The 140,592-nt window shown below is 44.9% G+C and overlaps 5 protein-coding genes across 13 annotated transcripts; 3 read left to right on the forward strand and 2 right to left on the reverse strand.

Annotated features, from left to right (window-relative positions):
* Nucleotides 1-740: 740 nt before the first annotated feature.
* Nucleotides 741-21,163, forward strand: CP (ceruloplasmin). The gene is made up of 19 exons (XM_009946809.2): nucleotides 741-895; nucleotides 3,761-4,005; nucleotides 5,201-5,413; nucleotides 5,935-6,108; nucleotides 6,681-6,935; nucleotides 8,207-8,372; nucleotides 9,317-9,456; nucleotides 10,060-10,200; nucleotides 10,325-10,536; nucleotides 11,113-11,263; nucleotides 12,907-13,119; nucleotides 13,537-13,744; nucleotides 14,966-15,105; nucleotides 15,589-15,717; nucleotides 16,294-16,400; nucleotides 17,175-17,391; nucleotides 18,002-18,141; nucleotides 18,626-18,791; nucleotides 19,821-21,163. Exons 1-19 carry the CDS (start codon nucleotides 741-743, stop codon nucleotides 19,889-19,891), a joined length of 3,243 nt encoding a protein of 1,080 aa, XP_009945111.1. The 3' UTR covers nucleotides 19,892-21,163.
* A 32-nt stretch (nucleotides 21,164-21,195) lies between these two features.
* On the reverse strand, nucleotides 21,196-42,293 carry HPS3 (HPS3 biogenesis of lysosomal organelles complex 2 subunit 1). Of its 3 annotated transcripts, none has more exons than XM_086468279.1 (17): nucleotides 42,071-42,293; nucleotides 40,794-41,282; nucleotides 39,321-39,498; nucleotides 36,743-36,860; nucleotides 35,321-35,481; nucleotides 34,974-35,055; nucleotides 32,962-33,116; nucleotides 31,021-31,129; nucleotides 30,629-30,810; nucleotides 30,110-30,287; nucleotides 29,261-29,491; nucleotides 27,365-27,550; nucleotides 25,993-26,181; nucleotides 25,359-25,466; nucleotides 24,783-24,989; nucleotides 23,345-23,435; nucleotides 21,196-22,236 (listed from the first exon to the last, which is right to left on the reverse strand). In XM_086468279.1, the coding sequence occupies exons 1-17, from the start codon at nucleotides 42,291-42,293 to the stop codon at nucleotides 22,109-22,111; spliced, it is 3,015 nt and encodes a 1,004-aa protein (XP_086324405.1). In that variant the 3' UTR covers nucleotides 21,196-22,108. The 3 variants fall into 3 exon arrangements, with proteins under 3 accessions (XP_086324405.1, XP_086324404.1, XP_086324406.1); XM_086468278.1 differs by having other exon boundaries at nucleotides 35,321-35,513; nucleotides 36,775-36,860; nucleotides 39,321-39,507; nucleotides 40,788-41,282; XM_086468280.1 differs by lacking the exon at nucleotides 40,794-41,282 and having other exon boundaries at nucleotides 39,321-39,492.
* A 612-nt stretch (nucleotides 42,294-42,905) lies between these two features.
* On the forward strand, nucleotides 42,906-78,685 carry HLTF (helicase like transcription factor). Of its 7 annotated transcripts, none has more exons than XM_086468282.1 (24): nucleotides 42,906-42,954; nucleotides 44,126-44,324; nucleotides 44,894-45,060; nucleotides 45,520-45,653; nucleotides 46,467-46,567; nucleotides 47,307-47,381; nucleotides 47,582-47,773; nucleotides 47,897-47,992; nucleotides 49,005-49,053; nucleotides 50,787-50,874; nucleotides 51,570-51,649; nucleotides 52,507-52,596; nucleotides 52,777-52,874; nucleotides 54,214-54,357; nucleotides 55,132-55,270; nucleotides 56,001-56,136; nucleotides 56,404-56,583; nucleotides 57,018-57,142; nucleotides 58,397-58,575; nucleotides 60,976-61,104; nucleotides 62,491-62,603; nucleotides 62,891-63,071; nucleotides 66,861-66,941; nucleotides 67,632-69,420. In XM_086468282.1, exons 1-24 carry the CDS (start codon nucleotides 42,935-42,937, stop codon nucleotides 67,782-67,784), a joined length of 2,949 nt encoding a protein of 982 aa, XP_086324408.1. In that variant the 5' UTR covers nucleotides 42,906-42,934; the 3' UTR covers nucleotides 67,785-69,420. The 7 variants fall into 7 exon arrangements, with proteins under 7 accessions (XP_086324408.1, XP_086324407.1, XP_086324412.1 ...); XM_086468281.1 differs by having other exon boundaries at nucleotides 46,470-46,567; XM_086468286.1 differs by having other exon boundaries at nucleotides 46,470-46,567; nucleotides 69,369-69,420.
* On the reverse strand, nucleotides 71,757-86,815 carry GYG1 (glycogenin 1). The gene is made up of 7 exons (XM_086468289.1): nucleotides 86,790-86,815; nucleotides 83,391-83,526; nucleotides 81,344-81,518; nucleotides 80,774-80,936; nucleotides 76,854-76,980; nucleotides 73,479-73,698; nucleotides 71,757-72,559 (listed from the first exon to the last, which is right to left on the reverse strand). Exons 1-7 carry the CDS (start codon nucleotides 86,794-86,796, stop codon nucleotides 72,389-72,391), a joined length of 999 nt encoding a protein of 332 aa, XP_086324415.1. The 5' UTR covers nucleotides 86,797-86,815; the 3' UTR covers nucleotides 71,757-72,388.
* A 25,458-nt stretch (nucleotides 86,816-112,273) lies between these two features.
* LOC147415307 (uncharacterized) lies at nucleotides 112,274-126,014 on the forward strand. Its single transcript, XM_086468622.1, has 8 exons — nucleotides 112,274-112,404; nucleotides 117,026-117,190; nucleotides 118,596-118,744; nucleotides 119,108-119,203; nucleotides 120,480-120,557; nucleotides 123,433-123,504; nucleotides 124,173-124,237; nucleotides 124,960-126,014. The coding sequence occupies exons 1-7, from the start codon at nucleotides 112,274-112,276 to the stop codon at nucleotides 124,220-124,222; spliced, it is 741 nt and encodes a 246-aa protein (XP_086324748.1). The 3' UTR covers nucleotides 124,223-124,237; nucleotides 124,960-126,014.
* Nucleotides 126,015-140,592: the final 14,578 nt, after the last annotated feature.

A 140,592-nucleotide genomic window follows, 5' to 3' on the forward strand; every position in this document is an offset into this window, starting at 1 on the left:
CCCTGCCTCCACCCGTGCAATGCCGGTCCTTTTCAGCTCTGGCTATAAGGCCGCACTTTGTGCTGCAATTACCTTTCCAAGGGAACTGTGGTGGGTTAGCAGAGCCTATCCATGCGTCTGTCAGTGTGTGAGCTCTGCTTGAGCACCAGGGACTCGGCCCTCCCTTGCCTGTCCGTGTTGCACTGGTTCGGTGGCCACTGCAGGGGGGCAGCCGTAGCGCCGGGACCGCCGTGGGCTTGGGGATCCCCCGGGAAAGGGACGTTTGAGCTGGGCACAGGGTGCTGAGTGGTGGCGTTCTCGAGCCCCACGCTACAGAAAGCGTTTTCTCAGTGGTATGCAAGAGAGTAGTCTCTCTATATAGAGACTGGTAAGGATGGCGAAGAATGTAATTAAGCTTAAATCTGTAAATCCATTTAAATCTGCAGGACTTTCAATTCAGCTATGAGATTTACAATCTGATAACAGCCTAAATGGTAATTTGTGTGATAGTAAGTTGGCAGAAGTTGAGAAAATTTCTTTGAAGATTATCTGAACTGACGAGGTTACCAGAATCTTTTGTTTACTCTTGACACACAGAGACATTGTGCAACGTTTTATTATATTCCCCAAAGCAAACAGGAGCAGGGGTGGGGGAGGTAAGGACAGTGGGAGGTGGGAGAGACGAGAACATATAAAGGGAAATTGCATGTGCCTGCCCTGTGTTTTTATTTCACATTTTCCACAAGGTTCATGAATGCAGAATGACACAATTCTTCCTAAGTTGCTTGCTGGTTTCCTGCAGTTGCCAGGTTGCGGCAGTGAACAGGGAGTACTACATCGGCATTATAGAGACAGCGTGGAACTATGCGCCTGGCGATACCAACATCGTGTCTGGACAGCTTTTTGCAGAAGAAGAGTAAGTAAAACAGTTTACACTGGTTGAGTTGGATTTTACAGCTTTGTCTGCTTTAGACACTGGGGACAGACTGAAAATCTGGTGAAGGCAGTGAAATGAATCATGTTGGTGTCTGCCAGTGGATTTTCTGTCAGATGTATAAGGGAATTTTGACCTTTTCCTGGCTTCCTGGAGAACTGCATTCTGATGCTCTGCTAATTAAAAAGCGTTGGAATACGTAGGGGTTTTTGTGAATTTGTTGCAATGAAATGTTTACTAAGTAGAGACTAGAAAAAGACCCTGAATGTCTAATTATGTTTAATTTTGAAAGGCTCAGGTGCCAGTGCTGAAGAGAAAACTTTTGCTGTCATGTTTTAAAACACAGAAGTTTGACAAATTAAAAACTTTCCTATTGGGCACAGGTTTCCTTTGTAGATGTTCAGTGTTGGCCGTGGTCATTTTCACTGGTGCAGCAGCACAGCCGGGTCCTTCCATCCACAGTGGAGGAGCTGGGTTGCTTGTTGTAAGGCAAGGAGCATCCTGTGCAGAGCGAGAGCAGTAAGTAGGATAAGTATGGTAGGGAGGAGGGGAGCACCCTGAAGATACATGTAATCGATAAAGAAAACTCAGATATAAAAGGCATCAGAGAAATATTTGAGAGAGGAGAAATGTTCCTTCATTCTACTTTTTCGGTACCTTTGAAATGAAATAGGGCTGTACTAAAATAAAAACAATGAGGAGAGAAATCAGAAATTAGAAAAATCTCAGAATACATTTCTCAGTCTGTAGATGAGGGATTGGAAGATTTCCTGTGGTTTGTTTTCTCTTGTAGAGCTGCCAATATCTCAGCCATAATCTACCACTCCATCAGGCACAAGACGAAGCAGTCAACTTTTTTTTTTTTTTTAATTGTAAACAGAGTAAGACACGGCCAGTGATCCAGCAGGCTAGTAATTCTGATAAATGGGGGGAGCAGTGCATCTTGTCTGAAGATTGCAGAGCAGTGTTATAATACAACAAGCCACCACTTGTTCACTGCATTTTCACTGCTTTGCTCTGCTCTGTCACAACCAGCAGCATGCTAAATTAATCCCAGTTTTTCAGTGCCTGCACTGAAGCTGATCCCTTTTATTGTACTTTTAATTTTCAGCTTCTCCGATTCTTCTCCTGAACTGTTCAACTGTGAGGCTGTGCTTGTACAGAGATGATATTTTATAGAGGCAGGGAAGAGCAGGAGAAAGGAAGAGAGCAGTGTACCTGCTAGAAGGAATACTCTACAATTAAATGGTAGCTGTATAAACAGTCCAAGAAGAGCCATAACGTGTTTGTTTGATTTAATTTGTGGCTGAAAAGCTTCATGCACTCGGACTTCCAGTAACTGAGCCTTTGCAACTATTTTGTGCTCTCTAAATTTCATGGAGCTCTGAATTGTTATTTTAATTACACTTCAGATCTGTGCTTGCCAAGGTACAAACAATTCCTTCCCCACATGCTCCAACAATGCTCAGCCTTGCGGGAAATACTTTGCATTTTTGGGCAGTATTAACTTGCTTCACGATATGGCCTGCTGGGAATCTGAAGCCAGGTTGGCTTGGCTTCTCATAGCGTAGGATGAGGAATCAGGAGGCTGCTGAACTTCAGGCAGTGTTGTCCTGTCTCCTGGGGTTGTCTCCTCCTGGAGTAGATGTACTTCCACAGCTAGTCCTCCTGAAATGGGCAGGGAAACGTGCAGGAGGATTTGTTAAGAGACTCCAGAATTTGGGCTAACAGCATCAGCCAATAGTAGCACTACTAGTTTGAACAGCCACTGCTGGCAATTTCTCTCACCACTGCAGTCAGCACTTTTTCCACAAAGATGAGTCTTCTCAGAGACTGGAATGTTAATGAAAGGTACCTGACCCTCAGCACAGGCAAAGATTGGCTCCAAAGCCGTTCCCAGTTGATAGTTGTCAGAGACACGTGGTGACCCCTCGCCTCCGGCTGGTGGTGCTTGGACAGCACATCCACGATTGCTACGTGTTCAGAGATGTTGATACCACGTGCAGGAAATACCATCTTCATCTGCCTCATTTTAGCTCATGGGTTAGGCTGTTTTCTCACTAACCAAGCTCTCATTTTTAATACAAGTGTTTCATTAATTGAGAGGAGCAATGGTCCAGTAGTTCAGGCATTCAGTGACTGAGGTCGTTGCCAATTTCCTTCTCTCATGTAACCTGTTTGTGTATTCTCGGGCTGAATCTGTAAAAATGAGACTTTATTAGGGTAAATCCATATCAAGCTCTGAGGCTGTGATTCTTCTTCATCTATGACTGGTGATCAAGTTGAGGCCTTGGTCTCACTTATTTCAGTGCTCTGCATGTCCGCCTCCACCACCTCACACACACACACACTGGACATTAGCAGCCCCTTGTAGTCTTGCCCGTGTCCAGACATCCTAAATGTGTTTTACGGCTGAAAAGTCTGCTCCTCATTGCAATGGAGGAAGGACTGTGCAATCAGCATAATAGCATGATGATGGAAATTAGTAGTTTTAACAGGCCATGGAAAATTACACAGCAATTTAAGCATGCAAGTACAAAAGTTTCAAGCAAGAAGAACTGTTACTTGCCTTGTCCGCATGTTCTCAAATTTGACCAAAATTGTATTAAATACCTTTATCTTCAGTTTACAAAATAGGTAGAAAAATCTTCAGGTTGGTGCATAATATTTAATCTCTATATGGGTGCCTAACTCTTTTTGATGAGACATATTTGCTCCTAAAACCGGATATAGTTGTGCGTAGTACTACGAAGGCCTGGTGTTTATGTCAGACCCTGCTAATTAACACCGTTCAGATATGAAATGAGTATCTGACGCTACAGGTGTGTTTGTGTCTTTCCTTTACAGGCAGGCTGGAGTCTTTCTCAAAAGAGGACCACACAGGATAGGAAGCACTTACAAGAAGGCTGTCTACACTCAGTACACCAGTCATTTATATGATGTGATAGTTGACAAACCTTCCTGGCTAGGTTTTTTAGGCCCTATCATTAAGGGAGAAGTTGGAGATTCCATTATTATTCATTTGAAAAACTTTGCTTCCAGAAACTACACGCTGCATCCACATGGCGTGAGGTACACAAAGGAAAATGAAGGTAAAATTGAGTCAGTTCTGTGCCAGAATTTATCAAAAGTTAATAATTTTTCTGAGTTTAAGTGATATTCTCTCATCAAAGAGAAGACTGGTCAAGTAAATAAAGATTTGAAACAGGACACAATCAATTTAAAATAGAGCTAAGAAGTTTGATAATTTTTTTAAAGAGCAAAATACAAAGCCAAAAGTGAATTCCTAAAGGCGGCTATTTTAGATCAACGTTTCACCTGAAATAAGGGTATAAAGGTATATAGGAAATGCGGGTGTTGAGGATAGCTAAAGGAAAAACCGTTGCTGTTGTGAAGATACCGTTGACAGTGATAACTTAAAGTCCCAAATTCTTAACAGTAAATTTGTATCTATTGTATATAAGATACACAAGAATGTCTTAAAATGGAGGAACAGCTACTGCATAGTTAATAAATCAATGAGATAAAAAGTTTGACACACTTTAACATGTATTGTGCTGTTGGGATTAGGGATGATTTGCCCAATAGCTGGTCTTGCCACACTCAGGCGATGGGGCATTTTCTGCGCCAGGCAGCTGTTGGAAGTTTTGTTAGTGGGCCTTAAAAACAGTGTGTGAATTGCTGAGAATATGATGTTGTCTTAAAAGCAGTCTTTAAAAACTTTTCATTAGAAGAATTTATGAAGTATCAGCCTAACTTCTAATATTTTGTGAAGTGTTTGATTGCAACTGATGTGTGGTTTGATATAGACACATTCTATGGGAGCAGAACAGTGTGCTACGTAGCAGTACGTGCACTTTTTGGAACGGTGTTTAAATTTTTTTTTTGTGCTGCTCTCATTCCAGCAGCACTTACGTTCCTTGAGGACATCTGCAGTATTTTAGAACAGTTTCCAAGATTAATATTTAACAAATGTTTTACAAATATTTGAATTGTTATCTTTTTAGCAGAAGTACATAGCGCCCTCCTAATAAATTAAGGACTAAATTTGATGTGCCATTAATCGAAGCACTCCCAAAGCACGCACAAATTCGAAGGCAAATGAAGAGACTCTTAAAGAGGAGGAAAAGATCTACTCACCTGATTTGAAAGATGTTTTTTTGCTTGTATTCAGATGTTCAGTCCATGTTACTGCTATACGTAGTCAACTTTAAAGCATGGCAGGTGCTATCCTGACACCATATTGTGAATGTGTTTTGTTAATGGTGGCTGTGTGGCATTCTTCAGGTGCTTTTTATCCTGACAACACCAAAGATTTGCAAAAGAGAGATGATGCTGTGGAGCCTGGAGGCCAGTACACTTATACATGGGACGTGACAGAAGATCAAGGTCCGGCTAAGGGAGATGCAGACTGCATAACCAGGGTTTACCACTCCCACATAGATGCTCCAAGAGATGTTGCCTCAGGCCTTGTTGGGCCTTTAATAATTTGCAGGAAAGGTAAACCATAAATAAATAAGTAAATAAATACGTACGCAAGGTGATTGGTAATGGTTATTGATAAATATCAGTGAAATAATTTGCTGGAAGAGGAGAATATTGCAGTTAATTTTGAAGTAGCGGCTTTTTGTCCTCTCAATTAGCTGCCTTTCAGTAGTATAGGAAGTAGTTTGATTTTGTGTGTATGACAGCAAGTGTAATTTGCAGAATACTTTGTCCACAAATCCATATGAGTGAGTTGTCTTCATGCTAGTGATGCAAAAGGATGTGTGATTACTGATACGAGAAATAGATTTGCTGTAATCTTATCACATGCAATATTTATTCTTAGTGAAGTTACTTTACGGTATCTATTGAAACCGATTTTTGATTTCTGAATGTGTCTGTAAGTTTATGTGTACACTCACACTCAAGAAAAGTGGCAAAATATGAAAGTGACTGGCCCTACTGATACGACACTTAAAACTGATTAAAAGATAGTGTCAGTTGCCAAAGACTGAATATACCACTTTCTTTTTCAGATACAATGAACGAGGACAGCAATAAACACTTTGATGCTGAATTTATCCTTATGTTTTCTGTGATGGATGAAAATCTCAGTTGGTATCTAGAGGATAACATCAGGACATACTGTTCTGAGCCTTCCAAAGTTGACAAAGATGACGAGGACTTCCAGGAAAGCAATAAAATGCACTGTGAGAGAATGTTATTTATGTTGATAGTCATTGATATGGTGAAATAATATTTTAATCTATTGTCTCTTTTAATGAACTATAGATATTTTCTTTTTTTTTTAAGCAAGGCTTTTTCTTGGAGGATTAAGAAAGATCCTTTTAAATAAAAAAAAAAATGAAGTGATGGCATTGTACTATCAAACCTTTGGAGTTCTGATATAAAATTCTTAGGGGCTAAGAACCTCTTTGCCAGTTTAATTTCTTAGGCGCTCTAAACAGAGTCGTGTTACTTTGTTCTGTTTCCTAGTCCTGAACTTCACACTAAATATTGCAGTTTTTACTGTTAGTGTCAACCAAGGCGATACCTTTGGCTCTGACATGGATTCCAGCATCCTAGTAGGGACTACTGGCCATGTGGGTAGTTGTGCAGATGGAGCGTGTGTCTGATAATGGCTCACTTTCAGAGGTGCGGAGTTTTGCTTTGGCCCTCTTTCTGTTTTGAAGAACAAGAGAAATGGTTGTCTGACACCTGCTTTTGAAGAAAAGATCCTACTGTCTGTGAAGGTAACCGTGATAAATAACATTTCTTTTAGCAATCAACGGGTACATGTACGGATACCTCCCAAACCTCGCAATGTGTGTGGAAGATAAGGTAAAATGGCATCTTTTTGGCATGGGTAATGAAGCTGATATCCATTCAGCCTACTTTCATGGCCAGACCTTAGTAGAAAGGCACCATCGAGTTGACACCATCAACCTCTTCCCAGCCACATTTATTGATGCTGTCATGGTACCAAGGAGTCCTGGGGAATGGCTGCTCAGCTGCCAAGTGAATGACCATATTGAAGGTACAGAGTAAGTTCCATTGATCAGAATTTATTTTTTGCTTGAGCTAACAGTTTACTGAGTCACTTTAGCAGTGCTCCGGACCCGATTATATGCTAGATGATGTTCTCCTCTAGGTAACAAACCTCTCACAGTAACTGGAATGCCTAGAAGTGTATTAGATGGACTTGAGCATGTAGCCACGGAAATCAAGGAAATTGTTGTCTGTAATGGAAATTGTTATCAGTTGGAAGCAATTGGCACAGCTGTGCTTTTGCAAGCCTCAGCTTTAGACAAACAATAACATGATGCTTGCCTTTTACTGAAGGTAATGTATCACAATTTTCTGTTTGCCAGCAAAAAAGTTAGGGCTCATTCCACATTTGGGCAAGGGGCACAGGACAGGCAGGCTAACTTGCCTGCTGACGTGTTCTGGAAAGTGCATTGGCTAATAAGCAGAGTTGATCTGCATTACTCTTCCCTGTATCTTTGTGTATTTCCAGTGTTTGATAACCATGTGAAATACTTAGAAGCTAATTCCACACTTTTCCGTGGTCTATATCGCCCTTTTCCATGATCTGTATCCCTATAAGTGAGCTGGAGGAGTAATTTGTCACAAAAGTAGAAACAAACACAGAACTCAGAATCATTCTCCAAGATCTGAAAATTCTGATATAGAAGGGAGTATGTTTAACCTATAGATTCAACTAGACAGAGGTTATAAGTTTAGAAATAGCTATAATGTCAAGCAGCATCCTGATGTGGTTGAGGCATCCTGGACAAGACTTGAATCCTACAAATTAGCCAAATCCATAGCTGTAAAAGCATGCTTTTTATTGTATTATTTGTATCTCCAGCAAGCAGATTTGCTAAGAGACCTTTCTCCTAGGGTGCAGAGACCCAGAAGTTTCCCAAGTCAGATGTTGATTAGATTCAGAGGGAAGATGGTCAGTCTGGTAGCACCTGGCCTTGACTGATGAGATAACTGACAGTCCTGTTTCCACTCCACTCTGATCTTTTCTGTACCTGCCGTGTCAGTCGCAGCTTTACAAGCAGAACACACATTACCACACCTGCCTGCCTACTGTAAATACCATGGTTGTGTTTCTGTATCCTGCCTCAGCTGGCATGAGTTCTTTTTATATAATTAATTTTCCTGTTCATTTGTGTTACACATATCCATCAATGGTATGGGAATTCTCCAAGGAAGAGAAGAGCTGTTGGAAGCAGGAAAAGAGAAAACAGAGTGCAGTTCTTTCTCTCTAGTTTTCTTGACCTCCTCCTATTTTTCCAGGTGGTATGCAGGCCCTTTTTCATGTAAAAGTTTGTAGGAAACCCGCAACAGATCACAGTGAGAGAACAAAGATAAGACAGTACTTCATTGCTGCTGAAGAGATCATTTGGAATTATGGCCCATCTGCAATGAACCATTTTACAGGACAAGAATTAATCGCTGACAGGTAAATGCTTCTAATTACAGAATTTTTGCTTGCCTAGCATAATTGATATAAACATGCTAAACAAGGTAAGCCATATAGTAGAACTGACTTTTAATCAGGATTTTTCATTGTCCTCCCCTCTGCTTAAATGTTAATCCTAGGATGAATATCAGACCAAATTAGGTCTATTGTTTTCCTTGTAATCTTACTATAAATTTTGCTGTAATGTTAGTAATGTCACGGGGATGAAGCTGAACTGTGATGTCATCTGTAGCAATGACCTCTGATGATTCAAGATGGTTGGTTACTCTGAGTTAGAGAACAAAGCTAGGAATTCATGATCATCTTAGCTGGTGAAAACCACACTAACGGCATCTCAGCTAGCAAACAAGTCGCACGAGGTAGCTTTGCCCTTTGATCTGTGTTTATGTATTTAAGACCTGGATCAATTCACTGATTACATTGATTCCTCAAGTTTTTCATCAGCGAGTTAAAGAATACTTACCTGCTCCACAAGGGACAAGGCACAGTTCATTGTTCGAACAGCTCCTTTTTTGAAAAGTGTAGTCTAAAAAGTGTAGACTAAATCTTCTCACTTTCTATTTAGATGTTACATATTCTGGGTGTTTATATCTACTGTTGTTGAATGACTTGTGACTTTTAGTAAAAAGAAGAGTAAACTTCAGGTTACGAACTCTTGACCTGAAATCACTGTTCATGAGTCTCTAAGCATGTTGGCTTCGTAAGGGCAGCACAGCACAGTGTCTTTTTCTTAAAGAGAAGTTAGTGAAGGATAATGGATTCCTGCACATCTTTGTACAGGACTGCATATAAGTGTGTGGCTAGGTCACTGAAAGGAGACCCAAAGACAAACTCAGAAAACAGGGTTGAGGTCCTGACTGCCTTGGTAAAGCTGAGCATTACAACTTCAACTGTTTGCGTCTATTGCAATTTCTTTTACACAGTGAATCCCGTGTATTTTTTGAACAAAGTGAGACAAGAATTGGTGGCTCTTATAAAAAAGCCATTTACAAAGAATACACAGATGGTTCTTTCTCTGAACATAAAACAAGACTCACAGAGGAAACACATCTTGGACTCTTAGGTAAGATGTCTAAAATTATTTCATGCCAAAGATTTATGAGACCAAACTATCCCTTCCGCTGGCTAGCCAGCAGTGCCCCTCCACCTCCAAGGGACGGGCCCTCGGCTCTCCCTGCCTCCTGCAGGTGCTAGTGCCTGTGGCTTCCTCCAAGAGGCATCCCAGGGTGCCAGAAAGCTCCTGAAAGCAAGTGCTGTGGTGGTCGCCAACTTGCCTGTGGGAATGTGCCGTGGTCTCCAAAGGTCAGGCTATGAATTACAGGGCCAGGCTAGGCAGGTCTAGCCCTATGTATAACCTGGCTGCTCCTGGCATGGCTCTGGACTGAGTTTGAGGTTGGCACTAATGTCTGTAGGTCCCTTTCCAAAGGGGTGAACTGTCCTGCATGACACTGGGCCTCCATGAGGAACTGGGAATGGAGTAGTCCCATTGCTGCTGGGCTGCCATGTGATTCGGGCTGTGTGCTGAGGACCTGGTCTGTGGCCACATGGGCCCAGGGGCAGTTCCCCATGCAACAGGAAAAGCGGCCGTTGATTGCTCTAAGCTCACGGTCATCTGTACATCACTGGGTAGAAACAGCTTGTAATTAGACTGTGTGCTCTTTTCTAGGACCTGTTATCAAGGCTGAAGTGGGCGAGAGCATCAGGGTGACCTTCCGAAACAACGCCAGCCGCCCATATAGCATTCAGCCCCATGGTGTGAGTTACCTCAAGAGCGACGAGGGGGCATTGTACGGTGCTGCCTCCAGAGGTGCGCCCATAGACAGGGATCCTGCAAGCACCAGAGAACAAGCTGTCCTACATGTTGATGTATTAAAGGTGATAAAATAAACAATGTTCATTAGGCATAATTCCTAATGTTCATTCTATAACAGGTACTGAATCTCCAGCTTCTCATGTGAGTCCTGGTGCTACATTTACGTATGAGTGGAATGTGCCAGAAGATGTGGGCCCCACAGAGCAAGATCCGGACTGTTTAACCTGGCTTTATTACTCAGCTGTGGATGCAGTCAGAGACACCAGTTCTGGCCTTGTGGGGCCTCTCCTGGTGTGCAGGAAAGGAGCTCTCCTTCCTTCTGGGAAACAGGTCAGTCTAAGAAGGAAAATGGAAGCATGTGCACCATTATAGCTGGATCTGCTTTCTCCTCCTGAATTGTGCCTTCAGGGCCTGCCACATTAATGACGACTCAGCACCATCTCCTCCCCACATCACAGTCTCACCCATGTGCTGAGGGGAATACATAAAATGGGTAAGAAAGTGGGTTTGGTTTTTGTTCTTTTTTTTTAAAAAAAAAAAAAGGCAAAATCAGTCTGGTTCCAGATAGACAGACGCTATTGTGAAACCACCATCTCCGTGAGCAACCACTGGCATTCAAGTCTCAGCTAGGATGAGAATGTCTAGAAAAATATAGAGACTTTAAAGACCAAATTGCACATTCATTTGCAGAAGTGGTTCCTGCTCGTAGAAAGAGCATTAGCGGCTGATATCTAGTCACCAGATTCAGCAATTAGAGAACATTGAGATTATCAGGATGAAGTACCAATGTATGCATCTACCCTACTTTGTGAATTATACTCATAAATTATTATGTGCCTAGAATTTTTTTCCTGGCGTTTTCTGTCCACTCATTTCTATTTTCCTTTGTGCTATTTCTTTCCACAGAAAAATGTGAACATGGAGTTTTTCCTACTTGCCACAGTATTTGATGAGAATCTGAGCTGGTACTTGGATGACAATATTTTGATGTTTACACTAAATCCTAACATAATTGACAAAGATGATGAGGACTTCCAAGAGGCTAACAAAATGCACTGTAAGAAAATTATTAGTTAGCCAAATATGCATTTCTAGACCAAGGTTTTACTTTTGTGATCTCATGTTGGAGACTGAGAAACTGTAGTGGCAGAGACATTTCATTCCTTTCCATCAGAAACAAACCCATGTCTGAATGCCATTCAATTTCAGCTGAAAGTGGTGGTTCAAAATACAGCATCTGCTGTTCAGCGTCTTCCATGGCAGTTGAGTATTTAGCACTGTTATGTGCCACTTTGAGCAGGCAGAAGGAGAAATTAGGTCTGTAGCCCGTGTGCAATCCCTGTGAATGCGAGCAGGCAGCAAGGAAAAACTGACCTCTGCCCTACAGATGATGTAGCTGAAAGGAGGCTTTTCACAGAAAATCTGGAGGTCGTCTGGTCCAATACATCCCTGCTCAAGCAGGCCCGCCCAGAGCTGGTTGCCCAGGACCGTGGCACTGACGGCTTCTGAATGCCTCCAAGGATGGAGACTCCGCCACCTCCCCGGGCAACCTGTGCCAGTGCTCGGCCACCCTCACAGCGACAAAGTGCTTCCTGATGTTCAGAGGGAACCTCTGTGTGTCCGTCTGTGGCCGTGGCCTCTGGTCCTGACACTGGGCACCGCTGGGAAGAGCCTGAGTCTGTGCTCTCTGCACCCTCCCTGCGGGTGTTCGTACACGTTGATGAGATGCCCCTGAGCCTTCTCTTCCCCAGGCTGCGCAGTCCCAGCTCTCTTGGCCTTTCCTCTAGGAGAGGTGGTCTCTTGTCCCTTTGTCATCCTTGTGGCCCTTTGTTGGACTCGCTCTGGTATGTCCACATCTCTCTTGTACTGGGGAGGCTGGCATTGGACGCTGTCCTCCAGGTGTGGCCTCACCAGTGCTGAGGAGAAGGGAGGGATCACCTCCCTCGACCCACTGGCCGTGCTTTGCCGAGCGCAGCCCAGGACACCACTCGCCTTCTTTGCAGCAAGGGCACATTGCCGGCTCGTTTTGTGTCTGTGGCTGAGTCTGTATTCCTTTACTGGCACCGTGGCCCCCTTAGAGTGAAAAACTGCTTCTTTCGTGGGGCAGAGCTGAGTTTCACACTGGTCGTATTTTGGTACTGTAGAAACATCTTTCAAGTTTCATGCGAAAGAACATTTTTATCTTTAGTACCTAGGCCTGCAAATAAGTCCTAATCTTTAAACGTGTTTGCTTGTGCTCTTTTTTAAATTTTGCCCTCAGGGGCATTCCTGCTATTTACAGAGCCTTGATACCGAGCATTCCATGACACCTGTGAGGACCAGGCTTTGAAAGTTTTGCACAGGAGTAGGTAGAAAGGATTAGTAACTCTAACAAAAAAAACTTTTCAGCTTGTCTGCACTATGTGGCTGAAGGGTCTTGCAGGGTATAAAGCAGGATGCTTTATGCATCAAGTCAGCTACCTGTGCTTTAGGCATTGAAAAGGAGAACAGTCCGAAATTGTTTTTAAACACTGGGGTTTAAAAGGTTTTTTTGCTTGAATTGATTCTCTAGTTTCACTGATGTGATAAAGTATTTTATTATTTATATTTCTGTCAGTCTAAGGCATTACATTACATTGAAGTATGTGTTATTTAATCTGTATTGCAGAATTAGGTAATACGTTAATCAAGGTGGGTTTTGCTTCCTCAAATCTTCCACAGCCATTAATGGTTATATGTATGGAAATCAGCCTGGCCTTGAGATGTGCAAAGGAAGTGTGGTTTCCTGGCATTTGATGGGATTGGGGTCAGAAGTCGATGTCCATGGGATATACTTTTCAGAAAACACATTTGTAACTAAAGGAACAAGAAGGGATACAGCAAATCTGTTTCCACATACATTTCTTACAGCTATTATGAAGCCTGATTCTGAAGGTAAATGTCTTGTTTAAAAACCTTGTTACTAGTTTAGAAACTGTTTACCTATTTATTATTTATATATTATTTTATGCTTAGAGACAAGCTTTAAATAGCTGATACTTTGATTCTTTGGGTGCTAAAACTGTGTACTGCTGTGTTTGAAGGGCAGCAAACCTGTGTTCCTAGGATGTAAGGTCTTAATGCTAAAGCCTTGATTTTTCTAGCTTCTATGTATGCTGAATGTTGTTACTACAAGTAGCCATACCACACAAAGAATTTGGTTGTTGTATGAGCTCATACATACCTTACATCCTGTGAACACAGGCCTGCGTCTCAGTTGCTAAACACTAGATCAACATAGGTAATACAATCTCAAGATCTACTAGTAACAGATTTTTGTCCTCAAGTCTTTGTTTCTTGTGTGACCTCTAGGAGTTTTTGAAGTATCGTGCCTGACAACAGATCACTACACAGGGGGCATGAAACAGAACTACAAAGTGAAACAATGCCATTGGTGGAATGTGGATCTATCTATGTATTTGCATGAGAAGACTTACTATATTGCTGCAGTGGAAGTTGAATGGGACTATTCTCCTAACAGGACATGGGAATTTGAGCGGCATCAATACCATGAGGAAAGGTACTTTGGAATATACACAAAGGAAAAAAAGAAAAAAAGCAAAGGAGCAACTCACTTCTCTGACCCTTTTCTCCTCCAGGCATTTCTAGACACGCTTTCTTTGCATATGTGTTTTTAGGGCTCATTTGAATTTGTGGACCTTCTCCAGTAATGTTGGCATGTAACTGTGAGCCAGACAACATGATGTTCATGAAATGGTCCAGCATCAATCTTCTGTGGGGCAGTTGCAGATTTTCATGAATCCTGGCTAGTGCATGTGATTATTATTCACTGATGTTGGCACAGTCCTTGATGTGGAACGCTTAAAATGTTCGTTAAGTTGTAGATACGATGATTACTTTGTCCTGATATTTGATTACTTACAATATGTAAAATGTCTTTGTCTCATGTTTATCTGTACTCCAGGTAAGGTTCTCTTGTACTCCCCTCAATTTCATTAGCTTACACAAGCCCATGACTGAATCCATTCATTATGAAGCTTGTTGTCTTGGTGTTTTATTCCCAGTACTTGAATCTCAATGAGAGGAGGGAACTGACTGGATCAAGTAATTCATGCCAATTAGCAAAAGAGGCTAAACAATGAACTAATGAATTTCTATGTGTTCCACCTGTATAACTTCATTTGCAGTTAAAGTAGCGGATTGTAACAGCCTGTATTTTTTATTGCCTTAATTGTATTTTCTTCTCTTTTCCTCAGCGTGATAGCATATTTCCTTGCCTTGCACACCATAGCGGACTCTGTCGAAGTTCTAAGCATAAGTAACATGGGCTATGCTGGTATCAGATTGTTTTTTTTTTTTTCCCCACTGTCTCCAGCCCCCATGATCTCAGCAGAGAATCAGTCCCTCATGTTTTCATTTCATTTTGGGCTTCACTTCAGATCTGCAGAAGTCACTGAGGGCTCTATTTTTCAGTATGCACTGGATGACTTCTTGCAATTCAAAATATCTGCCAGGCTGAGCACTCGGCACTCTCTCAAACACTATATAGACACGGTCTATTTATAGTGGGGTTTTTTTAACCTCCCAGGTGAAGAGAAACCTCCCTGCTTAACAAGAATGTTTTCATGTTGAAGATACCAGTGGTAGCTACAAGATTACTGTTTCACTGAGCTGTTTTTTTGTTTGATGGTTAATTGACATATCTGCAAAAGATGTTTTAAAATACATCAAGAAATGTACAACATACTCTTATCGCTGTTTTCTTTTTTATTTTTTGCAGCCCTGGCAATCCATTTTTAAATAAAGAAGACAAATTCATTGGTTCAAAATACAGAAAGGTAGTATATCGTGAGTACACTGATCAGACATTCAGTACTCCCAAAAACAGAACAGAGGATCAGCAGCACCTGGAAATTCAAGGTATAGTCATCATAAAGTTCAGTTTTGAAATGGGGAAAAATGCAGTAAAACAAAACAAGAAGATACTACTTGAATAATACTGAGTATAGTACATAGCACACGAAGTGCCTAAACCTACGTGGAATTGCTACTTTTATTACGGTGCTTGCCTTGCAAGATTACGTTGCTTGCTTTACAAGAAAAAAAATCCTTCTGGTTTGCTGCCTGATCACAGGTCAGCGTTTCCAAAGTCAGCATAAAACTGGGCAGCAACATCCAAGCTGACTTCACGTACACAGTAGGTGCTCCGCACTTTTGAGACTTAGGCCTGGACTTAGACGCCTGACTTCAGCTGCCCCACTTGGGGTATCATACTGAATGACATTGTCCGTGGATAGTATAAGCCAATGTTCCTGTGTACTTGAACGCAGCAAGCTGCCCCTCTCTCTCTCTCTGCTCTGATCTGTTGTAAAACAAAGTTAATCTTTCTTTTCAATCCAATAGGACCGCTGCTTATGTCAAATATCGGGGATAAAATTACAATAGTTTTTAAGAACTTGGCATCAAGACCTTATTCTATACATGCCCATGGAGTGAAAACAGACAGTTCTGTTGTTGCTGTAACTAACCCAGGTATCAGAGCATCCTTGTTTATTTCTAGCAGGTAACAGCAAGCCTTCTAGTAAGGTTTTGCAAGCTTTCATTTTAGGATAGCAGGAAAGACTTAATTTTTCTTTGTTTGTTTTTACTTCAAGTTCTTAAACTTTTGATGCTGATGATGACAAATACTTCTACAATTAAAATGGGGCTGCTAACTATTGCTATGTATCCTAGCCCTTTACCGATCAGTAATTTTTTTGATGCAGTCTGGCTGCACCTTTCACAAAAGCAAACAGATTTGGCTACATAGGGAGAGCATAGCTTATGCTAGCTATTATTTCAGAAGTTCCTCTGTGATCTTTACAAAAGATGTAACTGGTTTTATTAAGTATGGTAAACTGTCCAGTGCAGCCACACAAAAAGACACGTTGGCCAGAAGAGTCAGGGATCTGCAGAAGGGAAATAATAAGCTAGCCAGTGCAGTAACTGGGAAGAGGAAGTGCAAGATAAATATAAGCTGTAAATGGAGATAACATTTGTTTCAGGATGACCTCTTACAGGTCACCACACAGAAAACTTCTAAAATTCATTGATATTTATTTAATTCAGGTGAAACAAAAATGTACGTCTGGAAAATCCCAGAGAGATCTAGTTCTGAGAGAGGAGAGCCACATTGTATTGCGTGGGCATACCATTCAACAGTGGACATCATTAAGGTATATTATTAATATCAATATAAAGGGGTTTGGTCATGACTTCAACACAGATGTACTTACAGCAAAAGGGAGATGAGTTTGAAACTCTTTCTGCTTTCTCTATGAAGTAATTTGCCCCATTACCTTACCTTTGAATTAAAGTATTTCTTGAATAATGCAAGAAAGTCAGGGCAGAATTTGAGCTGGTCACAGCCCTTCATGTTCTTGCTCCCTGTTCTTCTGCTGTTGGTATAGATCACCTCAGATTTCATTCTTAAAGCTAACACCTTATTGCTTGCTCAATATCTAAGCAGTCATGTGTGGGAAAACTAACATGAAACTGTGGAACATAAAGCTGCCATTTTTGTACAAGCACCCAATAACTTAACAAGACTAATAATTTTTAATGGAAATTAATGTATTCTTTCCTTCATGTCTCACCAAACACAAATAAAAAAGTGTCAAGACGTGTATTTTGAATGGAAACCACGCTCAAAATCCTAAAACCTAAAAAGAATTTGGAAAAAAAAAAAAAAAGGCAAGAAATTAAAATGGAATAAATGTTTATTTCTAGCAAGAGATGAAAAAGAGGCAGTTTACTCTTCATAGTCCATTGAACTCAATCCATAGGTAGCATATAACAGTGAAGAAATAACCTTGTTTGTCTGACACTCAGTACCTTTATTCCCAGACACTGACAGCTGTAAAGACAGTAAGAGGATTCATGTCTGGCATTAGAAGTGCTTCTGCTTAGTCACATCTTGTAATTATATAATTTTTCATTTGTAATTTCAGGACACATACAGTGGATTAATAGGCACACTTGTGGTGTGTCATAGACATTATCTGCCATCTTTTCACACTGAAAAGAAAGTTCAGTTTGCTCTTCTTTTTATGGTTTTTGATGAAAATGAGTCATGGTACTTGGATGAAAACATTAAATCCTATTCTAGCAACCCGCACCTTGTTGACAAAGAAGATGAGGAATTCCTTGAAAGTAATAAAATGCATGGTATGTTTCCTATTTTAGTTAATGTAACTCTGGAAACTGTATAAAGAAAGTACTGCATATAAATTTGACCTTCTCATCCCCTCTAAATTTCCAGTTCCAGGGCTGAAGTTCTGAAAAATTTCACTCAAACTATTTGAAAACACTGTTGATGCCACTAAATGACTTTTTTGTCGTTGTTGTTAAACCTATGAAAAAAAAACAGTACTGCATTGCAATTTTGAGGAGAGAAAAATGAAATTTGAAATTTTGATTTGATGTCAGCAAACAACTGTTCTGGATAAATTGGAAAGGCAACATGCATCCTGAAAGCACGTCTTCATAAAGCTTACCCTCTACAAAGAGCCGCAGGAAATGCAGATCTTTAAGAACTGCAATATTAGCAATGGTGTACAGCAGAGAACTTTTAACTACGTCTTACTTTCTGGTTAAATATGGCATATAATCATATCCATTCATAACTTGCTGTCCCATTGTTTTGGTTTTATATACCATTCAAAGCCCTTATTATTGCCTGGCAGTGGCTCTCAAATCTTGTATTGTACTGAAGTTTAGCGAATAACAATACACGAAATCGTACTTGTTTTCTGTCTTGCTTGGTCCCTCGTTTTAGCTATTAATGGAAAGGTGTTTGGAAATCTACGTGGTCTGACCATGCATGTCGGGGACAAAGTAAGCTGGTATTTGATGGGAATGGGCAATGAAATAGACATTCACACAGCACACTTCCATGGCCACAGCTTTGACTATAAGGTAATAACTCCTTTCCACTCATTTCTCGCTGTGTTAAGAATGAGAGGTAGATCAAGTGCCATGGACTGTAATCTCTGGTGAAAAGTCAGATGTTACAATATTAAGCAGGACTTGTAATTTGACCATAAAGTTTTTATGTCCCAAACCTGTATCTGATCAATATACAAGAGACGGAAAGCACCTGCCAGGAGCCTTTGCTGACCGGTGACCTCACATGTTGCTTGCACAAGGCAGCTGTGAATTTTCATGGCTGTGGTAAAACAACAACTGTAATTCTTCACTTCCACTTAGCTGCTCGTTTATTAATCTTTTAAGCATAAAGTGGATCTATGAAGTGATGCTTCTGTACAAATGACGTATTGTAGATGGCTCTGCACTCTACTGTGATTAAAAAGTTTGGTGGGAATATGCATAAAAGGCAGCTTAAATTACTGCCATCTGGCAATGCCACACTGTTTAACTGTTGTTTCTTTTTGCCCTGAAGCAAACAGGGGTTTACCGGGCAGACGTCTTTGATCTGTTCCCTGGCACATTTCAAACTGTGGAAATGACCCCGCAGAACCCTGGAACCTGGCTATTACACTGCCACGTCACTGACCACATCCACGCAGGCATGGAAGCAACCTACACAGTGCTCCCCACGCAGGAAGGTAGGAGCTTCTCTATCTCAGTAATGTTTGTTACGTTTAAAGATGCAGAACGGGGCTCAGACAGGCCAGTGTACTTGGAACCAGGTCAGGTGTCCAGAAATATTTCAGGGCTTAATATTGATGGCTGGAGGCCAGAATGTTGCAAGCCACCTGATCATACCTGCCTCAGCACTGCTGCTCAGAAAACAGAAGTAGCAAAAGGAGTGGATGTTAACTGACTATTGCTTCAGCTTCCCGACAATGAAATTAAAATGACAGATTTTGATTTAAAAAGATTCCTTCATGGGACAGTGTATTTCTGTACCCAAGAAGTGCCAGTACTGTCAGTCTCCCTCTCAATCTTTGTTTGAAACAAAAAGAAGTTGGCAAATAAACCTGAAGGCATCATCCCTGACAGTTAAAGTACTATGAAACTAAAATAGCGTTTTCTTTCTAAAGCACATTTAGCTTTGAAAAACTTGCATCTTGAAGAATTTTGAAAAGCCCTTGTTCCTACAAAGTTTAAAAGCAACGCTTTCCTATACTCAAAAGACAGAGCACAATAGGTATGCCTTAGTTCACTGACAGAAAGAGAACAGTAGGAACATTTCAAAATGTGTGCAGGTAAGTGTGTGTTTGTGCGTGTGTGTGTGTGTATATGTATGTGTGTATATATATATACACACACACACAACTATAAAATGCACACAGCTGGAGCATTAAACACAATCTAGTTCTATTTTATAATCCATTCTGATTTACAGAATACATTTTGCCGAACTCGCACAGATAATAAAAAGATTGACTTAAGGGTACATAGAAAGAGATGCAGAAACAGACTTCTGGAAGCAGCATGTTGGATTTTTCATAATCAGCCATCTAAAGTGCATTAAAATGTATGCTTCAGTGCATTTTAAAGCTGTTTTTAAATCCAACAATGTGTAGAAGGTACTGGGATCCATCGATCTCATTTTTGGACCCTGTTGTCCATATGCATAGGCTATTCTTTTGATGAAATACATGTAACAAAAGCTATTTCCCCCCTCACAGACAAACGGTCCTTGTTCCCAAGATTATTCAATCAGTTCAAGTGTAAAGGTACGGCAGACATACTGGAATGATGAAAACATTTTACCACGGTGATTCTCCAAGGTCTACCTTCAGTGAAGCATTTCTTGAGAAATATGATCTCCTGGACAAGTCATTTCCACCTATGTTCTGGAAGATGTCATTTGGTGGCCCACGGCTAACAGAAGGGCCATAGGGTAAGACAGCTGAATGGATGTAACAGTTTACCAATAGCTTTTTCTCTAAATAAAACTAGTATCTTGCAAGCTAAACATATTCTAAGTGGTGATAATGCATGTTATTTAACTGCTGAGGAACACAGATGTACTTTCCTTTTTTTTAACTTGGTAAATAACTTTATTTTAGGTATCTGTTGTCACATTTTACTCGTCAGATACGTTAGCGGTTATTGCTTGGAAAACAGGAATTTGCTTATCGCTTTATCCATAGATTCACACTTAAAATATATATATATACTATTGTATAATTGAACAGCCAACAAAATAGTTCCATTATTTCTATTGAGTTATAATTTTATCCAGTAACATCTTTCAAGATAGCGAATGAAAAAGATGCAACAGCTGAGGGATCATGGTTGCACCAGCTGTTTTTCTGCTATGAAAATAATTACAAAATAGGCGAAGTTATGCTGAAATAAGCCTGATGAAATGCAGACAGTGAAGGGGCAAATTTGGTGCCAGTTTGCTCTGATGAGTCTTAAACAACTCCTGCAGTGGAATCATTTTGCTGTTAGTTATGTAGTGCAGACCTAGGCAAATTTAAGCATTTCTTGACAGATGGGAGCAGCAGTATTAGTGCACGACTGACGCTGGTCAAAAATGAAACCAGTAAGAGCAGGTATTGTCGTGCTATCCAGTTGTGGTTTAATAGCCAAACTCCACATTCGTTAGACCTGTGTCAAACAAGCAGGAGGGACGTATGGGACAGGCAAGCAAAGCAAAACGCTGGGCTTTACAGCTACCAGAACAAAGGAAGTTGCTTCTCTGTAACAAGCCTAAATCGCTTTGGCCTTTGTTAAGGTTGAAAGATTCTACTGAAACCAGCATAATCCCTACTAGTAAATTAGATCATTGATTTTGGCTGTAGCAGGCATGCTACATAGATTTAAAAAAAAAAAAAAAAAAGGAGAAAGAAAAATAGTTTAACTTATCTATGTAGCACTGTAGCGATACAGATGATCTCTTCTGACTCACTTCTACAGGTTTAAGTAACAGCTTCAGTAAAAATGGATTTGATAGAGTCAATGTCAGCTAACTAGGCCTTTAAATGGTTATGGGATCATGGAGTCATTGTTTTATTTGTGGCAGATTCTCAGAAAACCAAACTGCATTCATAAGAAGGTCAAAAGCATTGTGACAGTTTATTATGACTGAATTCCAGCTGAAGGAACAGAACAGAAGGATGCTTTCTGCCCAAAAGAAAGACAAACATCAGTACATACATGCAGAAGTACCTGAGACGCTTACCAAAAAATCTGGAAGAAATAAGAGTTTTCAGCTGGCTGTGTGGCCTAGTGATACTTCAAATACTTGTCTACTGACCAAGTACCACAGGAGAAGAAAGCAAACAAAAACCAGCAAGCAAGCACTAGTCTGTATCTTCCACCCGCCTTGGGAACACTGCCTTGGGAACACTTCCGTTTCTCTTTGACTTACTTAACAGTCCTTTTTTGTGAATTGCTAAATAGAATCATTGTCAGTGTTAACACTTGCATAGTAATTAAAATGAAGTAAGTGGGGCCCAATTCCACCTGGAAGAGAAAGTCACGCACTTTCACTCATTCAGTTAAGACACGTGCCTGAGCTTAAACTCCTCCCCAGGTCAGTGATCCAAGCAACTAACACAGAATTAAGACTGACTCCCTGCTTTAATTGTATGTCCCATGGTACTGGATAGTCTGTATTTTCTAGTTGCTCTGGCCACAAGTTCACCCTCACTGAGAAGAGAAGCGATCCTGCCTAACAGTTGAACAGCTGTTTTCACCAGTCCAACCACCATGCAGTTCTACCTGGCAGGAATTCTGGTTTCCTGACTTTTGTCAGGCTGTAATAGTATTAGCTTCAAAACAGATGCTTTGCCTCAGAACTAGCTATCATTCAATAGTTGTCATAAGATTTCAACTGAGAAATAAGGTGATTTATGTGAGGGGAGTCCCATGGTACCTTATATGTAATTCTACTCTTTGTTTCATTTACTTTTTTATTCCAGCACATTCTTTGTAGTTGAGTGCAGAGTGGACTTTGCTTGTTTTAGGTCAGCAGCTTCCTCTGGCTGCAGTGAAGAAGATGTGGCAGGAAAAATGCTGCAGTTCCATCCTCTGGTAGAAGACTGAGGAAATCCCTTAGTTCAAGTTCCATTGCAACAACTGATAAAGTCTCTGCTCAGAGCAGGGGAGAAAATCTTGGTTAGGAATTTCGGGTTTAGAACAAAGAAATGCTAAAACATTAACAATGTAATTACTAATTGAAGTCATCAAATTATCTAAATATTGCAACTGGAATGAAATTTGAGACACACCCCCCTTTGGGAGCAAATACAACTACAGGAAATCTCAAAAGTAAACTGAAATTCTGTCTTAGATTAAAACCATACCTCTGTCTTGGCTCATCAGGTCTACATGTGGCACTAATGCTTACAGAAGTCTGATCTAGTACTTCCCATGTTTTGGTACCAAATGCAAAGGAAGCCCTAGGAATCTGCACTATCACCCTGACTCAGCACCATCTGTAAAAGGAGATGTTCTGCAAGCAGCTCCTCAGCCGAAGCTGTTTTAAACATTATGTTCTTCAGCGATTACAGCACCGTTCCTCCATGAAAACAGTGTTTCAAGAGAAAAACCACTAGCACTAGAAACTAGAACTTCATGATAAGAGCGTGGCAACCTGTGCTGCACAATGCAACCTTGTGATGCTGTTCTTCTGCCCGCAGGCCCCTACGCTGGCATTTTTAAAAAAAAATATATGTGCTATATTCAATCTTCTCATTCTGTCAAAGCAAACACATTAACCCCTCAGCTATACACAGTATTACTGACTTTCTACAAACATGTAACAACAGGACTACATCAACTACCAGGGTTGGTTTCTCTACTTCTAGTAGTAACGCCCACTGGCTTATCAATAGTAGCCTGTTAGCTGTCATTGCTTAGAACCATATGGTTACTTAGCCTAGAAAAAAAAACCCAATTGCTATCTATGATTTCTATTTAGTAAGGTTTTTTTAATGGTGCCTATTCTTGACCTATATAGAATCAATACAATTCCAACAATTTAACTGTCTTCCATACAAATGAGGCAACATACTGCACATTGCAGAATCCTGTGCTAATAACTAGAAAGCCTGCTGAGCTGTATTAGTTCTAACCATAGAAAAAGGTCCCCTTTTTCTTCCAAATTATCACAGCAGTAGTCCTTAGCCTGAACAGTATTTAGAATGTCAGATGACGTACAAGGCTTCTGGAGTTGAGTTGCAATGAACTGATTTACCTTTCAGTGATGAAATAAGAACAGGGCAGTCATGTCCACTAAGTCTGGTTCTCTTGCAAAGTTCAGGAAGCAGTTTGTTCCACCACACAGCCTAACCCACAAAAAAACCACAGCAAAAGTGTAAATTAACAAGGCCTGCAATTAAGAGTATGAGAGATCTGTTAAAAAATACACTAAACTAAGCTCAGATGTGTACAAATACAGGTAGGTTATGATGAACTCAATTACTAATTTATATAATGCTTTGAAATGCAGTGTTCTTACACATTGTATTTTTCAGTTTTCAGTGCGATCTTTTTCTACTCGAACTTTTTTACACAGTGCCCCCTAGTGCCGCTATAGATAAAAACCCCAATAATAACAGCAACAACAACATCAACAATAATGCCAGACTGATGTAGTCAGAAAATGAAGGGGGTTTCCCTCCAAACAGCTCCATGCAAAGTGGTGAATAGCATTTCTACAAGAACACTGCTCTGTCTCCTGACCTAATCTGTCTGCTTCCAAGAGCTGTAGTGGTGATTATGTTTTGTGTATAATTTTGCTGGTAAGAATGGAGAGAGGGGAAGGGATTTCTTCTTTTTCAAACGTGGTAAACTCTTTTCTTCTACCTGCGTTCAGATTCAGTATGCAACCTCACATTCAACTTTATAACTAATGTGGAAACAAACAAAGAAACTATTTTCAGATCTGAATAAGAAGCAAAAATGTGGTTTTGCACAAAGTTCTAGTACATCCATCTGGCAGAGGATCACCTTTGCTGACTCTGGTCAGCAAAACTGTGTACAATTAATTGAGTAGCTGTGATGGGCAATGGAAGTAAACTCCTGTACTCCTGGAACACTGGAATAAAATCCGTTCCAAAATTAAAACTGTATAGAGGCCTAAGGGGAAAATGGGACATAAAGAACATAATCTTTCCACTAGTGCACCAGTACCATTCTGATGTTGTAAGGTCAGAAGATGTCACTAGAACATAGGAAGAACATATTTAAGTGTGATTGTATTTGAAAGACCATGTTCTCTTGTCAGTTATCACTAAAATTTCACATTATACTTCAACACTGTCAAACAATTTAGAACACTGATTAGTGAGGAAACTAGCTAGTTTTTCATTTACAGTGGAAAAAGAACATACTGCTCTCCCTTTCCTGAGGCAGACTATGCTTTAAATGTTCTAGAACGAATACAAGAAGTCACAAAAGAAACTGGGAAAAAAACCCCAACATTAAAACCCCACTGAAATTAGTGGGGACTGAGTTATGGAATTCAAAGGCCAAGCAAGAGCTTCAAAGCAAGCTAAGAAATTTACTTTGTCTGAAAGCTGGGCTGTTTGATCCATCCAGAGTCCATCTGCACACAACAGCATTTTAGTTAGGGGAAAAAAAAAAAACCCAACAAAAAAAAATAATGAACAACTTTAACGGAAGCAGCTCACCTGACTGTCACCTTTCAGCTCATGCTGAGCATATGGCACAGCTGCATCAGGACACCTTTTGAGAAGCTCGTCAATGGCCTCCTCGTACTGGCCCAGACGAGTGTTGCAGAGAACACGGATCGTGAGGCCGATATTACCAGCCTCTAGCAGAGGCTCCAAGACAGGCAGAGCTGAAGCTATATTGATTGACTGACTACATAAAAGAGACTGAAGACAAGAACAAGAAGTATTGTTTGGATTTAAGACAAACTTTGCAAAAAAAATGCTAACCATAACCTTGGAACAGAAGCCTTTACTTACTGAAATAATTTTGAAATAATACTTCCTTTAATAAATGTTACTGAGAACTGAGAAAGAAAGTTTAGAGTTGGACTGCAAATGTAAATACCATTGTGGCCAACATATCTCTCCAAGTTTTTTTCCTTCCATCATTTCAATGGGCCTTTTAGTTCAACTTAGATAACCTGGGGTGGAAGGAGGAGGGCAGTCTGCTAGAGAAAGTTGTTCGTTCATACATACATAAACATTTGCAGAATGGATCTGTGCTGTGAACAGTAAGGTTTAAGGGTTTCATACCTGTAGTTTTGAGATATCTTCATGGTAATATTTATCAGATGGAGGTGCCACTGACATTATGCAAGTTACCCACGGGAAAATCAACCCAAAATGATTACAGGAGTTTATCTATACAAGAAAGAATTAAGTTGCAATAAAAGAAATATTTCTGTTAGTGACAGTGTTTTATGTGAAACCCACCACAACTGAAGAAAATTTTACTCTCAAACAGCACAATTTAGAATAGCAGCTACTCTTTCTTCTGGTTCATACAATTTAGTAACAAATAAACTGGAAACTTCTATTTAATGCTGTATTTCAGATTTCCCATTCAGAATCCTTTACGATTCATCATTCAAAATTTAGTCAGCTTTTTAAAACCGCAAACACTCCACCTGACAAACTCTCATTGTTTCACTTTATCCCTTATTTCTATCCACAGCTCAGGTTCCTGTTGGAAGGATATTTGCAAATGTCCCCAAAGGGCAGGGCTCCCCAGAGCCAGCAATACCTATTTGGTAACAGCACACTACCTTATTTGCTTTCAGTCTTGCTTCTTTTAAGAGATACGCTGTCCAGATTTAAAATATGAAGGACAGTATGTGGATTGGAGGGACAATGCAGTCACAAAACTCCCTCTGAGTGGCTTACTTACCAGATCCTCTGTTGTTTTCAATGGCTTAGTCTCAGGAACTTGTTTCTTTGATATTCTCCAAACATACTGAGAAGTAACCCTCAGTAAAAGCTCCTGAAGTATTTCTTCCTGAGAGCACACTACAAGAAGAGCTTCCCAGAAATCCACCAAGAGCTGAGGAATAGTGTTTTCACTGTTACTACACAACATCTAAGAACAAAAATGTTAGAGAGCAGCAAGTTAGCACAGACTATGGTAACTGTTAGTAGCAGAAGTTAGAAGAGACAGGAGAAAGTTTTTCACTTTTACTAGAAGCAGAATTTTGGTTCCTTTTTGGTCTTGATATATTTCGAATGGATGTGATTCTACATAATAGAGCGCTACACAAAGTAAAAAGTTCATGGAATGATTTTTCAGGTAACCAATTCTAAATGACAGGTCTGATTTCTTCTTCAAGATTTACTCCACTGCCAGAAACATCAGCACACTGTCAGCAAGTATTTACAGACTGCTAATTCGGAGAATTTTAGATATGCCAATAGCCAAGCACATGTCTTTGAAAGAAGGATTTAAAGGCCATGATAAGGGATGCTGCGTAGCTCAGTTAGGTATAATGATAGGACCCACAAGGGAGATGCTTTAAGGTCGGGTGTGTTAGCAAAAAGGACTTTTACTTGGTTTCTAGCTGGCTTTAAACACCATCGCTTGTTCTAATTTGATTTTCGTGACTTGGTATTTCTGATACAGGTCTTTCACCGTAACAGATATAAAACTGCAACATACCTACATTGAGGAATACATGGTTTTAATCCAAATAATGTTATTCATTGCAGAGAAAAGAAAAAAGGTTTGTCTGTTCCCCATCTAAATAAAGAAAACCTCAGTGACACCAGAGAAACTATTCCAAGTATCTTTCTTCTCATAAACTGCAGAGACCCACTCTTCTTTCAGAAATTTATACAGAACATCGGAACGTTATACACCTTCGTATTTAAGCCTGATTCTTTAGAAGTATGTTTCAATCCTAAAGATTTCTTCAAAAGGAGCTTATGGAAGCGATTTATCTAAATTCTGATAAATGTCAGTAGCCTTAGGAAGCCATTGAAGGATGTCCAAGATCGTGGTATTTCTCCATTCAAATGACAGGGTCAAATCAAAGAACTTAATAGATTTTTTTTTTTTTTTTTTTGCTTGGTTTAACCACTGTTTTTTTCCAGAAGGTCCAGTTTCTGACTCTATAGTCATCTACCACGACCAGAATATATCCAGCCCTCATCTCCCTCCTCCTGAAGAAATGCTGAAATGTGAATGAAGGAGCAACCAAGGCTGCTTTGCATACCTGTAACACCATCACTATGAGAAAAATAGAAGCAAAAAATGATCGCATGCCAACCTTGAAAAAGGTATCTGCTTCTTCCAGTTCAATTTTACTGTTCTCATGTAAGGCCACAGTGGCAGCCACCAGCAAACCAGGCTGCATCTCCTTCAGGTGAACAGCAAACTCAGTTGGCGTAACAGTTCCTTCCTTGTGCTGTCTCAAGAGTTTTGGTTGTCCGATGAAGCCACAAGCCAGTATTGTCTATGAACAGTCAGATATAAATCAGGTAAGGAATTCAATCCACATGTGGTTCGACTCAGCAAACTCAGTATTTCCTCAGGCAGTGAAGCTGACAGATGAAATGAAGAAAAGGAAATAAACCCTTCCTACAATTTATAGAATAGCTCTCCAGAGACCAAGCTCCAAACCGTGTGCCAGAGCAGTGACTCCTGAGCAACAAGCCATTTGACTGAACACTGAAAGTAACACACTGTTGAAATCTGGAGTCACTGTGCACATAAGAAAGACAGATTTCACTACGACATCCAAGATATTCAATACACACAGTGTTTTGAAAAGTCACTGGCTGAAATGTCAATACATTACTCTGCTAAATTTCAGTAGACTACGTTGCTAAAGTGTGGTTTTTATTTTGAAAATACCCCTGAAACAGTGATCAAAATGTGCTGCACTATATGCACCAGTAAGTTGCTTCTGGATATCTGAGTGCTTTTGAAGGTAAGCATGACAAGATACTATTTCCGCTTCAAAGACACCGCGGAAATGATGCCCAAGCAGATCAAATGAATTACACAGGAAATACAAGGCAGATCTAGGAGGAAAATTCGGACTTCACCCTGCTATGCATACAAACTATCTTTCCTTTCTTTATCTTTCTGAAAGTGTTACTTTTTTCTACTTTGCAAACAAATGCTTTCTAGAGGTGAGGTGCAACAGAACATTTTTTAATAGGTCAGATTAAAAAGAAAAAAAAAAAAACCAACACAAAACACTCAACCCCCAAACCCCAGCCACCTTATTCTCTTAATAACATTTGTGCAGTGGAATCTGTACGTTTGCTCACAAGGTGGCAATTTCACTTGATCATGCTGCAAATGGTTAGAAAGCAGGTGGCGCTGAATGATTGTTGAAACAGCTCTCCACAGTTGCCACCTTGCAATTCAGAAACTGCCAACTTTGAAGACTCTCCAGGACTTCTCCTACTGAAGTACTGCAACAGCTATCAGTTTATTTCAAAAGTTTCCAAGACCTCCAGTATCTCACTCTCAGAAACAGTCTGTATTTCACCTTTGAATATTCAACAGTCCTGATCAACCTTAACAAGAACTTACAGACTAGACTCAGTCTAAAACCACATGTGAACATTTATGGCAGAGACTGCTTCACTAACATTTTTCCCCCATTGATGTGGAATCCTTACTTTGATAGCATTGAAGTAGGTTCTGATCTTAGTAAGGGTTAACTGCTTTGGTTCCACATCAAAGAGATGGGAAATTGTATACAGAAACTTTTGTTTGTGCGCACCATGGACATCCTGCTTCAAAGGCAATTTTCTAAGGGCTGTTCGCATACAGATGGTGTTTTCATGGGCGTATCACATATTAATTACAGGTGGAGGGGTGCAAAAATGCTACGATCAACCCTGCCATACTGCTGAAGAGCACTGGCTCTGCAGAGCTTAATACACCCCAGTAAGAATGAACAAGTTCAAAAAACTTCTGCTTATTTGGTAAGGCTTTGCCAAGAGAAGGCTACCCTACCTGCAGGGCAAACAATACAGCCCCAGCGTATGCTGTCCCTCGATTCTACTGTTACTGCAGACATTCAGTGGAGCCTATACAGCATATGAGGAGGAACAGGAGTGACTGAAAGTCAAATACAACCACAAGCCAAACCTACTGACTTGGGCTTTGCAAAGCATGAACAGTTCATGCTTTCAGCATACTTTACCTCTTTATAGGAGTCCATCTCATGTTCATACATTGCCAGATCTCCCATTTTCAGAGCCATGAAAGCTTTGGTAAGTGTCAGGACCACTGATGGCATAATCTTTTTTACTTTCTGAAGATACTCCACAGCTGTCAAAGGACATACGTTTCTCATGCAGGGGCTGCAGAGGACATGGGGCAGCTGCACAGGGTCGGCAAGATAGAATATCTGGAGAACTTTATTTGCTGATTCCTATTGAAATAAAAGCCATTTGACAGTTCAGGCCTTTCCAGATATACAGTCTTCTATGGCATATGAAAGTACTGCAGTTTGGTTTTGGTTTTTATAAAACAGACAAGTACAGCTTAGCTATCAAATCACAGTGCCTTTCCTGCCTCTTTCCTCCCTGCTGGTAAAAGTAAAGGTTCTCTTAACCAGCAGTGATTCAACCCATATTCTGGGGTGCTAGGAGAACATCCACTACCACAGTGAACTGGTTTTACCAAGCTGTACAATTTGTCAATGTTCAAAGAAACTGTTCTGTTACAGAAATGGGAGATAAAACAAAATTGAGGCAGAGCTTTCCTAAAACAGAAGCATCTCTGCATGCAAGTGGGAACCAGACCATTAGCAACATGCATCACAATAGCTAAACCCGTAATATGTTGCCTGAAAGCAGCCCAAAGCATCACAGGCGCTGCTTGCTATTTTGTCAACAAAAACAGGAAAATAAAAAATGTGAAAAAGAACAACTGTAAAAGTAAATAATCAGCTCAGTATTTTCAAAGGGAATTTAATAAAAATTTGATACTCGGTTCTTAAAATCAGAACTAAATCAACAGATGAAGAAAAAACCAAACTTGTTTCCACCTTACTCAGTTCTTCATTTAAGTCTTCATTAAGAGAGTGAGTTAAGTAAAATATAAATCCTTTCTCATACGTCTGCTTTTCATCACCTTCTGAAACTATTCTCTTTAAAACTTCAGTCGTGGATAAACCTGACATTCTGTAGTACGGCAAAGCAAGGTGGTAATCCCTTGTGTCAAACCTGAAGGCAACAGAAAGGAAGGAAAAAAAGAACAAAAACAACTAAGGGCAACACCTTCACCATCGCTGTTTCTAAGTACGAAAACAATACATCAAACAAGTCGCACACACACCTCTATATGCCAATACATAGCTCATATTCAACGTAATGCGTTCTGTGTTCAATGACAATAAAAACAACCAAGATACTGAAGAGATGACCAGATAAAGCTGTTTTTATAGAAGGTAAAGATTCATATTACATATGCAATACTAATGTAAAGCAGCAGAAAATTACGGATTTTAAGGCTACATTACTGGAAACAAAAGCTGACCTGTATCACTTTGACATCTATAACATACCTGCTGTAGCAGTCTCCTAAGAAGGCACAACTTTCTCTGAATGCTCTTAGAAGTTCTTCTTTCTCATCTGATTTAAGGAAATGAGGGTCCATTATAGCTGCTCTGACCAGTAAGTGAGCCTCACTTAGAAGATGGATGCAACTCTCAGTTTTTACATTTTCGTAAGTTCTACTATAATCTACCTAGAACAGACACAGGACATACTCAGGGTGGTGGCAAAAGTTGAGAATACAGAGGAACAATTCTAATGAGGGCAGCAGCCCTTTGAAATAGGATTATGGGCTGTTCATGAGAAACACGTTATGTTACATTCAACAACAACATATATCAGACATTAATTAACAGTATTTACTTTTAGTCACCAAACAACAAAAGCAGGAGTTGAGCAGTACCATTTCTCTGTAAAGCTGAATGGTTGAGACAGTGTTTATAATATATAAATTCCAACCAGGCTCTGACTCAGAATTTGTTCTGGATTTGATGCTGTCAGCCTTTCTGGAACTAGAGAGAAGGAAAAGAGTTGTCAGTGTTCAAATAAACACTATGCAGCCAAGAAAACCCCCCTCACTTGGTAATTTAAATGCAGAGACAGGTATGTTTGCAGGCTAGTAAATGCTTGACAGTTAAGCTGTGAATTTAAGTCATAATGGCTAGTAACAAAATGGGGATAGGCATGTTCATACACCAGGAACATCATCAAAACTATCTACTACATATTCTCCCAGGCTTAACACCAGGTAGTATCAGATACTTACATGAAGTAATTCAAATCATCTAAGATGTTTCCTTACTTTCTGTAAAGACTTACTGCACATTTGCCTCTGCAGCTCTATTAAAAGTGTTCGCCAGACATGACGTAAAAAAATATCTGTATGCTTTTACTTTAACACATTGGTGAGGTCTGTAATGCCCTAAGGCTTAAACACTGTAGGAAAACACACTCTTTGTTCTGATTTCTTTTTGGTTTTAACTGTTCTGGGATATTTACATCTTTATTTTCAATGACAGTGTTAAATAGACCGGTATTTGTTCAATTTATGTTCTTTACAGAAGGCAAAAAGTGTATCTTCCTCAAATGCCAACTATAATCTTTGAAACAACACAATTGGCAGAAGAAACTGTGCTTTATACACAAATATTCCGGTATTTTGAACTACTGTTCTCCTTGACGGGCTTATCCTCATCTTCTCCTGAATAATGTCTGTTCTAAGCTTTAAGAAATACTGGTTCAAATAGCTCTTCAATCAAATATAGCTGTCCCACTTTTATTAATGAACTTGGAACTGACTTTAATAAATGTAATTTCTGAATAGCTGTTTAGCTGTTCTTATGAAAAGCCCTCAAAAAAGAATGGGAATAGCAGTTCTCAGGGAAATAGATAAAAAGTCAAATGCCTCTGGCTACACACATGTCACAAGAGTACCTTGGGCCAAAGTCCAATTCTTCTTTTGTCATGGATTACTATAGCGATGCTCATAACTTTTCAGAGACTCACTGAATTGTAGGGGTTGGAAGGGACCTCTGGAGATCATCTGGTCCAACTCCCCTGCCAAAGCAGGTTCACCTACAGCAGGTCGCACAGGCACGTGGCCAGGCGGGTTTTGAATGTCTCTAGAGAAGGAGACTCCACAACCTCCCTGGGCAGCCTGTTCCAGTGCTCTGTCGCCCTCAGAGTAAAGAAGTTTTTCCTCCTGTTCAGATGGAACTTCCCATGCTCCAGTTTGTGCCCTTTGCCCCTTGTCTTGGCACTGGGCACCACTGAGAAGAGCCTGGCCCCATCGCATTGACACCCGCCCTTTAGATATTTGGAAGTGTTGATAAGGTCCCCTCTCAGCCTCCTCCTCTCAGGCTAAAGAGCCCCAGGTCTCTCAGTCTTTCCTCTTTTCTTTTTTTTTTTTTCTTTTCCCCTTTTCTTGGAAAGAACCCCCAGCCAAATACAAGACATTTTCATTTTGTGCTACAACACCTTTTGTTAGCCTGTAGCTTCAGTACTCCTATATATTTTTGGTTTTCAAGACAGTTTTTCTTCTGGGTAGCAGATACTTTCTTAGTGATGTTGTTTTAACATTACTTATGAGAGTTAGGTTTTTTACAATCTTGAGTAATTTACTTTTATTTCAAGCATTTGTGACCCTATCCTCATTTCTGCTATGTCAGTTAGTACAGTAGAACTGGAAAAAATAAATGCTTGATTTCTGTTCTCATGCACTAACTAGGGAATTCTTTCCAAACAGCTTTTCCACAGAGGAACTTCAAATCCAACACCCACTATTCAGCACTATTTATAGCACAGAGCTATAAATACCATCTCTCCAAAAGACACAAATCCTTACATCATTCTTCTTGTAGGCTTTCTTCTTTTGGTAATATCTTCTGTGTCTGCCTTAGTTAAAAGAATTATATGGTTTTTGAAATGACAGATAGCTCTTGGTCCTATAAAAAGCTGCATTCTTAATGTGCAGACATCCAGTGTGACAGGTGGACAAGCCTATAAAAGAAAGTGATTGTTTCATAATTTCTGTTAGTATGTACTTTGAGTCTTTAAATTAAAAAAAAAGAAAGAAAAATGTAACCTTTGTCCAATGAGCTGACACTAAAAACATTCACTGGCTTTCCTAACTTTGAGTGCTAGGGCTTCACTTCAGCAAGAATAAAAATAATCACAAAACTATGACATAAATCATTTAACAATGGGTACAAAAATTAATCATGTCACTCTTCAAATCAACTACACAGTTTTAGCTGTGTGTCTCAAAATAACTGAGCGTGAGAGAGATGCCTAACATGGAAAACTTAATCCCAAATAGTTTGAATTTGGCCAAGTTGTAAAAGATTGCCTGACATGGTCATAAAAGTCTTGATTTCAGTTGCCTATAAAAAACAATTATAGGTGGAAGTATTATATTTGCTTGCCTATTGTTACATTACATACACAGTATTACATCCCTGATTTGTTCAATATGCTCCTTTTGGGTAAAAATTACTGTATCTTCTATACTGGACTAAAAATGGAAAAATGCAACCTCAGTAGCCCAGAAATATTCTAAATTTACAGCTTTAGGAAGACAAAATACCATAATTAGAAATGAACATACACGGGGAAGCAAGGCAACACAGCATCATATGTGTACCCTGCTTCTTCAAGAAGCCTCAAAATTTCTTGTGAAGAGGCAGAGGGCTGCAGTGGTGACAAGGAGGCTCTGAACTGTCCTGGGCGAGTCAGAACCAGAACCAGCCAGCTCTGAATCTGATGTAAAAAAGCAGCAGGAAAAATAGTAATAACAAATAATAATAATACTATCATCATCATCATCACACTTCAAGTTCCACACTGGGGCAGGAACACCCCTGAGGGAATGTCGCCTGTGGGCAACCCACACCAGGGCAGGCACCCCCCGAGGGAACGGGGCCCACGGAGGACTTCCACCAGGGCAGGGATGCACCTGAGGGGCTGCAGCCCATGGACGACCCACGCCAGAGTGGGTCTGCGGCCTGTGGAGGGCAAGCTGCAGGATGGGCACCCATGAGGGACTGCAGCCAGCAGACCACCTACAGATGCACACCTCAAACCTCCTGCTGAGGTTTTCAGTGAAAACATAGAAAGCTGAGACGGCAGAAGGGACAGGATAGATTGTCACGTGTTTGCATGCTTTACCTCAGTACCTCTATGGAAAGTGGAGAACACAGCGTCTGGCTCTTGAAAATTTTATAATACTTCTACTGTCCTATGGTTTCTTTATGTCTGCTGTCTACGGGCTCAACAGAAATCCTTAAATGCTAACTTAAAATACACTTTAGTCTCTCTTTCCTGGTATTTTTATTAACTTATAGCCCAATCTTTACAATTTGATAGATTTTTACTGATAAGCAATTTAAGGAAGGGGAAAAATCTAGACCTCCAAGGATCAAAAGCCCTCCTCCCAAAAAGCATGCACTAAGTATCTGGTAGCAGACTTGTTCAAGTGTCTACACTCCTCTTACAAAAACTGGGTTTTTTCAAGGACACCTGAGAGAGAAACACATCATCAGCTGCAATAAGAGAAAATTCTGCACCCTTCATTCAGATTTATACATCAAAGCACGAAATTTGTGAGTGATTTGTAGCTTCTGATGTTTTTGAAAACATTCTACTTATGGTCTAGAATCTTAAACAGCAGTAATAGATTGAGACATTTGCAGACCATTAAAATATAATATTCGATAGACTGAAGTAAAATACTAATTGTGGATGTTATTTTATTGGTTCAGCCAATAGAAACTAACAGGATTTCAGAAGGAAACATAAGGAAACTAAGTGCCATACTACTACCCCCATTCTTTTAGTGAGACAACAAGAGAAGTGAACCTTCACGGTTGTATCAATATATGGATCCTCATCACGAGCTGCAGCTGCACTGCACCGCACTGTGAAACACTGCAGGTTCTCGCTAGAGGGAAAGAAGAAACCACAACGATGAAGGAAAAGAATGAAGACTTGCAAAAATCAAGTAGCCAAAGCTACAGAGAATCAGATCTTTTTCCTTTGTAGAAATGGCCCTTGAAGCCTAAGCAGGAGAGCATGCTGCACCACCACATGAGCCTATCCAGAGAGTTCCAGGAGGCCACGAAGGATGTATCAGGATAGGGGGCGAGGGGGGTGCTGTAGCACAGACAAACGTAGCAATACTATCAGCAATATCATAAATGTAGTACCTTGTAATGACGTGCAGGAACTGTGGAGTGAGAACTGCCTGCTCAGACTTCTCTGAATATTGGTAAGTAGAAATCAGTTCTACTAACTTCCCAACAGAGTAGAGATATCCAACATGAGGTAAAGAGAAAAAGCAGAAGAGACTCAGTAGTTCTCTCTCGTTCTCATTTTCTTCAAGGACTGTCACAGAACTTCCTAGATGTAACAATAAGAAAGTCATTTTATATACCTCATAAATCAAAACGTGGCAATTCCTTTGCAAGCCTGATGCCTAAAAAATACTATCAAACCACCCCGGGTTGCAAACTGCTTTTGTTAGTAGCTAGTATAGAGAACAGTAAGAAGATCAGTGTACAGGCCAAAAATTTGTATGTCATCTCATTTGGAGGCATTTTTAACAAAAGCGTGGATGTACAACCTAGTGAATAAATTCTATAGGTGTAACAGCATCTGAGAGTCCTGGCAGATTCATCACAACTAAGCATCTATGGATTGAATCATCAGCCCAATCTTAGACAACTACTTGTGAGCTGGAATGAGCTCACCCAGAGCTGCAGCGCACCAAAATACAGGTCCTCGCTTAAGGGAAAGAAAGGCTGGCAATGGCAGAACCTATTTATAAAGCCATTTTGGCAGGTAAAGGCTGTGTTCAGATTCTACAGACCCTCTTGTCAAAGACTGCAAATCACAGGAGATCATAGAATCACAGAATCATTTTGGTTGGAAAAGACCTTGAAGACCATCAAGCCCAACCATTATCCTAACACTACCAAGCCCCAACACTAAACCATGTCCCATAAGACAAGGTAGCTGGACTTAAATGGCAAGTAGCTCATTCTTGAGTCAGCTGCAACTTCAGTTAAGACTTTGCTACTCAGCAGACGGACAACCACCACAATCTGGGTGAGCAGTCAGTAAAGCCAATAGATAACATACAGCATTAAATTTTTCCATGGGTCTGCTGTGGCTTGACCTAGCATGTATTAGTAAACCCCTAAGATCTGCACTCATCCCTTGCAGTTTTAATTAAAGCCTGGCAGAAAGGTAACCTGTACCTTAATGATTATTAAGGTTTACTACTCTGATTTCCACTGTTGACTAATGAGAGGCAGCCTAGTATCTTATAACACTGGGGATAACTTTATTAATGCAATGTGAAGAGTGTCTGGTTTGTGATGTTAAAATTAATCAGTTGAGAACTGATAAAAGCTGATTTAGTCTTCCTCTTTTGGTGTGAACTGCTATTTTAGTTCAAAGTTTATGCAGAACTTGAAGAAACTTACAGACATTTTGTTAATAGAAGCTCAGTTTAAGTCATTGAAAAGGGAGGAAAGACCTTCACTTAAAAACAAATCATACAGAAACAGTGTACAAAGCAGAATATACAAAGAAGCTCCTTCCTTTCCCAGGTTCTCCTGTGACACAGGCAAAAAAGCACCCATGCATATCCATCTACCTGTCCGGTATACAGGAAGCAGTTGAACAGAGTGCAGCTTTGTCTCTTCACAAAACCCAAAAGGCGACTGGTCGGGTGTGAAACGTCTAGAAAAAAAATCCCAAAACAACAATATAGGACCTCAGTGAGAAATTACTATGAGTGACTATGGGCAAGTAAATAGCACCAGCTATAACAGGCATAGCTAATGGTTTAATATTCAAGATCAATGTGCAACCCTACTACTAATACAATTAGCATGGCAATGCCAAGAAGCATGTGGCAGAGCTAGAGACAACTATCTTGAGGTTTTGCCACCAAAATCCTCTTTCTTTGCTCATCTGCAAGATGCATGTCAAAAGTTTGGGATCACTGCAAGACAGGATTTGAACCTCAATTTAACCTTTTTCCCTCCCCTCTCTTTTTATTCAACTGAGCTATATGTAACATGGTGCCATCTCCAATCCTACTTTTCTTTCCTGTTATGTGTCATCCTTTTTCCTGCTTTGCTTTGGAATTCACTGCTGGACTGTGACATCAATTCTTCCTCAGTTTTGGATAAAAGTTTAATGGCTTTGATCACCAACAAAATAAAAAGAACAGTTTCTTAGTGCTTAAGATACTCTGTAAACTCTCTTTGCTAGCTGGAGAAAGGGAGAAGTTTTTTTTTTTTTTGAGGTACTCAGGTATCACTTCAGCTGGAGTTGATGAAAGCTGCAGAATAGATAAACAGAAGGCAGTACCTTGATTAAGGTCACACAGACAGCACTGCTGATCACTCTCATGTGTAATCCTTTAAAGTAGGCTTCTCTAAACAATAACAGAATTTGATACAAGCTGCTTCAGAATAAGCTGCGTAAAACCTGGTTTTGCCAGTTCGGCACGAAAGTACAAAAACTGCAGGTGGTCAGACACTGGAACAGGTTGCCCAGAGAGACTGTGGAGTCCCTATCCGTGGAGATACTCAAAACCAGACTAGACACGGTCCTGGAAAAGCTGTTCTAGCTGAAGCTGCTTGAGATGAGAGGGAGTGGCGTATTGGGCTAGATGGTCTCAGGAGGTCCCTTCCAACCTAAATGGTTGTCGTTCCGTATGCTGAGAAAAGACCATCCCTTCTGCTACATCACAAGAGAAGCTGCCACGCATGCTCTTCACAGCATGCAAGGATGTATGAAGAAAGCAGACATTAAACATCATCACTAGATCTGCAAAACCACTGAAGTTCCATTCTATTTTAATTGTAACAACTACTCACATTCCTGAAATAAAATGAAACTTAGGATTTGCAAGGCCCAAAGTTGTCCAGCTGTGAGACGAGCACGTTCATGGTGCACTGGGTGAAAAACTGGCTGCACAGCAGAGCTCAAAGGGTTGTAGTGAATGGGGCTACATCTGGCTGGCGACTGGTCACCAGCAGTGTTCTTCAGGGCTCAATCCTGGGGCCAGTGCTGCTCAACATTTTGGTCAATCATCTGCTACAGGAGTTGAATGCGCCATTAGCAGGTTTGCCGACAATACCAAACTGTGAGGTGCTGTTGACTCTCTTGAGGGACAAGAGGCCTTGCAGACAGATCTAGACAGATTGGAGCACTGGGCAATCATCAGCGGCATGAAATGGAACAAGTCCAAGTGACAGCTTCTGCACCTAGGACGGAGTAATGCCATGCACAAGTATAAACTAGGAGAGGAGTTGCCGGAGACCAGCCCAACAGAATGCTAGGGGTGCTGGATGGCAGCAGCTCAATAGGATCCAGCAGTGTGCCCTGGCAGCCAAGAGGGCAGACTGCATCCTGGGGGTCATGACACACAGCATAACCAGCTGGTCAAGAGAGGAGAGTAACCTGCTGTATTCAGCACTGGTGTGGCCTCACCCGGAGTACTGTGGGCAGTTCTGGGCCCCACCATTTAATAAAGACGTGAAGGTGCTTGAATGCGTCCAGAGGAGGGCAGCTAAGCTAGTGAAGGGGCTAGAAGACATGTCCTATGAGGAGCACCTGAGGACTCTGGGTTTTTGGAGAAAAGGAGGCTGAGGGGTGACCTCATTGCTCCCTGCAGCTTCCCAAGGAAGGGACGTGGGGAGGGAGGTGCTGAGCACTTCTCCCTGGGATCCACGGACAGGATGCCTGGGAAAGGTTCAAAGCTGTGCCAGTCAGGAGGGATTCAAGCTTGACATTAGGAAACTTTTCTTTACTGAGAGGGTGGACAAACACTGGAACAGGCTTCCTAGAGAGGTGGTCGATGCTCCACGACTGTCAGTGTTTAAGAAGCATGTGGACAATGCCCTTAATAATATGCTTTAACATTGGGTCAGCCCTGAAGTGGTCAGGCAGTTGGACTACATGATCACTGCAGGTCCCTTCCAATTGAGATACTCTAGTCTATTAAAAAAAAATGGGCTTTCTTTTGTATCACATTATTTCAGTACAAAAATAACCAACCAAAACAACCTTATAAAACCCCCAGAAGTCAAAATACCAGGACTTTTCTTTCAACAAGACGTGAACAACAGCTCATTTTGTTTTCTTGTAGTAAATTAACCCATAAAGGGGAAAATACATTTCTAATACCTGAAAAGCAGATACCGCACTTGGTAGCGCTTTGTGTCTTCTGTAGGTAACTCTGTGGATTCCAGTGTGACGGGTATCTCACAGAGCTTACTTTCTTCCCCAAGCAGTTCCACTGGCTTCTGACAGACGATGAACTCATCTAATTCAAGCTGCAAAGTATGTGCTGAAGAGCCTTCATCTTTCACACCTTAACAATGAAAATGCTATATTAATTGTTCAAACCATTCCATTTAGCAGTAAGAAAATGATACGACATTGATTAAATACTCCAACTACAGCTACCCAGCTAGCATTGGCTTCCTCAAACCATGAGGTTTTGAAAACAGGTATGCTAGAAGATGAGAACAATCCTTCATTTAAGCCTCAACAGTCTCAATGCCCAAGAGTCAAGATTTCTGAAAGAACAGGTAAACTGTTCATTACAAGGCAAGTCCAAGGCAACCTGTGCTGCAAATGGCTGGCCATCATAAAATGTTGTCATTTGGCTGGAGAGGTTTTAAGAAGGAAAAGTCAGCTATGATAGAAAGTTGTGTCATCCTAAACTACTTAAGCAAGTTCTGGAAAACAAATCCTAACAGCACCCGGAAAGTAATTTGAACTTTTCTACTTAGTTTTCAGTAGTAAAACCAAGCAGGGGCAGGATGCCATCATCTGAATTAAAATCCATCTCCACTCAGTGAAGAACATTCCAGTTTATATTTGCCGTATTTGACAAGTCTTATTAACCTTTAAATGTTTGTAGGTATTTTCCATTTCTAAAAGACCATCCTTTTCTGTTACAAGTTTCTTCAATTATAAATGAAGGATTTTCCTAAGGTTCACTGGTATTCATCTGATACTTTTGGAAAGGTGGGAATTGATTAGAGGAATGAAACCTACTGAGTAAATCTGTTTCTGGGATTTCTAGGATTCTAAGGCAAGCCCCGAATAAGACAAAGGACTGAAATAGGAGTATTTGCTTACACCTTATTTATGCATGTTCTGAGCCTACTAACAGTTACAAAAGTGCATAGGCATCGCCACAGAAGCATTCTTAAATGTGTAAGCCAGTATGCATGGTCCATTTCAAGGTTCACGTGATGCTTCTTCCATTTGGTCTCCCAGTTGTCCCTTAGGAGAGACAGTTATTTGGGCAGTGATACTGATAGAATAATTTTTCTGAACATAGCACACTGAACTACTACTGCTTTGATTTGGCCTATGGTGGCACCCCAAAAGAGGGGCCTAATTCTATGTCTGTAGAGGTTGCACTATCCTAAAAATGTCTGCAGAACAATGGCATATTTGTTTAAGTGTTACCTCCAACTGCAGGTGGCACAACCCTTCACGCGCTAGAATATTCAGCTGACAGTCCTAAGATGATCTGGAAATATTTTCTGAGGGGCAATGACCTTGTTTGAGTCTACCTTGAGGATAACAGGAATCAGTTAACAGATTCTTGGAAGTAAAAAACATAAAATACCTTACCTCCACCCACAGGCTTTTCTAGTTTACTAGCTCCATGTGCACACTGCTCTGTCCTGCCTGCACTTTGCTGGATCAGTTCTAATTGCAGGATCAGAACATCCAGCTCTGTTGTTATGGCTATATGTCTGGCACAAAATGCAACTTCAGCAGGAATCAGGTTATCAATGTGTAAAATTAAGGAGCGTTCAAAGTCTAACACAGTCAAATTCTGGTTTATGACCAGGTATTTCAAACAGAACATGACTAGTTTATTTTTGCAGCCCACAAGAAGATCTCCATTTACAGGACAACATGAAATGCACAGCGGAGGATCTGAAAGTGGCATTTCCACAATCGACATCTGTTCTTTTAAGGCTTCACTGTATGACTCTTCCATCTTGTGACCAATCATCCGAACACAAACACGAGAACTCCCTGCAGACATGCATCTCCAGTTCACATATGCTCTTAGGAAAGTTGCTTTGCTTTTTTCTTCAATTGTCACCAGATAGTCTCCTTAAAAGAAAAGCAGCGATACTGATATACCGTTAAAGAACAGATGACAGTTTTTAAGCTCTTTACCTGCTGTAGACATTACAAAGAACATCTTAAATTCTCAACTCTTAAACAAAATTCCAAAACCAGCTTTCACCAATCTTTCCCTAACAAAATCCAAAGTGCAAGTTTCTTCGCTGGGTGGAACACACTTCACACACCGTTAAAAAAAGGACTTCCAGATCTAGGTCCAGACCAACTCCCAAGCGAATCGACTTTATGAGTTGTCACTGCAGACAAGGCGTTTCCCCCCCCGCCGCAGAAATCCATTAACGAGAAAATGTTTTGTTCTATAAAGTCCAAGGAAGGTCACAGGCTCATGAAGAGCCGTGGGATCGGCTGGAGTGACCACCCGCCCCGTGCTCCGAAGTCAAAACCTGCAAGGGCAGGAGCACTGACTCCAGCGGGGGCGGAGGAAGACGGCGAACCTCCGTGTGTCGGCCCCGCGCTCCCCGCTGGCCCGGCCGCCCTCAGCCCCTCGCGCAGCTCCCGCAGCAGCCCGCGCCTGGTCCCGCGCTTCCGACCCGGCCCGCAGCACCCGGCCCCGGTGCAGCCGCGCAGGGGAAGGGCGGGTGGACAGCACCAGCACCGCGCCCCCCCCCCCCCCTACGGCGCGCCGGGCACGGCGGCGCCCGAGCGCCTCCGCCCGTCGAACCCCCCCCCAACCGCCCCCGCGGCGGCGCCCGTAGGCCTCTCCGCGCACTCGAGCTGGACACGTACCGGCCTCCCCGGCCGCGCACGGCACTGACCTGCCCGGCTGTGCGCCATACGCAGCACGGGGCCCAGCGTGGCGAAGGAGCCCAGCGGGTCGCAGCGGCCCTGGTCGCGCAGCGCGAACGCCTCCACCCGGCAGCTGGCCGCCGTGCCGGCCACGAACAGCACATCGCCGCCGCAGCAGAAGTGCGCCGGCTCCTGCTTGCAGGGCACTACCCGCTGCGACCCGAACGGGTGCAGGTTGTAAAGCTGCACCATGGCCCCCGGGCGCCGCCGCCGCAGCAGCGGAGGGCGGCCCGGAAGCCTCCTGGGGCTCCGCTCGACGACGCGGCCCACCGCGACGAGCTACGCTTCCGCATCGAGCGCTGCCCGGGCCGGCGGTGACACCGGCGGTGACCTCGGCGGCAGGGCGGCGCGCGCAGCGGCCAGCACCGCCCCCAGCCCGCGGGCGAGGCCAGCCGGAGGTGCGGCGGGGCGGGGCCGGTGGGCCGGGGCCAGCGTCGTGCGTTGCCCTTCGCGCCGCCTTTCATTTCCTTGGCACCTCCGCGAACTCGCAAACGCTGTGTTGCCGATGGCCGGCGGTCAATCGCACGTGACTGCCCCGCTGCAGCAGATCGTTTTAGCGCTGCCCGCTCCCTGACGGAGCCTACACGGCGGGCGGGCAGGGCCGACTACCCCTGCGGGAGGGGTGCGCGCGACGCCTGCTCCCCGTCCCGGAAGGCTGCTGGCGGCGGGGAGGGGCGGGAAAGGAGCGTCCTCTTCCTGTCCGCAGCGTCCTCATTGGCCAGCGTCTATAAAGCCTCCCGCGGGGATTGGCAGTTGCCGCTCACCGGTCTGGAGCGCGGGTTCGCGGCCGGGCCGCCGCTCGCTTTGCGGGCCGCAGGAGCCCTCTAGTCGCCATGTCGCGGAGGCTGCCCAAGTGAGATGGGGGGGTGGGGTGGGGTGGGGGTGGTGGCGGCGGTGGCGGCCGCGGCGGCCGCCGCCTAGCCATGCACGGGGCGCGCCCGTGCTGAGCCGCACCACAGCGGGTCCCGCCTGCGCTCGGCCGTTTCGCGCTGCGCCCTGCGAGCGGCGGCCGGAGCGGGGGCGGGCGGCGGAGCGAGCTGAGGCGACTGGCGTAGAAACTGCGCCCTGCTGTCGTCGGTGCTGCGTGCTGAGGCCGTTGGTGTGGGCTCTGCGCTCCAGCAGGGCTCTCGGAGGGGTCTTCCGCAGGGCACCGCAAAATGGCTTCTGGTCAACCCCTTGCTGGCTCGGCCGCGGTCCGCTCCGAGCGCGGGCTCTTGGCTGTTTCTGTTTTCTGTTAGACAAGAGGGATGTCGATTGTACAGCGACTTTAGATACCATTTGCAAACGCAATCAAAGCTTGCTATGCGAAGCTCTGCGTAACTAGCGTATGGAAACTAATGGGTTCAATTTACAGTACTCTGAAATCAGTGCAGCAGCACAGTAGGATTGTTTTGGGATATACCATGATTGCTGTGCGTCAGCCGAAGCTTGTGTTGAGATTTTAGTGTTACATATTGCTTGATGAAAACAATTGTTCGTCTGTCGACGTTCACCCAGACGCGCGTTAGATGCGTGGCCAAAGACGTTAACGCCTGTGCGGTAACGGGGGTTGTTACTCGGGTATGGCCTCACCGAGCGGGGCCCCTGGCTGACCGAACTTGTACCGGAGCTACGTGGTGTAATTACCCGGGTTAGGGCGGAGTACCTGAGTGTCTCTGAGTTTATTATAAAATATTAATAATAGATGTCAAGGTAAGCTTAATACATACATGGGGAATAGTTGGTTTAGCATTTCAACTTTTGTGGATATAGGTATGAAGTTATACAGAGTTAATTAGTTACAAACGAGGGGGTTTTTAACCTTTTTGTTAGATGAGAAAAGTTTGTGTTGGGAAAATACGTGGAAATTTTGCTGTGCTGGGTATAACTAGAGATGTTTACAGGTAAATATCTGAATAAAGTTGTAAAACTGGGGTTTATAGGTAGCCTTATTTATATAAAGACGTAAAATAGATTACAAGGAAATAATACTTCTATTATTACTGTTGTCATTGTCAGATATTTCACACTTTGTCTTTCTGCAGAGATTCTGCAAGAGGATACTCTCAATATGACATATGCAGAGGAGACAGAAACTATTCCCGTTTTTCCTCTTCTGATTTTTACGCCAGTCCTGGGTTGGAAGACTTCCCCACTTCTGGAACAGAGGAGGATACAGACTCAGCTATCTTATATGGAACTTTGAGAGGAAGTGTTGTTGGATTACGTTACTACACAGGGATTGTAAGTGCATGATAAATCATAAAGCAGAAGAAAAAGTTGTCAGTTTAAAAAAAAAAAAATTACTTAAATTTAAGAAATTCCTAAATTTTTGACCAAGTATAATTTTAATAGATTTTTATTTTAATTTCATCGCTTTCTATATTGTTCATTCTTCACTGCAAGTACTTAATCTAAAACTTCAAAATTTAATTAGCGTAGTGAGCTTTCAAATCTGGATTAGTTAATTTGGTAGCTTTGCTCACCTACATACGGCAAAATGAATGTAAAAAGAAATCAGATTTGCACTGTTTTTGAACTGTATACGTGGACAAAAAGGGATGTTTATTCCCTTACAAAATGCGTTAGCAGTTGAAGGTATTTCTTGCTCTCAGGAATGCTTTTGAAATAGCTGACATCTATCGGGTAGGTCTTCTGTGAAGCTTTTGGTATTTTGCATAAGTGGTAGGTTATTAGACTAACTGAACAGAATACTATACCAGATCAAGTAAATGTCTATTAGATATTTCTGCAAATAATTTGAAACTAAATGAATGTGTTCTGGTGTGTGTGTGTTTGTTTTGCTTTGTTAGGTTAATAACAATGAAATGGTTGCGCTTCAGAGGGAGCCTAATAATCCTTATGATAAAAATGCTGTGAAAGTAAATAATGTGAATGGAGACCAGGTAGGTCATATAAAAAAGGAACTAGCGGCAGCGTTGGCAGGCATTATGGACAACAAACTAGCATTAGTTGAAGGGTAAGTGTGAAGGTTATGCTTTTGGTTCCGTGAACATAAATAACAGAAATGGTTTTTGTTGCTATAGTAGCAAATTCTGAAAACTATTTGATGAAGTGTTCTCTTTTGACAGAAATGACAGCTCTTGGTAATACATTTAATGCTTCCATGTTTTCAGACTCGTTATTCTTCTGTTCAACTACTTGCATACAGTTCATTCTTTCCCCTATAAATAAAATGTAGAGGTACTAGTGAGAGCAAATTCCTTAAAGATTGTTGTGGAACTCTTAAATTAACTTCATGTGGTGGCTTGTATAAAAGGCTTACGTGGTACGAGTACTAACCTATCTGGAATGTTCTCTATTTTTATGAAAATAAGCGCTTTGGAGTACCTCTTGCTGTTATAGTAACAAGGTTTATTATAAAAAATTTAAACAATTAAAAGATTACTGTTGGGGTTTTTTTCCTGCTTTTTATCAGGGTTGTCCCATACGGAGCAAAAAATGCCTTTACCATGCCTGTACAAATGAGCTTTTGGGGAAGGGAAGAAAACAAGGAAGCAGTGCTAGATCAACTAAAAAGGCACGGATTTAAACTGGCTCCTCCTCTGAAAGGTAAGTCTTGCAGTTTTGGTTTTTTTTTTTCCTTTTTAAAATATTCAGACTGGACTTTCCACTAGTTGGAAGAAATGTTTAAGGGTTTAACCCTTGCCATAGCCTTGTCATTCACAAAATTATTTTTTAGCTTAGTTGGGGAATAATGCAGAGCCTGCAACTATTAATTTTAAACCTCATAGGAAGTATACTTTTGTGTCCTGTCTTTTATGTTACATGCCAGCAATTGGAGAGGCATTTGAGCAACCTCTATTTCTGAGGTTGCTCGATTCTCTAAGTTCCTTAAAAATCTGTTATGATTCCCTGCATTTCTCCAGACTTGAGAGAGAATTTTTTTTTAAGAAACAGGTTAGAGACTTTCATGGGGTGAGAGTTTCCGGGACAGTGCTGCTTTTTAGCAGAGTGCTAGGACATGTATCCTACTAGTGAGGTGTGGGCAAATACAGATGTCTCTGAACAAATAAGCTTAGCAGACCTGATGGTTTGCAGAGCCAGCCTTTCACAAAAAGCACCTGTGCCTCTGGCTGCTTTGAAGCAGTAGTGGTCAGGAGTGGTCAGTTTTTAAGAAACACAGCTGCCATCTTGAAGGATCCATAGCCAGAGCTCGTTGCCTGTGGGTCTTGTGAAGCTTTGTGGAAAGTCTTTGTGGCCCATTGAAAGTAAAGGTTAAACAGAGGCTAAAAGACTCAAAAGGGTGAAAGATACTGTCTTACAGCCCACAATCTGATCAGCATTGTTAGTCATGAGCCAGGGAAGGTTGAGATTGGAAAGTTATACCATTGTGTTTCAATATACTATCTTCTTAATGGCAAGTAGGTTCAGAATGTGGATTTGGATCAAAGTGGATTTCTGGGAGAGCTGGTCCAAGTTACAGTGCTCCAGTTCATGTTGCTGTGCAGTTGACAGCTGAACAGGTTTGCGTTTCATACTTAAACACCTGGAAGCTGGAATTTTAACAGTGGGGGCCCTTAACTTTTTCATTAGTAAAATAGTGTGTGTGAAGTGGAAGTCTGTTGCCTTTTTTTTTCATTCCTGAACCACAGAGGTGCTTTGAAGACATCTTGAACTTTTGAACTTTTCCATTTTTACACTATAAGCAGATGTTTTAGCTGGGACAGCCTTGAGTCCCATGTGATTTTGGGAGGTTTTGGGTGTTCAATAATTTGTTTTACGTTGTTGTGGTGATGTGTTTTCTTTTCTTTGTCCTAATACTTTACCAGATAACAAGCGTATTAAATTCTCAAATGAAAATAAAATCAGACTTCCAGACTTGTTCTTCAGATTTGGCCCAGGGTGATAGGCGAAGGGTTGGATGGTGCTTTTTTTTGATTTTGCTTTTTGTTTTCTCTTTCAAGTTAGAGTGAAGTAGTTACTCTAGTGAGTGTACAAGGATGTGAATATATTTAGCCATCCCTTCTCAAGCTCTTGCTTGTATTGGCATGTGTTTGTCTTGGAAAAACTGAACTTGATTTTTACTTTTTTATATGTCAGTAGCTGACAAACACATTCCAGCAAGTCAGATCTAAAGTGGTAGACCTGTCTATGCTGATTACCATATGACAATTAGTTGTTATTTAATAGTCATTGATTATTTATTGAGGTTATTTTTAACTGCAATAATTTTAATTGCAATTCTTGTGTTCATTTATGCAGCTTAAAAGTGAATTTGACAAATTGTTTGAGGATCTGAAGGAAGATGATAAAACTTGTGAAATGGAAGGAGCAGAGGTATTTCTTAAGCTGGAAACTGTTTTCAGTAAAAAAAATACTTTAACATCTAGATGCATATTTAGCTCTGTCTGGACACAGATGCTTGAATCAGAAAAAAATTAGTAGATACAAAGGACTTTTTGGAAGAATTTTTTTAACTAAATAAAATGTCAGACTTAATATGCAAATAGTGCATAACATATCTCTTTAATTTGCAGGCTGTTGGCACACTCTTGCTTCCCCATCAGAAGCAGGCTTTAGCTTGGATGGTTTCACGTGAAAACAGTAATGATTTGCCACCATTTTGGGAAGAGAGAAGTAACTTCTATTACAATACACTTACAAATTTTGCAGAAAAGCAGCGACCTAAAAATGTTCTTGGAGGAATACTGGCTGATGATATGGGACTGGTAATAATACTTACCAAGCTTGAATTTTTTTTTATACAGACCATATGTGCATGTTTCTGGACTGGTTGGTCATGTGGCTCGTTTTGATCTGTGGAAAATACGACATTCTTTTCTGATATGCAGGGTAAAACGCTTACTACTATTGCGTTGATTCTCACGAATTTTCAAGATGGCAAGCCTCTTCCTGTTGAAAAGATCACAAGTGATAAATTTTATGAGGTGAGATGAAAGAAAAAGATTGTTTTAACGGACTTAATGTAGCAGTTAAAAAAAATCCCTTTTGCTAGTTACTTTCAGTATAGTGAATTCTATACCTTTTGTAGAAAAAGTTACTCAAGTACTTCAAATAAGAGGAGAATAGGGTAGATTAATTGAAGATAGGTGGATGGTGTTCCTTCAGAGTGTATAACTGAGCTACAGACTGTTATACTTAAGTATACACTCCGAAGATACTCCAAAGAAGAATTTATGAAGGCATAAACATTTTCAATGTTAAGTTTTATGAATTCTTAAGTTTCTCGTAAATTTATCCTACAGGAAAGTTGTGACTGCATAAATACAAGTGGTGTGGTTTTGTGGGTGTGTTTGCATAGTTCCTGTGTGGTTTGGTAGAAGTGTCTGAAATGACCAAAATAGCAAGCAGAGCATCTTGGTGTAAAGTACATAAATAAATAAATCTTGGTTTACATTTTTGCCAAATACTTGAAATGGAGAGGAGGGGAAACTACAGTTAGTGAACTAACACTAATGTGCAAATTCTCCTTAGGTAGTGTAGTTTGAGTGCTTTTTGATTTTGTTACAATGTGATTTTCAAAATGATGAAATAAACTAAATGCTAGGTTTAGGTGACTTATTATGCAATATTCCCTGACACATTAAGGCTGGGGGTTTGGTTTTGTTTTGCCATACTTGCCTAAATTTAACGAAATAGTGCTTTGTGTTTGGCCTCAGAATGTTAACTGGGAAATGTTATTAGTGTGTTTTCTTTCTAGGGCAGCTATGTAGACTGAGTTTCTCTCCTCTGCTTTTCTACAGTTTCATTTGAACTCTGTTTGTGGCTACTAAAAAAACAAGTATCTTTTTTTGGCACCTTTAAGTGACTGACTTGCTGCTGAGGAAGTGTTTCATGTTTCAGAGCAGTAATTAGTCACTGGTCAGATTAGTGTAATAATGTTATTGGCATTTTTTCCAGTTGCTACATTAAGGAATAAAAGTTTCCATTCCTCAATAGGGATCTGGTACTAGCAGCATGAACAACGTTGGACGCAGACTATGTAAAGGTGACAGCAAACTATGAAAAGTCCAGTAATGTTTGCATGATAACTAATGTTACTACCTGGGGCATTCTTAGTCTGTGGTCAGTGCTAGTCTTCTCAAACTCTTGACAAAAGAGGTATCTCGGAAAAATATTTAAAACATACCTTTAAAGATGTTTCAGTTGACATGTGAGAAGATTAAGGGCCTTGTGAGAAAGTTGCACCCTGTCAGGAAAGTTACCGCATCAGGAAATGGATTCTGTGTTCCTTTTCCTTTTCTTTTTACTTCTTTGAGGATAAAACAGGAGCACTTATGCATCTGTTAGTCTTGCTCGTTTAAATGGTAGGTGTTAGTAGTTAAATTGTAATTAGGTTCTGTATTAAGTCACATTTTGAAAAAATATTAAGTGATGAGCAAATGACAGGTACTTAGAAAGATTTTGTCACACCTGTAGTTTTCAGGTTGTATGGGAGAATTTATAGATGTATACGAAAAATTACACTTGCTGTTAGTATGCTTTGTAACTCATCATGCTTTTGAAAATGACCAAAGAAATGTACGGGGCTTGCAGTTTTCTTGCAGTAACTTTCCCTCGCTGTCCTCCCATGCAAAGAATTTTAATATGGATGGCACAAGAGAAACAAAGGGGACTAATAAGGAGAGAAGACATTAGTATGGGCTGCTTCTGGTGAATGTTACTTTTATTAGTACTCTGGAAGGGAGAAAATGCAGACTTTCATTGAGGTCAATATGAGTGTCACCAGAAAATCAGAACCTTTAGGAAAACTGAAATGTCTAGCAGCATTCAAGATACTTTTTTTTTTTTCCTGCAGAGTGTCAAGTGTTTTAACAAGATACTATCTACAGCAGTGAGGAGAGAGCCCACTTCTGCTATTATTTAGTCTGAAAGTGATGATAATGTCTTTCAAACCCTTACATCCCATGCCTCCGTTTCTCATTCTGTTGTACGTTAAATTGATACCTATTTCTTGAGTCTTTGCAAGTTTTGCCGTCTTCAAGGTTGTATTAACTCTCTTTTAAATATTAAAAAAAAAACCCCTGTGCTGAAGTTTAGGTCTGGAATTCAACATGAATTTACTTTCCCGAGTTATAGCAAAACTCTTTCTGTAAGCACTGTTGCTTTCAGTTTTGATATCAACTCTCTCCTAATGTGTTTTCTTTTTTGTGTTTCCTTCTGATAAGCTATTATTGGCAAAGTGCAGAGATGATGTGTTCACTACCTGGTAGAGGACCTTAAAACCAAACAACCCAACAAAACAAAATACCACCTCCCTGCAACGCCCCCAAAACCCCCACAGTCACATCTGTGATGTTACCACATTTTTTTCTGTTAATGTTGCTATTATTCATTTAGTTTTAGGCAATGTAGAATTCATCAATAGTAAGGTTTGACCTGTAGAAAAACTTTACTATTTATCATTATTTAAAACTTCTTTATAGAACTTTACTCTTATTGCTGACAGTACAATGCTTACGTTTGTGTTTTCCTCTTTCCTTGATGGTTTGTTTTTGACCACCTGCAAACTTGGCACACATTTAATGACTTTGTAAATACTTAAGATTGTTTTAAGAGTATTTTTATTTTTCATTTGATTGCAGTGTCAGTAGTAATTCTATGCAGAATTACGGTTGTTTTAAAGCAAGTTTGTTTTTGATCAAGTTATGTTAAAGTTGATGTGACAATCAAGCCGAAGACTGTATATTTTTCATAAATACTGATTTCTTCTTTTTGAAGACTACACCAGTGTGATGGAGACTGGCATTTCTAATGTAAAAAAGCTTGAAACTGCTCCGCTGAAATACTCAAGTTGTCTTCCGAAAAGGTAGGTAGCTGGAATAATCTATTTCTTTCGGTTGGTTTGCTATGTAGATTTTGAGTAAAAGTAAAGCAGTACTTGGTTCTGATTAACCTCAGCCTGAAACATGTTCCTGCTCTCTCCTCACCTTTCAGTATGCTATACTTCTGCTTACATTTACACGTTATCATGTCAGGTATCTGTGGTGGACTATGGAATATATTAAAAAAACGTTGACTCATTCTGTGCAGATTGTGTGACTGCACGTTTGGTTGTCTCCTTCAGTAGTAAAGGTGTCTAATAACATTGGTATGTGGCATCTAAAAAAGCTGCGAAGTAATCTTTCTTCTAGTATCAGGTGGGTTTTTAAGGGGTTAAGAAGTACTTCGCAGGCATGTTTCTGACAGACAGCTTTGAGCTGATGAAGTTTTGAAGCTTACTAAGGTGTTTGGACTTTCCCACCACAGTAGCCTCTCACAATTGGTGTGAACTTCAGTGATAATCTGTAGCAAGTTTTATGAGCATCATTCACCCTGCAGCTCGCTGTGCTGTGCTTTCCCATTTTCTAATCCCTTAAAGAGAAAAATTTTCAAATCAGTGGTATTTTATTTGCAATATCATGTTAATTTGCTTTACGCTCTTGTGACTTTATATATAAAGTCAAGCAGTAGTAGAGATGTGGGGTTTAGTCGGTTGTTTTTTTTTCTTGATGATTTCTTTAGAGATAAAGCCAAGAAACCCAGATATTCAGGAAGCAGTGACTTGGGAGAGTCTGAAGAATGGCTACTGCAACAAACAGAAAGTAAGTTGCAAGGCCTTTTTTTTTTTTTAGTTGGTTACTCTGACACCTGGTGTCTTCCTTTGTGAAGCCAAACTGAAAAGAATTTCTAATTAACTGGAAAAGGAATTAACTAAACTACTTGGGTTGGATTGTTTTGTTTTGTTTTCTATTCAACCAAAACTTTAAGCAGAAAATTCTAGAGATTGCTGAGTGAGAAAGCAATGTTTTAGAATGAGTGGTGGCGTAACAAGCTATGAGTAGGGTTACACAGCTCCAGAAAAACAGAATTGCTAAGATTTTTTTTAGAATATGACATGGACCTGTCAGGGCACTAGAGTTGAAAAGAAAAAAAATCAAGTCCATATTTTGTGGTAAATACCTGAAATGTGATCGTGAAAAGGCAAAAACAGGTGTCATTTGTGGAATTGAGTATCTTGCATACAAAAAAAAAAAAGGAAGGGTTACAGTACTCTGGAGTAAGCAGTTAAGTTTAGGTGTAAAGTACTTAGAATGAAAGCTGTATGGAACTATTTTTATTTTTTTAATGACTGGTAAACAACATTCCTCTGACTATTCATAGCCTGAAATAGATGTATAAGATACTGTATTTCTGGACACATGCTTGTCAGAGTTCAAGGAGCATCAGGATGAGGCTCTTAGCCATATGGTTTAGTTCTGGGTAGTCCTGCAAGGAGCAGGGAGGCTGACTCCATGATCTTTATGGATCCATTCTAACTGGAGATATTCTACATTGTTGTATTGGAGAGGAGAAGTAATTTGATTAACAGGTTTGACTTAAATGAAACATGTCATAAAAATAAACGCACACGTATTTTCTGCGTGGTGTGAAAAACGTTTGTTTTTCTGGCTTTTTGCAGCGACTTCCTGTGTTATCCAAGAAGACACAGGCTCTGCATCTGTTCTTCTACCTTCATCTACTTTTTTAAAAGGACGAACAAAGAGAAAAGGTAATGAAGGGATAAACCGATAATTTCTGAGGTTTTGAAACTGAAGTATGGTAAGTGTTTGACTTAATAAATGGAGGTTATGTCTTTGTAAATTGCTTTGATGCTGTTCAGGTGAAGAAATTTAGAAAGGACTTCAGGGAACCATTCATTTATTGACCAACTTCTTTGCTGTTTTCTCAGGTACCACTAGTATTCAGTCAGTTGAGAAGAAATGTTCTGATGATGGCCCCAGAGCAACACTGATTGTATGTCCATTGTCTGTCCTAAGCAGTTGGATTGTAAGTGCTAAGCTGTTTTAATCTGTAAATGTGGTGATTATGATGCTGTAGAAATAGTACTCCCTACAGTCCCTCATGCTAGTAAAAGGTCACGGTTTTCCTTTTTTTGTGAAACAGAACTGCTTTTGTAAGGGAGGTTTATTTGATAGAAAGTTTAAAAAACGAGTAGTATTGTAATGAGAATGCAGGTCCATGAGTCGCAAGCTCATGACTATCAGAAAGAGCAAGCTCACTTTTCATTCCCTGCTTTTGACTAGGCAGATTCACTTTTCTATTTGAGGAAAATCATGTGATTTAACTCCTTAAACCAGCTGAGGAAGGTGGAGGAGGTGGGTCCTTTTTGCATGCTTAGAATAAAATGTTATTGTACTTTACTGATAACGCATGTGACGTTTCATTTACTAGAGGTATTCGGTGATTTGGCAATCGTGTTGGTTATTTGTGGGAGTAGGTCTGCTAGGGTGAACAGGCTGAAGCCCTTCTAGCTCTGTGCATTCAGGTTTTTTGTTTGTTTTTGTGATGTTTTGAATCCATATATTAAGGGGGTATCTTAACTTTCAAGTTATGTTTTATTTGGAAGATTTTACTGTCTGTAGTCTGGAAGTTGTTGATGGCTGGTTAGAACATTAATGAGAAAAAGAAGCAATTTAATGTAGGTAAAACATTAAAATAATATAATTGGGAAATATCAAATAGTGTAAAAAATACTCTTGTCAACTCAAAACTGAATTAAGCTTTTATTTAATTGAAAAAGAAAACTGGTGAGTCTGGTGCTTCAAAAATCAAGTTGTTGCTTTTTATTGCCTGTCAAAATTACTGTATGCTGCTGGGTGCTTCAGGGAACAAATGTAGGGAATATTAAACACTGGTTTTGAAAAAAGAATACTTTGACAATTCTGCTGTCATTTATGCTAAAACTTAGGCTGTTAACCCAGTAAGGGGAAGAAGCTGTAAATAAACAGTGAAAGAGCAAATGGAAGACGAAGGTAGAAAGTGAAAAAATACAAAAGCTCTTCCATTTACACTTTGGGATTTTGAAGTGCATATACTGTCAGGATGTGAATTAATCCTCTGTAAGAAGTAGAGCAAGAGTTATCAGAATGTGATACTGTGTCTATTAGTAATGACTGAGGCGACTTCTTTTGGCCCCCCTTTTCACCTGAGCAGAGAGGTAAAAAGTAACCCAAATTGAAACTGCTTTTATTATCTAAGTGGACATAGAATATCACAGAGGTAGAGGAAGTGCTTTTAAGTTAAGGCAACTTACAATAATAGTATTCTAAAAATCATGTAGTAAAACAATATCTTTTGGATTATTTTTGACAACTTTTTCTTTCAGGACCAGTTTGAACAACATATCCACCAAGATTTTAATGTAAATATTTATGTTTATTATGGCTCTGACCGTAGCAAAGACCCATCAGTTCTTTCAGAACAAGACGTTGTACTGACAACATACAACATCTTAGCTACTGATTATGGAGTAAGTAAATGAGGAAGTGCTCTTTGAAGTTTTCTTACTGTTCAGGACTCCTGGTGTTTGGGCTAATGATGGCAGTACATTCAAGTGCTATTCTGGCAGGCAATCAAAAGGTTATAGCTGTAGTTTTGCTTTACGTACTTTCTTATGGGTTCATTGTGGTAAAGGGAGGTTTTTGTTGATTGGTCCTGTAGAGAAAATTATTTGACTGCGATCATGACAGCTTAAGGAAGAGACTTTTTAAGGATAGAAAAGAATGGCAAGTGTGTAAATCTCCCCAAATCTCAGTGGCACAAGGCTCCCCTTTCTGCCTTCTGCTATCAAATTCAAAGAATATGGAGCATATAAAACCATGATTCTGTACTTCTTGTTGCACATGGGCTGCAACCAAGTTGCTCATTTTCTATTAAAACGTCAAAAGTGATGTTTTAATAGAAATTCAAGCAGTTTTAAAAGCTTGATTATGTCTTTAAATACAATATAAACTTTTAATTTTCTCTGATCCATCTTCCATATCTCTGTGTCTTTGGAGCCTTTTTTCTTTTCAGGCTTAGCTTATTTTTATTGTAGTATGAGAAGACTGGTAACGTTTTCCAGGAATCATTAAATCTAAAAGAAGGAACACCTCATCCTTAGGTTTGCTTTTCTTTGCTGATAGATAAGATGTGAACAAATACTATCTGTTACTAATTGTCGAATTGTTGTATTAATAGCTTGTTTAATACAAATTGGGAAAAATATTTTGAGTCAAACATTAAAATAACAACTGCGTTTCAGATTGGAGGTGACAGCCCTTTACACAAAGTCAAGTGGCTGAGAATTGTGTTGGATGAGGGGCACACTATACGAAATCCAAATGCTCAGCAGACTAAAGCTGCCTTAAATCTGGAGGGACACAGAAGATGGGTACTTACAGGTAAAATATTTGACACCAGAGGAAATGCAGTGCAAATCGTCTTAGTGTAAGACCATGTTGTCTTTCCACTTTGGATTTTTCTGGGAGATGGTTAATATCTTTGTGTCAGATTAATTTGGAATGTTTTTAAACTTGTCTTTGAGCAGTGATTTAGATGTGTCTTTTAGTTGTTTTTGATTTAGTTTGCTTGGGGTTTTTTGTTTTATGTTTTGTAGTTTTTGGTTTGGCTTTTTAGCTTTCGTTTTTATTCAGTTCATAGACGCAAATTTTAAAATAACTTTTGATACACAGGTTTAGCAGAAGTGCAAATAAAAAGGTACCTATAGATGAACCGGCATGTTACATCTGGTTAGATGCTCACGCCCTTATGTACTTACCTGAATCTCAGTAGGTTTTTGAAATGTAGTAGTCATCCTAAAAGCTGCCAGAGACCATGCAAGCATGTGATCCTTAAATGTAATTGAAAGATGATCATGATGTGTAACCACTGCTGGTGATGCTGAAATGGACATCTAAGTCTTCCTAGCACTAAGAGCTGCAGCCTTCTCACTCTTCCATATATGTAATATTTTAATTTAAAAAAATGTTTTGTACTTAATGACTTCTCAAACTAGTTGAGAGACCTTGTCCATGGTGTATGCTTTGGAAAAATCACAGAACTTTAATGTCTAATGAAAATCTGTTTGGTTTGGTTTGAGTTTTAACAATGTTTTGTGTGTTTTCTGTTTAGGCACTCCTATTCAGAATTCTGTAAAGGATTTGTGGTCTCTTATTTCCTTCTTAAAACTGAAACCTTTTACTGATCGAGAGTGGTGGCACAGAACAATTCAGCGTCCAGTCACAATGGGAGCTCCTGGAGGACTTGGGTATGAAGGGCAGTGCTTTAGCAATGTGACAAATTAGCATTTCACAGTTAAAATTGGAATGCATCTGTCATCAGTTCTGACTTAATTTTTTTTAGTTCAAACCAATAAATTAAGTAATTAAATGTATTTAATATTTCAGATTAATGACTTATATTGTACTACTGGGGCTTGGATTTTGTACAGAACTTGTATTTATGCAATAAATTGAAAAAACCCCAAACAACCAACCCCAGATGGGTAATATATTGTCTATGTATGTGTTTTTAGGCGCTTACAGTCTCTGATTAGGAGTATTACCCTTAGGAGAACTAAAAGAAGTAATGTTAAAGGAAAACCCATTTTGGAGTTACCAGAACGTAAAGTACTTATTCAGCATGTTACGCTTACAGAGGAAGAGAGACAAATCTATCAGTCTGTGAAGAAGGAGGGCAGAGCTGCTATCAGCAGGTAAGTAGGCTTTCTTCATCTGAAGGTTGGAGTTTGATATCACAGACTTGTGTTTCAGGAGTTTTATGTTAGCTCTAGTAGCCAAGTGTGTCAATTTGTATGGTGTAAGACAATAAATAATTGCAAATTAGCGTAACATCTGTTTACTGCTAAAGTGAAGTAGAGACTATTGCAGAACTATGTCAGAAGTTGTCTTGCGAGAAAGAGAAAGGGATACCAGATACATAAAGAATGGCCTTAAAATTGTTGGCATTTATTCTAGTAGAACATGCTACGGGTAGTGTTTTGTACCTTGTTTCAGAAGAGGATTTGAGAAAATTTATTCAAACAGGAAGGTGAAAAATCAGAACATAATGCTAATAGCTAAATGTGATCACTTGATGTCGTTGTTACTTCAGGCTGTAGCTTTTCACACTAATGATAAAACTCTTCAGATTTTTCAGTGAAGGGACTGTACTAGCTCACTATGCTGACATCCTTGGTGTCCTGCTCAGATTGAGGCAGCTTTGTTGTCATCCTCGTCTTTGTAGAAATACATCATCTTCTAGTTTTTCAGCTGGTGAGTAAATGCTTTTGGTTCCTGTGTTTCTAAAAACAGGACTTGCACTTTGTATTAAGAACAGAAACATGTTTGCATGTTTTCCAAGCTTTCTAGCTTCAGCTCTCCTCTTTGCAGCTTGTTTTTTGGCTTTTACCCACTGTTAGCCTTGTTACCTTAATTTTTTTCATATCGTAATATGTTTGAGAAGTGGGTACTTGAGCAGATGCTCAAATGTGAATGAAGGCAATGAAATGTGAGAAGTTACAAAGGCTAGAAGCAAGAGTTAATGAGCTTTGACAGCCCATACAGAAATGACCAAAGAGGACCTCTGCAGAGCCAAATGCAGAAGGCTTGTTAAAAAGCAGTCTATTTGTTGTAATAATTTTCAGAAGTGCTGTACCAGCAAATTTTTTTTTCTTGCCTCAGGAGAGATGATGTGGAGGAGCTTTGGGGAATGGCTTGTAGATTGGTAGCCATGTCAGCAGAACCATTGCCTCTTAAGCAGGATAGGAAACTGTTCACTTTTGTTACGGCTATAAGGAAGGGTGAACGCAGAGGACTTGAAGGAGAGTGAAACTTTATTTTTGACAAGTCGGAACTGTACATCTGCACAGTGTTAAAAACTATATGCATTTCTTTCAGCAGAAAATATAGTCTGTTTGAAATAAGAAATTTGAGAATTCTCAAATTTAATATTTTGAAAAAATCATATTTTGAGATGCTATTGGTATAGGTGGAATTTTTCAGGAAACCGAAAGACCAATGAGATGTGGTCAGAACCTTTTTTAGAAGGTTGTGATTTCTTCCTGAAAAACACAGGATGGAGAAATGATTGTATAATTGTTCACTAATTACTTAAAAATTAATTAGTAAGTATGATTTGAATTTCTTTACTTAAAAGTAAAGCAGTCTTAAATGTAAATAGTGTCATCGCCATAGTATTGCTACTACATGAACAGCTGCCATATGAAGATTGCTTATTCCATTAGGCATTGTTGCACGTGTACCTATCATTGAGCATGCCGTTGAAGTTCTTTGAATTCTAATTAGCATTTTTCCAAGTAAGATTACTCTTAATGTGTTTTTAAATAGTAGGTTGGAATTATCTGTAGGGTTTGGCAGCTTGTGGGTTTTATACCTTTTAGGCTATATCCTCGTTGTGCATAAACTGTCCTAATTGTGTTTTGATCAATGGAACTGTGTTGATGTGTGCCAGCAGAGTGTTTCTCTGTATGAAAATCTCTGGTTTTAAGTATGCTTCTATATTTGCAGATAATAAAACTTCTGAAGAACTGCGTGAGTCATTAGTGAGTAAAATGAAGTTGGTTCTGAGCTCTGGTTCAGATGAAGAATGTGCAGTTTGCTTGGAATCGCTGACTCTTCCTGTGATAACACACTGTGCACATGTGTTTTGTAAGCCATGTATTTTTGAAGTCATCAGAAGTGAACAGGTTGGTTATTGAATGGTTACAGTTAATTATAGTACTTTGTCCCTAGGGTAAAAGTGGTGGCATCCAATGCAGCATTGTATACCTCCATATGGCTGGATGCCTCTTCATTGCTTGCATGTGATGTGATGCATGTATATATTGTTGTGGCTAAAAGACACCAAAGCTGTGTATTGGAAGTTGACTGTTAAACAAAAATCATGTCTACTCTCCTTACTCCAGGCTGATAACCTCCTATGGTGAAGTAGCTGCCTTGCTAGAGGGCCACCTTTATGGCCCTTCTGGACTTTGTTCAGAATAAGTTTGTGGATGAGCATCTTTTGATTGCTTTTTTGAAAAAACAGAGTATTTATTGTTCCTGTGTGCGTCTAAGCTATACTTCTTGTTTGCCCTTTCCTTTCTAGGGCAGTCTGATAGTGTGTTAGTCTTACCATCTGTATCCAGTGCTGCTGCACTTCCCCTCTGGAATTGTTCTGCCTCCTACCCAGCCACAGTAGAGCTGCAAGTGCCAGGCTAAACCTAGGTGGTGTTCTTTATAGGAGGCAGCAGGGGACAAATTAGTCCCTGCTTGTGCATAATCAGTCAACCTAACAAGACAAAGGTAGGAAGTGGTATCTGTCTGTAGATTGACTTTGTTTCATTGCCAGATGTGAAAAGTTCTGATACAGAAATCCCAGTTGAGAGTCTGAGAATTTTGAGGGGAAACCAGAGACATGAAACTGCTCTCTAAGGAAAGAGCACGTGCTCTTTCGTAGTGCAGAGGCTCTTGATGTGTCCGTAGCAGAGTTGGTGCCCCGACTCAACCTTCAGGTATATTTAGGCACACAGAGAAAAAATTGGGTTATGACGTGATGGAACCAGTATTGCTTGACTGTTTACTATGCCTTGCCTAGAAAGGACCTTGGAATCTGCAGAACTAGGGCCTTTGTCCTATCCCACAGATTGCTTTCATAGTCAAGTCTGAACAGAGGTGGGTGTAGATTCTGCTCTTCTGAAGTTGAACTGTCATGAGTTTGTAAAGCAGTGAGTAAGCCTTTCTTACATTCAGAATGATTTCTGACTTAAATCAATTCCCAAGGAAGTTTTTGCAGCTTCCAGCCAAAATGCTGAGCTACATCTAAATTCCAGAGTTGGGGAATTGACATTAAAACAATCTTTTCTTTTTTCCTTCTAGTTGTTGATTGTGAGACACTTTTTGTCACTTTCGTATGCTTTCAGTGCAAGTCTTAGGTATCTGTGTTGGCATTGTGCAGCTGTGTTTTGGGTTTTCTGTTTTTAATTACAGTACTAAATTGGAGAAGGGATACAGAAAGATGTGAGCCTTTTATTAAAAGTCTTTGAGCACTGTTAGGATTTTTTTTTCCGGAAAGCTTTTTCAGATTTATTAGAATTCACTTACTTTGTCTCATCATTGGAGGATTTTTGGATTTGCTGCCAAATCGGGAGTGGTTCATTTGTAACTGTTTTGGAGACTGTTATTTCAGATTTGTTTGCATTAAGATTCTCTTTCTTGAAAGGATATCTTTATTGCTGCAGTAAAGTCATGTGTGCAGTCTGTGACTGCCAGCCTCTTTAATTGGCTAGAGGTTCATTCTGGATTAGCAGCCCCCAGTATTGATCTTCTTTGCAGCCTGTCTAAAGATGCCTTGGCTCTGTGGCCAGATTGCTGTATAAACTGAGTTAGCTAATTTTAAAGGGTTGCTCGGTTAGACAAAAGTTTTTCGTGTCTGTTATTTTTGCTTCAAAAGTTGTGCGTTTGTATAGTGCACACAGTCTTTTGTTAAATTTTGTGAGTAGTTCTATGGAAGTGCTATTGTATAAATTCTAAACTTTGCCTTATCTAGAGTATGCTTCAGAAGCTTTTGGTGTTAAATTATGTCTCATTTCTCATGTCTGTTGGGGAGAAAGAGAAGATACACTGTGTCTGGCCCTGACAAAGCATATTTCATCAGACTGCTATTATTTCTGTGCAGGCTTTGGAGAAAAAGGGTAAAAGGTCATTCTTTGTTTGTAACGAAGAAAGATCTTGTCTTTGAAAGGTGGTTTATTTTTCTGGTGTTTTAAATAGTCTTCTCCCCGTAGCCCTGGTATTTGCTTGCTTTTAAATCTTGAGCTGCTTATTTCAAGTACAAATATGCTCAGAAAGACCACTTTTAAGGAAGGCTGAGTGGTTTTAAAATGCGTGGTGTTTATCTCACCTTAATTTTCTGAGAAATAAAATATTTTTATTGTTATGTCAGAAATTACAAAGCAGTGTGTTACAAGAATGAATGTACTCCTTGAGGATTTTTAGGTGAATATAATAATTTCATAAAACGTGCTTTGTGAAGGTCATGGTTAGTACTCATTGTAAATCATTTGGTTTAATATGTTTCTTCTAACGTTGTTCGGGCTTTTTTGTAGCCAAATGCCAGATGCCCTCTCTGTAGGAATGAGCTGAGAGTAGAGCACTTGGTGGAATGTCCCCTAGAAGATGAAATAGACTCTAATAAAGAAAAGAAGTCTGATCAGGAGTGGATATCCAGTTCAAAGGTACATTCCATTGTGTTTTACTTGGCTTTCATTATGGTTTTGTAGAGCACTGTCTAGAGTTTTTTGTGTAAATATGCTGAACATACTTTACATATACATAATATATTTAAAATTATTATTTAAAAGTCTGCACAGTGTGTCTAGCCAGTGAAGGAGAAAAATAAAATCTCATCACAAACAAATTTTACCACAGGAAAATTAGACAAAAGGAGCAGCAGTTGTAATTTGATGCTGGTCATTGCACGGTACCATAGATGTATAGTAAGTAAATAGAACTTTCAGTAAAAGAGCTGTTGCTTTGCCTTTTGTTTGTTTCTGAAGATAGAGTGGTTCTATAACCACTGAAACTATTCAGCTCTGAATTTACTTTTGGAAACAAAATCTAAATAGATCCTTCTCTCTTAAAACTTGTCTAAAGAATATATATTCTGCTGTAAAGGGGAAGACTAAATGGGTGTCATATATTCGATAATAACACTTTACAGATAAACTAGTGAGATATTTTTATTTTATTTTGCAGATCTGTTTCTCAAGGTCTGCCACGTTGTTTTTTGCCTTACCTTCACTGTGCATTTGCTTCCAGAAATTAAAGTCTTCTTGCTTGTACTTTGACCTTTTCGGTCTGAGATTTGCTTTTGTGAAACATCAAATTCTTAATTTTAATTTGTAATGAAATTATTGTTCTTTCAAAAGTTGGCTATAAATTTATTCCCTAAAAATCTTTCTGTGAAGATTAAGAACTAATTTAGGACAGGGTTTTCTTAATTATTCTTTTTACCTGGTGCAGTTACTTGCATTTTCTAGATAATGGTTCTTCACCTCATTGTGGGTAAACCTTATGCGAGAAAACTGTCAGTGTTTGTCTGCCTCTGATCCAACTGCTTGCTCTTTCTGTTCTCATGTTGGTCCCAAGAGTGCTTCTGGTGCCTCCTTATCCTCTGTTGTGCCTAGCCAAGGGTCTTGCATAGCTTATTTGCCTGAATACTCCTGGCGGAAGCCTTTGTCACTTCTCCGGGTGTTGCTACAGTAGAGCACTTGCCTTGTGGCTGTCCCTTGCTTAAGCCTTACTTTTCAGAGTTCCAGTACCCTAGGAGGTAGGGGGCTTGTTGACTCCTGACAGCGGGAAGCACGTCTACAAAATGCGTTTGTGAATCCTCCTCCCCAAAGCACCATCAATCACCCTGTATTTGTGACCATTTAAAGTGCTCAACTCTTAGTTTCCTTGGGAAACTAAAAGAAATCCTACCCACAGAATTTAAGAGTAGTTTGTTTAAAAGGTATTGCTGAACAGTGATTTCTCAATTGATGTGAACTTTAACAAAGCACCTGTAGGAGTTGAATCTAACCAAGTCAGAATAAGATGCATAAGTCTTCATTGTATTTCAGATAAATGCTCTTATGCATGCTTTGATAGAACTACGGAGGGATAATCCAACTGCTAAATGTCTGGTTGTTTCTCAGTTCACAACTTTCTTGTCGCTGATAGAAAATCCCTTGAAGTAAGTAGAACTACTGTAATTTCTAAAATGCCATAAAAGTACATCTTTACTTAAAAACATCTCTCAAAGAATATCGTATCAGTTTGATTTATAGAACTTCAGAAGAAGAACAAATTAAATACTTTTAGTGGAATAAAGCCATGAATCTCATTATTTTTAATGTATCACCTGTTAAACGCAGAAATTTAAATAGGCATTTCAAAGTAGAGGTCTGGATTTTAAAGTGTTTATTTCCTGTTGTCACAGAAGATGGATTGTTAAATTGAACACTTTTACTTTCTCTTCAGAGAATCAGGGTTTGCCTTTACTCGTTTGGATGGGTCAATGGCACAGAAGAAAAGAGTAGAAGCAATTCAGTGTTTCCAAAGCAGCCAAGCAGGATCCCCAACTGTAATGCTTTTGTCTCTGAAGGCAGGTGGAGTTGGATTAAATCTGACAGCAGCTTCCCGAGTGTTTTTAATGGATCCTGTGAGTAATTATCTGGCTTAATCTAAGTGAAGCTCCTTTGGTGTTTTCCTAAGAGGTAGAAGGAAGGCCCCTCTGAGAATGAACAACACTGACTTATCTGTTAAAGGGCAAATAGTGCTTTTCTCTGTTTCCCCGCATGTTTTTGTTTTAACACAATATTTTTGTGCTGTCCATTTATTTACTCTTCATGGAAAGAATGTAGTACTGCTAACAAAAGTGGTGTCACACCTTACAGTGTAGCATTTGTTATCTCTTCCTTCTCTATTTCTTTGATACTTTTGAATGTGGCTTTCCAAAAGCCATAAAGTGGAATTTCAGGAAGAGTGTATTTTTTTTGTGTTGTTATGCAGTGCTTCTCTGCTCTAGTCTCTTCTGTTGTTTTTGTGAATTTATTTATAGATACAGACATTAGTCTGAGGTTACTTCTTGTCGTTGTAGGAGACTGAGAAAGATGGTGATAACTGAATTTAGGAAGTTGTTTTCCTTTCATTAAAGCACTCAGGAATGCAAAATTATTGGTGGGGAATAAAAAATGTAAAATACAATTATTGATAGCAAAATGGTATTCTTAGCAGATGTGGTTCATGTCAAAGTTTTTCTTTGCAATTCTTCCCTTCCCCACTATTTACTCCTCTGCTCTGCTGTCCCAGTTTTTTGCCAATTGGAAACAGAGACAAATTCTGCAGTTTGTGCCCTTGAAAACAAAACCAAAATAAATGAAAGTGGTAGTGTAGCTTTGGTCTTGGGCATCTGGTAACACCAATAGTAAAGAAAAAGTACTAGCTGGGACATCAGGTTTGCGATAATAACAGCGTGAAGTCAAAAGCTATTTACCTAGTAAACTAAAGGAATTACATATGAGTGGAGAAGTTGCCTTGGAAAAAGGTTTTTCATGATTTGAGATACATATCCACAAGTACTGTTTCTATATGTGTGGCATTGAATAGTTAGTTGGAACTGACCTACAACACCGTCTAGTCCAACTGCCTTTTTTTGAACCATTCTTTGAATAAGAAAACTTGTGGGAAGTCCAAGAGAACTTTCATTTTCTGTGAAGATAATTAATGGGGTATAATGTATACACTGTCCTGTGGCAGCAGTTGTAAGAAAATAAGCTAAGCATTGTTAATACTGAGTCATCTGCAGTATATAGTTACACCTCACAAACCAGAGCCAAATATAATTGCAGCCTTTATACACCATTGAACAACTTCTCATCCTGCTGGTAACCATCCTAACTGGCAGTGGTTGGCTATTTGTATTTCATGAAGGGGCAGTGGGACAACATGATCCTTATGATCTCACTTTTCAGTGTTCAGTGCTGAATGAGATTCAGTCATGCATTAGCATTCCTTGGAGTGAAATGGCAGCAGTAATAGGATTTAAGAAGCAGAAATAGGTCTGGAGCCAGTGGAGTAACCAGTTTTTCTGCTGATATTCTGTGGATTTGATGTACAACTTGTTCCCCAGGGGTCAGTACTAGGGCCTGTCTTATTCAATATATTCACTAGTGACCTAGATGAAGGCACAGAGTGTATCCTCAGCAAATTTGGTGACAATACAAAGCTGGGAGGAGTGGCTAGTACAGCAGAAGGCTATGCTGACATTCAGTGAGATCTGGACAGGCTGGAGAGCTGGGCGGAGAGGAACCAGATGAGGTTTAACAGGGGCAAGTGTAGGGTCCTGCACTTGGGGAGGAATAACCCCATGCACCAGTACAGGTTGGGGGTCAAACTGCTTGAAGAGTAGCTCTGCAGAGAGGGACCTGGGAGTTTTGGTGGATAATGGGATGACCATGAGCCAGCAATGGGCCCTTGTGGCCAAGAAGGCCAATGATATCCTGGGGTGCAGTAAGAAGACTGTAAGAAGAGTGTGGCCAGCAGGTCAAGGGAGGTCATCCTCCCACTCTACTCTGCCCTGGTTAGGCCACACCTAGAGTGCTGTGTCCAGTCCTGGGCCCCCCAGTTAAAGAAGGACAAGCTACTGGAGAGAGTCCAGCGAAGGGCTACAAAGATGATGAGGGAGCTGGAGCATCTCTCCTACAAGGAGAAGCTGAGAGACCTGGGGCTCTTTAGCCTGGAGAAAAGAAGACAGAGGGGACCTTGTCAACATTTCCAAATATCTAAAGGGCGGGTGTCAAGAGGATGGGGCCAGTGGTGCCCAGTCTCAGGATAAGGGGCAACGGGCACAAACTGGAGCACAGGAAGCTCCACTTGAACAGGAGGAGGAGCTTCTTCACTCTAAGGGTGGCAGAGCGCTGGAACAGGCTGCCCGGGGAGGTTGTGGACTCTCCTTTTCTAGAGACATTCAAAACCCGCCTGGACGCGTTCTTGTGTGACCTGCTGTAGGTGAACCTGCTTTGGCGGGGGAGTTGGACCAGATGATCTCCAGAGGTCCCTTCCAACCCCTGCTATTCTGTGATTCTGTAACTGTAGCTTAGAGGTCTGCATTCTTTCTCTGAGAGGTGTTCTACTGCAGTGCAAGAGAGGAATGTTTAACTAACCATAGACTACTTTCTCCCCCTCCTTTTTTTTTTTAAGTGTTTGTTTAAATACAATTATATCTGCTGAATTCTCACCTTTAGGAAGAAATACAAACCTTTAATGTGACAGTATCACAAGTATACAGAAATTTCTCTGAGGCTCAAGTTTCTTCATATTTTCCTGTGTAAGATACAGTATCCTTTGTGTAAGGTATTGCAGAAGGGCATAGAGGAATTGCAATTCAGTTTTCCATTGCTGGACTGATGAGAGAAGAGTGAGAATAGTATGCTTTGGTCCTCCTCGACTACAGCAAAGGTAGAATGGAACGTGCTTGTGCATGTTTGGGCTAGGACTTTGCTTAAGACATCATCCTGTTCGTACAGTCAGATTTGTATTGGAACAGTTTGCCATAGATGGCTTGCCAGGAATGTTCATCTTGCAGTGGCAGATACATAATTTGTTGCACTTCTGCTCACTGCCTTAGACTGGAGAAACAAGATTTGTTTGGCTTTTATCTTGCAGCTTGATGTCCTAAGTGTCTTTAGGCATCGGAATTTTTTGTGCGAGCCTAGTGCTGGTTCACCCCCCCTTCTATTGTAAGGAGTCATTAAGTTCCTAGATAACTTTCAGTATGTAGGTGACATAGAAAGGCGAGCCCCTTGCATGACACTTGCTTATCACACAGAACACTATTACATTTTAGGTAGATTTAAATATCTGTTCTGTGAGAACCAGTAGTGCTATATGGTACATAGAAAAAAAGCATGCTGGAAAAATGCAGAGCACAGACTTGCTATTTCACAAATTCGTATGTTTAGTATTATATCCTGAGTGTAAGTAGGAACGGCTATGCTACCATTTTGTGTTCGGCAAGTTTCTTGTTTACCTAACTGGGTGATAGTTGCATATACTAATGGAAGTATCCATGGGCTTTCTTAACAGTCAGGGGACTTAATCTACTGAAAACTGCCTGTGCTCAGCTGGTTTAGATTTTTCTATCAGGAGAAGGGTACTGAGGCTGTTAGTATATGCAGTGTTTATTGAAGAATTAAAATGATCATGAGGTTGCTCTGATGGCTTCTAGACTCCTGACAAACTTAGTTTTTTAAAGCATTCATCAGAAGTTCTCAAAGCTTTCTTTATAGTGGGATACTTAGGGAGTGAGGCATTAGGTTGGGAGTAATTAATCTGCAAGCAATATTTGTTCAGGAGGTGGTGGTACAGTAACTTCTCTGTGATTTCATGTGCATCTTACTGTATATTTTGAAAGGAGGTTATTTAACTTGTTCATTGCTGCTACTGGTAGGCTTGGAATCCTGCTGCAGAAGACCAGTGTTTTGACAGGTGTCACAGGCTGGGTCAGAAGCATAATGTTGTTATTACTAAGGTGAGTTGAGAGATTATCTGTTTGAACAGTTTTCTGGTTATGAATAAATAAATAATTTTCCCAGAAGCTTTACTGTATTTTTAAAAGAACTGTGGCACCGTATGACTTGCCAGGAAACTTAAATTGTGGTGTGATTTATCAAGTGTGGGCTTTTGATTAAGATTTTATTAAATGTAACCTATTTCCTGTGAAATAACAATTTGGGAAATTTGATGTCCCTCTTGAGCTCTTTGGAGTGACTATGATGGGGTAGTACTGCTGTTGCCTAGCCTGGCTATTACAGTTCATTGTAGGATGCTTTTGCTTTTGTCAGAGCAGCTTGTTTAGCTGCAGAAGAGCAGCTGGTCTGTCTCATTAATACCCAGTCACAAAAATATTACCTGGGAAACTGAAGACAGGTTCTCTTCTAATATAAGTAGCAAAGAAGAGATAGATATTCTTCCAATGTTTAAAATTTTAAAAAAAAACGGGGGGGAAAAAAAGCCAAACCTTTCCCTCCAACTGCTTTATAACCTTTCCTTTGTGGGTTCTTCACAAAGTAATTACAAAATAATGTAGCTATGCTTTAGGCTACTCAGCTCTTTAACTTTTTTTCCTGAAGTACCTAAACTTCTAATTTAAAAAAAAACCCAACCAAACAAACACCGGCAAAACCCCCTTCATTTCAGTGGGGCTTTTCTTGTATTTCAGTTCATTGTGAAGGATTCAGTAGAAGAAAATATGCTGAAAATTCAGAACAAGAAGAGGGAACTTGCAGCAGGAGCCTTGGCTACCAAAAAGCCTTCAGCAAGTGAAGTCAAACAAACCAAAATTAATGAAATTAAGGCTCTAATTGATTTATAGCTTGAAACTGTGGTATTTTGAGTAAATATATTTAGTATTTCTTCAAGTTACATGTCTGATGGTAACTTTTTAGTTTCACTGTCTTTGTGGTCAAACTGTAAATGCTTCAAGTAAGTTACAAAAACTAATTTGTTCCTGTTAAAGTGTACAAACTTGTTTTGTACTGAAATCTTTCCAGTGTTCATTTCGCAAAATGTGGTTATTATGTACAATACTTAAGAATACATAAAAATCCCTCAAACCAGAAATGTGTATTCATGCATTCTGACTTGCAAGATTTAATCTCTTGTTGGAGGTGAAAACATAACAAAAGATACTGTGTCTTGTCCTTCAGACAAAACCGTTAAGAAATGAATCAGCTTAATGTTTCAATCTCGGTGTTTGCTGATAAACAGATCATCTGGATTGTTTGTTTCAGAATAGGTGGTCAGTGATTCACTTCATAAGGAATTCTTACTTTTGCAGACTATGTTCAAAGATGTAATTAATTCAAAATTTTAAACTTTTTTGCTATTTCTGAATAATACACAGGTGCAGCAGGGAGTTCTTCTGATTACCTCCCAGGAGCTAGTAAAAATGAAAGTACTTAACTTTGTAAAACACTTTCTTTTAATATTTTACTTCCCTTAAATAGAATTCCATTGATATTTTTGTAAAAGTGAAGGTTTTGTGATTTGGATAAAATGCTGGAATCGTAGGTTGTATTGGTAACACACTTTCTAATAATTTCTGTACACACTTTGAACAATGACTGATATATACAAAGCAGAATGACCCACTCACTTGTCAGTGAATCATTTAGCCCTTGCGAAATAAATTATTTTAATAGCTGCCAGCTTTCTAACGGTTTTCCTGCAAAACTGCTATTCCAGTCCTATACATAAGTCTTAATGGAATGCTGATCTGCTTGTGTCTTGATTTATAGAGGAAGAATTTGGTAAACTACTCCTGTTCATGTACTGCAAAGTAATAAATAGCACTGAAGAATCTCAGTTGAATATATTTTTTGCCCATTCCTTCTATCTCCTTCCAATTGATTCTGGTCTTCTGTATGTGTTTTCTTAACACTCTGCTGCCTTCCCTGTAATGCTTAGACTTCAAATTGGAGGCAGAGATTGCTATGTTTAGATTCAGGAAGTGCATTTGGCAGCAGAGAAGTGGAATCTGATTTGCTTCTAATGCTTTTCACATTTTCTTATCTCTGAGAAGACCAGCCATCTGATTAGATGATGAATTGCAAACATAGGAAATGGAAAAGACTGAGAAATAAAGGGAAGATGTCTGATACTTGCAGAAACAGTGAGCCAATGGAAGGAGTGAGAAAGGAGTTCAAAATATGTATTCTAACAAGCTGATGCAGTTTTTGGGGAACCAGCATCTTAGCTATGGAGAAAAGTGTGGGTTAAGTCTGATAAAGAAAGAAGTAAAAAAAGACAGGAATGGCAGAAGACAGTGTGAACCCCAGTAGTTGGTTGTCACTGGAAAGCTGACAAATGAACGAGAAAACGGCTACACCTGATTGAAACTTTTTATTGCATAGAGTTTATGTAAGTTAAACTTTCTTTGGGTTTTTTTGTGTTTCAGATTCTGATGCTTAGAGATAAGATGGAGAAATAATTCCTGATTATGAACGAGAGATTTGCCTTTGTGTCATTCTTTCCATTTTTCAAGTTAAAATTCCATGAGGAAGAGACCTTTTCAATGGCTAGTCAAGCTACATCATTACTTGTGTTAAAATATGCTGACATTTTGCAGAGTGACTGAGTTATGAAAACAATTACTAGTATCATTTTTCCTCTACTAGATGATGGTTTCAATATTTCAAAGCCAAATAAAAACTCACTGGACTTAGTACTAAGCTGTATGGCTAATTAAGGTCTCTCCCAAGAAAGCCACTAATGTATTTGAGAGAACAGTTAAAGGTCAAAGCTGAGAGCAGAAAAGTCCTGCCTGATTTGATGGAGCTGTTAAGTTACTTGGGTGGTTAAAAACGAAAGTGTTGTGGTTGTTTGGGGTTTCTTTTTGCTTTTCATGATCTTAAGTAGTCTTTGGCTATTGGTATTCTTTCTTGGACTTCTAAGTATGTTCTGTGGCATGTTCTAGAAATAAGCTTTTGGAATTATGAACCGAACATTTTTACTTCCAAAGATGGAGTTAGTAGGCTTTTTTTATGCCCCACATAAAGATGTAAATGGAAAACGAAGAATGCTTCTAGAGTTGTCCTGAGTTGTCACCATCTAAGGAACACCTTAGATTATATGCTTTATAAAGGCAGATGGAGTTTGGATACTTGAGTTGTGATCTAAGCAGGGCTATGATTCTTTTGAATAATGATGTTTTGAGTCTAGTGCTTTAATTCAGGTACTGCTTTGACTACCTACAGTTTAGAGCAGAAAACTGTTTGATGCATTAAGTGATACTATTACGAGGGATAAAAAGGGATCCCTCTTTCTGCAAATGCTGCCTCCAGTAATTGTGAAGGAGATAGTGGCAGATAATGACATAAAGGTCATTTTATTGAAAATAAGCTGCATAGAGTTTGGTATAGATGTCATACCTTTTGGTTTCCTGAGGCTGTGGTTAAACATTTGACTTTAGTATGAGTCACAGAGGTTAGGACAGAATGGTGCTGTAGGTTTTCTTTCTTTACTAACTATATTTGTTAACCCAAAACATGCAGGTTTTTCATCTTATTCAGCATTTCTCTTCATCTTCTTGTATTAACGTAACAAAACTTACATGCTAAACCAGATTTTCAGGTTGGTATAGTCTCACACTTTCAGTTCTCTCCAACTAAGATTAAAAAGAAGTAACATGCCTATTCTCTAGTACAAATACAGACAAGGGGAGCAAAACTGTTCAGCTGTCTTCAAAAGAGTATTTTCCTGTTTTCCATAGGGTATTTTTTGAACATGCATAACTAATATTTGTACTCGTTGGATAAAGTATACTTTTGTCACTATAGATTGTAACTAGTAATCCCTCCTGCTTTCACACAACTTCAAATTTATCTGTTAAAAAAACCCAACACAGCAAAAGAAAAGCCCACACAGGAAAGGGCTAGTTACAACTGGGAGTTCAGATGCTATGTACTTTCAAATAGCTACAAGCTGCTTTGGTTTGGACCTCCTATTTAGCATTGTTGTTAAATGGTGACCAAGGAATCTTAGAGCAATTAAGTAGTGAAAACAAGTTTAAACAAACTAACTGTCATACCCAGATTACGTCTTCTGCTTTACCAGCAAATGGTGAGAGCGTGTTGATTGTTTATCTCGAGACTAAAACTTCAGCACACTCACTAGCTTCCTGCCAAAATCCTCCTTTATTAGGAAATAACAAAACAATATTTTCATAGTGTTTCTGGACTAGTACAGAGTAATTGGGTTGTTTAGACTTTTGGCTGAAGGATGGATCTGAAACTTAGTACAGGTTATAGCAAATCTGTCTTTAGCATGCTTTTGCTATTGTGGTATTTTTACTGTTTTTCCATGTGTCTTTAAATACAGGTGTGTAGCCTGAGTGTGGCAAAAAAGCACTTCTCTGCGCACATGGAAAGAGTAGTTTTCCTAATCAGGCTAGGTATAGTTAGTTAAGCACCTATTTAGTCTCTGCCAAAATAGCATCACCATTGTGTTTAAAAACAAGTTCACAGTCTACAGGGCTTGTATTAGGGATGATATTTCTTTAGTCACTGAAAGAAAGATTCCCTCTTCCCAAGCTCCACGTTGCTTATGTGAGTAGCTTCAGCAGGTACTTCCTCTGCTGCCCTGATAAGAGGATTGGCCCTAAACAGCTCCCTCCAAATGACTGTATACTCTGTAAGTAATTACAGAACTAAAAGCTGGACACTTGCTAATGACAGCTGGAGTAGCATTAGCAAAACTTAAGGGTTATACCTGTTGAATATTTTAGTCACACTGCTTCAGAGCTCCCTTCTTTTTTAATTGCTCAAGAGTTTAGGGAAGCCAGGAATGCATGACAACTTTTTATTTTTGTATCAAGTGCAACATTGCAAGTAACAGATAAAACTCGGTTTACTAGTCCCATAGTATACAGAACTGAAAAATGCATTATGCCATGCTGTAGGCACTGTGCGTAAGAACCTGGTCAAAACTTCAGTGCAATTGTGACTGGAAGAGCAAAGCAGTGCTATGACTATTACATCTGTATGTATCCCAGTGTCATTAATACATTTATGGTAAAGCAGAATGGCTACCACTCTAGTGTATGAGCAATCCCATGAATTAGATTTTACATCTAAAACAGCAAGCAAAGGAATCAATGCTAATCACCTTAATGAGGTGAGGTAACAAACCCAGTTTGGAAGGAATATGTTGAGCCAATTGATCACAACAGAAGAAAATTTAGGCTGAAAATACCTGGTTTTATCTAGTAGGGAGAACTGGAAATTGGGCAGTTATAGGTGGCCCAAGGAATTCTGCTTCCTAGCTTTTGCTCAGTCTTCATCTGTAGCACTGCAGAGGCCTTCAGCCAAGAAGTTTTTCATCAAGCTACTAGCAAGTGTAACTGACCACCATCTACACCTTTCTAGCTGTTAGTTCTGGAACAAGTCCTTGCATCACCACGGTTTGAGACAGGCATTTCTACTGAAGGTAGCTATCAAGTTTCTTCTTGATGTTGTCAAAGGAATCCATTCCCATATAGTCAGCTTGGCCCTGTTCCCACCGTTCCTTGCGTTCTTCTGAAGATACAGTTGGTAATACTGGTGATGGTGCTGATATTGATATGTGGGATGCTGCCTCTGTAACCTCTGCCTAAAAGGAAAGGCAGAGTGAAAACACAGAAATAATCTGCATAGCTAAAATGAGCAACAGGCCATAGAGTAGGACAACAAAGTAGATGTTCTCATGCACAGCAGCAAGCATTGCCAACGGGCAGGGATTGTGCAGCTTTCCTAGCAAAATAACAAGCAGAGTTACAGAAGTTAGCAGGGAGGAAAAAAAAAAGTTTAAGTTCTTCATACCTCTCTACAGAAGCCACAAGAGAAAGCCAGAGTATAGACCAAGCCCGATAGCTGCAAATAGTTTGTTAGAAAGATGTAAGATTAACAAGAGAAAGCACATCTTAAGAGATCAGTAACTTTGGTCTTAGAAAGGTTGAGAACTTAAACTGGCCCATTTACTAAGCTAAGACTATATAAAATCTGCAGTCAGATGCAAGCTACTAAACTCTGAATGAGAGCTAGAGTTAGAAGCATTACTTTGGCTTTGGTAAGTATTGGGATTCACCACTGCCAGTCTAGGTAAGTAGTCATTCTCTAGTTATCCTAGGCTGACCTAGATTTGTTTTACCATGCAAGAGCTGTATGCACATACTGCATGCTGAACTGGGGTTCTTCTGCTTGAGAACCTTACTAGCTGCAACACATTAAGAGTTACATCCCTTCTCTGTATATAGTAAAGTTACCATGCTATAATTTCTGGGGCACTATTAGCTACTTACATAGTTTTAGGCAAGCAGACAGCTATGTTCAAGACCACTATAGCATGCTTCTCTTGTGTAGTATTACTTCATCTAAGTTTAAAACAACCAAACCAGAAAACCCTGTGTCCCACAAACTAAACCACATCTGTACTTTGAGTTGGACAGAGGGCTGGGAAATCAGTGGGATGGTAAAGAACCTGTCATCCATACTTAGGTAGTTTGTACAAGAATAAGTATTAAAGCACGTACCATGTTTACACCTGTAGTAATTTCTGTACCAATTCCATGCTGTTCTAGTAATGGTAAAACATTAGCTATATAGGTATCCCACCACATGTTGAGGAATTCTGGGTGAACTATTTTAGGGTCGTCCATGTTGCCCTTTATGCTTTTTGTTCTGGAGTCATATGTATAGTTCCATGGCTTTGCGCTTCCCAGGAAATGCACCACTTTAGTATTTGCACCAAACCTGGTGGACAGAAAAAGTTAGAACCCACAGTTTATGCAGGTGTCTAGAAAACAGAGTTTTGACTGGCAGACTTAATTTTTTTTTTTCAACCTGCTGTTTCTGTAGGTGCCCAGCAAACAAATATGAATGTATTTAGGAGGCTAAACACTACATGACCAAACTGCCAAAGCCTACTGGAACTGAAAGCATCGCTATACAAAGAAAAAAATGCAGAGTTCTACTTTACACTAGTCAGAATACAGCCAAAACGTAATGGTCTGGACTATTTAAGTACTTACAGCCAACTCAAGTCTTTAGGTAGAATGATGTCCATAGCTCAGGAGAGAGCAGTCTCAAGCAGCCGTTGCAATCGGAACTGGTTTTAAAAGTGAAAAACATTCTACTCCAAAGTCAGTGATCCAGAGAGTTAGGCATTATAAGCATTAGGTAGAGAAGGGTCAGTGCTGGAGTCACCCTTTCAGTTTATAGCCCTATAGAAAAGGATCAGTGGGAGGCCCTGCTACAGGAAGACTCTGTCCCTGCAAAATAATAGCTTTGTATAACCAAAGCATTTCAGAGGACTTCTGATCTTGGTGCAGCAGGGTCCTGCCAGACAACCAACTTTTATTTTCTAAGTAACCTTAGTGTAGCCATGGGTGGGTGTTATGGTGGGGTTTTTTATTTTCGATTGTTCCTTTTAAAAAACTATTTTAACTCCATTTTTATTAGGGACTTCTAGCTTTGTCCCAAATGTTACCAGTTAGTTACATCCCATTAAGAGTGTAGATGAAACGCACCCCTTCTGAATTAAAGAACTTAACACTAACAGACAGCATTCATTCCATTGTTCTATGGTTTCAGAACTAGAGTTCAGCCGGAGTCAATTTTGTGAACAAGCAACACCAGTCTCTCCAGTAACAGCAGCTCTCTCAGTTCAGTTTGTATCACATGAGGATTTCTTCTCAACATATGATTAAAAGGGATAATAATGCCAAATTAGTTTGTCTAACATTTTGTTAAGCACACCCTGGTCATTTTGACCAGGGCTCAGATGATTAAGGGGTTTTATATAGGGTGTGTTTCAGAAACTTCAGAATATTCAAAACAAGGCAGTATGCATTTGGGTTAGGTGTTTTGTACTGTTGTAAGACCCTTGACTGTATTTCAGTATTCATGTTCAGTGTTTTGAACGTAACAGATCTTACTGCAGAATGAAAATTACACGTGTGTGAAACAAGGTCAAGTATGTGCACTGATTGTCAGAAAACAAACAAACAAACAAAAACCAACTGTCTGCAAGACATCAGTTCCTGGGCTTTAACTTTAAACTCTGTATGTCAAGATGTGGCATAAGAGGACTACCTTAGTTTTATTAGGTATTACAGCACTGCTTAACAGCCTGAGTTTTCTTCATCTTGGGCTGCTGCTGTTCTGAGGAAGCTTGTCATTGTTTAGAAATCAATGCTATTTAAGCTACAGCATGCCCAAAAAGTGTTATGTTACACTTGCTGCAAACGGAGAAACATATTCTGTCCACTTATAACCTGTACAACAGCTGACAGATGCCAGGCTTCTATGATGTTTTCAGTATCTGCTTTCTAGATACTTTCTCAATCCACAATACTGTCTTTTGACATTTCAACTCAACTGTTAGGAAGCTTTATATCCACACTGGCCTCAGCAACTAATCTGTCTTTCCCCATCTCCCAGAAAAGTCCTTCATCAATGTTTTGAAGTTAGAGAGCATTTGTCATGAATTGGCATTTTCCTTTGGAAAAAGGATTACCGAGACTGCTGTGAAATCTAGTCTCGCTGTACAAAGCTGCGAAAAACTTAGCTATTGATGTCAGTAGGTTTAAATTTCACTTTATTCCAACTGCTGATTATCAGGAGTGTAGCTGCTGATCTAACCAAGGGAAATTGTTCCACCTCTTGAGCAGGGCATTCTACTTAAAAAGGGCTGCACTTCCAGCATTCTACTTCTGAAGGTCTGCTGAAAACAGTTCAGCAATTCAATCAGTTAAATGGAATTTGTCAGGAGCCCCCAGATCTAATTAGTCTTTTGTGGTAACAAGGTCATTTGTAAATTTAAGGTCATGTGACTAACAACCAGCTAGGGAAAGAATATATACCTTACAATAGATGTGAGCTTATCAAGTGCTATCCAACTACTTAGTCATTCTTAGGCTTGCATATGTTTCTTTAAATAAGTGTTCCACTTTTAGCATGACAGCATTTCAAATGGTATTCTGATCACAAGACATAGTTTGATCTTGAGCCAGCAACAGTCCTGCTTATGGTAGCTGCTGCTTCAGACACTAGTAACCTGATGTCATTCAGAGATCAGATTGGTTTTATGCAATTGGTACTTCCCCTCCCCCCGCTTTTTGCGGCTCTTAATGAGTAAAAGTTTGTGTAACATTGCAGCTTCCCCCCCCTTCCTCCTATGTTTATTGTGACACTTTGAGTGACCCTGCCACTGACATACAGTTTAGTCACATGCCAAATCAAACACTGCTAGCTAGGGAGGACAGAGTTGTTTTCCTTACACAGGAAACATGCAATGGTATGGTGGTCAGCTGTAGTCTTTGTTCTGTCTTGATCTTACTTAAGGAACTGTCCAAGATCTAGAAAGACTGTTGGGAGAGAATTCTGGCTTTACCCAAGTCTTCATTCACCATGTTTATTTGAATGGTATAGGTTGATTAGATGAACTGTTAACTGCTGGTTGTTAAATACCCTAAGTAATTTGAGTGAGGAAAGGGCAAGTTATCTAGGTGGGAACAAGACCACCAGTGACATGCTGAAGTCTGCTTACGCTGATTCAATAGCTACTGCCTTTGCTTAGAGCTGTAACAGACAGTATCCCATACTGGAGTAGTTCTTCCTTTTGCAAGTAACCTGTCAAATGTGCTTACTCTAAATCAACTTGGTTGTTGATGAGTGGTTTAAGCTACAGATAATAGCTTTCTCTCTGCATTTATCATGAGATGATTAATTTAACTAGTATTAATTCCACCTTTTTTTTTTTGAGAGGAAACTATTATACCTTCTTTTAGTGACAATAATGGTCTCCCTTTAGAAAAGCTGTCTAAGTTCACATTGTACCTGTTCATTCTGTTACAAGTAATTAGTTTAGATAAGCTCTGAAAGTTGTCTTAGAATTTTTAACTTACGCTTTAAATGCTGGAAGGTAGGAATATACAGAAGTGCTGCTCAAATTATAAATAAATGGTAGATGTTTGCTCATGTCTGTTGTTGCCCAGCTGCTGAAGAAGGTGTTTAATAACCCCTGATCTGCACCTGAAAGAGAAAGCATTAATAGGGTACAAGCATCAGATAGCTGTTTCAGGATCTTTTTCAATCACTTCACTAATTGAGTTGGTAATGCAGTTGTCATGTCCAGTAGGAGTTTGGCACAGAGCACTAGAGTTCTATTTACAAACCACCCTGTAAAACCTTGCAGCCTTTGAAAATCCAAAAAAATGCAGAGAATTAAAAGGATAGTATGTATGGGGTTACTTTTTCTAAAAGATAGCAAGCTGCTCACAAACCCTGCCATTCAGGTTCTTTTCCAGCTTAAGTTCAAGCTGTATAAGGTAGCAAAAACCAGGACTTGACAATTAAGTAATGTTCATCTTCAGGAAAGCTGTAGCTCAGAAGATCAAGTGCTGACAATTAGTTTTATTACTGTGCATGACCAACATCTCAATGCCAGAGTTAGGGTACCAGGGGTCTGTTAGACCTGCAGTCCTGCATGCACCTACCTATGTTGTGATCTGATAAAGAAAGCACATTCAGTCTTTGTGACAATTCTAGTAAAACTTCATCAAATCCCTTAACAGGCAATAGGCCTTCCTAGGTCTGTACTAAAAAGCTGCTGACTAACCCCTAAGTGAGAATAACAATATAAATTATGGCCAGACCTACTGTGTTTGGAGGGGTCACATCTTGGTTTGCAAGCAGAGGTTGTAACGAGGTCAAATGAGTCTAAAGTTGTTTGGTATGTCAGTAGTGGAACAGCTAAAAAAAAAAAAAAAAAAGCCTCTGGCCCAAAGCAGACTAATTTGTAAGCATCTCCTGAGAAGTAAAGCCTATTTATTTACATCCATTCATTCTTTATTGTAGTGAATATACTTAGTCTTTAAGTGCTAATAGCTCATCTTATGAAGGGGTTTGAAGGGAGCACTTTAACTTTCATTCACCATATTCCCTTCACCTGTAACTGCATTCACAAGTAACATTGCTGAACAGTAGGCAAATGGATAGCTTAGTTAAAAGAGAGAAAATGTTTTATTTTAATCTTTAATTTTCTAAAGCACTCAGTCTCTGCTGACCTAGGAAGAGTTATTTTTTTTTTATTGGCCTACATTTAGATTTAGGGCAGTACTAAGGCTTACACACCATCACTGCTGTTTGAGCAGAATTTACGTTTTGCAACTGAAGTACCTAGACACTGGGCATAAACTTAGATGTACAGACAGTACACTGACAAATATAAATTCTACATATCCTGTTACAGCTGTCAGCATACATGCAGATTTCAGAGTGAGGAACTGCCTAGAGGAACTCAGTCCAGTAATTTCAAACCTCTGACTTGCCTCTCAACCTGCAAAGGAAGGAAAGCACTTTTGAAGAAGTTGTGCCCATCACAAGATTAGAGAGTCAAAGAAACCAGACATCCCCTGGTCTTCACTCACCTATGTTTCATTTTAACTTCTAACTTAATGCTGTGTTAAGAACATGTGTGTTAACAGTAAGATCATCTAAAAGAGAAGTCAGTCTGGGGTGCCCTCTCAGAACATGTAGCTCATCACTGAAGGGGCAGCAACAATGCATTTAACTTATTCTACAGGACTTTCTCTCACTCAGATTGTTTTATATACTCTGCTTTTTTTTCCAGATTGCATGCATTTGTGCCAAAGCAGCCACTGAAAGCAGCATTTAGCTGTCCTAGTTCAGACTTCAACAGTAGTCTTGTATAAACTGGGCCTTAGACAAAAGGTGCCAGAATCAGGCAGTAGATACATTAGCTATGTATCTACAGCTACAGTCTTGCTGCACTGTATCTTTATATGTAAAAGCAACCATTTTAGATCCCAGGCCTGAAGAGCCAGAGGATTGTTGAAGCAATAGCAACATTAAGGTACCAGTACTACCAGTTTTCTTTTAAAACCAAATTTTTTTTTCTCCTCTCCACAACTTTTAGAAGGTATCTAGAATTACTGCATGACTTGCTTCTCGTTATCTGGAAAGGTGAAGTTCAGATAGACAAAATAGTTGTCTGCATAGGTAGCCATCACTTTAGCATCTCTGGACAACAGTGTTACATAGGAGGCATCTGTCTGCTGCTGTAAACATGAAATACTCTGGGAAGTCTTGCATTCCCTAGCTACTACTACTGCAGATGGGGTGCTTAAAGCTTGACTTAAATTACACATAGCTTAGTAGCTCCCTGAGTTTGCATCCCTGTGTCCTATTAAGGGCCATGACCCTTCACAGGTGTTTCTTATAAAAACTTTCCTAGGAACTTTTATTACTGTCTAGATCAATTTAAGTTTAAATTCCCTTTCTCCCCATCAAGTTCATAAGCTCAGCAGCAGCTTATGCAGGTGGTAAAGTCTCTGTGGTCTTACTACTCAGACCAGTGCTACCATTTAATAAACACTGAATAAATTTTAAAGCTGAAGTACAAATTACAGTTCTAGAAATTTGGTAGCTAAACCATTAACCATTTTGCTGTTAAGAGTTGCAACAATTGCTTCATGTTTAGGACACTGAGGAAGTTTCACCATTGTGCAGCTCTAGCTTTCAGGTCAGAAAGTATACTGTGGAAGCAGTTTTATTCCTTTAAAGGAGAGGGGCCTTAGACCTAGAAGATGGGGTCTGCTAGCAGTCAAGCCAAAGCTCAAGATGTATCAGATGTTCCTGGAGCTACTCAACAGTCAGTTTGCAGGTGGGTTTGTTTGGGGTTTTTTGTTTAGTTGGTTTTTGGGTGGGTTTTTTTAATGCAAAAATTCATTACTGTGCTACAGCTTTTGCCATAGCTGGTGATCAATTTAAACCCAACATTTGAGAGCGCTCCCAGAGCTACCAAACACTACTTTGTCAGCAGCGAGGTACAGACCCTTCATTACACTGCAGTACTCATTTTCACTAGAGTTTGATATGGTAGGTTTAAGCATCCAACTACAGCTAATGTTCTTTAGGAGTCCACACAGTAACAGGGGTTATTCTGCAGACTAGGACTGACATCTAGAATTTTTACTTTTTACAAAGTACTGAAAGGTAGGTCAACAGGCTGGCTAATTACCTTCTATTAAGAGTTCCATTTTTATAGTCTTTCTTATGTAGTTTTCTGTAGCTTTTTCAGTTAAGACTTTGATTTTGTACCACAGCAGTTACATGATGAAATTTAGTGACAGGAGACAGTGATAAGTCATTCAGAAGCCTTTAACTGTACAGCAGTCTTCAAGCAATGTGTGCATTTACTGCAATGGTAATATTTAGGAGACTTACAGGACAGCAGAACTTGGCTTCTCAAGCTAAAATCTGGCACAGTGGCTGATCCCGAGTGACCTATAGTGGGAAGCAGCCAAGGCTGCATACACTTGATGGAGGGAAAGACAGTCACCACCCTATAATGACAGGAAGCTATCACATAGCATATGAAGAGATAGTTGCATTGTCAACTGTTTGTTTCTCTGAAGCTGCACTCAAGGTGATCAGTACCATTATTTCCACAGCAGCTTGTTAGCATGGAACACTCAAGCCTCAGACATTAGGAATGCATGAATCATAGTACCTCAGTTTCATTTGCTAATGCATGCATTGTGCTTGCTACACATTGCTAATGCTTGCAGCTGCCAGTTTGGAGGCCAAACTCTTAGGTTTTTATTTCATGAAGTCTGAAAAAAGTAGTCTTACTACATATTGTAATGATAGCCCCTATCGCGAGAGGGATATAGTCTTTGTGTACTTACACTGAGTTCAGAATTCTGTGAGAGTCCCCATGACATGTATGTAGTTACTGAGCCATCCCAACCACTATTACCATTTAGGTCCAACTTACATTGAAATACAAATTAAACCATACCATCAAAGCTGCCTTTCTCTGTGGCAAACTGTAACAGCTGATTGTATGTTTCAATGGAAGGTCGGTAAACAAAAACTCCAGAATTAAAACAGTCAGGCCAGCCTGGATCTGGTGCTGCAGATAGCTCTTCTCTCTCAAAAAGCTCATCAATATTTGTCAAGACCTAGTTGTAAAGGGGGTAAAAAAAAGTTTTCCATTTTCTTAGATTAGAAATTGGGGTATCAGTTTTAATGGATTTTGACATTCACCTTAAGAGATGAAAGCAAGTTCTCATAGTGATGCTCTTGTCTTATGGAAGACAATACTTTATGGAGATAGTCCCCACAGACAAATTAATTTAGATTTAAAAAAAGCACATACATTTTTAGAGCTACTAGTCCAAATAGCAGAGGCCTCTATTACTGCTCCTCTTAAAAAAAAAAAAAACAAACAACCAACCCCAAACACCAAACCACACCAATCCCCCTCCCCCGCAAAACCCCCAACAACAAAAAACCAAGCTACATTAAAAAAAAAATCCAGCAATCCCCACACCAGGTCATTGAGGTACCATGAGACATGACCACTTACCATTGTGTCTGCATCCATGAAAATGCATTTTGAAAACTGTGTCAGTTCCCAGCAGTGAAGCTTTGTTAGTGTGACACCCAGCTCAGGTCTTTTCATTAATGCCAAGTGTGCTGAATCCCCACTATCCAAGACATTTACCAATATGACTTCATCAAAGACTTTTTCCAGCACTCTCCTGGGGAAAGAGAGAATTGCCAAGATTTAGTTCTAGTGTTATTCCAGCACCAGACCACATGGCAGACTCCATAAAGAGAAGTGGAATAACAGGAAACCTGGCAGTATTTCTTACACCAGCAGTAAGAGATGACCGCATGTGTTGGAATGCACAAGTACACCTGTGTGCCTCAAGGTTTGTAGTTTGTAATAGGCATATTTTGGGGAACAATGAAGTTTGTTTGAGGTGTTTTTTTTTTTCCTTCCACAAACAGGGCTTTAGTTGCCATTGCTACTAAGTCCAGTAGGTCGTGGCTGTGTAGTACAAACTTTCCACACAGCTTTTTTCAGCCAAACCCTGTTGTTTTTTTTTTTTTTGCAAGTTTAAGAGTCTACTTTGAGCAGACAACTAAGAAATGGGAAGCTGTTAAGAGTAGCTTGAGCAGGACAGTAGCTGAATCCTAAACAGCTGAAACAGAAGTTTATGCAATAGTTATGACAACACTGTTCCAGATTTGTGACTGTCCCATCTGACTAGACCCAGCTGCTAAAACTTTTTTACCCATAAAGTTTTAAAGATTGGCTTCATCATGGCTGTGGGTACAGCAGTGTTTTGACCCAGTATCACATTCACCTAAGGGTGACAAACTTCCAGACAGTGTAGTGAAATTGTGTGGCAGATAGCCAACTTACCCTTTACTTTTAGTTCAAGAGAGGTTAAGGAGTTCATGCTGCTTAAAATATGAAGCATCTGTAAAGTCTCACTATTCTACAGTGTCTCTTGAATACTCAGCAATTACCAGTACAATTTGAGCCCCAGAGCTTGTAAATGAGTTTTGGAACTCTGCCTTGCAAGGCTGTCTTCATACTGACAGTTTGGTATGGACAGTTACTTTTCAACTTAAGGCATGCCTAGTTAGCGGATAGAGCGAGAAATGAAAAGTTCCAGTTTCACCACTAGGTAGGAAGGTATCACTGGTCTAAGGGCATAGTACTAGCTGGCCTGCAGTAGCACATCAGCACATTTATGATTCATCTTCAAAGAGCACACACACCTAATAGGCTAGAATGGATGTTCTTACATGTAACGTCTTTATATTGATAAGGCCATTTAGGTGCCAAGAGACTCCAGGGAGAGTCACTCCATTTATTATTCAGCCACTTCTCTACTATCTCTATGAACTGGGAGATCTTTTCAGAACTTCCCCGTGTAGAGAATTGTGACCTATCATCTACAGTTTAGGTAGCTATTAAGTTAATTTGGTTTTTTGCCCTCCTCTTACATGTGGAAAGAGCACCCAGTCCACTCCATACTGGGACCATTCTAGACAGGCTGTAGGAAGCAGTCTATTAATTTTGTTTGTTTTACCCTGGTGACCTTGTTAGATGCCTCTGTTGATCTGGTGATTTAACATACTTGGTATTGCTTTAGTTCTGCTCATTTTCTTCTCTCGTGATAAAATTTGATTTGAAGTGTCTGCTGGATTTTAGGACAGCTTGTGTTACATTATCTCAATCATGAATGCCTCTGCAAGACAAATAACCCTGTTCCCACCTCCACATGCATACACACAGCACTAATGAACACACAGGCAGTATCGTATTGTTGGACAGTTTGAAGTAGGACTATGAAAGAGCAAAGATCCAGTTGAAATAGCAGTATCAAGTCAGTTTAGTGCTCTAACTATAGAGTATTTGTTAACTCATCATAGGGAAGAAAGGAAAAACCCACCAGTTTCATGTTTGAAGAACTTACAGAATTCTAGAGAGTATAAGTTGAAGTCTGCTAAGTGTCCAGAGTTCTGGAAGGTTAGTATTAAGGAATTTAACTTCCATTTTTCAACCTTCACATCAGCAGGAACTGTGGCAGTTTGAAGTACATAAGTGACCTTACCTCATAAGATCTGAGACCTGAGGAGTTATGAGTGCAGTCAGCTTCCTTGTTGTTCTGTACTGTTGCAAGGATGAACCAAGTACCAGTGCTCCTTTCACATAGGAGTCATTTGTGGCTAGAGTCACAAAAGACTGGTCTGGAAGAAATGAACTTGGTCAAGTTAGCATGATCCACTATTTCATTCTGAGACAGATATACTAGAAACCTAGTATTGTTAGGTAATCATGCTATGAGACCTCTTAAGATGTCCCCTTTAACTGCATATTGGGCCTACCTACATGGCTGAACCAAGCAGATTACACTTGAACAGCTATACCTGTTACTGGTAACTTGACACATGGCAAAATGCAGTAAAAAAACCCAAATCAAGACTGTTGCAAGAGAAAACCAGTTCCAGTTTGCCCACGGGTTAGGTCATGCCGAATGTTAAGAGACAAACCAAAAGGTCTAAAGAGCCTTATTTTGGCCATTAATACACAATTTTTAAGCTAAAAGTGTTGGAAGTCAGTGAGCTTGCATTTGGTCTAAGGTTAGTAATAAAGTTTTGCAGCGGTTCAGCTCTCAATCCTGAAGCTAGGGCAGCATGGAACGTAATTTTATTTTCAAATGAAAGTAAGCATTGAATTAGATCTTGGACAACAGTATTAAGTTTTGCTAGCTCAGGATTTTGCAGATGAGTTGTTCTGCAACCCACGGTTGCAGCTGTATCACAAGAACAGAAGATTTAAACGGGAGGTAACCAGTAATATGATAAGCAATTTAAGACTTGCAGCAACAGTTTTTGCTCTTCAAGCAAAAAAGAGGTAAAGTTGAATTGTTACTATAATCTTCTGCTCCAGCTGTAATCTTCAAAATAGATTGAGATGGATCACTTTGCCATATACTGCTTATTGAGGCCATATAATACAAGCTTTGCATTCTTTCAGTTGTCATGTTGTTTTTAAACTGCCAGGGTGGGACTTTGCAAAGCAAACAAGTAGCTTCTAAACTTCTTCAGTTTATTGTTAACTATCATTATGTAGACTGTTAACGATCATCATGTAGCACTCCTTTCCAAGCTACAGCACTTTATAAAGTGTGCTCTTTTCTACAAAACCATTTTTGACACCATCAACAAAAACACTTTCTTCCTAAGAATTTCAAAAGTAGATTTTCACATTCGAGTTTATTTCAGCAACTGTGATTTCTTTTCTCTACAGAAGTTGTTAACTAGATTAGATCAGGATTGAGAGTGAGGGTTCTGGGCGCTTAAGGGCTTACTATTCAGTAGTAAGATTAAAATACCGACTGCTCTACTCTCAGATTATTGTTTGGTATGACTCCTCAGCCCATGAGACAGTCATCATCAACATCATCTTTAACTTAATACAATCTTAACAGTTGACAGCAGAAAATCATGTACCATATTTGTCTATAAGCTCTGCAAACCTGGTTTGCAAGCTCTACAGACCAGCTACAAAACCTTCTATTTTGCTTAGCAGCAAAACCAGCTAGTCCCAAGGGATTTAGATTATAGTGGTCAATTACAAAGTTCAAAAAAGCTTCTACAATGCCAGGAATAAAGACTGTTTTTCATTCTACTTTAGCTACCAATGTGTAATAGTTCATATAATTTAGAAAGTCAACAGAACAATTTTGTGCTTCTTTGAAGCTTTACAATTGGCAAGTATGTAGCATTTTAAGTGGTGTGGACATCCTCCTAATAGGGCAGCATTTTTCACTACTTAATTTGCATGGTACTCCTCAGTTACTCAATACATAGAAGTCTGCCACTATCCTGACAGACAGCTCGCTAAAAATCCAGTATAGACAAAGTGGGATCGTGTGGGTTTGGTTTTTTTTTCCCCCCAGCAGTATAAAACTAGTTCTTAAAGTGACCTTGCCACTTAACGACTAGTCCTTTTCATTGATCTGTTAGCACGTATCCTTCTACCAGGTCTCCTTATCTTACTGAAACTGAGTATCCACACACAAAGGTCTAGGAGAAATAAAGTCAGTTTGATGATGGCGTAAAGGCTAAGAAGCCCCCTGTTACATCCCAACTGCCACAGGAAACTTTGACTGCTTGACAGGAGGACGATAGCGGCAACTTGTAGAGCGTCCAAGTCAGTATAGCTTTCCAAAGTTTTGAATAAGCCATGTTCTACTTCATACCTTCTCTCAAGTGCATTCACGAGTACATTCAGACCCATTATGCAGGAGTCTTACACTAAACTTTAGGCAAGACCAGCTGCTGCTTAATATGGAAGTTACATCTGCAAGAGACTCGTCCATTCTGCCTAAGCCACAAGTACTTCAGCTGCACAGGCGCTCCTTCCCATCCTCTCCCCCTTCTCCGTTCTCTGTAATAGTTTCCTGCACAGCAGGTTATGCTCACACAGCAGTCACTGCTACGCCTGAAACCCACCGAGCTGTTAGTGTGGCTGCAAAAACACACAGAACGCGAGACAGCTGTGCAGCTTCATAATTGATTTATCCAGGCAAAGCCGAGCTGCTTCAGACCTCTATGGCCGCCCGGTCCGTCGGCACAGGAGAGCCTCGGAGCAGCCCCTGCGCACCCCAGGGCGTCCTGGAAGCCTGCGCCAGGAGCGGCCTCTCATTGGACAGCGAGCCGGGGGGCACTGGAGCGCTTGCGCCAGGTGTTTTAAGACTTCCCCCGGAAGCACTTCCCTGGGCACAGCACGAGCTCGCAGGTGTTCGCCTGCTCTCCCCAGTTCGGTACTAGCGCATCCCCTTTTTTGTCGGGCACAGGGTTCCTGAAGAGACAGGAGCGTCTCGTCAAGCCGTGCCCACGGAGGCAGAGCACCGGGCTGCCTGCAGCCTCCAGTCCTGGGAGTGACACGGACCCCGCCGACACCTTCAGGTAAGAAGAACTGGGAAAAAACCTCCGGAAGAAAAAAAGAGCCAGGCGCGCGGGGTCTCCTCGGAAGGCACCGAGCCGCACAGAGTCTCGTGCTCTCTCTGGCGCTTGGAGGGGGCCAGGCTTTCTCCTGGGAGCGGCTGCAGCCCTACGGCGGCCTCTCGGGGCCCTCCTGCTCCCCGCCACGCTGGCCACGTCCCTCCCGTTAGGGGATGGAGCCCCAGGCCAGGTACCGAGGCAGGCGGCGTGGAGCAGGGCCGAGCCGTGAGCCCCCTCACGAGCCGCATAGAGGAGCCCGGGGGCCGCCCCGCGACCCCGCGGGCAGCCCCAGCCCCCACCGGCCGCAGCCCGCCCCCGGGCGCTCGCCGCGGGCGGGCGCCGCCGCCTAAAAATAGGCGCGGCCGCGGCCCGCCCCGCTCCCGCGCCGCGACCGAGGAGCGCGCGGCGGCCACGCCGCCGCGGCCCGGCCGCCAGCAGCCCCCGCGAGCCGCGGCGCGTGCGCTGGGCGCCCGCGGGGAGGTGTGGCCGCGCGCACTGACCTGCCATGGTGCCAACTCCGCGGAACGGCTGAAGCAGAGGCGGCGGCCGCGCTCCCGGGGCTGCGCCGAGGCCGCCCTTATATAGGGGCGGGGCCACGCGCCGTACGTCTTTGGCTGGAGGCGTAGGCCCCGCCCTGAGGAATCCCCGCGTCGCCGCAGGGCGGGGTCTCCGCCATGGTCTCCGGCGGCGGTGGCACGTCATCCCTCCTTGGGCTACGCGCGCGGAGGCGGGTCTGGGGCCGCGCCGTGAGGGCCTGTGCCGTGCCGTCTGCCCGTCCCCCCGCCCCCCCTCCCCCCCGCCAGGCGTCCGCCCGTCCCGGCGGAGCGTGGCAGCGCTCCGCAGTGCGGACGGCGAGCAGGAGCCCTTGCCGGGATGCTGTGGCGCGGGCCGGCAGCGCCGGAGGCATTGGATTGCGCTGCTCCGGTGGTTGCCCAGCCCAGCGGAGGAAGGAGTAAACCACACCTGGCCCAAAGCCGCCCGCAGCTGCGTGGAGCGCCTTTACAGTATATGCACGTGCCAGACACCCGCAGCCCTGGAGCCGCGTTAGGGCGGTGTGGCCGCCGCTGAGCCATCCTCGATGCTGCCGCAAAATGGCAGCTGAGGATCCTGTTCCCACGAGGAGGGCCTCGGGCCGGATGCAGGCAGCTGTGCGCACGGTTGGGATCTGAAATGCAGCTGTTGGCGCCTGCGGCATTACGGGCGGTTTGGTAGTGATCACTGCAGGGGGCTGCGGGGTGGCAGGAAGGGCCCTAAAAAAGGTGCAAGTGCTTTTGTTTGAAGGCTCAAACCATCTCGCATCTGTTAATATAGCGTAACTGGTACTGTCGGCAATGCTTCGCACCTCTGGGGAGTGTGTCAGCAGGTGAGAGGAGATAGACTCGTACTTAGATATTTTCTTTATGGCTAAACTTCAGTCCTTGAAGAAATTTAAGTGGTGCCTTTTCAGGAATATAGGAGGGGTGCTAATAAGTTTTCCATGCTCTTTATCACCCTTGCAAGCATTATGAATATTAAGACATAAGTACAGGTCCTTTGTTACTCACATAACTCTCTACCTACTAGTCAAAGCCAAGCAATTAAAGATAATGACAAATAGTGAAGCATATAGATATACAAGATACCCTAACTGAAGAGATGAGTTAGTCTAAAGAATCACAGAATCACAGACTGGTTGGGATTGGAAGAGCTCTCTGGAGGTCATTATCTCCAACCCTCTGCTGAAGCAGGCCCACCCAGAGCTGGTTGCCCAGGACCATGGCACTGACGGCTTCTGAATACCTCCAAGGATGGAGACTCCGCCACCTCCCCGGGCAACCTGTGCCGGTGCTTGGCCACCCTCATAGGGACAAAGTGCTTCCTGATGTTCAGAGGGAACCTCCTGTGTGTCCGTCTGTGGCCGTGGCCTCTGGTCCTGACACTGGGCACCACTGGGAAGAGCCTGAGTCTCTGTGCTCTCTGCACCCTCCCTGCGGGTGTTTGTACACGTTGATGAGATGCCCCAGGCTGCGCAGTCCCAGCTCTCTCGGCCTTTCCTCTAGGAGAGGTGGTCTCTTGTCCCTTTGTCATCCTTGTGGCCCTTTGTTGGACTCGCTCTGGTATGTCCGCGTCTCTCTTGTACTGGGGAGGCTGGCACTGGACGCTGTCCTCCAGGTGTGGCCTCACCAGTGCTGAGGAGAGGGGAGGGATCACCTCCCTCAACCCACTGGCCGTGCTTTGCCGAACACAGCCTAGGACACCACTCGCTTTCTTTGCAGCAAGGGCACATTGCCGGCTCGTGTGCAACTTGGTGTTTACCAGGACCCCCAGGTCCTTTTCTGCAATCCATTATCTTCCTCAAGACAATGACCTATACCTGCTTTTTCACCAGAATAAATTGAGGAAAGTCTCTTAGGGACAGGATTTACTTCTAACCTGAAATTGCAAACAGGTTTTGTCCAGAAAAGAATTAAAAACTACACAAACCCTCAAATGCAAACTGATGAACAAAGAACTTTCCGCTTCCGGATTTCCCCAATATGGGAAATTCATTTGAGCTGACACAATGTTTGTAGACCTGTTTTAAAATCAAATTGCTTACTTTTGACAATACCAAAATCAAGGAAGTGCTCCTTGACCAATAACAAAAAAAAGCTTTTAGAGCATACTAGTAATTTATTAAACATCACATGCATAAAAATGTGTGAATCATAATTACAGGCAATGCTGGTAATGCTGGATGTGAGTAGGGATTACTAATGTTTTCCGGTATGCGGCCCTTTTTCAGGTATCTGTGGCTTTGACAAACTTTCTCTGTGATGGTGTTCAGCATGGTTTGTGTCTGTCTCAGATGAAAGTTTTGAGAAATTTTTAGCCAGCACATTTCAGCTGCGTCTAGCTTGTTGCTTTGCCAAGTTTTTGAGAGAAAACAATAGAATAGCCACTGTTGGTGATTGCCCTCCCCCCACTTCCCCCCCCCAGCCCCCCCCCCCCCCCCCCCCCCCCCCCCCGGCTCCTTTGTATTATGTTGGAGTGGAGCAAAAGAGCATCATTCCTTCTGGTTTCTATGTTAAAAACAAAGAAACAATTAAACACCCTAGATATGTCAGTGTTGAGCTTGAAAGTGCAACAGAGAAATGCTTCTCCTGTCGCCCCCCCTCCCCCCCCCAATGCACACACCTGTTTGCATGTGCTTGTTAGAGATTTTTCAGATGTTCTTGGTTGAACAGGCTGTAAATTTTATGGTTCCCTTGTGTGACTGGATTGCACATACTTCCGTGCTCCTCCTTTTCCTACAACCTGGAGGGGAAGAGTCACAGGAAGAACCTGAGAGATCATCAGGTGTCCTGTTGCCTTCCAGATCGAATGGAAGAAAGATCATGTGACATGAGGATAGAAGGAAAAAAGCTGAGAAAAAAGAGGAATGCTTAGGACAAGCTCTCAGGAGATGAGGGCTATGATGGGAAAACTGAGCAAAAAGTAAGCTTGGCCTCAGTTTTGATGGAAGAAGATAAATGTAAGACAGGGCGAAAGATAAGTATATGAGGATGGGAACTAGCCAGGGAAACTGTGTAACTTGTCAGCGCACCATAGGACTTGATAAAAATCTGGTGAGGAGGAAGAAGGAACAGATTTTGCTGGATAAAGAGACAGACATCATTCAGAAAGAATAGACAAAGTAGCAGTTCATTAGGTGACCACTGGCGGACTGAACAAGGTGCAAGTCCTATGTAAAATGAGCTTGTGATCATGCAGTTAAATTACATCACAATGCACGTCACAGAAGTCAAATTGCCATTGCACATTGTAGAACTTACTACTTTTAATGACTGTGTAATAGCATTATTTTAGTAGGAGCTTGTCTATAACTTAAGTAAAAAGTCATTTCAAAACACCAAATACTGAGAAGCAGCAGTTAGGATTTACATAGATAGCAGTTACAGAAACAGCTACCCCTGTAACTGGACTGTGTTAAGTGTAAACTTCTAAAGCACTTAATTATCCATTTATACTCAAGCTATATAATAATTTTGCAAATGTGCACAGTGAGTCCAACCATTAAATTAATAAAACATTGTAAGGAAGGTTTCAGAATAAAACGTTATTTCTGCTTCTGCAAAATCTGGAGAAAAAAGAAAAATGGTTGACTCCATGCATTTAGTCCAAGTTTAAAATACTGGAATTCAGTTCTTACAACACTGCGACTGAAATGGTTAGGAAAGAGACTTACACGGTGCGAAGTGCATAGCTGGATGTATAAAAAGAATATAGCCTGAATCAAGACTGTACTGAGAGGTTTCGTTCCATTTTTGACCTACCGTCTTTGTCTTGCCCTGTCATAAACTTCCCTGATGACAAACGCTGTTCTCGATCATCCCCTCTGCTTTTTGAAGCCCTTCTCACCTTGACCTTACTGTGATGTTAGACTGGACATTTATTATTTGAGAACTTAGAATAGTCTGCATAGAATTTTAAAATTCAGCACAAATTTTTCCTAGTGCTAGGATTTCAATATAATGTAACTTACTCCAATAGGACTGAAAAGGCTTTGGTGTTTCTATTTGAATAATCAAAATATTATGCTGGCACTCCAACTTATTTCAAGCTTTCACGTTCTCCTTTCCTAATGGACATTCTCTTTGCCTGTCCCAGAGACAGTTACAGTCTCGGCCTTGGTTCCTTCAAAAAAATCTACCTGTTACATAAACGAGATAGTCTTCTGAAAGGCTAAGCTCTATCTTGTAAATCTTGCATTCGCTTCGTGTGTGTTGCTTAACATATGGCAGTGAGCACATGTTTAGCAGATTAAGGAATTCTTACAATTTCTTCTAGCTGATGTGATAAAATAACCACTTAGAAGCAGTGAAGCAAGTAGGTCTCTGTTTCTTTTGATTTATATCATGTTTTGGTTTGATTCTCAGTGGTCTATAATGCAAGCTACAGTTGAAACTTTCCTCCTGGTTGCGTGAATAACCTGGCATCTATTAAGTGAATTGATGCTGAGCCTTTTTTCTCATTGGAGAAATAGTTACCTCTCTCATCAGTCTTTACAACACTGTTAAAAAGTAGGAACACAGAGAACTCTCTCTGCTTTCTCAAACTTAATGAAAAGATTTAAATGTTGTTGGAGAACACAGAACTGTGTACAAATGATTTCACAGGCCTCTTCTCCTTTGGCAAACAGGCTAATCAAGGCATGTGTACCTGTGTTTTTCTCTTAACCTGCCCTCTGCTCCATGTCTGTCTGCACCCCTTTACTAGTGATTCTTCTGGGATGGGAAGCCACAAGACCTACTGATTAGGACATTTGGCTGGGAGCAGAAAGCAGGGGTTTGTCACCAGTTCCACTCCTCATTTGCCATGACGCTAAGAGCAGGCAATGCAGTATTATTAATTTCCTTTTTTTTTCTGTCTTTGCCACTTGACCACTTGACTAAAACCAGTAAGTCCGTCTCTTGCTCTATATTTGTACAGGGGAGTCCCAGTCATGGACCCAAGCTGTAGGTGCTGCTGCCTCAGTATGTAGCAATCAATCTTACAGCTTCTCACTTGCACAGATGTGCTGACCAGAATCTTAAACTCTCCCAAAGCAGAAGACTTTTAGTACCTCATCTTAACATGCATTGAATTCCTTACTACAGAAAGCGCTAAAACTCTTAATACTTGAAACAAACAAACTATCAGATGATAAAATTCCTGGAGATGCAAAGTTCTTAAGATGTAGAGATTCTAGAAGGGATTTGGGAAGAAGCAGTGATAATAATTCCACCAAGTTGGCCAGATTGGATGGGCCTTTGAGCAGCCTGGTCTGGAGGACGGTGTCCCTGCCCATGGCAGGGGGGTGGAACTAGATGATCTTTAAGGTCCCTTCCAACGCAAACTATTCTATGAATCTATGATTCTGAGTTACTCAGACTTACAACAATGCTCTAGTTCCATGCTAGAGTTGTGCTGAATTTCAAGCTAGTACCTTCTCCAGTTTAGGCCATGTAAGTAACTTTAGTCTTATTAAAAAAAAAAAAAAAATCAAGATTATATACTGGGACTGACATTTCTCATTAAGTGAATTCAGTTACTCCCTTTTGGAAAACCTTAGTGTCATTGAGTTCAGATGCTTCAACCCCTCTCATAGTTAAAGAAGTATGATAGCATCGATATTAGACTAGACTAGACTAGACTAGAATAGAATAGAATAGGAGTAGGATATCTCATCTCATTTGGAAGGGACCAACAATGATCATCTAGTACAACCGTCTGAACACTTCAGGGCTGACCCAATGTTAAAGCATATTATTAAGGGTATTGTCCAAATGCCTCTTAAACACCATCAGGCACAGGGCATTGACCACCTCTCTAGGAAGCCTGTTCCAGTATTTGTCCACCCTCTTGGTAAAGAAATGCTTCCTAATGTCCAGTCTAAACCTCCCCTGATGAGCGCAGCTTTCAACTATTCCCAGGTGTCCTGTCCCTGGATCCCAGAAAGAAGAGCTCAGCACCTCCCTCTCCATGTCCCCTCCTCAGGAAGCTGTAGAGAGCGTTGAGGTCACCCCTCAGCCTCCTCTCCAAACTAGATAAACCCAGAGTCCTTGTCCAGGACTAGAATGTTACTAGAGAAATGATAACATTAACTATACTGTTCGGCAATTATAGTTGACAAAAACAGATAGAAGCATTAATCCCACATCTCTGAGTAGTGAACTATTACCACATCTATTTTTATTGAAGAAGACTATAGGGCTCATTTAGATTAAATGAGAGGATAGTTTGCAGTTTATGCTAGCATAAAGCAACAGCAGTGTTGCTTGGAAGGTCATTTTAATTGACCTCAAAGGAATTGTTTAAGCATGACACCATCAGTTCAGGCAACACTGGTCTTTCTTACGTGACTTCCTCAGGACTGCACAGAACATCAGCAATACAGATCTGTGGTGTAATGGCTTCCACACCTGACCTCACTGACAAGTTCTTGTAGTCATCAGCGCAGAGTGATGTGAGCCTAGAGGTACATATTCCTGGGTTCTTGAAGCATGCCAGTGTGTTCGAGGGCTAATTAGTAAGGTCTTCTTCAAGTGGAGTTTTATCTTAGGATGTTCAGGTTTGCACAAGAAAAGGTCATTAGTCAAGGTTACAAGATGTTGATCAGAAGTCCTTGTTATCAAAACCATTGCAGCACAAAATGGTCTGTAGGTGTTAAACTCCATCTCTCTGCTGAAATCAGTGTCATACATGCTGAAGGACTTGTCACAGTGCTGAAAAATACTTAGGCTGGACATAAACAGAAATGTATCTGGTGAACAGTTAAAGGAGTGCTAACTTAGCCTTTATGAACTCCTCGTTCGCCCCGATTGTGTGCTGTAGTACTGTAAATTCCACTTAAGAGATGAATGATTGTTTTTCTGTTGAAAGTCTGCAGAAAACAACTTGCTGTGTCATATTTACAGCATCCATGTTGGCTGTGCTGGGTATGTTCGCTATCTCAGGTGTATCATTCCAAGTAAATATCCCCATTAAAGGGTTAAAGGTGGATCCTTAAGTTTACTCTTCGTCATAATTACAATATCTGTCAAATGTAGCTACCGTGCAATATATGACATATGAAGTGAGTTTCTTAAAAGTGTTTCAAGGCTGTATTAGGAACCTGGGCATAATTAGTTTGACGATGCCTTCTCTTATGAATTGGTCCCTGTATATCAGGCGTGGCTCAGTGATGATTTTCTAGCTGCATAGTTCACACAGACCATAGAATTATTTTTCCTGTGCAAACATTGAAACAACATCTCATGCTTTTCTCACTGTACAGTCTGGTTATTTTTTCATTGTCTTTTATCAGGATTTTCATCAATGTTTCCCCACCGCTTCCAGATTGTTCACAATGCAGATGCAGCAGTTCTGTTCACTGGGCTGGGCAACAGCAATCACGTTACCCATGCCCTGCATTCTTTACATTAGTTGTTCATAGGAAGACTAATTTAATTATAGCTAGTACTAATTGGGGATGGACGGACACTCAGTTGTTTGTTTTAAAAGCCACGATTGACATAAGAAGAAGGTCTAAGCTCCATTTGCTTCTTCCTGATGCTTTTGCTAGTGACTGTGTACATTTTGATGCAGCCCATTGCCTATGAAGGTCAGTTTGTTATAGCAGTTTACACTGATACAGCTGTTGTAGCTGGCACTTAAGATCTGAAGCAGGTGGGTTTGAGTGGGTTTTGAACCTTGGAGTTTCTCAGTACTGTTTTCGTGGCCGTGTTTTTATTTTCCATAAATACGTAAAACATTCAGAACCCCTGCGATGCTTCTGACTATAACATCTTATGACGTGAACTCACTAGTTAACATTTTGTCCGTGTTAAGTATAGGCTACAGTTCCTTCCTGTTCTGTGCTCCCCAGTATCTTCTGGAGAAGCCCTGCTTGAAGTGATGGGTTTAGTGTTTCAGGAAAGGTTTAAGGCATCTTTTTTGCTATTTGAAGGGTCCTATATAGTTCTTCTAATAATCATATATACAAGGAATGTTCTGAATATTTCAGATCACATAGGGATGACTGCTATGAAGGTTCTGGATTTTATTGCTATGTTCTCTGCTACAATAGGCATAAACATTTTGTAGGTAGGAATTCCCAGCCATTATTTTTCATCTAAATGTATATTTTATAGTTTTTATAAAAGCTATGTACAGAATTATTTGTGACATGATTCTTGCTTAAAAAAAAAAAAACAACAAACCCACGCCACTTTTACATAAGTTGAAAATTGTTTTATTTAAATGTTTAATGGGTATAACGGTCCAGCTAAGAGATTAGAGGATTTAGCCTGTAGTTATCAAGCACTTAACATTGATATGGCTTATGTTCAGGAGGCCCATCTGGATAAAGCACAGTATCACTTATGTGAATATATGTTGAGGAAATGTGTTTCGTTTAGGAAAAGGTACAGCAAAGAGTAAACCTCTCCTTATGAAGCCAGTAAAATTATGAAAAGCATAGTAAAAAAATATTTTGATTCCAGTGTCTCCTTCAGCCTTGGCATATTTAATGTCCATAGCTTCACTTAAATTAATGTGCTTTTTCCTTCTAGCATTTCATGTATATTTAGAGCCACTGGTAGGCTTACAATATTATATGGGAATCTTTAATGAGACTCTTTTGTGATTACTTGTATTAGAAAGGACAGAGTTTTGTTCTGGAATAATAGAAATGAAGGGGAGTGTGCTGCATTTTCCTAATGACTACTATTTATACACTGTTCTTCAGTTTTGTGTTGTTTCTTAACTGAATTTGGAGAGTTAAGACAGATCAGAGCTGTGCATTGGTCCAGATAAGAAGTGAAAAAAGATCAGGAAGTGAGACTGCAGCAGGAGTAGCAATTTGGAGCATCTGTGATAGGACAAAGGATTGGGAGATGTCAGATAATCAGTAGGAGAGCTCTCACGCACTGCAGAGTCATGCTGGAGAATGGGGTCATTAAACTATAAAGATGATGGACAGGACCAGAAGCTATAGATTACAGTAGGCTTCTTTAAATTTTTAATCTAGCTTTTTAAAAGCTGCTCATATTGAACAACTCTTATGGGAACATCTGTATAATGCTTGTCTTGTAACTGCTTTTCATATCTTTCAAAGACCTCAGTGTCCAAGTGTACCTTCAGAGCTAATCATGGTTGGTACGAATAGAGTTTTAATGCTGCTTGCAGGGTAATGGGGAATGAGCTGTGGAATTCCACTTCCTTAAATATGACATCTGTGATGGTGAAACATGACTGTGGATGATAAAGCAGGACATAAAACCCAGAATTTGTAGGTATCAGCTGATTTAGTAGGAGAAAGTATACAAGCTTTTGGACACAGCCCTTCTTTAGTCTCAAATAAAACCACGGCCTCAATACCCTTACTGGTTTTGTGGCATATCATAATATACCTCCTCACTAAGCTCTCTGTTCCGTAGGCAACAAGCTGCCTGTTTCTCTTCCCTACTATTGTCTCCTCTGTTATCCCCTTAATAACTTGTCTTTTACTTCAAAGCTGTCAGCTATGTTGTCTTTCAGAGACAATCTAACTGATACGCATGTAGCTAAACTGAGCAATTCCTTTCTGGTTGTATTTAGCTCAACTAATTTTATTTAGGTCTGCCAAATCTATTTTGGACCTGTTGAAGGCCTCTCAGCGTTCAAAAGCTTGTCTGTTTTTTTTACAGCTAGAGCAGCTGGTTTAATGCAGCATAATACCTCTGTCTGCAAAGCTAATGATTAATTTTTGAGGGGTGAGAAAATTAATGAAGAAAAACTTGAACACATACTGGACCCACCAGACTAAAACAGCAGGGACAGGAGTTTTAGTCATGTTAAGAACTATTACATTTAACGTTTGTATTCAAGCCTTGCAGTTGTACTGGCTACTATATAAGGAAGCAGTCTAGAAATGCTGATCTTCATAATCCTTAATATAGGTATGTCTTACTCTTAACATTGTGAAGGCAAAACCGTTTCCAGGGTCATGTAACATTTGTGACAGATCTTGACATACATTTCTGGTTTAAGTGCATTTCTCCCCCTTTTCCTGTCTCCTTAGGCATATTCATTGATACGTAGACCTTTGGCTGTACTCCAGTGAGCCTAGTGGGGCAGAAACTTGTATTTGTTGTCTTCCAGCGTGCAGTCTTCTGAAATGTGCTGGGACATAGCAGGAGTAATTAGTGCAACTTCTACAGCTTTGGTCTCTCTTTTGCAACAACAAGGTTATTGACCATCCTGACTTTTCTAAAGCTAAGTAGTGTTATTCAGTCACACTATTCATAGGAGTAAACCTCCTGTAAAACAACAGTTATCCCATCCAACCAGGCAGGCTCTCAGTATTTGTATAGCTCATCTGGTACCACCTCCTGGCACCACTAGGTGACCCTAGTTCAGTTCTTGAGTAGACTACGGATAAACCTGGTCAAATAAGCATGAAAGCTCATGTGAGGGCCACCACTGAGGTTGTTCCCAGCCCTTCTTTGTTGCCAGCTCTTTAGGATCAGATTAGACCAGTAAAATGATACCCACCGTTCCCTTGGGGTGAATCTTTAAAGGGCATAAGTCGTGCATATTTCCAATGTTGTTTCTCCTTTATCTGCTTTTCCCAACTTTCTGTTGGACACTGCAGGACTTCTGATTCTCTGAAAATACATTTCACATGGCTGAGTTTTCTACAAATACTTTCAGTGACAAACACTTAAAGATTTATACATTAAAACAGAAGCGTTTTAATATTTTGTGCCTAATCAGCATCTGTTATGTTGCTACATTGCAGTCTTTGAATGACCCAGGATGTTAGGACATTGCAACAGGAATATTTTCAATCTTGGTTTCAAGGTTGCCCCAGTTGTAATTATAGAGAGACATAAATCTTGCTCTACCTTTTGCCCTCACAGTGACACCTGAAACTGTCTATTTCGAATCATAGATCCACAGAATGGTTTGGGTTGGAAGGCACCTCAAAGATCATCCAGTCCAACCCCCTGCAATGGGCAGGGACACCTTACTAGACCAGGTTGCTCCCATCGCCATCCAGCCTGGCCTTGAGCACTGCCAGGGAGAGGGCAGCCACAGCTTGTCTGGGCAGCCTGTGCCAGGGCCTCACCGCCCTCACAGGGAAGAATTTCTTCCTAATATCTTCGCATTTTGAGTTTGAAACTGTTGCCCCTTGTTCTGTCACTACCTTCCCTGATCAAGAATCCCTCCCTACCTTTCCTGTAGCCCCCTTTAAGTCCTGGAAGGTCGCTGTAAGGTCTCCCCAGGGCCTTCTCTTCTCCAGGCTGAACAGCCCCAACTCTCTCAGCCTGTCCTCACAGGGAGGTGCTCCAGACCCTGAGCACCTTCGTGGCCCTCCTTTTAGATTTCTCAGTGTTCCTTTTCAGCAGAGACAGAGAAAATACAGCAGATAATAGTTTCTGTAGGCTGTGGCCTAGCTCCCTGACTTCTTTTATTATGGAATGGAAGAGAGTAGCCAGGCCGAACAATGGTGGAGCTCTGCTGAACTGAATGGGCCTGAGACTTACTTGGTTGCCGGGTTTGCAGTGGAGTAAAAAACAATTTCTCTGCATCTATATAGTGAGTGGGAATGCAGGAAAAGCTGTAAAGGAAAGGGAAATGGTTGAGAGAAAGAAAAACATGAGGTAGGCCTGGGAAAAGGAAAGGATTTATGGAAACTGAGGAGAGGCTGGAGAGGGTATAGCATAAGTGAGAGTAAGTGAAATTGAAAGAGAGGAAAGGCTGAAAAGAATTTCAGCTGTAAGGAGTTAGCAGAATTGGAAAAGGAACAGACCTGTAAGAATAAAAATAATGTTTCTTCCAGGATTGTTGGTGATGAGATGACAACGATGTAGTGAAAAGGGGAGAGACAAAATCACGGACTTTGGCTGAGACACTGAGTGAGATGAATTTTAAAAAGCCTTCAGCTCTGAGGCTAAGAGAATAGGGAAGCAAAAGAATTGTATGGGAGAGAAGTCTGAACACAGGCTGGAGTGCTTTGTTAGGTCGGGACATTCGGCAGTATCTTTTGAAACCATTGCCCAGAAAGACTTGTGGAAAATAAGAGGGGCACTAGCCAAGCTTCTTTATAGGAAGACCGCCCTAGGAAATCAGTGACTTGTGATATAGAAGAGTGAGATACAGTCAGCAGTTTCACTGGGATTGGCATACAGCTACTAATGCTGCAGGGTACTTTGCATCCCGCTTTGCTTCAATTAGGTCTTTTCCGCTCCATCTTTCCTTAAGAGAGCTACTGCTCTGTTCACTTTCCAATAACGGAATGGAATTAGCTGGAACAATTCTTGGTGGGTCTATATGCAGCATATGTTTCATTGTCTTACACTGTACTTGCACTTAGTACGATGATAAAAAACTCAATAGATAACATTACCCTTCTTGTTACTAATGGCTGAAATAGCAAGAAACAAGTATGCAACTTATCTGGCTGTAAATACATTTTTAAACATCTGAAAATTAAGCTTAAATTTTCATAAGTGTTCATTTTCCCAGCCAAGCTCTGGGTCTGAAAACTGACATGCGCAGACATAGTCACTTTTGAAGTAGTACTTTTACTGAGGACTGAATCTTTCCTTTTTCATTTTGGTGCAGAGCCCATCCTGTATCAAAACCAGTGCTGCCTGCAGAACAGTAAGACTTTAGGAAAGAAGTGCTTTCAAGCCACCCTGTATTTAGCCATGCAGTATAAAATGTACCCCATAGGGAAGGGGAATTCCTGTCCATCAGTGCGGAGGAGGAGAAGATCCATGTCTGAACAACACATTAAACCACTACAGAACTTCCTCATCTGTTGCTCCTTGTAGGAACTGAAACATTTGCTTTGAGATATTTAGAATTTGACTCCTCTCTTCCACTTTAATCCATGTGTCTTGGGTTTGGTGTATAGTATTGACAGATTTCGTTAGCTGGGTTTAGATGATACGTGTGTCAAAGCTCCATTCGTGTTGAAGCCCATATATGATTGCTGGGCCTGTGCAGTCAGTCTCTCCTCATGAATACTTCTGATTTCATGAGCAAAGATTTGATATATATTTAAGACTGGATGGGGAAAGCACTGTTAATGAAGATGAATTATCTTTGGAATCCTTCTTTCTATGTTGCTGCGTGAAGTTTTTGTCAAAAAAAATTTTCATTTTGCCTTGAAGAGCATTCAGTTGTTCTTGCTTTTCTTTTAAATACTGACCACTCTAAATTGTTTGTTGTGCAAGAATTGGTTAAAGTATCTGATACAACATAAGGATGTTAGGTTTGCACAGTACTGCACAGAAGAGGAGCTGTGCTAAAACCACATGCTGTTCTGTATTTTCAGTCTTGACTTTCTCTGCCTCCTGTATAGATTTGGGAAAAAAATATAACTCTTAAATCAAAGTAACATATTCCTCAGCCTTCTCTTCATGGTTAACACAGTTATTTAAGTTGCATATGCTATATTCAGGCTGGCAAGTAGAAGACAGAGGAGGCTGCTTTAATCCGCGAGGAATCTCATATGAGACAGAAAAAAAGATGACTGAGGTCTCAATTTACCTCATGGTGCCTGGGAAGCGTGGTGTCCGTGATTTGTGGACAGTGCGTGTGCGGTGCCTGGGAGCGGCATGGCAGAGGGCAGGGCCCCTTTCCCCGTGGCAGGGGCAGGTGAGGGTCAGGGACACCAGTCAGGTGAGCGAGACCATTGGCAGCTGCTGGCCTGGGTTCCTGGCTGCTGAGGCAGCGGTTGCCTGGAAACAGAGGTGTGGGCTGGGGGGTCTGAGCCCAGGCTCACTCCGGGCAGGGTCTGCCCAGAGCGCAGATCTGACTTTCCCATCCCTTGTCCTGGCTTTAAGGCCTCAGTTCCTCCCCAGCACCACCCAGGGAGCGCAGTCGGCCCTGTGGGCCTGGCAGCCGGGCACGGTGGGAGGAAGGCACGCCCTGGCGCAGGACGGTGATGTGGTGCTCGGGGGGCAGAGGGTCCTGGTGTTGGCTGGCCTGCCTGAGAGTGCTGGTGAGTGACAAGATAGTTTGAAATCAGCTGGTGGTTTTCAGTGGCACTGCCTCTGGATGTTGGACCATGGAGCTGAGGGGACCAAAAATAATGATGTTTGTTGTCTCTAATGGAGTTGCATTAGTGCTCACGGTGATGCAGGCAGGTTCAGTGGAAGTGCAGCTTACTGCGATCCTATCGATTGATTCTTGCATATGGTGGCTAAAGTCAGACCTATAAACAGCATCTGTAACACATTCCTGGTTTGTATCCTCCAGTTCTGCAACATTTCCAAAGAAGTGGAAACTTGAAAAGCTGTAGGCAAAAATTCCTCAGCTTCTTTTTACTGTTTTCCTGCTTTTATGTGCTGTGGCCTTTATTGCTCAAAACTGAGGCTTCCGTCACTCACATTCCATCACTTGGTTACAGTTCTTTGTTTACAGTTTCTCACTCAGGGTTTACAGTTTATGACTTTATTCTGTGGGACTCCGTGTCTATCAGTCAGGACTTACAGTTTACTTATTTACTGATCAGGGCACAGGATTTAAAATCTAACCTCATCTGTAAGTTCTAAGTTCAACAACAGTCATTTGGGTTCCAAGATACATAGTTTAACACTTAAAGTTCAGGGTTTACAGCTTACTGTTAAATGAAAAGGTCCAAATCCCTAGATAATAAATGGTAAGCCCTGAACCCTAAACAGTAGGCTGTGAACCATTTTGGGGGGGTTCATGTATTTCCCCTTGTGCCAGCCAGCATTCAACTCTGTGGTCTGAGGCAATGACCAGAAGGTAACTAGGCAAGCGTTTGAAGAAGCGGATCTGCTTGTGCATGCCTTAATTGAAAGAGGGGCATGGCATGGTTATGCAAAAGTTGTGGACACAGGAAGTTCCTGAAAGGCTAACCTGCAGTGACTACTTAGTCTGATTTCTTCCTTGCAGCAATCCCAAATTTGTGGTAGTCTTCCAAATGGGGGTAGAGGGGCAGCATTTGTGGCTTGTGTGTTCTCCTTTACCTTGTTTGTGTACATTAGATTAGTGTTCACGTTTTTATACTAAGTTTGGTTTCTTGTGCTTTTCTGCAGTGCTTTCGGGTTTTGCATTGCTTCATGCTTTTACAGGATGATGCTTTTTACTGCATCTGTCAGCAAGCAGCAGATCACAAATTATTGTCACAATGGGTACCAGTGCAGCGGAGCTGATGTGTGCTGGAGTGCCTACGAGCCGTGAGCAGTAGGCATTGGCGCACCCGGCTCACCCGGATGGATCTGGGAGAGGTTTTCTGCAGCTGCAGAAGTCCGTCCTCCATCCCTCTGTCCAGCTCCCTGCCCTCTGTTTCTATCCCTCTGCCTGACCATCCTTTCCACGAAGTCCAGTCGCTTGTCCAGCCTGCTCACCGCCCTTCTCTCCCTCTCCCGGTCGCTGTCCCCGTCATTGTCCCTTCTCTCCGCTCACCAATCTCTCCACCCACGCTGACAAGTCCAGCGCCCCGCCTCACGCATGCGCAGTGCTGCCGCCGCACTCCCCCAGCTCTCCGCCACTTAACACGCGGTATTGCCCCTGAAGGTACGCGTGCGCATTGCCGCCATCGTGCTCGCTGTTGACACCAGTCGATCGGCATCTAGTAATGCAGATGAGCGGGTGATGCGCATGCGCAGTGCCAGCGACCCGCTCGCGCTTGCCCTCGGTTGATCCCAGCACAGTACTGCAGCCTGCCTTTCCACGCCTGCGCAGTCCCGCCTCTGCCGCGCTGCTGCGTACCGTTGATCGCAATTCAGTATCGTAGGGGTGGGGTGTGTGTATGGGAGGGCGGGGGGGGGGGGGGGGGGGCGGGGGGTGTGTATGGGAGGGCGGGGGGAGGGGTGGGGTGGTGAGGGTGGTGTACGCATGCGGAGTACTACCGTGGTGCTCACTGCTGCCTTCGGCCCATGCGAGCCCAGCAGTCAGCCTGCTTTGCCACGCATGCGCAATGGCGCCGTCTCCACAGCGGCCTCCGACTGCCCACACCCCAGTGCCGAGGCTCCCGCGGCGCTCGCTGCCACCCGCCCTCAGTCGCGTAATGCAGCGCCGGGGCACGTACACGTGCAGCGCCGCCGCCCGGCTCACTGCTGCCCTCGGCTGATCGCAGCCCGGTACTGCAGTTGGCCGCATGCGCGGTACCCGCCATGTTCCGCAAGCAACTGGCAGGACCAGCGGCTGTGTTCGTCGCTCCCTCCTGCCGCTCCGCTTGGCAGCAGACTGTCTTGGCTTCTTGGTGCTCCCTGTCGTCGCAGGGACGAACAGTCGGCCTCGGAGCTCCTCCGTGGTGCTTACGCACCGCTAGAGCTGCATTCCTCTCCTCGCTGATGCACCGCGGTGGTGCGGCGTGCACGGCGCGCTCCAGTGCGCATGCGTGAGCCAGTCAGGCGCGCGGAGCGACGCGGGAGCACGCTGCAGGGGCCAGCGCAGGGGATGGAGAGCAGCGGTGCAGCGCCGTGCTGTGAGCGCTCCTTGCACCTCTGCCTGGCCTCCCACGGCGTTGGCAGCCAGCGCGTGCGCGGTGCCTGCCGCCAGCGTGGTGATGGCGTGCAGGCTTCAAGGTTTGGGACTTCTCGGTCCTGAGTGCCCGGGTACACCTCTGAGGCAAGTGAGAGACCCTTCAGTGGCTGTGGGCTTGAGGGTGCCTCCTGCCCCCTGAGGCCATCGCTTCCTGAAGGCAGTGCATTGAGGGCCTCAGCCCAGCTGCACTCCGCCCCGGGGTGCTTGAGGCAGAGCCTGCCAGGAGCACAGAGAAGATCCTTCCGTTCAGGGGCCCTGTTCCTTTCCTGCAACAGGTGGAGAGGAGGATGCTCCCCTGCAGCATCCATGTACTGTGGATGCTGACAGCTGGGAGCTGTGGGGAGGCGGGCAGGCCCTGGAGCAGGATGTTGGAGCAGCAGCTCCTCACGGGGCAGGGGCGGCCACAGGGTGGTCTTGCTGTGGCAGTCTTGCCCATGAGGTACGTAAGTGCATTCTCAAGTTAGTAACCTGAGAATTGGGGGAAGCAAGAAGACAGGCTGAAAGAAAGATGCCCCCAGGCACCGTGAGGGCCCCCCCCCCCCCCCCGCCTGTAGGCACAAACTGTGGGTGCCTGCCCAACTAATGAAAATTTCCACTGAACCTCCCTGAGCCCTGCTTGCCCCATACAGTTGCCCCAAAGCCATGGGACTCCCCAGTCCTGTGTGTGTCAGTGGGTCACGCATTGCTTCCACTGTCTCCCCAAGGACCCAAAACCAAACAGCCAGCCGTGTGCAGCACCCATACGCACTCAGCACTTCTATGGGGTAGAACCCCTGCTCTGATGTGCACCTGGTTGGCTCTTAGGACAGGTATCTGTGGTAGAGCAGTCTGGAGCAGCCATCATTGTCTGCACCCAGTGTCAGTGCAGTCTACCATTGCAGCATAGTTTCCAGTGGCCAAGCAGAGTTGCCTCACAGTGTGCCTTGAATCATGCTTGTGATATTCTCACCAAGCCTTGTTTCCTAATGGATCTGTCTTTATGCAAACCAGTGTCTTCCTTGCATCAGCCTCTTTCTGCTCCTCTTCTGCCTGTGTGCAGCAGAAACCCAGACCTGACTCCGCTTTCTGATGCACCGTTCTGTCACTGGGACGTTTTGTCAAGGTCTATTTGACTTGGGCTACCTGCGTTGTCTCTTAAACGCTGTGAGTGAAGCAAAACCCTGCTTCTGTCACTTTCATAGCTAGTCTCAGAGATGGGTTTCCCTCGTTGCTGCCTCCCAGTGACGAAACGCCACCGCCGCTCCGCGTGGCGAGTGTTCGCCGCGCAACGCGCGCGACTGCAGCGCCCGTGCCGCCCTGGGCACGCGCCGCCCGGAGGGCGCTGCTGCCGCGCGGCTGAAGCGCGGTCCTGACGGGGCCGCCTGTGGCCCCTCCGGAGCGCCGTCCGCGCTCGGCGCGTGCTCGGGAGCAGCATGGCGGCGCGTTGAACGCGGGTTCTGGCTGCGGTGGCGGGTGAGGGCCGAGGCCGGCGGTGAGGCGAGCGATCCCCTTCGGCGGGTGCGGGGGTCCCTGCTGGCCGCTGGCTGCCGGGGGCGGCGGGACGGGAAGCCTCAAAGCCCGTGCTGCGGCGGGCTGCCGGTCTGCTCGGGTCGAGCCGGGTCAGGGCAGCCCCTGGGAGCTCCCGGAAGCTGGTGGGAGGGAAGAGGGGAAGGAGGCGTACGCCCCTCCAGGCGCAGGTGCTGGGCGCCTCTCCGACTCGACGGAGCTCCCCCTGAGCCTCCCCTGGCCCTGCTCGTCCCGTGCAGCTGCCCCCGGTTCCAGCACCTCCCCTGCAGCCTGACCCCAGGTCACCCCACAGCCCTGTCGTGATGGCAGCACGCCGGACAGGGAACGTGCTTGATTATTCCTTGATGCCATTAGCTGTAGGGCAGGGACAGAGCGGTGCCTGCAGAAGCCCCTGCAGAAAGAGAGGTTTTGAGTAGGTACGACCTATGGCAATAACAGTCGCTGCTTCTATTTTCCCTTTCCCAGAGGCTGCGCTGAGGACACAGATGTCCATTCTTTCCCTGGGGATGCTGTTGACTGCACCGGCCTCAGGCTTGCCTGGGTTGTCTCTGACTGGCCTCGCTTTTCTCGCAGCGTGGGGGCGAAAAGGGACAGGTGAAGCACTTACTGTCTGCGAACAGTGGACAGGAGCTGCTGTGGCTGAAGCTGGAGAGGCCAGAGAAAGGTAAAGAAGCAGCAATTGAAGGCCAGCTGGCCGGCAGCTGCCTCCTGCTGCAGGCAAGAGTGAGCCTGCCTCTCCGGGTGAGGAAGGATAGCACTTTGTAGTCAACAGCCGGCCAGGCTGCCAACGTGCACCACAGGGTCTGTATGTGTCAGCAACAGCGCAGTGTGACTGTGTAGTGCACGAGTGAGCGAGGCTGCGTGTCCAGGAAGTCTTGTCTCGTAAGAGCTGTGAGACACCCATGCATTCTTTTAGGTGGAGAACAGTCAGGTGACTGGAGCTACAGAAGAGGAAGGAAGGAGAGAAGAAGAAAGAAGTGTCTGACCTGTCAAAGTCTCCCGGCAGCACTGAGAACAAAGGCTGCAGTGAGTCCGAGCCCTCAGGGTCCTGTTGCCCCTCTTGTGCATCCCAGGCCCTACGTGCCCCTCCTCTGACCCTCTCTCTTTCCCATGCTGCTGTGATTTTTGGGTTTTTTTGGGGTTTTTTTGTTTTTTTCTCCCCTGTACCTCTCCTTTTTTCTCTATTCTTGTGTCCTGCTCCCTTTCCCTCTTTTTTTTTATCCTCTGTGTCTGTCTTCTAGCCCATTGCTGTTTTTCCGGTTTCCATCTCTTTGTCCCGATCTGCATCTGTCTCTATTTTCCTCACAATACCTCTGGCCTGTTCCCTGGCATTCCTTTTCTCTTTGCATGTGTACGAGCCACTCTGTGTCCCTGCTTTCCTACCTCTCTGTCCCTTATTCCTTCTCTTTCTCTCTCTATCCCACTTTGTCTCGTTCACTGTCACAGTTTTTTAAATTCTTTTGTTCTGTATCTCACTGTCCCCATCCTCCCTCCTGTTCATCTCTTACTCTCTCTAACCCTTTGTGGTGCTCCCTGCCCTTTTTTCCTCCTCCATCCCTCTACAGGGCTCCTAATACCTCTTTCTTTCTCCAACCCCCTGTGCTTCTCACAGCCTCTGTCTGTCTTTCTCATTATTATTCTTGTCTGTCACTCTGCTTTGCTTCTTGTCCCATAATTTCTTCCTATATCCCTTCATTCTGCTCCCTGCCCATACTCGTGTTCCTCTCTGTCCTGTTGACCACCCCAGGTTTTTTTTCTTTATCTCCATCCTGCTGTGGCTACCCTGATTTTTCTTTCTGCCCTGCTCCCTGTCTCTCTTTCTGTCTCTTTTTCTCTGTCCCTGCTGCTTTTTTCTCCATCTCTGTCCAGACCCCTTCCTTTTTTTTTCCCCTTGCTGTCCCTCTGCTCTGCTTCTTCTCACTATCTTTTCTGTCTTTCTGTCCTATTCTCTCTCCCATCTTTTCTAACTGTATCCCCCTGTCCAGCTAGCTGTCCCTTCTTTCTCTCTTCCTCCGTACTTTTTTCTTTCTCTGTATTTCTCTTCCACTGCTTATCACAGATCGTTTTTAACTCCAATGCTGACATGCTCTCTGTCCCTTTTTTCTGTCATTCCGTCATGCTCCCTGTGTCTTATTTCTTAATTCTTCCATCTCTGTCCTGCAGCGCGTGACTATTTTTTAACCTGTTCCGTTTCTTTGTCCTGCTCCCTGTCCTTTTTTCTCTTTCCCTTTGTTCTGCTCCCATCCTTTTCCCCTTGCTCCATCTCTCTGTCCTGCTCCCTACCCCCCCATCTTTCTCTGTTTCTCTGTCCTTCTCCTTGTCTTTACCCCATTTCTCTGTCCTGTTTCCTCTTAATTTTTTTTTGTTCTCTGTCACGCTGTCCTGCTTCCTGTCCCTGTTTTTTTCTCACTCCGTCTCTGTCCTGCAGCCCAGTGCTGGTTTTTCCTTCTCCATCTACCTGTCCTGCTGCCCATCCTAGGCTTTTCCCCCTCCATCTCCATCCTGCTCCTTGTCTCTTGTTTTTGCCTGTGTTTCACTTTGTCCTGCCTCCCTGTCCCTTTTTTTCCTCTGAATATCACCTTGTCTTGCTCCCTGTCCTTGTCTTTCGCTGACAGTCTGCATCCTGCTCCTTGTCCTTCTTTTTCCCCGCCCTATCCCCCATCCTTCTTCCTGTCTTTCTTTTTTCTCTTTCTATCCTTCTGCCCCAATGCTTCTTTCTCCACCTCTGTCCCGCTCCCTGCCCCTTGTTTCCTCTCACTGTCCCTCTGTCCTTCTTCCTCTCCCTGGTTATTCTGCTGTTATCCCTCTGTCCTGCTGCCTGTCTCATTGTTTCTAGTAATATCTCCTTGTCCAGCTAGCTGTCCCCTTTTGCCTTTCTCTCTTCTTTAGTCTGGCCCTACTTTTTCTATCATTCTTTCCACTTCCCTGTACCCTTCTCTCTGCAATCTTGTCTCCCACTCCCTATGCCTCTCTGTATCCCACCGTCCTGGTCCCTGTCCCTCTCTTTGCCTCTCTGTCCCTCTGTCCGTGTTCTTGTCCCTGTTTTTTCTTTCTCCATTTCTCTGTCCTGCTGCCCATCTCTGTCCTGTTCCCTTTCTAGTATTTTTCCTCTTTGGTTACTCTTTTCTTCCTGCCCCTACTTTTATCCCTCTGTCCTGCTCTGTTTTCCCTCCCTCTCACTCTCCCAGGGTCTTGCCATGTGTTACCTCTCCTTCTCCCTGTTGATTTTTTTCCTCTTGCTTTATCCCCCTGTCCAGCTCCCTAGAAGTACTTTTTTTTAATTCTCTGTATTTCTGTTCTCCTGTCCATCACTATTCTTTCATTCTCCATCTCTCTCTTTCCCCCCATTCTTCCCTTTCTCTCTGTCATTCTTTCCTCTTCCCTGTACCTCTGCTTTTCTGTGTCCTTGCATCTCCCTCCCTCCCTCCCGCCGTCCTCCTATCACACTGTCCTGCTCCCCTTCCCTCTGTTTTTCTTTCTACTCTTCTGATGTGTGTGTGTCCCAGGCCCCCCTTTGAGGTGCCATGGTCTTTCTCTTACGTTCTTCTGTCATTCTCCTCTTGCTCTTTTTTTCTCTCTTCCTCTATCCTGCTGCCCATCACTATTTTTTCTTCCGCCATCTCTTTGTCCTGCTCCCTGTCCTTATCAGTCTTTCTCTTTGTTCTGCCTCCAGTCTTTCTTTGTTTTCTCCATCTCTGTACTTTTCCCTGTACCTTTTTCTCTCTGCTCCTCAGTCCTTCTCCCTTGTCTTATTTTTCTCTTTCTGCCCTCTCTCTCTTTCTCTGTGACCCTCTGTGCTGTTCCCTTTCTTTTCTTTCTCTGGTTATCTGTTGTCTTACCTGTCCCTCTCTCTCGATCCTGTTCCCTATCCCTAACATTTATTGCTTCACCTCTCTGTCCTGCTCTCTGTACCTGTTTTTTCTTGTGCTCTACCTCTCTGTCATTCTCTCATTTGCTCTCTATCTCAGCATCCTTCTCCCTGTCCTCCCACTCTTTTGCAGCATCCCACTTTCTGGCTCCTTGTCCCTCACCTGTTTTCTATATCCCTATATCTCTCCTCCTGTCTTTCCTTGTCCCTCTGGCCTGCTACCCATCACTGTCTTTTTTTTCCTTTTTCTGTCTCTCTGCCTTGGTCCTGTCACTCTCCTTTCTCTGTCTCTAATGTTTCTTTCTCTGTCTCTGCCCCATTCCCATTCCCTGTCCCCTTTCTCTTTTTCTCTGTCCTCCATCCTCCACCTAACTTTATTGTCTGTATATCTCTATACAGCCGGACCCACCGTTTCTTGCTATATCCCCCTGTCCAGCTCGCTGTCCCATTATTCTCCTCTGTCCTGCTCCCTGGCCTTTTTTCTCGTCCTGGCCCTCGGGGCCCGGTCACCCCCCTTGTCCATCCTGGTCCCTCACTGTCCCTCCCCGGCCCTCTCTCTTTTCCACACTGCTGTGATGATTTATTTTTGTGCTCCCCTGTACCTCCTTTTTCCATCTCGCTTTGATTGGCGCTCTGTCCCCATCTTTTAGGTGCTCCTAATCATGTTGTGATTCTGTTTCTTTCTCCACGTCTCCTTTCCCAGCTCCCTATTCTTCACTTTTAATTCCTCCCTCTCTGTCTTGTTGCCCCTTGGGTTCCCCCTCTTTCTCCATCTCTCTCTTTCTTGCTTCCCAGCCCTGTTTTTAAATGCCTCTGTCTCTCTCACATAGCCTGTCACTTTTTTATTTTCTCCATCTATGTCCATCTCACTGCCACATTTTTTAATTCTCCCTCTCTGCCCTGTAACCTGCTGCTATTTTTGCCTTTCTCTGTGCGGGTCCCTGTCCCTATTGATTGATTCCTCCCTATTTTTCAATTTCTTCTTTCTCCATTTCTCTGTCCAGCTCTGGATCCCGATTTTTTTAATTCCTCTTTCTCTTCCCTGTAGCCTGTCTTTTTTTTTTTTTTTTTTTTTTTCTTTCTCCCATTCCTTATCCAACTTCCCCCAGCACCCTGGCTCCCTGTCCTTATGTTTTAATTCCCTCTCTGTCCAGGTACCTGTCCCTGTATATTAATTCCTCCCTCTTCTTGCATCCACTGCTATTCCCTGCTATCTCCATCTGTTTCTGTCTGGCTCCCTGTCCTATTTTTAATTCCTCCCTCTGTCCCCCATAGCTTGTCTGGATTTTCCCCTTGATCTCTCTGTCTTTCTGGCTCCCTCTCTCTGTGTTTTCATTCCACTTTCTCTGTCCCATAGCCCCACACTATTTGTCTGTCTCTCCAGCTCTCTGTCCAGCTCTCTGCTGCTATGCTGCTTTTTTTATTGTTCCTCCCTGTCTGTCTTGTAACCCATCACTCATTTTTTTTCTTCTTTCTCCATGGCTCTGTGCAGCTCACAGTCCCTGTTCCTTAGTTCCTCCCTCTTCCCTGTAGCCCGCTGCTATTTTTTTCCATTCGCCATCATGCTCTGTCTGGTCCTCTGTCCCTGTTTATCAGTTCCTCCCTCTCTGCCCTGTGGCCCATCGCTTTTCCCCATTTTATTTCTGCCTCTCTCGCTGTCTGGCTCCCTGTCTCTAGTTTTTGAATTCCTCCCTCTCTGCCGGGTTGTGATCTTTTGCCTTTCTCCATCTCTCTCTGGTCAGCTCTCTGTCTATTCCTCCCTCTCTGCCCCGTAGCCCGTTGCCTTTGTCCCTTCATCTCATTGTCTCTGGCTCCCCGATGACCATATTTTAGAATTCCCTCCCCTCTTCTTTCTGTACACGTTGCTATTCTTTTTGCTCTCCAGCGCCCTCTTTTTCTGGCTCCCTGTCCCTGTTTCTTAATTCTTCCCTCTCTGCCCTGTAGTTTGTTTTGTGTCCCCCTGCCCCTTCCCTTTCCTCCATTGTTCACTGTCCCCATTCCCTGCCCCCGTTGTTTCATCCTCCCTCTCTGCCCTATTCTTTGTGACTTTTTTGTCTTTCTCAATCTCTCTCTGTTCTGCTCTTCCTTCCTCGTTCTCTGTCCTGCTGCCTGTTCCAGGTTTTTTCAGCATCTCCATTCTGCTCCCCATCCTTTGTTGGTCTCTTTCCTGCTCCCTCTCCCTCTTTCCAATGCCTGTCTTCCCTCTCTGCTTCTTTCTTTGTCGGGCTAAGTGTCCCCGTCCTTCTTTTGCTGTCTCGTTCCCTGCCTCGTGCTTTCTCACTACACCCCCTGTCCAGATGGCTGCCACTTTGCTCCTCTCTCCTAGTGTCCTGCAGCCTGCTCCTCACTTTTGGTGGTGGTGTGGTTTAACTCTACCTGGCAGCTGAGCCTCAGGCAGCCGCTCACTCATCCACTCCAGTGGGACGGGGAAAAGAATCAGAAGAGTAAAAATGAGAAGACTCCTGGGTTGAGATGAAGACAGTTTAATACGTAAAGCAACAGCTGCGTGCGCAAGCCAAGAAGAACAAAACAAGGAATTCATTCGCCACCTCCCATCGGCAGGCAGGCGTTCAGCCCTCTCCAGGAGAGCGGGGCTCCATTACGCATAACGGTTACTTGGGGAGACAAATGCCATCACTCCGAACGTCCCCCGCTTCCTCCTTCCCCCAGCTTTATATGCTGAGCATGATGTCATGTGGTATGGAACATCCCTTTGGTCAGTTGGAGTCGGCTGTCCCAGCTTTGGCCCTCCCAGCTTCTTTTGCACCCCCAGCCTGCTCGCTGGTGGGGCGGGGTGAGAAGCAGGAAAGGCCTTGGCTCTGTGTAAGCACTGCTCAGTAGTGACAAAAACATTTCTGCCTCATCAACACTGTTTTCAGCACAAAGCCAAAATGCTATGAAGAAAATTAACTCTGTCCCAGACAAAACCAACACAAGTGGCCTCAACCTCTGTCCAGCAAGCCATTGCTCCAGGAGCCGACCGACCAACTATCTATTCCCTGCCAGGCTGATGAGCATGGCTCTGGGAACAGCTGCCGAGGTATCCCAGGGGCAGGCCCTGAGCCCCGGAGCAGACTTGCTCCTGGGGCTTGTTACATGCATGACTGAACACACACTTGCTGTCTCCTTGGCCCTCCCGGCTCCATTTGCAGCCTCTCTGCAGCAGGTGAGGGGCTGTGAGGGAGCCCAGGGGAGGAGGTGACACACGGGGGGTCTGGCAATGGCCCCCTGCTCCTGCAGGGCTCCAGGTGTGGGCTGGAGGAGCCCCAGGTGGGGGCAGTGAGGGTGATGGTGACAGCTCCTCCCCAGGAAGGGGTGGCTGCTGGTGGAGGGGCTGCTGCCCTGCCCCATGGAGGAGCCAGCGTGAGCCACAGGAGGAGCGGAGCTGTCGCTGTGTCACCGGGCAGTGGCTGCACCAAGGGAGAAGGTGAGCAGGGACCGGGTGATCGACCAGCGAGTCGCAGGGAAAGCCCCGAGGAGGGCAGTGGAGTCTGCCCAGAGCTGCACTGGGGAGCATGGGGCTCTGCTCGAGGCTCAGCGGGTTTTCAGGTGCAGCAGTGTCACGGGGGGAAATGGTGTCCCCGCAGGCTCAGAGATTGGGATTGCCCTTGCGGCATGGCGGGAGCTGCGGGCATGGGGCACGGGGGTGCTGGGTGGCCACGTTTGTTCCTGAGGCATGCCGGTAACGGCGATGCGGTGCTGCGGTGGGCGTCCACCATCGCTGACTGGCTCAGCCTCGGCCAGAGGCAGGTCGGGCTAGAAGCCACTTACAGCTGGTTCTGTTAAGGTAGCCTGTGTGGTCTTGCTAGGAATGAGTCATAATCCCATATTGGCTTTTTTTTTTTTTTTTTAACTAGGAAACTAAAGCACACAACTTTCGATAATAACATTGTTACTGCATTTAGGAAGCTACTTTCCCACACTATTTCATAAGAACATCTGTCTATTCCCATTACACCCCAGAAAAATTCAGTTGAATTCTGTACCCTGTCACATTGCTGATGCAATAGATGTAATTGCAGCAGAAGGGCAGGTACGGTCATTTCCAGTGTGGATAGCTTCTCTTTGGTGCTTTGCACCCCACAAACTGAAGGTGGATGAGAAAACTGCTGCTCCTCCGGCCGCCTTTAGGTGTGGCGGTTGGCCCCGCTCCGTTCCCAGGGGATTGCGGGAAGGACAGTGGGCATGTGAGCCCCGGGCTGTTCTCAGGGAGCTCATTCTGCTCTGGGGCTGCTGTGGTGTGGGTGCTCTGCTGGTGCTGCTGGTGGTGGCAACTCTGCAGCTGGCTGGGTGTGCAGGCGCTGGCCTTTGGTCATGGAGAGAAGTGGAGGTGTCCAAGGCAAGAGCTTCGCCTTTCCTGGTTGCCTGCGGAGCACCATGTTGTCCCTAGAACCGTTGCTGCTTGCGGCAGGCCCCTTGTAGTTTATTAGCACCAAGGCTTTGCTTATTTTGTGGGCCGCTAGCAGTGCCCAGAGCCTGTGAGATGACAGGAGGTAGGAGAAGGTGAGGCGGCTGTCAGCTGCCGGTAGCGCTTCTGTGATGGGTGCTTGAGAAGGGGCAAAAATTGCTGTGCAGAAGCTGCGATAGAGACATTGCGTGTGTGAAACAGCCCTGCAGTGACCAGAGTCAGCAAAGGAGGGAGAGGAGCAGAGGTTCACCCTCAGCCTGTGCTGCAGGCCACGGTTGTCCCATGAAGGTCCACGGTGGAGGAGACATGCACCTGCAGTCTGCGGAGGACCCCACGCCAGAGCAGGCGCATGTGCCTGAAGGAAGCTGTGACCCCGTGGAGAGCCTGCGTTGCAGCAGGCTGCTGTCGGCACCTGTGGCCCCCTGGGAAGGACCCTGCACTGGAGCAGAAGAAGAGCCTGAGGAGGAAGGAGTGGCAGAGACAACATGTGATGGACTGACCACAACCCCCGTGCCCCTGTGTTGCACAGGGGGAGGAGGTAGGGAAGGCGGGAGTGAAGATGAGCCCAGGAAAAGAGAGAGGGATGGGGGGAAGGTGTTTTAGATTTGTTCTTTATCGTTGTCCTACGATTTTGATAATGTATAATTTATTTTGATAATAATAAATACTTTGACAGTATATTAAATTGATTTCCCTGAGTTGAGTCTGTTCTGTCTGTGGCAGTAGTTGGTGAGCGATCTTTGTCCTTGCCTTGATCCACCAGCTTTGTTCTGTTTTCTCCCCCAGTCCAGTTGAGGAAGGGGAGCGATAGAGCCGCTCGCTGGGCACCCGGCAGCCAGTCAAGGTCGACCCACCACAGTTTGCTTCTCTCGGGCGGCCTGTTACTATTTTTTCATTTTTGCTTACGTTTCTTGTATCCCATTGCTTTTGAAACTCTTTCTTCATCCCTATTTTTTAAATTCTTGCATATGTTTCAAAATTTCCTTGTATGTTTCCCTATGTCCATCTCCCAGTCTTTAGTTCTTAATTCTTCCCTCTGTGTCCTGTACCCGATCATTTCTTCAGTTTTTCTTCCTCCGTCTTTGTCTCCCTGTCCTTCTGTGTTAGTTCTTGCCTGTGTTTCTTGTACCCTGTTGCTTTTTTAAATACTCATTCCTCTACTTCTATTTGGCTCCCTGTTTCTGTTTTTTATTTCTTGGCTATGTTCCTTTTCCCCTGTTGCTTTAGAATTTTTCCCCATCCCTGTCTTGTTTCTGTCTTGCTGGTCCCTTCTGCCTCACTCACTGTCTCTGATTTGTGCCTCCGTCTCTCTGTCCCTGTGTTTTTGTGTGCAAACGCTCAGCTCTCCTCTCTCTACGCTGGTTTCCTGCTCCCCATCTCTCTCTTGTTCGCAGTGTCCCATTTTTCAGGCTCCCTCTCCCTCTTTCTTAATGCTTTCCTGTATTTCTTGTAACCTGTTGCATTTCAATTTCTCTTTTTATGTTTCCTTCTCTCTGGTGTCCTGTTCCTCTTTTTTTAATTCCTCCCTCTGTCCTCTACACTGTCACTTTTAAAATTTTCTTTCTTGGTATCCTTCTATCCATATCCATGTCTTATTTTTTAAATATTTGTTTCTTTCTTGTATCCTGTTGCTTTTTAAATGTTCTGTCTCTGTTTTAGTTTTCTGTTGCTATTTTTTAGACATTTTCCGTTTGTTTCCCTTTTCACTTTTAAGCAAAAAATACTGCTTTTAAGATGTTCTTTCTGTGTCTGCTTTTTGCCTTTTAATGTCTGGTTTTAATTATTTCCTCTTGGTTTTCATGTTTAGATTTTCTTTTTACTTCTCCATTTTAGTTTGCTTTTGGCACTTAATTTTTTTCCTCGTTTCCCTAGTCACCCTTGCTTTTAAAATTCTCTGTCTACTTTTATCTCATTCACTTGTCTGTCTCTTGCTGCCTTTTCTTTTGTTTCTTGTATCTCCTTAGCGCCCTCGCTTTTTCAGTTTTCTTTCTACATCTGTTTTAGTTCCCTGTGCCTATTTCATAATTTTTCCTTCATTTCCCTAATCCAAATTGCATATTAAATGTGTTTTCCTGTGCCTGTTTTTATTCTTTGCTGGTTTTTAATTGTCTTGTTTCTCATTAGTGCTGTTGCTTTTCAAATTTTATTTCTAAACGTTTAAGCTTACTGTCCGTATTTCATAATTTTCCCTTTGTTTCCCTAATACCTAATTCTTTCTACGCCTACCGTTACTCCTTTGCTGTATTTTACTATTTCTTGTCTTTCCTTAGTGCCCTTGTAGTCAAATTTTTCTCTATCTCTATTTTACTTCGCCATTGCTGCTTGTTGCGAAAACGAGGAAATCAATCCGGTCTTGTGTGACCGGCACCAAATATGCAACAGACACAAATCGGGAGACAAATCGTAATCGTTTATTTACAGCAACATTTACAGGTTCTTTTGGGTTGCCGGTGATAAATTAAAAGCTACAGGTATGATACAAGGTTTGTCACTAATATAACACCACCACCACCACACACCATACGCACACTAACAACTTGCCTGCTGTAGGCCTGGCCGCCTGGCAAATAGACAAGCCCATCGAACAGGGATACAGTGGGACAAGAGGCAGTAAAGTCACGACAAACAAGAAGCAAGGATACACTCAGGAAAGCACAGAAATGCACCTGAGGAGAAAATGTGAAATACACACAGGGAGGACAAGTATATCTCTCAGTGGTAGCTGAGGTAAATAATCTTATCCACACGGTATCCTGAGTGGCGGGGATGGAGGAGGAGTGAATTCGTCAATCCATCCGGTCGTCAATATGGTTCTGAGTTGATCCTGTCTCGATTTTGGGGCCGAAATTGGACTGATATTTATACTCGAATTTTTACATGACATCACCAGGGTATACGTGTGGGTGGGGATGACTACAGACAATCTTAATCGCTTTTGTTAATGCCACGAAGTCCGTTCATGGGTGGAGGTAGTGGCTCCCTTTTGTTTAGGACAAAGAACAGGGGACTGGGACCATGAGGCCTCTGCCCCATCTCACACTCCTCCACATAACACCAGACATCAATCTCGTGACGGTTGACCCCTGCCCAGTGCTTCCACCTCGCCCAATGCTGAATTTCATGTTTCCAGGCATGCAGCTACATGGTGCACGTGACTTGGACTTTTGGTTAACTTTGCGCTCTCTACGCTGTTTTCGAACTTTTAAAAGATTTTTCTGTCCTCGGAGACCGTAGGTGCTACCGCCCTCTCTGCTGCCACCCTGTGACCGAAGTGCGGTACTGCAGCCTGGAAACCGCGCATGCGCTTTGGTGGCGCGTTGCCGTCCTCTCTGCTGCCACCCTGTGACCAAGAAACGGTACTGCAGTCTTCAAAGCGCGCATGCGCTTTGGCTGCGCTTTGCGATGCTCTCTGCTGCCTCCATGCCACCAAGGGCTGGTACTGCAGCCCCGACCCGCGCATGCGCGGTGTCGCTCGCTGTTTCCACGCTGCCGTTCGTCCGCAGCGGCCATGCGACACCGCGGGGGCTGCCTGGCGCTGGCTGCTGCCTCCCGGTAGGGCAGCCCTGCTGCCGCTCCGCGGGCGCGGAGCCGGCGCTGCCCTTCCTCTCGTCGCCCCGTGCCCGAGGCGCGGTCCTGCAGCCCGGCGTTCGCGCGCCGGCTCGTCGTTGGTGGGCGGGGCAAGCGCGTGCCCGGCAGCAGCATGGAGGCGCGCTGGGGGAGGGCCGAGGCCACCGGTGAGGCGAGCGAGTCACCCCCTTCGGCGGGTGCGCGGGGTCTCCCGGTCGCCCGGCGGTGCTGTCCCGCTCCACACCCCCCCCCCGCCCCTGGTGTGCGTGCTTTTGCGCTGCCCCGCGGTGCTCCCGCCCGCCCCGGGATGTGTCTTCCCTGCTCCCCCCGCCCGGCAGGGGCGGGCTTTTTCGCATTCCCCCGCCCTGGTGGGCGCGTCTTCCTGCATCCAGTCGGCCCGCCGGAAGCGTCACTTCCGCCTTTCTCCCCGCCACCCCCGGCACGTCACTTCCTGTGTCCTGCACTCTGCAGTGCACCGCCCGGCAGTGCGAGTCACGGCAGGAGCGACGGTCGCTGAGCGTTGCGGGGCTGGGGCTGCGGCTCCACCGAGGCAGCGGGTGAGGGAGGACTGGGCGATCGGCCGGCGGGTCCCGGGGAAAGCCGTGAGGCGGGCGGCCAGGCCGGCGGGGCCCGTGTCGGGGGCGAGGAGCGGGGGGGCTGCGGCGGAGCCGCGACGTGTGGGAAGGAGCGGCGGGGGCTGCCTGGAGCCGGGCGGGGGGCAGCCGCGCCGTGTAGAGGGGGGCGGTGTCCCCGCAGAGCCGGAAGCCGGGCAGGCGCCTCTCGCGGCACGGCGGTCACGGGGCTCGGGGCTGCCGGGCGGCCCTGCCGGTGCGCCGGAGCGGGCCGGGCGGTGCTCGCGGTATCCGCGGCGGGGCCTGCTCGGTGCCGGGTAAAGGGGAGAGAAAGCGGCCGACCGGGGCTCCCGGGGACCCGGCCCGGCCCCTCGGGCAGAACCCTGCCCGGTCTTCTCGCCGCTGGCTGGCCGACCTGACCGGGCGGTTCCTGTTCCGCCGCCTCTTCCCGGCGTCACGTTCCGCGTCCCGCGAGGGAGATCCCGCGCGGGCGGATGCGGTCGGTGCTCGGGCGATGGCCCGTGTGGGGCTGGGGGAGCGCGGAGGGGCCGGGGCGAGTGGAAGGGCCCCCCCGCCCCTCCCCACCCAACCCCGGGAAACGGCCCATCTGCTGCCGGGGCAGAAAAGCTGGGGACAAAGCGCCGTTAACGGAGCACGGCTCGTTCCCCGGGAGGTCCCTTGGGAGTCGGGAGTGGGTTTTTTTTCCGGGTCGAGGAACAGACTTTCCACTGTGATAAGTGCAGAGCTGCCTGTTGCCACCTTGAGCGTTTCTCTTCTCTTGGTTCACCCTGATTTTATGGGCGAGATGGAGGTGGCCTTTTATTTTTAGATTCCCAAGTACATTGTCAGTAACCTGTGGTGTCAGGACAGGGAACTTTTGAGCACCTAGATGCCGGTAGAAATGTAACCAAAGAAACAGGATGAAAAGTGATGTTTAAACTTGGTTTATAATCGATTTTGTTTGTCCTGTGGTTCAGTCCACTTTCTGTTTTCCGTTCCATGGAAGTCTAGGACATTTATGTTAAAAAAAAAAAAAAAAAAAGCTTGTCTTTCCAAAAAAGGACTAGTCCTTCGTAGGACTGAGGTGTAGACTTGGAGAGTCTCTTAAAGACGTGATCAGAATTAAAGCCAGATTTCACTTAATGTTGCTGCTGTTTGTCTTTGCTTTTATTACTGTCCCCACCACTCCGTAATGATTGGGAACTCCGAATCATTTTTTTTTCCTTTTTTCAATCCATAATGCCTTTCTCTCACACCACCCCCCACCCCCAGGACTGTAGAGTACAGACCCTACATTTAAAAGTTAGTTCATTTCTTCACAAACGTGGAAGTCCTTAGAATTGAGTTCTGATGATTGAAACCATGGAAATGACGCCTGTCTGTCTTACAGATCCAGAGTATTTCTGATCGTGTACCCTCACAGGCAAATGTTGTGGGGATACGGATCTTCTGCACTTCATCCTCCAGCAGGACAATACGCTGAGACGGGGATGAGCTGTGAAGGGGCAGTTTCGGCAAGGAGGCAGTTGACGAGGGCAGGTGGGTCGCTGTACTCTTTAAGGAAAGTATTCAGCTTGGGGTGTCTAGGGTGAGGAAACCCTGGCTCTTTGTAGGCTTGAGAAAAGGTGCGTAGTTATTTGTGTGGATCTAGGGAATGGAGTTCCGGTGATACTGAAGCTGCCAATGAGTCAGAAGGAAAAAAGAAAGGCAAAGAGCGCCCTGTTTTCTGTGAAAACCAAAATCTCTAGTGGCCTGTCTCAACAGCTGTACCAAAGACGATGCAAAATACTTTTTCCTCTACTCGGTTGTAGTCTTTGCAAACCTTCACTGAAATAGGAAGCTTTCGATTCGTAGCCCGCTTTATGCTAAAAGGTGGTTTGTTTTTTTTTCCTCTCTCAGCAGAATGTCAACTGGCACCATTTAACTGTGGTGACCCTTTCTTCTGCCCTGGAGGTACAAGACTGGTGGAAAGGATCCCGAGTGGCCTGCAAGGACAAGGTACGTCTGCCACGTGTGTCTGCATTTTTCCCTGGGTACTTGTAGCACGGACTTTAAAGTGAACGTGAAGAACGTGCCAGCTCTCCTTCTCTAGTTTTGATAGGAAGTACTTCAGCAGAAACACTCAAAATAAAATAAGGTCTGTTTGGGAGCACTTTGTGCCTGTGCGAAGCGTACTCCCCTCCGTTTATTTCCTCTTCCTGAGAGCGTGCGTAGCCTTCTGTTTTGTGCGCTTGCTGAGAAACGATTCTGTGAGAATCGTGTGGTACTGAAAGGGGAAAGAAACTGTGCGTCAGAGTTTGGGTGTTCTGAAGAAATCGACTTCTATTCCAGATAAAAGCTTTCTGCTTTTTCAGTCATTAAGTGTTTAAAATATCTCATAGGGGTGCGTGAAAACCTGACTGAGATACTGACATCTGTACTAAGAGCAATCAAGGTTGTGGGTTGGGGTTTTTGTTGTGTTGTGTTGTTTTGTTTTGTTGTTTGGGGTTTTTTTGCTTGTTTGGTGGGGTTTTTTCCCCCCACCTCTCTCTGGCAAATTTTCCAGCGCCGTTTGGTAGCCTTAAGCATTGCAGCACTGGGTATTTGATTTCTGCATTGTGTTGTCATCCCTGTCCGTCATCGTCCTGTCCGTGCCGCCCCGCCCCCCCCCCCCCCAAATAATATGGGGATCTCTTATCTTACTAATTTTTTATAAGTTTCATTTCTGATAGGAAAAAAAAAACCAAACAGTTCATGTTGTGTAATATACAAATGGACTTGCCTTGTTTAAACTGTAACCGCCCGAGAGCTTCAGGGTACGATTGATGAGGGTGTTTAAGCAATTCGATATTTCTTCTATGTGTTTAAAAAGAGAGGCTGTTGAATGTTATGGGTGTTTTTCCTCATATTTGGAGGGAGCACTCTGAAGTACTTTATTTCTGTCTGGTTTTCAATGGCGCGTTTCCCTGGCCATTGGGTGTCATCTCTCCTGGGCGGTGCAGCTGCCCAGATGTCCCTCCTAATGGTGTAATGCACAAGAAACCCCCCAGTCGGATGGGAACGGTCTATTTTGGAGACAAGTGATTTAATAGTATCTGCTTGCAGCTGGGTGAGTGCAGTTAACGCAAACATCAAATCAAATACTTTTGTAGCGTAAGCATTTTTGTTGGATGTACATGAACATCCACGTGCCTTTTTGGTATAAAGTGAACGACTGAGATTTGTTCTTTCTTTAAAGAAAGTTTTAAAACTGACTTTATCATTTTTATTTAAAGTTTTACAATTCACTCTGCAGATTTATTGACTGAGCGAGACGTGCAGCAGCAGCGGTGGTGGCGCAAGGGCTGTAGCTGTTGCGGTGAGTCTGATGACGGTACGAGGTCTTCCTGTGGTCTCACGGGGGGGGTTATCTCCCCCCAGGGGTGCTGTGAGAAAGGGATGAGACGTTTTCCAGCACCATCAAGCGTGTTTGCTTTTATGCTGTGAATGCATTCAAAATTGTATTGATGAGTCTTAATATTGATATTTTTTTTTTTTTTTTTGAGCGTACCGATGGCTCTGGCTTTGAACAGACATGTTGTATTTTGAGCTGACCTCCTTTAGCTCAGCTACTATCCTATCCCTCATTCTCACTGAATTCCTCTGCTTACTCCTGCATTACTTTTCTGATATGCTGAGCCATAATTTGGGATTTGTGTTCTTGAGCTGCCGTGTTGTCTGGTGCTGCTCGGCAGCTCCCCCCGCCCAGGTTTGCCTGGGGGCCGCTCAGCGTGCTCGCCCGGCGGTGCCAGCCCTGCGGCCGGAGGGTCCTGGCTCTGTCTCCAGCGGGGACCCGCGGGTGCTGCAGCCGGGGCTGTCCGGTGCAGAGAGTCCGGGGCCCAGAGGGTCTCCTCCCCGCTGTTCTGCCCCCCTCCCCCCGCACATCCCTGCCCCCCCCCCCCCAAGTGATTCCCACGGAGATGTTGCCGCATGCGAGGTTTTTGCGGGACGTGCCCCCCGAACCCCCTGCCCTCCGACCTTGTGCCCCCTCCGCCCCGCCACGCTCGGCACCGCCCTCCCGCCGCCCCTCTGCTTCCGGACCTCGGGTGCCGCCTGCACCCCCCGACTTGCCCCTCGCCCCCAGCCCAAGCTCAGACCCGCCCCTTCCCTGCCCCGCCCCGCCGGGGGCGTGTCCTCCCGCCCCAGGGGCGCGGCGCCGAGTGCGCGGGGCTGCAGCGCCGGGGCCGCCCCGGGCACGCGCCGCCCGGCGGGCGCTGCTGCCGCGCGGCTGAAGCGCGATCCCGCAGCGCGGCGGGCGCGCCGTCGGCGGCGGGCGCGCGCGCGGTGCGCGGGTGTAGCATGGCGGCGGATGAGGGCCGAGGCCGGCGGTGAGGCGAGCGAGCACTTTCGGCGGGTGCGGGGGTCTCTGCTGGCCCCTGGGGGCGGCGGGACGGGAAGCCTCAAAGCCCGTGCTGCGGCGGGTTGCCGGTCTGCTCGGGGCGAGCCAGGTCAGGGCAGCCCCGGGGAGCTCCCGGGAGCTGGAGGGAGGGAAGAGGGGAAGGAGGCGGACGCCTCTCCAGGCACCGGGTGCCTTCCCAACTCACCAGAGCTCCCCTTGAGCCTCCCCCGGCCCCACTCGCCCCGTGCAGCTGCCCCCAGCTCCCGCACCTCCCCTGCAGCCTGTCTCGCAGCCCCAGGTCACCCTGTTGTGATGGCAGCAAGCTGGCCCTCGAATGCACTTGATTCTGCCTTAACGCGAATGCCATTAGCTGCAGTGCAGGGAAAAAGCGGCATCTCCAGAAGCTGCTGTGGAAGGAGGCGATTTGGCCGGGGATGATCTACGGTCAATCATGGTCACTGCTGCTTCTTTCTGTCTCCCAGAGGCTGCACTGAGGGCACAGTTGTCCCTTCCTCCCCTGGGGATGCTGTTGTCTGCTCCCACCTCACGCTTGCCTGGGTTGTCTCTGCCTGGCCTCACTCTCGTCGCGGCGTGGGAGCGAAAAGGGGTGGGTGGGGCGCTTGCTAGCTGTGGGCAGTGGACAGGAGCTGCTGCGGCTGAAGCTGGAGAGGCCAGAGAAAGGTAAAGAAGCCGGAGCTCTGGCCGGAGCTCTGTTGCTGCTCATGAGTTCCTCCCTCTCTGCCCTGTAGCCTGTTGTTTTTGTCCTTTCTCCGTCTTGCTTTCTCTGGCTCCCTGATGACGCTATTTTAATATTCCCTCCCTTCTTTTTGTATGCATCGCTATACTTTTTGCTCTCCAGCTTTTTTTTTGTTCTGGCTCCCCGTCCCTATTTCTTAATTCTTCCACCTGTAGTGTGTAGCTCTGTGGTTTGTACCATGTTGTTGTTCCCCCCAGCCCCGCCCCTTCCCTCCATCGTTGGCTGTCTTGGCTCCCTGTCCCTGTTGTTTCATCCTCCCTCTCTGCCCTGTTCTTTGTTGTCTTTCTCCATGTGTCTCGATCCAGCTTCCTGCCCCTGTTCTTCTTTCCTCCCTCTCTGTCATGCTGCCTGTCCCAGGTTTTTCCTGCGTCTCTGTCTTCCTTGGTCGGTCTCTGCCCTGCTCCCTTCTCCCTCTATCTGCTGCCTCTCTTCTTCTCTCCCTGCTGCTTCTTTCTCCACTTGTCGGGCTCTCTGTCCCTGTCCTTCGCTCACCATCCTGTTCCCTGCCTCACGTGCTCTCGCTGCACCCGCTACCTGCATGACTGAAGAAACATTCGCCGTCTCCTTTGACCTCCCGGCTGCGTTTGCAGTCCCTTCACAGCGGGCAAGGGGCTGTGAGGGAGCCCAGGGGAGGAGGTGCTGCGCTGCAGGGGTCGAGTGATGGCCCTCCGCTCCTGTGGCACGGCCCAGCCCTCGCCACAGCCGCTGCACGAGCTGTGGGCTCGTTGCCAGGGCCGCATGGCTGCCTGCGGGCGTCCGGCTCTGGCACCGTGCTCAGTGCTGCATCTGGTGAGCAGCAGGCCTCCTGCTGGCGGGCACCGCCAGTAACGGCAGCGCGATGCTGCAGGGCCTGTGAGATGGGGCCGCCGTGCCCGCTGCCGCCTCCCCGTGAGGAAAGGCCGCTGCTGCCCCCTGGGCACAGGGCTGGTGGGCGCGCTCTTTTCACCCGCCCGGCTCCCTGACCCCGTTTTCCTTGCACCGTGTCCCTCCAGGACTCTGTGTCCTTTCTTTATCTGTGTCTTCCCCTCTCTGTTCTTTTCCCGGTACCTCTTTTTCTCTGCTCCTTGGTTCCTCTCCCTCACCTTATTTTTCTCTTTCTGTTCCTCTGCCCAGCTCCCCATGGCTGTGTTTTCATTCTCCGTACCCGCTGCCCCAGCGTGGACTGCCGAGCGGTCCCAGGGAAGGGTGAGTGGATGGGCTCTGAGCCCCAGAGCAGGTGTGTTCCTGGCACTTAGATGGGTTTGCAAATAAACCCTCGCTCTGTCTCCTTTGTACTCACTGAGCGGCGGTCAGAGAGTCCAGGGGAGCAGGTACACAGCGGGGGTAAGGGGCCATGGCTGCAGCTGCGGGCTGGGGCCGGAGGAGCCCCGGAGGGAGCCAGCGAGGCTGATGGCGATGGCCGCTCTGTGTCACGGGGTCGCAGCCCCAGGGGATGGTGCTGCTAGGGCACGCCTACCCAAGAGTGCCGACAGCAGATGTCAGGCCCCGTCAGGGCAGCTCCCAGGGATTTTGTGAGCTGGTGGAGAGGAAGGAGGAAGAGGGGCAGTTGGCTGCCTCCGGGCACCTGGAGGCCTTCCCACCCCCTGGAAAAGTGCTCCAGCCTGCGCACCCCATGCAGCTGCCCACAGCTCCAGCACCTGTCCCGTAGCCCCTGACCACCCCAGACCCTGCCCTCGCAGCAGCAAGCTGACCTGCAAACGTGCTTTAATGCCCCGTAAGCGCGGGTGCCGTTGGCAATGGTCTGGGGCAGGAGGGGGCGTCCCCGGGAGCTCCTGCAGAAGGAGGGGTTCCTGCCTGGGGAAAGGGGTGGCCGTCGCTGTGGACAACAGTTGGCCGTTCTTTGTGTCTCCCAGGGGCAGCGCTGAGGACTTGGTTGCCAGTTCCTCCCTGGGGATGTTGCTGACTGCATCTGGCTCAGGTTTGTGTCCTTATTCTCCCAGTTAAAGTGGTTCCGTTAGTTTAATTCCCTGCCCGGTCACGTTGCTGGTGCCGCAGATGCAGTAGAAGAGCAGGTGTCGGCCTTTGCGGTACAGGTCGCTGTCTTTGCTCAGCACTTTGTACCCCATGACACGGAGGCAGGTGAGGAAACTCCCCGCTGCTCCTCCAGCCGCCCTTGTGTCTGCTGGGGGTCGCCCCAGCCCCTTTCCCAGGGGGTTGCAGGAAGGGTGGTGAGCAGGGCCCCGGGTGTACGAGCCCTGGCCTCTGCACAGGGAGCCCGTTCTGCTCCGGGGCTGCTGCGGTGCGGGCGCTCCGCTGGTCCGGTCGCTGGCGGCAGCTCTTGGAGCCGGCTGGGCTGCGTGGGCGTCGGGGGTTTGCTCACGGCAAGCAGCAGAGGCGTCGGTGTGAGGGAAGAGTTTCGAGACCGGCCGAGGTTCGGCTGTAGGCATAGTAGGAAGTACCCTTGTATGCAGTTGTTTTTGTTGTTTCAGGCTGGCGGTTTTCCGCTGAGGGTTTGGGGGTGGCAAAATGGTTTAATAGCCTGCCTTTTTTTTTTTTTTTTTTTAAATTTTAGATGCATTGCATTTTTCTGGAATTTCTGACTATGGGAGATGGAACCTTGTTTTTTTTCCCCACCGTTTTTACTGTGTGCTGTGTAAGTTGCTGATGTCTTGATCTACGCTCTTTTTTCTCTCTTAATAGGACTGATGGTGAGATTGTCCAGCGAGGGTTAAGGTGAGCATCTTGTACTCGCCTGTATACGGAGCTTGAGAGTTTCTTGAGAAGGCATCTTCCCCAGAACTTCTCAGAGAAGAGGGCCTGCGTTCTTTGCGCTGGTAACAGTCTCCAACCGGGGTCTGTCTTCTGTCGTAGGCCCGGGCACGTGAGCCTTCCCATTACTCCGTTTCTGACTTTTTCGTGACGCGCCCGATGAGACGTGTCGTAGTGCTGGTCACAGCAGTTACGTTTCCATGTTGTTTTTCACCTGTGTTGTGTTTAGCACCGGTTTCTGTGGTTGTAAGGTGCCTGTGTTAGATCTTTCAGCCGCCGTGGTTTTTCCGTCAGCTGACCGCCGCTGTGATTCCTTGAGGGGTTTAGTGGTAAGGAGGCGGTTGGTGGTGCTTGTTCCGTGTGCGCTATACTGCACATTAATGAGGTCTCGATGCTCCGGAGGTTTATTCTTTTGCGGTAGGCGGGCGCATCGGTAGCCGCACCGAGGGTCTCGTGCTCCTCGACTCACCGGGGTACCGCCGACCGAGCGCTCCCCGTCTCGCGTGAGAAGCTCCACACACAGATCTGTCCAGCACGTCTCGTGTCCGAGAAGGTGACGGGTGGTCCAGGATGCGCTGGGGTATCCGCTGTCGAGCGGTCTGTTCTCACGGAGCCCTCTTCTGGGACGACGACTTCTCCGCATCCTGTGGATGTTGGGTCTTGGGGCCCGGCTTCTCGCGCGTCCACCGTTGCGGTTGCGGCCGCGGCCGTATCTTTTCGTCAGGAGCCGTGGTGTTTGACTTCCGGGGTGGAAGGTGCTAAGGGTCGTACGCGTAGGGCCAGGTGTTGCTTTGGCTTTGGTTTTCTGTGATGGCTGGCTGGCTGTTGTTGGAGTCTAGAGGGTATTCCTACATGGAAAGGAGATCTCCGGAACCGTTAAGCTGTTGCTCCGCATCCGGGTGACTCGTTCGATGCCGTTTTCAGATGCAGTGAGACGAGCCGTGCACCAAAGGGTTAGAGGAGGGGCGGGGGAGCGGCCATAAGAAGGTGGGTCGGCACGCGGTGTCAGCGGGCAGATGCGGCCGATGGCTGTGTGAGCAGCTGACAGGTCTTGGTAGGTTTGTTGTATTCCAAAGGCACAAAGTAGCGAGCGAAGCGGGGTATCGGCACTGCGGGTGGCTGGGGCGAGGTGAGCTGGGACTGGTGGGCTGCAGCAGAGAAGTTACTTTTCAGGCGTTGTGTTGTTTGTGAAGTTTATAAGCATCCCTTATTGGTTGTGTTTTACAGGTGGTACCGGAGCCTCAACGCGGCAGCTGGCAGAGGTAGGGTGGGTGGGCGGCCGAAGTAGAGGAGGAGGAGAGGGGAATGGGCATGGGCAGGCTGTGGTTTCGGGCGGTATCTCAGCACGTGCCTTTTGTTTTGGCTTTCGCAGGTCACGCACGTAGCCTCGGAGGGGCGAAGCTGCGCGCCGACCAGCGGCCTGAGGAGGCGAGGCGGTTGTCAGCCGGGCTGGCGTCCAAGAGCGGAGCATCCTGCGGCAGCTCGGTCAAGCGTTTCTGTGCGGTTGTGCAGGTGTTACGCAGCTGCCTTTGGAGTTGGGTGAGCTTTTGAGGTGGTGAGCTAAGGAGCAGCAAGGAGGAGCGTGGGGCTGGTGATTTCTCCCAAGCGTGACGGTATTTCTCTGTCTGTTGCTACCTTAGGTGCCGCAAGCGATGACAGCTGCAGCGTCCAACACGGGAATCTGTGCGGAGCAGTTGAGCGGAAGACCACGTTCCTTTTGAGGAGGAGGGTGTTTCGAGGAGGTCTGTGGTGACCCGTGTGACAACTACCGCTGTCAGTGGTGTGTGTGTTTTTTTTTTTTTTTTCTGTAGGCGATGAGGAGGAACGTGGCAACTGCAGGAGTAATCAGGTTAGTTGATGTGGTTTCTGCTGAGGATGGACGCGGATCCCCAGCCCTCTGGAAGCGAAGCTGAGGGACCAGAGACCGTTGTCCTGCAGTGCGTAACTTTGATTTCAGTTGGAAAAGGGATTTTCCCGGAATGGAAATCTTTCTCCTTCAAAGAAATTGCGTTGTACGAATTGCCTGTCGGACTCTGTGTGCTTGGCTGTAGAAGTCATGAGCAGTGAGACTTTTTGCCCTCTTTTGAAAAACAAAACAACAGCAAAGTCAATTTGTTTCCGAAGACTGAAGCACAGCAGGTGTTCCAAAAGTGGATGGCGTCGCTGGTCTTTACATTCTCGGTTGCAACGGTCGAGATACGATTAAAAAGTGTTCCTCTGCGTGCTTTGGTACAGCCAGAAGCCTTAGCGCATCTGCCAGTCCTGTTCGGTGGCCTTACCTGTTGCAGCCCTGGGGATTTGAATTTTTTTTTTTTTTTTTCTTTTTAATGAGTAAAACCATGTGGGGGATGTATTATTTCACTGATCTTTTCCTATCATATATGAAACTCTAGAGAAAGTTAAAATTGTATAATTGGCAGAACGACTAACGCGGTTTAAACTCGCTGCCAAATCAGTACAGCATGTAATTTATGAGGTGTACTTAAGCGGTCAGGGGTTTCTCTAACTCTTTCCAAGCCAGAGGCAGCTGCATGTTACTGAGTTTCTTCCCTGTGTTCTGACAGAGCGCTCTGAAGTACTTGGTTTCTAATCATGTGACATGATAGAACAAGGTGGGGCAGGAGCAGAGTCAAATAACAACTGTGTATTTTGGAGACAGGTGTAAGCATAGATCTAGATGGGGGTGTACAGCCTTGTCCTGCAGCAGCGCTCTAAGGAAGGGCATCAAACATGAGCAAGAGCAGTTGCTTTTCTGCTAAGAATGGGTTGGAAATCGTATCTGTGTGTCTTTCTATGGAGTGTTAAGTATTCAAATCACTCTGGTTTGTAGAGGATGCGTCTGTATTTCGGGCTGGTCTCCTTCAGTTCGACTGCTCTCCTGTCCCTCGTTCTATTGAATTCCTCTCCTTGCTTCTGTGTTGTTCTTCTAATGTGCTGAACTATGGCTGGGGCCTTTTGTTTCCCGATGTCTTGCTGTGAGTGTCCGGTGCTGTGCAGCAGCTCCCCCCCAACCCCCCCCCCCCTCAGGTTTGCCTGCCGATTGCTCAGCGCTCTCGCCCCGCAGGGCCAGCTCTGTCTCTGTCCAAGGGCTGCCCCGCAGGCACAGCAGCCACGGCTGTCCGGTGGGGAAAGGGGCAGTTGTTGCTCTGGGGAGCCCATCTGGGCGTGGTCCGGGACGGGGAACGTGGCAGAGCCGAGTGCGAGCAAGAGCCACGGCACCGTCCTTTGGCAGACGCCCCCCACCCCTCTGCTGTGCGGCAGCCGGCGTCGATGATCTGGCGGGGGGGCAGGCATCGAGCGTGGATTCTGTCTCGTGGGCTGTGGCAGGTGAGTGCTCGTCTGTGGGTTATGCCGGGGAGAGCCGTTGGTGTCGGTCATCCCCCACCCCTCTCCGGGTCCCCCTGTACCCCCAGTGTCAGAGAAAGACGCAGGTGCCGCTGCGCCGCTGTGACCCCACGGGGGTGCTGCGTGAAACGGCGCTTTGTGCTGCCTCCGCGTGGGTAGCCGAGGTACTGCAGGCGGGGGTACGCGCATGCGCGCTGGCGGCCCCTTGCGGCGCTCTCTACTACCACGATTTGACTAGGGTTGGGTACTGGGGCGTGGTACACGCGCGTGTGCGGCGACACCGATTTGTGGCTCTCCGCTGCCACCCTGTGACCGAAAAGCGGTACTGCAGCCCCGAAGGCGCTGCCGCGCTCCCTGCTGCCACGCTCCCTGCTGCCACCCTGTGACCGGAAAGTGGTACTGCAGCCGGGAAGCCGCGCATGCGCTATGGCAGAGCGTTGCCGCACTCTCTGCTGCCACCGTGTGAGCAAAGATCGGTACTGCAGCCGGGAAGCCGCGCATGTGCTTTGGCGGCGCGTTGCCGCGCTCCGTGCTGCCACCCGCGCATGCGCCATGGCGGCGCGTTGCCGCGCTCTCTGCTGCCACCGTGTGGTCAAAGGTCCGTACTGCAGCCGGAAAGCCGCGCATGCGCTTTGGCGGCGCGTTGCCGCGCTCTCTGCTGCCACCGTGAGAGCAAAGGTCCGTACTGCAGCCGGGAAGCCGCGCATGCGCTTTGGCGGCGCGTTGCCGCGCTCTCTGCTGCCACCGTGAGAGCAAAAGTCCGTACTGCAGCCGGGAAGCCGCGCATGCGCTTTGGCGGCGCGTTGCCGCGCTCTCTGCTGCCACCGTGTGAGCAAAGATCGGTACTGCAGCCGAGAAGCCGCGCATGCGCTTTGGCGGCGCGTTGCCGCGCTCTCTGCTGCCACCGTGTGAGCAAAGGTCCGTACTGCAGCCGGGAAGCCGCGCATGCGCTTTGGCGGCGCGATGCCGCGCTCCCTGCTGCCACACTGTGACCAAAAACCTGTATTGCAGCCCCGGCGGCGCTGCCGCGCTCTCTGCTGCCACCCTGTGAGCGAACAGCAGTACTGCGACACCGAAGGCACTTTTCGCGCTCTCTGCTGTCACCCTGTGACCGAAAAGCGGTACGTACTGCAGCCACGAGGGCGCTGCCGCGCTCCGTACTGCCACCCTGTGACTGAAAAGCGGTACTGCAACCCTGAAAGCACTTTTCGCGCTCTCTGCTGTCACCTTGTGACCAAAAAGCGGTACTGCAGCACCGACGGCACGCTGCCGCGCTCTCTGCTGCCGCGTTCTCTGCTACCACCCTGTGACCGAAACGTAGTACTGCAGCCCCGAAGGCTCTTTCCGCGCTCCCTGCTGCCACCCGGTGATCAAAATCGGTACTACAGCCCTGGCGGCGCTGCCGCGCACCCTGCTGCCACCCTGTGATTGAAAAGCGGTACTGCAGCCCCGAAGGCGCTGCCGCGCTCCCTGCTGCCACCCTGTGACCGAAAGTCGGTACTGCAGGCCCAGCGGAGCTTTCAGCGCTCCCTGCTGCTACCCTATGACCAAAAAGCGGTTATGCAGCCCCGGCGGCGCTGACGCGCACCCTGCTGCCACCCTGTGACCAAAAGACGGTACTGCAGCTCCGGGTGCGCGCTGCCGCGCTCTCTCCTGCTACCGCCTACAATGACTGGGCTACGCACCGGACGCTCTCACCTTTGTGCCTCGCGGCGGCCCCTTCCCCAGGGGATGTTTGGAAAGGGAGTGGGCGGGGCCTGGGGTAGATGAGTCCCGGGCTCTGCCCAGGGAGCTCTTTCTGTGCGAGGTGAGAGCTGTAGGATTGGGCAAGCTCCAGCAGCACCCACAGTAGAGACAGCCCTGGGATGCAGCTTGGGCTTTTTTTTAATTATTTGTCAGCAGTTTCATACGGAGTGTTAAGGGGTGATGAGAGGGTTCTAAAACACACAGCTTTTTTAACTGACAGTTTTGCTGTGGTTTTGTTATAGGTGCACTGGATTTTCCTGGAATTCTGAACTTCCTGCAGGATGGCAACTTGGTTTTTGTGACAAGTGTTTGTGACCCCATTTCCCTTCCTAGGACTGAAGGTGAGATTATCGAGTAGCATGAGGATGTGCACCACGTCTGCACCTGTCTATGCCCCCCCATACCCCTGTCTACCTTCAGGTGGGGTATTTCCCATGCCACCCCAATCTTTGTGGCCTTGACTCCTGTATGTGTGCCTGGCCCTACTTGTCATGTCCCTGCCTCCCATGGGCCTGCCTTGCCTGCTTTTTTTCATGGTAGGGATGGACAACGACAGGAGTATATGTAAGAAGGCACTCTTTATTAAGTTGCAAAAACCAAGATGGCTGAGATGGTGCAGCAGAAAAAGCATACCCTTTTATAACCTTTCTTATCTGTCCACCTGTTCATGCACTAAGGCTGCTAAAATGATTCGCTCAATAGCTTTGTCCATTCACCTCCATTCACATAATGATTGGCTGGAGCTCCTACTGTATTTCTCACTGTACCTACTGTTCTCTTGCCAAGTTTCTGCTCTGTGGTGTTACTTGCTCAGTCTCTTCTTGCTCAGTCTCTTATAACTTCCTCAAACTTGTTTACAACATTCTTCATCCACTTCTTCCGTCTTTTCAAGGGTATACTGGAATGCTGTCAAGGTCAACTTCATCTTCCTCAATCAGGTTATCCCCTACAGATTTTTGTACCCACTTTATGGGTGTGCATAGCTCACACCCTATCCTCCCCCTGTGCACCTGCCTCCCCCCCCCCCGCCCCCCCACCATGGGTGTGCCTTGCACCTGCCTCCGATTACCATGTTTTGTGTCCCCCCCCCCCCCCCCCCTTGTCCCTGCTCCATGCACCTGCCTTGCCCCCACCGCTACAAGAACTGCTGCTCCAGACGCAAACTGTTTTAAATAAACTGTTTGCATTCCAAACTTCGCTCTGGCACTTCCTTAGGCCCAAAATGCCATCACCAGTAGATATCAGGGGGAATGAGGGGCACCCAGCAGGGACACCCTGAAGTCTCATGGTTTCCATCAGGCTTTTCCAAGGGCAGGGGTGGGTGGGAGAGTGGAAAAGCAGTATCACTTTTTACATTTTCTTCCTACATCTCCCTCTTCTGAGCTCCTTGTCCCTGGGTGCTTGTTCTTGCCTGTGGCCCCTGTTCCTGATGGGCTCCAGGTGTGGCCAGTGGGGCTAATAACAGGGCCGGCCCTCCTGTGGGCTATAAAGGGGCTGCCTGAGGGAGCTGATAAAGGGAAATTGGGTGAGGAGGTAGCTGGAGGTGCCTCCAGCATGGAATGGCTCATCCCTGTGGTAAGGAAGGATCCCCCTGAGCTGTCCATGATGGAGCAGACCACCAGCACACGTTGCTGGCAGCTTGGTGCCTGCATCAGCTGTGTGTGTGAGCTGCTGGCCAGCCTGGCGGTGGAGGGGAGTTGAGAGAAAAGTGTTGGGGCGCTGAAGATCTGAGCTGGTGCCAGTAGCTGGGGTGAGTCACACGTTCTCTTGTGTGTGTCCCGGTCCATCTCTGCTGCCCTGCCTGCTGCTCCTTCCGCTGCCTGGGAAAGGGCTGCCCAGGGATGGGGAGGGCCAGCAATGGCTTTCTGTCCTGGCCCCTTTGCTGTGGGAGCCTGATGGACAGCCTACCACCTTCCTGATTGCACTGGGGCTTCCCCTCAAGCCAGGGGGAGAGGCAGGACTGGAAGAAAGTGGAGGCTGAGATGGGGTGCGAAGTCAGGGAAAATGTGGAAGTCAAGATGGGGGTGGAAATGGTGTCACTTCTTACATTGTCTTTGTAAGGCTCCCTCTTTTTGTCTTCCTGACCCTATGTGTTAGTTCTTGCCTCTGTTTCTTTTCCCCTATTGCTTTACAATATTTCCCTCTCCCTCGTACTGTCCCTGCCTTGTGGTCCTGCTGGTCCCTTTGGCCTCTCTCTCCTGCTCCTCCTCTCTCTTATGTATTCCTCCATCTCTCCCTGGGTTTTTTGCTCAGTGTCCCAGTACTCCTCTCTCTACGCTACTGTCCTGCTCCCTGTCCCTCTCCTGTTTGCAGTATCCTGTTTGCTGGCTGCCTGTCCCCCACCTCTTCTTTACCTTCCTCCTGCTTTTTCCCTTCTCTCCTGCTGCGTTTGCACACCGAGCCTTGTAGCCAGCTAAGTGCCAGGATTTGTTCTGGGCAGAGGTGAGTAAACTTTTCCTGCCTCCTCTGTGCCCCTGCATGGTTTTCAAGCCCCTGGGTGCAGAGCTCGTGGCTGTGGGCAGGTGCCAGGGAGGGGGCCATGTGCTGTGGGGCTTTGCCCAGGCCCCTGTTCCTGATGGGCTCCAGCTGGGGCAGGTGTGGCCAGTGAGGCTAATGATGGGGCTGGCCCTACTTTGGGCTATGAAGGGGGCTGCCTGGGCATGCCTGCCTGCAGGAGCTGGCTGAGGAGTCAAACCAAGGGGCTTCCACAGGCAACTGTCTCCAGCTGGTCCCTGTGGCAAGGAAGGATCCCTCCCACCCATCCACAACAGAGAATGCCACCATAACACAGCACCAGGACCTTGGCGGCTCTGTTGGCCACACGTGTGAGCTGCTGCATGTCCAGGAAACCTCGTGAGAGAAGTGCATTGAGTCACCCACTGCCTACTCCTAAGGTCAGGCAGCTGGCACTGTGGAGGAGGAAGGGGCAGAGACAGAGAGAAAAGCCTCGGGGTGGTGAAGGTCTGCCGTTGGCACCAGGAGCCACGTGTCCCCTCGTGTGTGTCCGGGCCCATCCCTGCCCTGGTTCTCTTGATCTCTGCCTGCCTCCTTGCCTGTCCCTGCCTCTGTCTGCCTTTCAGGTTGTCTGGTTCCACAAAGCTTTTTGCTCTTTTGCTAACATTGCCCTGTAAAGTGTCACCTTCTACCTTTCCTTTCTATGTTGTTTTTTTTCTGGCACCCCACCAGCTCTGATTTCATTCTTCATCATTGCTTGTGAAACTGGCATTTCTAGGTCCCCTCTCTCTGTGTCTCAGTTTACCCAGTTCCCTATGATTGTGGGAAGGGTGGTGGTTGGGGCCTGGGGTAGATTAGCCCTGAGCTCTCCCAGGAAGCTCCTTCTTACATGCGAGGCAAGAACTCTGGGACTAGGCAGGGTCCAGCAGCACCCACAGTAGAAAGTGCCCTGGGATGAAGCTTGGGCTTTTTTTTTTCTTGTTTTTATGTCAGCAGTTTCCTAGGGGGTGTTCAGGGGTGACGAGGGTTTTAAAACCCTCAGCTTTTTTAAACTGACAGTTTTGCTGTGGTTTTCTTCTAGGTGCACTGGATTTTCCTGGAATTCTGGACTTCCTGCAGGATGGCAACTTATTTTTTGTGACAAGTGTTTGTGACCACATTTCCCTTCCTAGGACTTGAAGGTGAGATTATCAAGCAGCCGTGAGGATGTGCACCACGTCTGCACCTGTCTATGCCTCCCCCCACCATCCCCCTGTCCGTGCCTGCAGGTGGGGTTTTTCCCATGTTACCCCTAACTTGGTGGCCTTGCCAATGGTGGGTGTGCCTGGCCCTAAATCCACCCGGCCCGGCCCCCCTCGTGGGCGTGCCCTGCTTCCCTGCGCCCCGCCCCCCCGTGGGTGTGCCTTGCTTTTCTGCGCCCCACCCCAGCACCGCCCCCCCCGTGAGCGTGCCTTGCTGCTTTGCACCTCGCCCCAGCACCGCCCCCCCCATGGCCTCGCAGACAGTGGCCGTGCCCTGCCCTGCCCCCACGCCCTCCCCTTCCCGGGTTTGCCTTTGTTGTCCTGCACCCCACCCCAGCACCGCCCCCCCGTGGGCGTGACTTTTTTGCCCCATGCCCCACCCTCCCGTTGGCGTGCCTTGCTGCCCACCCCCCCTCGCCACCGGCACCGCCCCCCCTTGTGTCCCATCCCCACCACTTGCCCGGGGGCGGGGCCTCTGCTCAGGGAGCTCATTCTGCTCTGGGGCTGCTGGCGCTGGCAGCTCCAGACCCAGCTGCCTCTGCGGCCATGGGGCTTCGGGCGCGGACAGGAGCGCAGGCGGCTGCGGCAGGGAAGAGCTGCGGCCGGGGACACCAGGCCACCCCTGTACTCCTCAGGCCCCCAGCGGCTCCAGCCCCTCAGCGAGGACCAGATGTGCTCCTGGGCCTGGCCAGGCCCTGCCGGGACGCGTTCCACCCCGTCGGGCCCCCTGCCACCAGCTACGCCGAGCGCTGCTGCCTCTCCCCAGCCCCGGGGGCGCCAGGGCCAGAGGTTGTCGTCCCCAAGTGGGGTCACAGCATCTTTGGGGGGGGTCGATGGCACCGACGCCGAGCCATCCTGCAGCCGTCTTTTTGGCTTTGCACCGCAGGCATCTCCGTAAGCTGTCCGAGTTCCTCCCTCCCCTTCGTGTGCCCCTCAGTCCCCTCCATTTCCCATCCAGGCACCAGAATCAATCTGCGTGACAAGTGGCCTTCTCAGAACCACGGGCCTTCAAAGGGCCTTCTCTCACCTGCCTAGTCCTCTCAGAAGGACACGGGCGTTGCTCTGTGTGGACTCATTTGTCTTTCCTGGCACCTCTCCTGAGGTGCTTTGTCACTTGTTTTGGTTCGAGTCACTTCAGTGTTACTTAAGGTGCTTGGTACAGTTCCTGATGCTTTGGGGTTCTTTTCCCCGACGGTTTTTCCCTGGTTTTGGTTTTTGGTTTGGGTTCGGTTTGGTTTCAACCCTATCCCGGTGTTTTCTGTCCTTTGGGACTTATTTCTGTTGAGGGAGGCAGATGGAGAACAGTAGGAGTCTCAGTGTCTTACAACTGCTGGTGATCTACAATATTCACTTTGCAACCAGAGAGCTCAGAGAGGGGGATTCTTGCAGGCTGTAATTCGGCTTTGTCATTCGGTCCCGTCCAGAATGTAGCGCTGGTACAAGTTCTGCAACAGACAGGAACGGGTCTAGCCTTGTTACGCGGGCTTTCTTTTTCCTTGCAGGTTGGACTTGAGACTTGAAACGGCATTTTCCTTCGCTAAAAAAACACGCCCCAGACTCGGCAGCGTCGCGGATTTCGCCGGACCGCGCCGCTGGCAGAGCCGGCGGCCGACGGGGTCGCGGGCGCTCGGCACTGCGTCGGCCGGAGGCTCCCGTTGGCGCAGCAGCGACGGTCGGGGGCGGCGCAGCTGGACAGCCGGAGGTTTGGTGTCGCGGCGTATCTGCTGTGCGCGGGTTCGCTTCCCCGGGATTTTGGGCTGCTCTGGAAAAACGGGTGGCGGAGCCGGAGAGAAGAGCGGGCGGTGGCTACAGGCCGAGTCGCCGCTCGGGGAGGGTGCGCTCCGCGGAGCTTCAAACTTTGGAGACGGAGCGCAAAACCGTCGAGCGTCCCAAGTGGACCGCGGCAGGCGTCCTCGCTCCGGTCGCGTCGAGGCGCTCCGGTGGTTTTTCCTGGGGAATTCCAAAGTGGTCAGTTTCTATTAGTTTAATTTTTACCGCTCGTTTACGCCAAAACGTTTAAAATAAGAATGTCCGTCACAGTAACCAGAATAGTCTTTGGGAGCAAATACTGCCCGTCGTCCGCTCTAGCTATTGCTTCCCACTCTGCAGACAGTACTTACTCCCCATCGATGTAATCAAAGGGCAAGCAGCAGAATATCAACAACAGAGCACTAACTGGAAGTAATACCTGTAGCGAAACAACTCTAACAGGAAAAGAAAAAAATCACGCGTCCTAGTTAATCCACTTCGTGGTCAAGTCACAAAATATTAGAGCGCGCCTAAAGAGAAGAAATATTACCTAGGATTGAGTAATGACTAAATTTAGTGGCAGATATTACTTAACGAACCAGGCAGTAATTATTCCCAGTCCGTATTGCAATTCAAAAAATTAATAGTTTAGAGACCCTCTTCAAGTGATAAAGACAGAAAACTAATTGGGAGTCGTTAACAGCTCCATTTAAACATAACCACTGCTAAACAAATTGAACTGGAAACTAATTGGGAGGCTCTAACGCTTAAACGATCACACTGCTGTAAGCAAGCTGGGAGGCAACAGTGACTCCTGCTTAGAACCAAAAGAGTAATCGAAGCTTTAGATTTTTAGATAAAGAGAAATAAAAAAAGGAATCGTTCAATAACGGCTACGTTTAAACGTAGGTACTAAGAGAATTCCCGGGCGGTGGTGAACTAACATAACGCTAAAAGACTTAGATTTAAAATAAAAGGAAAATTAGAAAAACAACAGGGAATCACGACTGCCAAAATTTAAACATAGCCGTTTGGGGGGAGAGGAGGGGACGGGTACCAATTCCTTCCAAGTAGAGCTAAAAGAAAAAAACGACGCCAATTAAATCCGACGAACAAAAACTTAGATTTCATTTTAGAAACAGACGGAACGCTAACTGGGCATCATGAATGCCCGTTTAACAATACTAGCCATCTTAAACTGATGCACTAAAGATACCCCCGCAGCACCATCAGATGAAAATTTTCTCATTAGGAAGCAGAAATAGAATACCAATTGGGAGCAGTTTAGGGTAACGGTCGTCGTGAACGTACCCCTAATTAGAGTCCTAATTCACAATCCGAAACCGTGATTTCCAACGGTAATGAACCTTTTCCTCTTGTGTCAGTCCGGTGCCTGCGCTTTGCTCCTGCTCCCTTCAGCAGCGGTACACGGAGCGCTCGCCGGCTGTGAGCCGTTCGTTCACCGCCGGCTGTGAGCCGTTCGTTCACCGGCTTTTTGTACCAGTCAACTCTTCAATCGGGCCATTTAAATAACAGACTATTATCTCAAATTCCAGCTCAAACGCGTGGCACGGACTAACGGCGCCCGAGGACCATGCCATTTACTAGTGTCGCCCCGGAGCTGAGCCTGGTTATTGTGAGGCTCTTCTCGCAAGAGCCCCTCACGCACGCACGCACGCACGCAGGTCCCGTCACCGGTGGCCAGCGCCGGCCTAACCGCGGACCGGCAGGGCCGGCGGAGAAGCTGCCCGGAAGCCGTGGAGAGCGAGACGGATTCAACAGCGATTCCTGCCGAAACACGCAAGGAACGCAGCTCTGCACGGCGGGGCGGCGGCCTGTCCCCTCCTGCCCGCGCGGCCCCATCCCCGCCGCGGGCAGCCTCAGCCTTCACAAGATGGCGGCGCCATACACCCCCCCCCCCCCCCCTCCAAGCACCGGCCGCAGCTCCGGAGAGAAACGACGCGGATGCGGCCCCGAGACGGCGGCGCCGCCACCGCGGCCGGCGGCGGCACTCGTTTCGCGGGGGACTCACCGGCTCCTCCGGGGCTCCGGCAGGCTCCCGCCGCTTCCCCGCGGTCCTCCATGACGCCGGAAGTGCCCCTCAGTCCTCCGAACTTGCGCTCTATGGGCCCGCAGTCCTCCAGGATGCCCAAGTGCCGGTACGGTGCGGGGGGGCCTGGAGTAGATGAACCCCGGGCTCTGCCCAGGGAGCTCCTTCTGTGCGAGGCGAGAGCTGTGGGACTGGGCAGGGTCCAGCGGCACCCACAGGAGAGAGTGCCCTGGGATGCAGCTTGGGTTTTGTTTGGGTTTTTTAATTTTTTTTTTTACGTCGGCAGTTTCCTAGGGGGTGTTCAGGGGTGACAGGAGGGTTTTAAAACACACAGCCTTTTTAACTGATAGTTTTGGTGCTGTTTTGTTCTAGGTGCACTGGATTTTCCCAGAATTCTGAACTTTCTGCAGGATGGCAACTTGTTTTTTGTGAGGAGTGTTTGTGACCACATTTCCCTTCCTAGGACTTGAAAGTGAGACTATCGAGCAGCCGTGAGGATGCGCACCACGTCTGCACCTGTCTATGCCCCCCCATCCCTCTGTCCGTGGCTGCAGGTGGGGTTTTTCCCATGCCACCCCCAACTTGGTGGCCTTGCTAAGGGTGGGTGTGCCTGGCCCTACTTCTCGTGTCCCTGCCTCCCATGGGTGTGCTTTGCCTGCTTTGTGTACCCTCTTTATGGGTGTGCATAGCTCACACTGTTGTCCTCGCCCTGTGCTTCTGCCTTGCACCTGCCTCCCATGGGCATGCATTGTCCCCCCCTTGTCCCCGCTCCATGCAGCTGCCTTGCCCCCACCTCTCCAAGTATTGCTGCTCTAGATGTACAGCACCAATAAACTGTTAACATTCCGAACTTTGCTCTGGCACTTCCTTGGGCCCCAAATCCCTAAGACTACCCCAAAATGCCATCACCAGTAGATGTCAGGGGGAATGAGGGGCACCCAGCAGGGACACCCTTAAGTCTCATGGTTTCCATCAGGCTTTCCCAAGGGCAGAGTTGGGTGGGAGAGTGGAAAAGCAGCATTACTTTTTACGTTTTCTTCCTACATCTCCCTCTTCTGAGCTCCTTGTCCCTGGGTGTTTGTTCTTGCCTGTGGCCCCTGTTCCTGATGGGCTCCAGGTGTGGCCAGTGGGGCTAATGAGAGGGCTGGCCCTGCTGTGGACTATAAAGGGGCTGCCTGAGGGAGCTGGTAAAGGGGAACTGGCTGAGGAGGAGGTGGAGGTGCCTCCAGCATGGAATGGCTGGTCCCTGTGGTGAGGAAGGATCCCCCTGAGCTGTCCATGACGGAGCAGACCACCAGCGCTCGTTGCTGGGAGCTTGGTGCGTGCATCGGCTGTGTGTGAGCCGCTGGCCAGCCTGGCAGTGGAGGGGAGTTGAGAGAAAAGTGTAGGGGTGCTGAAGGTCTGAGCCAGTGCCAGGTGCTGGGGTGAGTCACACGTTCTCCCATGCACATCCCGGTCCATCTCTGCTGCCCTGCCTGTCGCTCCTTCTGCTGCCTGGGAAAGGGCTGCCCAGGGATGGGGAGGGCCAATAATGGCTTTCTGTCCTGGCCCCTTTGCTGTGGAAGCCTGCCAGGCACCCTGCTGCCATTCCGATGGCACTGGGGCTTCCCCTCAAGCCAGGGGGAGGTGGCAGGGCTGGAAGAAAGTGGAGGCTGAGATGGGGTGCAAAGTCAGGGAAAATGTGGAAATCAAGAGTGGGTGGAAATGGTGTCACTTTTTACATTGTCTTTGTATGGCTCCCTCTTTTTGTCTTCCTGACCCTATGTGTTAGTTCTTGCCTCTGTTTCTTTTCCCCTATTGCTGTAGAATATTTCCCTGTCCGTCGTCTTGTCCTTGCCTTGTGGTCCTGCTGGTCCCTTTGGCCTCTCTCTCCTGCTCCTCCTCTCTCTTATGTATTCCTCCACCTCTCCCTGGGTTTTTTGCTCAGTGTCCCAGTACTCCTCTCTCTACGCTACTGTCCTGCTCCCTGTCCCTCCCCTGTTTGCAGCATCCCGTTTACTGGCTGCCTGTCCCCCACCTCTTCTCTATCTTCCTCCTGCTTTTTCCCTTCTCTTCTCTCCTGCTGTCCTGCTGCGTTTGGGCACTGAGCCTTGTAGCCAGCTCAGTGCCAGGAGTCGTTCTGGGCAGAGGTGAGTAAACTTTTCCTGCCTCCTCTGTGCCCCTGGATGGTATTCAAGCCCCTGGGTGCAGAGCTTGTGGCTGTGAGCAGGTGCCAGGGAGGGGGCCATATGCTGTGGGGATTTGGCCAGGCCACTGTTCCTGACGGGCTCCAGCTGGGACAGGTGTGGCCAGTGAGGCTAATGATGGGGCTGGCCCTGCTTTGGGCTAGGAAGGGGGCTGCCTGGGCATGCCCAAATGCAGGAGCTGGCTGAGGATTCAAACCAAGGGGCTTCCACAGGCAGCTGTCTCCAGCCGGTCCCTGTGGCAAGGAAGGATCCCTCCCAGCTGTCCCCAACAGAGCATGCCACCAGCACATGGCACCAGGACCTTGGCGGCTCTGTTGGCCACACGTGTGAGCTGCTGCATGTCCAGGAAACCTCGTGAGAGAAGTGCATTGGGTCACCCACTGCCTACTCCTAAGGTCAGGCAGCCAGTACTGTCGAGGAGGAAGGGGCAGAAGCAGAGAGAAAAGCCTCGGGGCGGTGAAGGTCTGCCGTTGGCACCAGGAGCCACGTGTCCCCTCGTGTGTGTCCGGGCCCATCCCTGCCCTGGTTCTCCAGATCTCTGCCTGCCTCCTTGCCTGTCCCTGCCTCTGTCTGCCTTTCAGGCTGTCTAGTTCCCCAAAGCTTCTTGCTCTTCTGCTAGCATTACCCTGTAAGTGTCACCTTCTACCTTTCCTTTCTATGTCTCTTCCTTTCTGGCACCCCACCAGCTCTGATTTCATTCTTCCTCGTTGCTTGTGACAATGGCATTTCTAGGTCTCCCTCTCTCGGTGTCTCCGTTTATTCAGTTCCCTGTGATTGTGGGAAGGGTGGTGGT

The sequence above is a fragment of the Leptosomus discolor genome, chromosome 7 (assembly GCF_034619465.1).
Source record: "Leptosomus discolor isolate bLepDis1 chromosome 7, bLepDis1.hap2, whole genome shotgun sequence".
In the NCBI taxonomy this organism is placed as follows: Eukaryota; Metazoa; Chordata; class Aves; order Leptosomiformes; family Leptosomidae; genus Leptosomus; species Leptosomus discolor.

Coding starts and splice junctions, on each gene's coding strand:
- LOC147415307 (XM_086468622.1), top strand. CDS start 112,274: ATGGCGGGAGCTGCGGGCATGGGGCACGGGGGTGCTGGGTGGCCACGT. Junction 118,745..119,107: donor GAGGCAGTTGACGAGGGCAG/GTGGGTCGCTGT, acceptor CTCTCTCAGCAG/AATGTCAACTGGCACCATTT. Junction 119,204..120,479: donor GAGTGGCCTGCAAGGACAAG/GTACGTCTGCCA, acceptor TTCACTCTGCAG/ATTTATTGACTGAGCGAGAC.
- CP (XM_009946809.2), top strand. CDS start 741: ATGACACAATTCTTCCTAAGTTGCTTGCTGGTTTCCTGCAGTTGCCAG. Junction 11,264..12,906: donor AGAGGCTAACAAAATGCACT/GTAAGAAAATTA, acceptor AATCTTCCACAG/CCATTAATGGTTATATGTAT. Junction 16,401..17,174: donor CAACAGTGGACATCATTAAG/GTATATTATTAA, acceptor TTGTAATTTCAG/GACACATACAGTGGATTAAT.
- HLTF (XM_086468282.1), top strand. CDS start 42,935: ATGTCGCGGAGGCTGCCCAA. Junction 50,875..51,569: donor TCAAGTTGTCTTCCGAAAAG/GTAGGTAGCTGG, acceptor TGATTTCTTTAG/AGATAAAGCCAAGAAACCCA. Junction 56,584..57,017: donor GGCAGAGCTGCTATCAGCAG/GTAAGTAGGCTT, acceptor AAAACTCTTCAG/ATTTTTCAGTGAAGGGACTG.
- GYG1 (XM_086468289.1), bottom strand. Junction 81,519..83,390: donor CAGGTCTCAGATCTTATGAG/GTAAGGTCACTT, acceptor CTCTTTCCCCAG/GAGAGTGCTGGAAAAAGTCT. Junction 73,699..76,853: donor TACCTTCCAGCATTTAAAGC/GTAAGTTAAAAA, acceptor TCTGTCCACCAG/GTTTGGTGCAAATACTAAAG.
- HPS3 (XM_086468278.1), bottom strand. CDS start 42,293: ATGGTGCAGCTTTACAACCTGCACCCGTTCGGGTCGCAGCGGGTAGTG. Junction 33,117..34,973: donor ATATTGATACAACCGTGAAG/GTTCACTTCTCT, acceptor TTTCTTTTATAG/GCTTGTCCACCTGTCACACT. Junction 30,288..30,628: donor TTAGGAGACTGCTACAGCAG/GTATGTTATAGA, acceptor TGTTGCCTTCAG/GTTTGACACAAGGGATTACC.